This window comes from Marmota monax, unplaced genomic scaffold, assembly GCF_021218885.2.
Source record: "Marmota monax isolate L192 unplaced genomic scaffold, Marmota_monax_Labrador192_F-V1.1 WCK01_AAM20220418_F8-fsc00062, whole genome shotgun sequence".
NCBI lineage: Eukaryota > Metazoa > Chordata > Mammalia > Rodentia > Sciuridae > Marmota > Marmota monax.
In genome coordinates this window covers 5,408,659-5,518,025 of record NW_026695221.1, presented here as the reverse complement: position 1 = coordinate 5,518,025, position 109,367 = coordinate 5,408,659, and the positions used below count along the sequence as shown (strand labels likewise).

The 109,367-nt window shown below is 36.6% G+C and overlaps 1 protein-coding gene and 1 non-coding gene across 9 annotated transcripts; one reads left to right on the top strand and one right to left on the bottom strand.

Annotated features, from left to right (window-relative positions):
* Window positions 1-18,068: 18,068 nt before the first annotated feature.
* Window positions 18,069-89,980, bottom strand: Zbtb44 (zinc finger and BTB domain containing 44). Of its 8 annotated transcripts, none has more exons than XM_046432659.2 (9): window positions 89,506-89,980; window positions 60,187-60,347; window positions 50,162-50,212; window positions 48,313-48,385; window positions 46,272-47,345; window positions 31,461-31,545; window positions 28,652-28,764; window positions 27,043-27,343; window positions 18,069-24,920 (listed from the first exon to the last, which is right to left on the bottom strand). In XM_046432659.2, the coding sequence occupies exons 5-9, from the start codon at window positions 47,287-47,289 to the stop codon at window positions 24,638-24,640; spliced, it is 1,800 nt and encodes a 599-aa protein (XP_046288615.1). In that variant the 5' UTR covers window positions 47,290-47,345; window positions 48,313-48,385; window positions 50,162-50,212; window positions 60,187-60,347; window positions 89,506-89,980; the 3' UTR covers window positions 18,069-24,637. The 8 variants fall into 8 exon arrangements, with proteins under 8 accessions (XP_046288615.1, XP_058431275.1, XP_046288610.1 ...); XM_058575292.1 differs by having other exon boundaries at window positions 28,652-28,761; XM_046432654.2 differs by having other exon boundaries at window positions 28,652-28,815; window positions 89,506-89,976.
* On the top strand, window positions 65,079-65,185 carry LOC124085266 (U6 spliceosomal RNA). Its single transcript, XR_006849389.1, has one exon. It is a non-coding gene; the product is annotated as a U6 spliceosomal RNA (small nuclear RNA).
* Window positions 89,981-109,367: the final 19,387 nt, after the last annotated feature.

Sequence of the window (109,367 nt, the reverse complement as noted above, 5' to 3'; positions counted from 1 at the left end):
AAGCTCTGTGCTCACAGACACGAGGGTGTGCATGAATTCCTGGCTGTCCGTCATGGGCTGAATGGATAGTTCACTAAGCCTTGTTGGAATGACACTGCCTTGATGTAGGGTGTCCACTCCTCTTGTGCCAACCCCCCTCCCTTTTTGCTTATTAATTTAAAATATTATCTCCTTGCTTGGGGTGGCCTAGAGAGATGGTGTCAAGGATTTGGGGAGAATCTAGGGAGCTTTGTCAGGGACATTTGAGGGCCTTCTGTGTGCTGAGGTGCCTATGTGCTGGGGCTGGGGAAGAGGACTGGCCCTGGGCTGACTTCCAGGGCCAGTCAGACATGCAGAAAAGACTTTGCTCATCCCACCTTCCAGTCTGGCCTACCTCCTAGATGATGCTGATATGCATTGTTGAATGAATGGTTTTTGATCCCAGAGTGGAAAAAAAAGGAGTGAAAGTTAAATCTGATTGGAGAATTTGGTAAGACTTCTCAGGGGAGGTGGTGCTTGCACCCTTTTCATTTTAGCCTGAGTGTTATACCATCTAGAGTAGGAAGAAGTTGTATGTGGAATGAAGATGATGCTGGATGACTCCTGTGTAGATTGGGCCACATAATACATGTTAATTTTCTTCTCTAACCTGGTTGCTTATCCTGATGGTGTGAGACAGATGCATCTCTGAACCAGATGAAGAAGATTCATGTGGTGCATTGTGTTGGCTGATTCCCAAGACTGCCTGGGCCTTGGCATATAGGGCTCAGTTGCTTTGTGGACATGGTTGCTCACACTGTGGGGTTCAGGGAGGCTGGCCCAGCCTGTGCCTCCCACACGCCACATGTATCTCACTGTCTGCCCTGGCCTTCCATCCATCTTGACAATTACCTGCCAGATACACAGGCAGTGTCATCATCGGAAGACTTTACAGAAGTGTTTTGTTCCAGGTTAATGTGGTTGCACACTCAGTGTTTCCTGGGAAAGGGTTAAAAACAGACTGTTGTCCTTCATGGTCATCCCCTCCCTATCTAAGTCCTTCAGCAAGAGGTCTGGGGTAGAGTCTGTTGTGTGATCATGGCTCGTACCACGTGATCCTGGAGTGTCAGAATCCCCAGGGATCTCACTAGTGGACCTTCCCACACTTCACCTAACACCTCCTGAGTCAGGAATTCTGGGGGGTGGTAGAACTGCAATCTGGTCAAAGATGCTCACTGGGGTTCTAATGCATGCTGAAGTTTAAGATGCATTGTTTTAGCAGTGGGTCTTGCCAATCTCGAGTGTGACCATGGACTAACAGCATTACCAAGTGCTTCACTAGGCACCCAGGCTGAAGTTTACAGGGACGCCCTTGAACCTACAGTCCTGACAGGATCCTAGAAACCTGCCTGGATTTATATACACATTTGATCCCTGGGAAACCAATGGAGTATCAATGCTTTCAAAATGATTATGTAGCCAAATCTTGGGTTACTTCTGGCTAGAGATCAGTAGAATAAGCTAGGCATCTAGTGGGAGTTCAAGTGCATCACTCCTTGTTCATTGGTAACACATATAATGAAGATAGAAATCACTGGTACCAACAAAGAGCCAGGGTCAGCAAGATGAGTGCCACCAGATTGCTGGAAATGTGGCTGCACAGCCCTGCAGCCGTATGGGCCTATCTTTCACAGGAGAAGGCTGGGGGGAGGGACTTTGGCCAACACTGTTTTGCACATGTTTGCATTTTTGATACAAGAACTCTTAGCTCAAAGCATATGACACAAAATTCAATTTAATTAGTGCAGGCTGATGTGATTGCAGCCAAGTTCACCGTGCAGGGAATGAAATGAATGATGCATTCTTAGACCCACTCACTGCAATTGTAGCCTGGAGTAAAAGTGTTGAGAGCAAGAGGCATCCCCTCTCCCCATCCCGAGCACTCAGTGAGGGCTGCCTGCCAAGCAGTGTACTGCCTGGAGGTGCCCCGTGCTTGGCTTAGTGCTCCTTTGTTGCTGTTGAAGTCGTCACAATTATTGAATAAGGGGCCCTGCTTTTTTGTTTTGCGCTGGGTCCCATGAATTGTGTAGTTGGCCCTGAAACCTTATGTACCTGGCCATTCTCTAAGCAGCCTAAGGTATAAAGAAAACAGACACAGAAAAGCAAGCAAGGTGCAGGGGCAAAGTAAAGGGGGCTGCTCATTTGAGCTGCCAGCTTTATTTATATCCAAAGTTTACAGTAGGTCATTGACATTATTAGTACATATTGCTCATTGTATAAAGTTACTGTTATGTGGGCACGTTTAGGCCCAGTGACACATTGGTGTTGTCTAAGAGAATTCTTTTATTCCCAGAATCTGAGTATCCGAGATTAGGTCAAGAGCCTCCTCACGAAGGACTTTACCATAGCAGCTAGGCATTGAGCATGTATTAGTTATCTTACTAGTTTCAGGGAGAAACTGTAGAATATTCCAAGTGTGGAAAACAGGGCACCTGTTCTTCTTCGGGAGTTTGCTCACCAGAGGAATGCTGTCTTGTACATTTCTACAGCCAGAATCCTTACACTAAGGTGAAGTTACAGAATGTGAACTGGGACAGGGAATCAGAAGGCTGTAAGAGATGGTGAGTGTGAGGTGAGACATGGAGTCTGCAGGTGTAGCTGGGTCTAAGTGAGGAGGAGGGAGTAGTAGTGTGAGGTCAAGGGCCTCCCTGTGTAACCATGCTTGGCTTGGTTACCATACAGCCCAAGCTTCACTGGGAGAACACAGTGCTGTGACTGGTCCCCACCAGCTCAGTGCACTCTGTGGAGTCCCTGATTGACTGGCTTTTTTTGTTGTTGTTGCGTTGTGGCATCTCCTCCTAAACTGCCTCGTCTCAATTGTTTTAGCCATTAATCAAAACTATTTAAAATTTAATGAATGTTGAACTCAGGGATCTGCATGTTGCATCTATAGTGAATCCTACTCAGACCTAGATTCTGTAGAAATCACAGTGAAATTTGGATCACTGCGGGTGGAACTGATGTAAGAGGGAAGGTTTCAAATCCTGTCTCTATGTTGAAGGGCTCCAGAGGCTGAGCCATGGAGGCTGTTGTTCAGGCTACAGGCCACATGATGGCAGTGTTGCACTGATACAGGGGAGAGGGCTGTTCACTGGTCCCGCATGGGTGCCAGTTCCTGCAAGGCTGCCTTCTGCTTTCCACTTTCCCTTCAGTGCAATGCAAGCGGGGCCTGTCTCAGGCTGAGCGTCCCTCAGCAGGACGCCTTTCTGGTCAGTCCTCCAGCCCCGATAGTGCCACTCCCACTTCAGTCTGCAGTCAGGACCCATGGGACCTCAGCATTGGGACATGGAGGATGACACATTACCAGGCAGGCTCAAAAGATGTTTTGGGAGTTAAGAACAGAGAGGTGACCTGTGGCGAGGCAGGTGTTACCTGTGTAGGTGGTAAGCAAGGGTGAAACAGGATCCCATGAGACACAATGGGCACTTGAGACAGCTGCTCCAGGGTATCTACTACAGTAGCATCTATTCACAGGCTGTGGGGGTGTAATGGTGTGTGTGTGTGTGTGTGTGTGTTGGGATCAAACTCCTAGTCCTAGAAGTGCACTGATTAAATGTACAAAGGACTTCATGTGGCTATGGCACCAGGACACCTCCTGCACTCAGGGGCATCTGAGGTGCTTATAGATTCTGTCAGTTGCATGTGAAGAAAAGTTGTTTTTCACTAGACATGGTGGTGCACACCTGTAATCCCAGTGGCTTGGGAGGCCGAGGCAGGAGGAACTTGAGTTCAAAGCCAGCCTCAGCAAAGGTGAGGGACTAACCAACTCCGTGAGACCTGTCTCTAAATAAAATACAAAATAGGGCTGAGGATGTGGCTCAGTGACTGAGTGCCCCTAAGTTCAATCCCCAGTACAAAAAAAAAAAGTTGTTTTTCCTTTTTTCAGGTTTGGAGTCATTGTGAGTGTGTGTGTGTGTGTTTTTGTGTGTGTGTGTGTGTGTGTGTGTGTGTGTGTATTGCAATCACACTTAAGGGAAATTGGTTCTTCCAACCAGTGATTGTTTGAATTTCCTGGATCTATGAAATGACAGAAAAACTCAGCATTTAATGAAGAATGGTGTTGCCTAAGTTGTGTGTGTGTGTGTGTGTGTATTTTCCTTAGTCATGATCTTTCTAAGTTTCCCATGTTGGCTTTGAACTGGTGATCCTCCTGCCTAAGCTTTCCACAGCTGGGATTACAAGTGTGGGCCACCATACCTAGTTCCCTAAATGTTCTAAGTGCTCCATTATATTTATTTATTTAATTTAAGCTGCAAAATAGCCCTATGATCATTCCCATTTTATAGATAGAAAACCAAGGAACTAAGCCTTGAATGACCTGCCCAATGTACTACATTTAAGGGAATATTGGATTTAGGACCTGATAGTAATCAAGGCCCCAGAGTCTATACTCTTAGGCAATATGGATTTTCCAAATAATCATTGCAGGCATTATGCCAATTTTTTTTTTTAAAGTGGAGTGTGACTACTATGTGAAGATTTTTTTAAACATTTATTTTTTAGTTGTAGTTGGACACAATACCTTTATTATTTATTTTTATGTGGTGCCGAGGATCAAACCCAGGGCCTGCTGCGTGCTAGACAAGCGCTCTACCACTGAGTCACAACCCCAGCACTATGTGAAGATTTTTAAAAGGAATTATGCTGGTATTACTTAAAAATCATTTGTTACTAAACTCTCTTTGATGCATGATTAATATACATGGAATACTTGTGAACATGCGTTAAAATTGAATAGTCCAAAGTGACACAATCATTTCTTAATACAGTTTAATAAACATTTTTCTGATCTGAAAAAAGTTAACACATTGTTACTGATTTGCACATCATAGTCAAAATATTTACACTTGAGAAAATTTATTAGTGTTGCTAAGTATGAAGTTATAAAATGTAACATGTCCTAAGATTCTGCATCACCATCATTGGTTTAGTTACCTGACACGCTCTCCTCAGTACCACTCATACATGATGTGTTTACCTTTAGTACTATAGTGCTCTGAACAAACCACACAAGTTGGCTTTCAGGAAATTACTGATCATAGGCAGTTCTCTGAGAATTCTAGGCTTATGGCTTGCAATGGGTGAGAAGACAAATGTGCATCCACATGGCACTGGTGATATACACTGCTGCTCTTTATTTTTTGTACCAGGGATTGAACCCAGGAGCACTTAACTACTAAGTCACATTTGCAGAATTTTTACTTCTTAATTTTGAGACAGGGTCTCACTAAGTTGATTAGGGCCTTGCTAAATTGGTGAAGCTGGCCTTTAACTTGTGAGCCTCCTGCCTCAGCCTCCTGAGCTGCTAGGATTATAGGTGTGCACCACTGTGACTAGCTGCTGTCTACCTTTTAAGTGGCATAATGATTCCCTGCAATGATTACCTGATTAAAGGTTATAAATTAATTTTTGGACTGAAAAAAACAGGGTGTGACAATTATGCAGTGAAATATGGTTATGCTGTCTGTATGGGATATTTATCCACTCCACCTCATATTAGATATTATTCACATGCTTTCACCATTTCACAAAGAAAAGAAATTTTAACATGAGGGCTAAAAGTAGGTCATCCTCTTAATATAAAAACAGTCTTTTAAATGCTTGAATATGGGCACACTCTTTCTTTTCTTTTCTATGTAACATAGATTTCCAGTCTCAGGGCAGCAGATATGTTTGGACCATCATTTGGTAACAATTCCTCTAAGCACAAATTCCCCTTTCTTTTGAGAATGCTCACGAATCTCCCAAAGACCTTCTACCTCTCTGAGACCTTCCTGTCAAGATCCCAATTTCTAGGATGGGTGTTGTTCTAGGCTGGTCCTGTACGTGCCAGTCTGGGTAGAATAGAGTGTCACTGCTTCCCCTAGGATCCACCTAGTGGGAATGAGAGTGGTTCTCATCAGCCATGATACCATCTCTATTTGTCCAGTAATGTGAGAGATGGGAGAAGAGCTTTGGTGGGAAGGAGGTGGGAAGAAGGGTTATCTCAGGTCAGGCCCCGGGTCTGAGGTTCCTCAGGGTGACCATGAGGAAGGAAACATAACACTAAATAACACCGAAATAACACTGGGATAATGAGACCTCTAAATAACACTGGAATAATGAGACCAAACCCCAAAGCAGGAGTGGGGATGTTTCTCACTAGATTTTGGAACGTGTGGGATTGTCTAGAAGATGCTCCAAACTGCTCTTCCACATGATGACAAGCACATAACCAGCGGGTGCCAGTAGTGGGGGACTGTCCTGGCTCTACTTTGATCTGAGCCCCTCTAAGCTTATAGCAGAGATGGACAGAAGGGATATCAGGGACAGCTGTGGTGAGTGGGCCCAGGACCCAGCTGCAGACAAGGTGACCTGCATCTGGGACACTCTCATGCACACTAATCACTTTTGTGGTCTAATCTGCCTACAGTGAGGATCCTGTATTTTGGTGATAATGCTAACTTAAGATTTCAATGATGGGGCTAGGGTTGTGGCTCAGTGGTAGAGTGCGCGCCTCGAATGTGTGCAGTCCTGGGTTCGATCCTCAGCACCACATAAAAATAAAACCAAGGTATTAAAAAAAAAAGATTTCAATGAGTCTGACTATCCCTTTCTAGTCCCCTGCCCTTCTTCTCTGTTCCTGAGTTCCATCATCCCTCTCCTGCAGCTTGGAAGCCATATGTTCATTCTATCCTTTCCGCTCACCTCCCATCATTTCCTAAAAAGCCAGTTTCCAGGCGTAGGCGGAATCAATCCCATTGTCTGTTTGTTCCATTGTCTCAGCATCTTCCAGCAGGAGGGATGCGTGTATTTTCCTGGGATGTGAACTCAACTTTCCTTTCCCCTTGGCGCACAGTACTTTCCCTCCCTACCCACTGCCTTCACCTTGGAGGTTATCACTGTTTCCCCTGCCCACACCCCTGTGATCAAGAATAGCTCAGTCCCTTTGCCAGACCTCTCTGGAACTTCATATGGTCTTATTTAACTCAGTAGGGAAATTCTTCCATCCTCGGAGAAACTCTTTTTCCATAGAGCTGCAAGAACATGGTGTGCAGGGTGATGGGAGAAGAGGGAGCAGGCTTGCTAGGGGAGGGTGGAGGTCTCTCTCCATATAGAAGTGCGTTCAGAGGTCAGTTCCCAAAATACACCGGCTGTCTGACCTTTGAAGTTCATAGTCTAGGTACTGTCCAAATAGCTAAGGCACAATTGTATGGAAATGCCTAGGAAAAAAAGGAAATCTGTTTGAAATGAGCAAATCTATTGTAAAAAGTGGCTAATAGGTATTTATGTAAATTAGGGAGGGAAGAACTATTCATTAACAACTTGGTGCTATGTATGATTGGGACTATGTATTCTTTTTCCCCTTGTACCAGGAATTGAACCCAGAGGTTAATCACTGAGCCTTGGCGCCAGCCCTTTAAAAACATTTTGTGTTGAGACGGGCTCTTGCTAAATTGCTTAGGGCCTTGTTAAATTACTGAGGCTGGCTTTGAACTTGCAATCCTTCTGCCTCAGACTCCCGAGCCAGAATTATTACAGGTGTGCACCACCATGCTTGTCCAAGACTATGGATTCTTTTTTTTTTTTTTTTTTGAGAGAGAGAGAGAGAGAGAGAGAGAGAGAATTTTAATATTTATTTTTTAGTTTTTCGGCGTACACAACATCTTTGTTTGTATGTGGTGCTGAGCATCGAACCCGGGCCACACGCATGCCAGGCGAACGCGCTACCGCTTGAGCCACATCCCCAGCCCAAGACTATGGATTCTTTTTTTGGGGGGGGAGCCAGGTCCTCAGGGTCGAACATTATGCTTAACACTGTCAGTAAAACACTGTGTCTTTGGAAATGAGGGTGAATGGCAAATGAGGAATTCATCAGCTGGGTGGAAACCCAGCTTAATTTAGAATCCAGTCACCTCCTTTCCTCCCTTCCCTGTGGCCGTACTTCCCGTGGCCCTCTGCATCTTCTGTGTGTCCCTCTCTCATTGTTTGTCACCAGAGATGTTCAACAACACTTTATGAAGTACCTGTTATGTGCAAGGTCTTGGCGGTTGCTATGGATTCTTGATGAAGGAATGCGAAGCAGAACCCTGGGTGGGTAGTCAGCCAGAGTCAGGGTCTAGAGCTTAGTCAGAGCCAGGGGAGAGAAGGTGTGGGAGGTCAATGGCTCTGCTGACCAACTGGGGCTGAGTCTCAGGGAAAGGTGCCCCAGTCTGGGGCTCTTTCTGGTGTATGCAAGAATTTTTCCCTGAGGCTTTCACTGCTCAGTAATTAATGTGTCTCCCACTTCTCCTGGGAGAGCAGCTGCCCTTCCAGGGTCATCCTTTTAGAATTGGAAAAATATCACCATCCAACATCTTAGTGGGAAAGAGCCTCAAATTCAAGGTCACCCAGGCCAGCCTCCAGCAAGGACTTTGCATCCCTTCTTTAACATGGTGAGAAGGAACTTAATGTGCCTCTACCCCATCTTTGTACCCTGCCTTTGCCAATGGGATTAGAAACTGTGTGTCTTTTCCTCGCTGGGTGTTAGAACTGGATAGCATTTGGAGATTGTTTACTTTATAGATCTGATAAGTGGTCAAAACAACCAGTAGCGTGTGCCAAGCGGTGGTATCCAACGTACCACTTCATCCTCACCACAGTGGTGAAGTGGATGGGTCCTAAAGTAGAGATTGTTCACATTGACAGCAGAGGAAATAGGCCCTAGCATCCTACAAGTACCTTCCTCAAGGTTCAGCAGGAAGGGAAGAGAAAGGAGGCACCTCTGCTGGTTGCTCCTGGGATGAAATTTGCACTCCCAGAGAAGCCCAGGCCCTCTCCACCTGGAGCTCAAGAGATGCTGGACCCAGCACTCTCTTGCCAGGTAATAAATCCACTGGTTGAAACACACGTCGGAAAGGCCAAAGGAACTATCACCAGCTGGGCTCTGAAATGGCTCCTTCAGCATTACTAAATCTTTCCCATTCCCATTTCCTTGGCTACCCCCAGCAGCCCCTGGGCATTTCCCTTTCTTAGGGGCCAAACCATCTGCTTTCTTTTACTCCTCCGCCTGGGGCATTGTGGACTGGAGGGAGAAACATTTCCTTGAAGTCTTGGCCGTGGGCAGCAGAACACCGTGTTCTGTGCTCTGATTCAGAACAACCAGCCTCTGCCCCTATCTTCCTCCCCTGAGCCCTTTATTTCTGCTGAATGTTGCTTGGCTTTGGGGGAAGAATAAACAGGGAGCAGAGGCCAAAAGTTTTGGCCTGGAACCAAGAGGGGGTGGGGGCTTTTGGGGTGGAGGTGGGAGGGAAGGAGGATCAATAGAAATTCTGCTGGGGTTGGGATACGGTGGGTCCCGTTGAGCCCAGGGTAACCCTCTTTGCTCAGATTTCCCCTTCCCAATGAACACCCATATTGAACCTGGGTAGGGTTCTGGATCACAAGAGACAAGGATTTTCATGGACCCAAAGAATGGAGCAAGAACCAAAACTAAAAAGATGTTCTAGTTGAAGGGCTTTTGAAAGACAAATTGGTTAACATTTTGAATGGTTTGATTGATACTTATGTTAAACAAAAGTCTTCTGATTCTAAATATTTTATAAGTTGTGTTAAGGGTAAATAAAGATCATTTAGGCTTATTTTAGTTCCAGCTCTGCAGTTCTTCCAGGTGAGAGCAGTAGAGGGCTCTCAAATACTAAATTTCATGCTGTCAGTGGCTAGAGCAGTGTAGTGGAATAGAGGTAAGGTCTAAACACAGAACTTTGGGCAGCCCCTCTTTCCCCAGAGCCCATGCCCACTCAGTTTGCATCTCGGCAAAGCATAGATGTCGGGCACTTGTGCTCCCATGACTGGAGACACCAGGTTTGCACGCCATTGTGAAGGTATCTTTCCTGTGGCTGGCTCTCCAGACTTTCCTCTGCTCTAAACCCTTCACCCCAAGGTGTGAGCCCTACATAGCCAATGGCACAAATAGCCTGTTGTTTGTGCACACAGTGGGCACGCTCCCACTAGTGTTTCCTGAGCTCATGAACTGGATGGCCAACCCTGCCATGTGGAGTTAGCCTCCCTGATGGGACCTTGAAGAGTAAAGGTTGGAACACACTGGCTTTCTTGGCAGATTCCTAGGCTGGAATAGGCTTATGGAAGGACAAGGGAAGTCGGGATCATGGTCACTGCCATGGGGAATGAAGAATTCTGCTTATTCTGTTTTCTCTCCTCTTATGGCTACAAAGGACCCCAAGAGGCTCCTCGGGGCAACTTTGACCAAGCTTGGATTTTATCCCATTTAATCTATCTGAAAACTTCACATCTCTAAACGTTTTCTTCTATTGGTTAAATAACATAAGCCCTTCAGTCTTTTCTAGTCTTTTTTTTTTTTTTTTTAATAATTCTGGAGATGGAACCCAGGACATTGAACATGGGTAAGCAAATATTTTGCTCCTGAGCTACTCCCCCAGCCTCTTTTTTAAAATTTTTATTTATTTTTATGCGGTGCTGAGGATCAAACCCAGGGCCTTGTGCATGCAAGGCAAGTGCTCTACCACTGAGCTACAACCCCAGCCCTCTTTTTAAACTTTTAAACTATGTTCACTCAAATCAGATACTAGGGAAGCTGATGGAGATTTGGACCTGGGGGTTGCTAAAGTCATGCCCAGTACCACTTGGCACCACTCCTGGTATTAAAGCCTCAAAGAATACCCAAGAGCTATTATCAGCTTGACTGCTCTGTAAACAGATTGTAATGGGGTACTTCATTATGAGGATGGAAATGACAGAGGGAGGTAGAAAGTGTACTGAAGTTCATATATTATACTTAAGTATTTTGTTTTTGTTCTTGATATAGGGTCTCCTATGTTGCCCAGGCTGGCCATGAACTCCTGGGCTCAAGGTGTCCGCCTGCTTCAGCAGGATTTAAAACAAAAAGAACTGTAACCTAACTGCCAGATTTCTGTGACTGTGGGCCTATTTCCAGTAGCTTTACATTCCAACTCTTCATTTGTTCATCTAAAGAATACGCATTGACATTTTACTAGGTGTCAGGCTTTGTTCCAGGCACAGGAGTACCGCTGTGATCTTCAAAATAACTCTAGGACTACAGTGAGGAGGGAGGTCTTTCTTGTTGGACCCCTATCTCCTGACTGCAAAGACAGCAAGCACTTTCCTGCCCCATGCCACCTGCCCCAGCAGAGGAAGAGAGAGCCACAAAGAGGCACGGAGCTCAGCTGAGCACTTCATAAACACCAGCAACGCCCACACTCAGATGTGGTTTTGGTTTTGGAAGGGTAAGCATGTTTGGTACCACGTGTTCCTGTCATCCTAGATTCACATGACCTTAGATGGAGTCTGAATTCTATCACTCCTTGACCTTCCCAGATACTTTCCGTTCTCCTTGTGGATTAGTGAACCTCTTCTGTTTTGTAGTTATTCATGGGACTGCACTGCAGATAACTTCAGGGAAGGGAGGGCCAAATCTTGGTGTCCACACTAAACACAGGTTGGATAATTTTAACATGCTTAGAGGTGGCCTCACAGAGAGAAAAGGACCATGCTCCACGGGTTCAGGAACTCAGGTGCTGAGTGATGCAATTGGCAGCTGCTACCCACTGGGCACTGGGGATTGTCACCAAAGCTAAGCTGCCGGTGTTTCCTATGTCCTTGGCCCTGTTCACCCCCCTCTCCCCTCCAACCAACGCTTCCCTGCAGGAGAGGAACTGAAAAACTCACTGACACATATAAGAGCTGGGATAAACCAACAGTTGTGTGAATGGATCCAATGGAGAGAGACTCAGCAAATTGAGGAAAACCCTTCCAAACTTGATGCCTATAAAGAGGCAAGAGGCTGGAATGTTTGGCTCTGGAATGGGGGTTGCTGGAGATAGCAAGGAGAGGAATGTGAGGGGAGAATGGCAGGCTCACTGGGAGCATACTGTTTTTACTTGGACTTGAAAAGCTTTTAGGTCCCATGGGCTTCAAGAGTACAGGCTCAGGGTCATATGGTCCTACCAGGGTCTGGTGGGAGTCTTGGGAGTGGGTACTTGGGTGGGCATAACTAATGGCAACAGTAGCACTCCAAGGTTATGAAGAGGACTGGGGCTCTCCAACTGTGGAGCCCCCTGCCCCAAACTGTCTCCATGGAGAGGTGTCATATCTATCTATGCACACACACACACACACATATATTTGCCTTATAATGGGCAAAGTTAAAAAAAACAACAACTCTGAAGTGAATTTGTGCCAGTCTCTTTCTCTTGAGACCATAGGGAAATCCCTGCCATATCTGAGAGGGATACAGTCTGTATGCAGTGGGTTAAAATTCTCATAGGTGTCACACATGTTTGTGGGATGCTGTGGACCCCAAGCTTTGGAGAGAAATTATGCACAAGTGTGCCAGCACCTCTTGGGTACTGGTAGATACAATCAGTGCCTACTTTTTCCTGCTTAGATCTCATCCCCTTCATAAGCTTTCTTCAGGGCAGTTATGAACATTTCCTTACCTGTCAGGAAGTTCTTGGGGAAGAGAAAGGGCCTTATGAAGCCACTTCACTCTTATTGGATGGAAGCAGATTATATGCTTGTCAATACAGCTGCATGTGCATGCACTCTGGGGCTAGCAAACTCAGATGTGTGTTCAGCCAGCCCCCTGTAGAAAGGGAAGGGATTTGAGTATTTGACATGCACAGATCTTTTAAATAGCATTGCGATTCTCAGAAGCCAAAAATCTAAATATGAAGAATGAGCTTGGATCTTAAGGACAACAAAAACCCTAAAACTGTCACTAGCACCTGGATTCTAACTTAGAGCAACCTGTTTCTTGGCCTGTGTTGGGGAAAGAGACCTCGTGTGTCTGGAAACAACCCCTGCTTCTGGCTCCATTTTGGCTTCTTCAGACCTGGATGAGAATCTTGTCTCCCTTCCCCCTGCAGGGGTAGCACTTGTGTCCCTCTGCCTGCAGCACTATTGCTCTCTCCTCTTTTGGACCTTTACTTGTCATTTCCACTCTTGGCCATCCTAAAACTGCTCACCTGCCCGTTAATACAGCCTTTCCCCTTGACACTCACTACCGTCTAACACACTGTTGTCTTGTTTATTGCAGTCTCCCCCCACCGACAAGTCCACAAGGTCAAATCTGTTGTTCTAGTCACAGGGCCTGGTGCAGCAGTCACTCTGTGTTTATTGAAGGAAAGGAAGAGGAATTGCAAGCAGCACAGAATTAGGACACAAATCTTTGGAACTTTCAATCCCATTGATCTGGTTGGTAGAAGCTGAATTGTGCTGGAAAGGTAAAAACTAAGTAACCAGCTAAATAACTTACTTTGCATGACTATTGCTGGGGGAAAATTCCCTGTTCATTCAAGTCTGAAGTTCAACTTTTCTTTTTTTTTGTGGTAGTAGCGATGGAACCCAGGGCTTCGTGCATGCTAAGCATGCATCTACCATTGAGCTACACCACAGCTCTGGTATTCAGCTCTAGAACTGGCTCAGAACTTTGTCTGATTCATTTATTCTTAGAATTCCCCTTCAAAAACAAAGGCAGGTTGCCTGAAGAGGTCACATGTGTAGCATGGATAGAGTTTAGAACACAGCAGGCATTCTCTGTTATGAGAATACTGGTCCTAGCAGGTTCACTGTTCCCAGATGAGTCAGACTTGGGCTCCCAGGCACACCAAAACCTTCCCCCAGCCAGCTGCTTATTTCAGCCCTGATGTCACCAACACACATCCCCCCTTTCTAGCTTCATGCATATATCTTCTTTTGGACTCTTACCTGACATTCTGATGTTAATTTCTTTGTGAACTCAGTTAACTCTGTATGTATTCCCTTTAATCTACTTTGTACTTGTTCTTAATCTTTCTAGAGAGAGCTCTGATCACGTTGCTCCTTTGCCTGAGAATTTGTGATTTCCTAATAAACACAGTTCTAAGTCTTCAGAGCTTCTATGATCTGGTCCCATTCTTCCCCTTCAGGGATGTGTTAATATTTGGCAAATTAAACTATTTTCGTTCCCCACCACTCTTCCTCTTAGGCTTAGTGCTGTTTCCTGGAGCTGTGTCCTTCCTCATTTCTGTCTGTACAAATCCTTGTCTTTTCTTGAGAAAGATACAGCTCAAGTGTCAGCTGCTCCATGGTGCCTTCCCTTACCTTCCAGCCAGCTCGCTCCTCCAAATACCCAAAACATGCCTTTTGCTGTTTCTCTCATGGCATCTTATTTGTTGTTATTTTATTTCTCTAATTCTTCTTCAAAAACCATAAGCTTCATAAAGGCCAGAGACTCCACTCATTCAATCATCCCTAGGTCTGGGGACCCTTTGGGACAAAAGACAGTTATGGTCAATTGTCAGGTAACAAAAGTGCAGGGTGTTAAGTGAATGTAAAAATGTGTCCCAATTGAATGGAGGTGGCTCTTGGAGGAGGGTGTCATGGAAAAGTGACTGAAGTATGACTTGATGGATGAGGAAACCAGGAGAAAGTGGTGGGTAGTTGGGGGACCGGCAGACTTGGAAAACACTTTGGGACAACTCTGGCTGGCTGATAGCAGTTGTTCTGAGGATTAAAGTCAATATCCATTCATAATTGCCATAGCCTTATATTTCAGACACTCATTTAAAAATGAGCAAGGTTCTGATGCATTTACTGACAAGAGAGTTGAGGCAAATCATCAGGCAATGGGATGAAAATAATTCTTGGTATTCTGTCCCAAAGTTCCCTGACAAGTACCTCTAAGCACTGCGGTGAGTTCTAATCTGCCAGCTTCTGCAAAATATGCTACAAATACAAGGCATAACCCCTGACTGTGAGGACTGAGTCAGGTGAGGAAGACACACCAGTGTGCATAATACCAGTCTTTTTTTTGCACCAGAACTAGGGAGCACTCAACCACTGAGCCACACCCCCAACCTTATTTTGTATTTTATTTAGAGACACTTTTGCTGAGGCTGGCTTTGAACTCTCAATCCTTCTGCCTCAGCCTCTGGGGGCTGCTGGAATTATTAGGTGTGCGCCACCCTCGCCGGTAATACCAGCCTCTTGTAATAACAGACAAGACTTACAAAGTAGTTACTATGTATCAGGTTCTGTTGTAAGTACTGTATATATAATTAATTCTCACAACTACCCATGAGGGAGATTTGTAAGACAGTGTGACAGAGAAGTGGTCTGGCAGAGTTAAATATAATTTGTCATGGGAATGGAAAGGAAGGACCCCCAGTCCCAGACTGATGGAAGGAGGGAGTGGGAAATGAGGACTAAGGGATGGGCTCTCAGAGGGGTGAGGCCTGAGCTCTTTTGAAAGTTCAGGGGAAACAAACTTGGAAGGGGTTCTGAGGGAAAGGGAGGTGGGAGATTCAAAGCAGGGGGATGGCCTGATTAGAATTATTTTAATAGTAATGTGAAAAATGAACTGGAAGAGGACCCAACTTAGGAGAAGGACTAGCAATTGGGAGGCTGTGGTTATTAGGCCAGAAGCAAGAGCTAGAATTAAGTTTGTAGCAATAAGGTTGAAAAAAAATGATGGAAAATGTTATGAATGGGGATGGGGAAGATAACCCAGCAAAGATACCAACTAGGCAAGAATACATGGAGCAAACAAACAACAAAAGAAAAAAACAACCAATTCACATCTTCAGAAAAGGGTCATGAGCAGCCAAGTATGGTGGCACATGACTGTAATCCCAGGCAAGTGGGTCACAAATTCAAGGCCAGCTTCAGCAATTTAGTGAGACCTTCTCAAAATAAAAAATAACAAGGACTGGAGATATAGTTAGCGGTTGAGCACCCTTAGGTTCAATCCCCAGTACCACCAAAGAGTCATAAGCAATTGTTTTCACACTGTAAGAAAAAGTTTACAACACTCCTCTTAGAGCACTGGATCCTGGCATAAAAGATATAAAAACATCCACCTGCATAATTTAATTCACATTTCCCTCCCTCAAGGCCTTGTTTCACAAAATGCCAGTGCTCCAAAAGAACTATAATGTTAGAACTGGCAGGGCAAAAATGTTCCTGGCTTCTTTTCCAAATCCCTGTGTTTGGGAGGGAGCGAAGTCCACCCAGATGCAGATTCTGCTCAACACTTCTGAGATGCCAGCCCTGCCTATAATCTCTCAAAATGGATAGAAAGGGCACTGACTCTCTTCGTAGATCATACTAAATTTATTACTTTTTCAGCTTATTTCATTGGGTTTCTGAAGACCAAATTGCTTTATAAACTGTAAAACCTAACAAGGCTTTTCCACTAACTTGGAAGTAGATTTAACAAAGAGCTCTGCTCCTGTAGACACAGGTCCTACTATATAGTGTGTACTGCTGTTTGGATTGCTAAACAGAACATTTTCTGCCTCAGCCCCTAATTTAAAATGAATTCTGGGGATTTTATTTGGTTGTGACCTTTTCTTGTTATGTTCTAAAGCAGTTTTCCCAACAGAGGGTCTTTAGATGGCAAAACCCACCAGAGGCAATTCAAAATTGAGGCAGCCTTATCCTAAGGGTGTGTGTGTGTGTGTTAGGTACTAAGCCTAAAATTTCTCAGATTCTCTGATAAATGGGACTCACTAAATGACTTCCAGTTAAAAGCATAGAAAAATGTTAATTGTGGGAAAAACTAGGCATGGATAAAAAAGTGGGGTATTTATGCACGGATGGTCTGAAAAATGATTCTAATGCTGTGTTCACAGCCTCTGCCGTTCTACCCAAAAAATGGGTAGATACAAACATTCCAATATTTTTGGTAGGAAAGTTCAAGTAAACCAATTGGAATGTAAGGGAAGGGCAGCAGCATCAACAAAACAAATTTATCTTTGTCTACAAGGGTGTTTAATCAATAGTTTGCTTAAATTTCTTACTAGATTGACTACGCCCTTACCTTTCCCACTTGTATAAAAGTTTACTTATGTTTAAAAAAATTATAGTTTGGGATTTGGTGCAAGTTACCCTTCCTTTAAACTCTCGGTGTGTTTACAGTTATAATATTCCTATCTTTGTCAGTTTAGTACTTAGAATAAACTTTTCTGTTCAAAAGAGAAAAACTCCAATTATTAATTTCTAGTCTACCAACTGAGATACACATCTTCGATTATTACTTTTATTATTATTCACAGAAAGGAACATGCACACCACAAGAATAAAATTATTTTAAATTCTACATTCTACACTATCCTCTGTGGCTCAAGCTACTGAAGAACAAATAGTTTGCTGACCTTGAATGGTCTGATAAACTTGTTAAAAACACTCAATACACTCACTGAATGAAAGAGAGCATTCCTTAAAATTTACCCTCTTCTCTGAACTTTAACTAAAATGCTCCTGGTTGCTTGAAGTCAATAAAAGAATTGGGGATGTGGCTCAGTAGTAGAACATCTGTTAAGCACGTGTGAGGACCATCCGAGACACCTAAAAAATGAACAAAAAATTATTTGCCTGTTACTGTCAGTATTATAAAAAACTCAACATAAATCTAGTTAGAAAGCCCTTCCTGGGCTGAGGGTGTAGCTCAGTGGTAGAGGCTAACATGTGTGAGGCACTGGACTCGATCCTCAGCACTTCATAAAATAAAAAATAAAGGTATTGTGTCCATCTATAACTAAAAAAGTTAAAAAGAAAGCCCTTCCTTTTGGCTCTCATAGGCTACTTACCTAAGTTATGGGACTGCTTTCCTTGCTATGTACCTATACATCCCTGTTTAACTTATCACTGAAATGACAATAGGTCTCTAGTCATTATTAAGTATGAAATATTTCAGAAAAACTCAGAGCAATGTCTATAAGAGGCAATCCATCATTCATTAAATAGCTTTTCACAGGAAGCCGGTTCAAAGCTCCAGGACCTGATGACTTCCTCTAACCAGTGTCCTTGATAGCCCCTCCCAATCTTGGGTTTGGTGTTGTGAAAAATCTGCACTTATAGCTCTTTTCTTACTTGACCAGGAAACTGATGCATATTGTCCAATATTCTCTATAGTCTACACACACACACACACACACACACACACTGGATATTAGGCAGTGAATATTGTTGATTTCCCTCATCCACTTGACCTTAAATAAAACTGCCAATTCTTCCTTCCAGCCAATAATAAATAACAACAGCAGGAAGTCTTATTCCATAAAGCATTAATAAGATATTTTAATGAGAAAAAAACAAAAACAAAAACAAATCTTACTCTCATATTTCTATGCAAAGACACTCAAAACTGTTTTTTTCCCTGTCCATCCTTTCTAACTGCAACTTTGTTTGTGACCATGTAATAAAGGCCAGTTTGAAGATTTTTTTTTTTTTTAAGTTTAAACCTTTTTAAAAAAAGATTAAACAATCAGGCTAGCAAAAAGGTACTCAATACATACTTTCCTTATATCAAACAAGCTAATATTTCAGTACAATATAACTATACAGGATATATACAATACACATATGTTCACAAAGCAAACACTATAGGCTCAGAACAGATTTGAAAAACCATGATATTCACATTGATTACAATAACTCTAAAAATGATTGTAACGTTTAAACGGCACTTAGTTTACAAAAGTCACAAAAAAATATATATATATATATATATGTAGTCACCAAGAACTATGGTTCCTGTAAAATACTAATAGCCGGATACTAGTATATAAAATGTGAAGCTCTGACATTGTATACATTTTTAGGAAATGAAATAAAATCCAAAACCATTTTTGTTATTGTCAAAAGTCAAACATGCCAAGTAACTTAGCTATGGCCACTGTCACCAAGTAAAGCCATACTTGAATGAGATGACAACTGGATACAAGCTGGTGAATCAAGGACTGGCACAGTTGAAGAGTTGTACTGGTCCTAGGAGAGGAGTGGAGGACATAAAGACACCATCTATGTAATTAACTCACATTTTCTCCCCAGCATTACCCTTCCTTGAGGGTTTCACAAGATGCCAGTGCCCCCAAAAGAATCATGTTATAGACAGCAGGGTAAAAAGTTTCCCCAAGACTTCCTTGCTGCTGAGTTATAGACAAATATTAAAGCATGCATCAGTTACACAGAGCAGTCACCCTCTGGAAGACTGTGATACAGTCTCTTCCTAGGCTGCTTGCATTAGAAAGGACTCCAGTTTTTAAATGAAGCCAGGTTTATTTGTTGGCCCTGTAATATATTGAGCTACTATAGCAGCAAATATGAAATCACACAAATAAAAACACAGTTTTATTTAAAAATCCATTTCTGTAACAGCAAAGCAACTTCCCCCCTTTAAATCTGTCCCCCTTATGAATTTCTTTTGTCACTGACTCCTGGCCTGTTACCACAAACTTTCTCTTATGCTGCTCTGAAAAAAGACACTTCCTAATCCTGGAAAAGCTTAAATTTACTCTTAAAAAGGGGAATACTAGAATTTTAAAGTAAAAAAAAAAAAAAAAAGTCTGTTCTAAAAGTATCTTTCACAAATATATATATTTAAATATTAAAATAGGCTACCTAGGATTTTTATAAAATGGCTTTTGAAAAGACAGTAGTGGCACAAAGAAGCCATATACTATCCTCCAAGTCAGACATAAGGTGCCACAAGGGTGCCCTACAAAGAGGCAGGCAATCTCTATCTGATGCCACACGAGGCACCAGTAACAACAGAAAAGTTATATATTATTGGGAACTTGAATCAAAATCAAATTTTACTCTACCAGGGGTGGTTGTTTTCCTAAAATATATCTTGAAGTAGAAGAATTAGAAGCCATCACTTGGTACAAGGAAGATAATGAATAGGTTAATGATCTTACTCCTTCCAAATACCTGATGTCATTCATTTCAGGTACTTGAAAGATGAAAAGTAGTGCAACTTTCAAAAATTTAGTGGACTACTCTCAGTATGAGAGACTTTACATAGCATCTGTCAACTTGAAAATTAAATTGATACTTCAAACAAAAAGAAATCTAGAGAACACACTCATAACATAATCATAGGAAAGGTTCCCTCTGGAAAGCAGGTATTTCTAAGATCTGCACAAGTCAATAATATCAAGGACTCGACATGTATCTGGAGATGACAGGCTTCTCTTGGAGTAGGAAAGATTTGTCCTTTTGCAGGTGATGGACTTTCATAACCTAAGCTTTCATTTATAAGATGATTTTCAACATGTTTTACTGAATAAAATCTGGGTATGATTAGGCTAGTATTTGGAAAACAAGAACAGTTTAATAAAAGTCATGACACTAGCTCCTCAAATAATTAAGCAGCAACTGTATCAAATCATCACAGCTGAGCCCAAGGCTTTCAGCCTGATCAACAAACTTAGTCCATTTAAGAGAGAAAGGAAATAAAGAATTTGATTTTATAAACCAGGCACTTTTAAACTAAAATAAAAAAATTTAAAGTTTTTATTTTTTTAAAAAAGTTTTTGTTTTCAATTCATGGTTTGAACTCTTTAAGTTCTTTGTAAACTACTATGTACACAGGAACCTTGGTATTAGCTGGAATTGGTCTGGGTCCTGTAGAGAGGGAGCTCAAAGTAGCACAAACACTTTAAAGCAGTCTCATTTTTTCAGATACTGCCAAACACAGATTCCAATAACATTGTCTGAAATCATTGCAGAGACTATTTTTAAAAACACAGAACTAATTTTCTATGATAAAAATAAGACCATGATTCTTGATGTAATTGGTATTGTCTTCATTCCCTACCTGACGTAGGGTTTAATTCCCCATAAATACAATAACAAGAATCTCAACATATCTGTAATCTAAGGTCAATAAAGCATTCCTTAGCCAAAGCTGAGGACTGGTTCAATTTCAATTCATTGTTTTATCGTTTTTGGCTAATTTGTCTTGCTGAGGACTTTTCAAATAAAAACACCCTATATCATCACATTCTATCAAGAAAAAAATGACACAAAGATAAAAATGGGTATAAACAAAATACAACTTAAATTTGACAATCTTAAGCCCAAGAATATGCTTATCTATAAATATTCCTCAGACATGTTCATAACAGCTTCACTGTTTTGTACTGCTTCAGAAAAGAAAATCTGGTTTCTACATAGTCTCTTCCCAATAACTTTTAAAATCTAAATATATTATAAATAAGGCATCTTATGTCAATAATTTACAGCAAAAACCACATTTATTTCCTTTTAGCAAGTTGGGGTTTGTTCCTTCCAAATGTGAACTTTATTTCAAACTCCTTTCAGTTAAAAATATAAAAATTTTTAGGATTGTTCATTCATCAGGTGATAGTAATTTTCTCTCTGTGGTATACTAGTATAGAATTGCCATTACATCATATCGTAATGTATTTTTCAGGGACTATAAAACTAAAAAATAGTCTAAAACACAATTTGAGAATCTTCTAAGTAAAAGTCACTAAATTAGATAACTGGCCTCTATTTAGACTAAGATAAGAGAATAAAATAAGGAGAGAGAAAAGACTGAAATATTTAATATAGCTTCTAAAGGTTCTCAGGGAACCATGTGTAGACTGGGAGAGTCTGGCTCAGTAGTAAGAGGGTAACTGTGTTACCACTGATTTAAATACAACAGATATGTGGACTAGCTCATTCCATTTGGTAAAATATTTTAACAAAATGAAAGGTTTTGTTTTTTTTTTTTTTTGGTTTGTTTTTAAAACCAAAGGGCATGTGTTATAACATGAAACCTAATTACTGTAAACCAGAATGGTTGTTGAATGAAAAAAAAAAAAAAAAAGAATGAATGAGGTTAAACATTTTAGTATATGTTTTTTTTCAGTGAAATTGCAAATTTTAAGAAAAATCCATGTTAAAAATTGTGGATGTTAACTTCCATCTGTACCCATTTGTAGAAAATTTAAAAATGCAAAAATAAAAACAAAAACAAAACAAACCCCCAAATCTGTATAAGTTGTTTCTGAATTAGAATTTCTGACATGCTAGATGTTGACTATTACCTTCAGAAATGAGAAGAATGAATGTAGGAGCTACTATATCCTTTATCATGAATATCTTTCTTTACTTCTAAGTGTATCACATCTATTTGGTAGTTAAAAAATTGAAAATAAAAGCTTATCTTGTATAAAATGCTTGGTTTTAAAAAGGCAAATTATCTTGCACTCTAAAATTTAAGCCCTTAAATATCACAAAGTTACCCTCTTTAGCCTTGAGAAAGACACCTATGCTTACATATTCTAAACTATAATATTTTATGTTTTGTTATGCTGGTAATTTCTATGGATGAGACAATATAACTGGCTTTCATCTCTTTGCAATAGTTTCCATAAGTTCTCATAAAAACTGTATATTCAGACATTCCTCTCTTAAAATAAATTTTAAATAAATCTAAATACTACTACATATATAATCATCCTTTGCAGCTCTGTTTTCTAAAACAGATTCATAAATGAAACATTCTTAAACCATGTATCAAGAAAAAAGTAGAGCCTTACTGAAGTAGAAAAAGACCTTTGTTATCACTTTGTTAAATAATAAGCAGTTACCTGTATTGGTAAGATTTGGGCAATAAATAATTAACCAGATGTTTTCACACAGTATATTCAAATTTCAGTAAAACTTTGAAATATATACTATTTGTAATGAGACAATGAAAATTTAAAATTTCCATCTGGGAAAGAATCCTTAGTAATGATAATTCTTTACTGTGAGCACAGTAAGAATACCTTGGAGGGCTGGGGCTCTAGCTCAGTGGTAGCGCATCTGCCTGGCATGTGTGAGGTGCTGGATTTGAGTCTCAGCACTGCATATAAACAAATAAAGGTCTATCAACAACAACAACAACAACAAAACACAAACAAACCCAAAAAGAATACCTTGGAGCTCCCAGTTTGGCGCAGGGCTCTTTTATGTAGGATTTTCAGGATAGGGGATGTGCTACAATATTTTCAATCAATAAATCGACAAATTTCTTAATTCTTACTTCCCTCCTTTTCTTTTTATTATGATTCCTGGTCATAATTTTACTTATGTAGGATTCTGAGATTAATTTTAAGATTATTTATTGGCAGGCAGTTTTCAATGACATTAAAAGCTGTTGACCTTTCTAGTTGAGACACAGCACTATCATATAAGTATCACAGTCTGTGTGGAAAGTAATTCAGATCTATCAGAGTAGAAACATAAATGGTGGAAGCCCATTATAACCTATATATGCTGATTTCATGAAGGTGATACACCTGTGTTTGTGTGCAAATGGGTAAAAGCCAGGTTCATAAGTAAGGTAGAAAACTAGAAATGAGGGCTAGAGGGTTCAGCTCAGTGGTAGAGCATGTGCTTAGCATTCAATCACCAGTACTCTGCACCCTCCAAAAAAAACCCCAAACCCCCCAAAGTCCTGACTGTAATTTGTTTCTTTTTTCCTAATTCAACCAGGTGCTTTCATATTAAACTTTGGACATTTTACATATAGAAAAAAAGCTACACAAAAGTTCTTTAGGCATGGACCCATTTCAGATCAGTCAGAGATACTTTAATGGCATCAGATGAAAAGTATACCTCAGCCTAGAGCATTATATAAATTTCACTTTTTAGCAGCAAAAAAGATGATATTCATTATTTAGGGTTTTTAGTTTTTTGTTAAGATTTAATCCCCCTCTCCCCAATTTATGAGTCATACGTCATTATTTTATAGCCTCTTCTCATCTTTTACATTATTGCTTACATTGTGTAAAAACTATAATAATTGCTCTTAATAAACTTGGCAATGTCTAAAAATATTGGAACAAGTAGCATATATCACTTTCATATAGGGCTTTGTAAACACTCTTAGTTGGGTTAAGAACGTAGCCTCAACACAGAATTCTTTATTTTGTCCAAAACAGCACAGTAAAAACATCCCCACCAATACATAAACCTATATATAAAACATAGAATATCTTCAATATTTTTCCTTTATATGGTAGCATACCAGTATATGCAAGAGAAAGTATTGATGATGGGGCAAAGGGAAAATTGATTGGGGCAATGACCTAGTTAGCAGTGCATTAACATTCGAAAACCAGGTAAACATCAATTTTAGTTAGAAAAGCAGTATTAAAATAGTTTCTATGAAGCAGGGATTTACATGCTTCATTCTACATTCCTGATAGCCTGACTTTTCTTAATCATGGTTCTTTACCTTTGGAGTGGTACTATAAAGGTACAGAGAATGCCTACCTAATACCAAATTTTCACCATGAAAAATCATAATAGAAATGACAAAGCTTAAAAAAAAAGTATGCTGGATTTCAAAAGTATTTACCTTAATAATTTTTAAGAAGGCTTACCATAAATATTTCCAAAACAATAGGCTTTACAACTTCCTGTGTATAGGAGCAAACATCTACTTGAGCCATTTGTCAAATTCTGTTTAATAATTACTCAAGTACCCTTTCATCTCAGAAGGATCAACAGTCATCTGATTTCTTCTTTACCTAATGATCCGTTGTCAGCCTACTTTTAACAATGGAAGAAAAAACTGGTATATAGTTTAAGTCAACTGGTTTTCCTTAAGTATCATAGTTCCTATTATGTTTCCACATCATGTTGCTGTGTACTTACAGAAGCAATCTTTCTCTTAGTTATGAAAAATAAAACATTAGTCAAAGGGCTTACAAAGTGAAAAGGGAAGTTCTTTCCCAAACCCTTTCTTGTTTAAAAAATTAAATTAACTTTAAATGTACAAGACCAAGCACAGGCACTTTCCAAAAACCAAAAATGAAGCCAAATCACAAAATTACTCAATAGTTATAGAAGACAGCTCTGATTTTGGGGGGTCATCTCTGGTAGCCTCAGTACAAGCACTGGTCTTTGGCTGCTCTGGCATTTCTTCCTCTTTTTCTGCCAGCCCACCAAGAGACCCCAAGGGAAAAGTGCTTTCACAATTCTGGGTCGAGGAGACCTGTGAAATTACAGGCATTTGAACAGAGGAGTTGCTTTCAAAACCGTGTTCTCCAAGATCATACTGAACAAGGGTCTCTTCTTGCTCCTGGTTTAAGTAGTCCGGTACTAGGAAATCACTAGATAAGAGGCAAAGGATGAAATACAGAGTTAATTTTCAAACCAGTAATAGATAAGCTACAATTAAAGGATGTAATATGTAAAACAAGATAGGGACTTTTCATTTCACTAATTCTTCAATGAAGGTTAAATCTCAGGAACTCTCAACTTATAAATTTTCCTGAATATGAACCAAGGTCATCAGTAGAACCAAAGTGCATCAACTCTCCCTACCAACAATATATAAGATTAATGATACTTCAGTGACCCTTTGGACACCTAACACAGCCTTTCTTGTTCTATGTAGAGGAGTGTCTGTATAACAACAAATATAAGTACCTCCTTCTAGAGAAGACCTTAGCTTAAGCAAAGATTATTTGAGTAACTTAAATGCTTAACTTTTCTTGGATTACACTGAGAAGTATATAAAACCATCCTTGTATTGCTAACTGGATACAAGTTAGTTAATAAACTAAGTTCTTATGCATAAGTGACCTTACACATAATCTACTATATAGAGAAACAATTTATCTTGCTATTAGATTTGAAAATGGTAACAAATTACTGTGGAATCAGAATTTGGAAATAAATACCTGTGACTGGTTACAGGTCAGTCCCCAAAAGTTATTTAATTATTAATTTCCACAGGAAATATATACAGTAAAGTATAATGAAATTTAATCAAAAGTATAAATTTTCCCCAGAAGAGACAAAAGATTTTAAAATTTCTTTATACTTTTCTGTATTTTCTATTATACTCACTTTTTGGTAGTTAAAGAATAAACACTGTGAAGTAATTATTATCTTAGATGCTATATGTAACTCTTCATTATTGAAACTAAAAAAGTTCAATATACCAGGACTGTCAATAAGTAATACTTTTGATATGGCCATTTTATAATCTCATTGTTCAATATTAGTAGCAAAATAAAAATCTGGTCATTTTCAAAGCAATTTCAAATGTTCTGTATTTTAGTTTCTAAAATGTCTTCAGGATTAGACAAGATGAGTGGAGGACACAGGGGAGATACAAACAGAGGAGTGGTTAGCTCCAACACTATTTTATTTCAGAATGACTGTTTAATATGGTATGTGTAATATAGGTTGTGATATGACAATCACATTTAGAATTAGAAATGATTAAACAAAATCAGTATCTAGTTTGAAGGGGAAAAACAAAATCTATGCAGAAATAGTTTGGAATCTATTGAAAAATAAGGTTTTAAAAACAAGTAATTTTAAATAGATTTATATGAGAAACTAAGGATTCCTACAGAGGTACAATTCTTATAAAGTATTAAAAAAACACACAAATAGAATTTTATTTCTAGAGAAGGCTTTAGAAACCATTCTGTTTACAGCTTACATTTTATCTTTTGCTAAGTTTCAAGTTCTTCATCTGTAAAGTGACATGCTCAATCAACACAATTAGTGGCAGAGCTAGGACTAGAACCTGATTTCCTTGGATACCCTATAAATCAAAAAGGTCACTCTATTATAAATTATTATTATTAAAAGCTGGAGCTCTAAACTGAAAGAAAATAAGAGAGACTTCATTGGATCTAAACAATCATATCCATTATAATTGCCATCAAAGTTTCCTTCTTATTGGTAAATGAACATTCCTTTACTTAGGATTAAAAAAAGGGAAGTGGGTAAGAATTTTACTACTATCCAGAGTCTGAAGTAATGTAATATTACTAAGTATCACCTGACATGGTATATTTTCTAAGATCTATTCCAGATCCACTACAAAAGTACTTTAATTTCATACTTAAAAAAAAAAAAAAAAATCAAGAGGATAAGTAATCTACATCTGTAGGAATATATAAGTGTGTTTGTGTGTGTTTGTGTGTGTGTGTGTGTGTGTGTATATATATATATATATAAAAATATAACTTTTATTGTTTAGGAATATACTTATAATACCAACTATAAAATATTAATAATTTTATATATTTAGGAGATCCAGCAAAAATTTTATCAGATCAGGAGATCAAAGTATGGATCCTGGGAATTTAAAATGAATGTGACTGATTAGTTGGCAACCTGATTTAAAATAACACAACAGGCTGCCCTAAAAGCAGGAAAAGAGAGTTTAGAAAGCAGTTTTCCTGGTTGGATTTTCGTTGTGCACCTCACCTGCTCTGGAAGTAGTTTGCTAGCTCTGATGCTTCATGGTTCAGACTCCTCAGGTGCACGATTAAATTTCCAGAGTTGGTGAACATGGCGCCACATGTTTTGCACTCGTAAATCCGAGGCTTGCGGATAATGTGCCGGGAAACCCTCATATGGTGTTTATATTCCCCGAAGGAAGTGAAAGTAGCACTACATATCTGGCACCGGAAACAGCGTTTACCTTCATGCTTTAGGCGATGCATCTTTAGCGAGTAAGCCCTGGTGAACTTTTTCCCACAGCGGTCACACTGAAATGGTTTAATTCCTAGAAAATAAAGCAAATCAAAATAACATCTGAGAACAAAATGAACTGAAAAGGTCAAATACCTCACAAATTTCTGAACTATAATTTTGTAGATATAATTTAAATTAAAGACAAATGTTATTAGAAAAAAAACATTCTAATTCAGTTATGCAGAAAAGGTGCAGAGTATTTGAAGTCATTAGTGCTTAAAAATAAGAATGGAAGAGGGCAAATTAGGTAATGTATACTGAAATTGATCTCTGAATAATCTTCTAAATCATTTCATTTACAGACCTCAAAACACATTTTAACTACTTAGAATTTAGATAGAACCAAATTTTCCACCAAAGAACATATTCATTTCACTAAAGAGACTTAAACTGAAAATGTCCCCCCGCATCTCAGACAGAAATGAGAAGAAAAAAGGAAAATTCTAGCATTACTGTATGTCATGATCACAACAGAACCATCATTTGATGAAATGGCTTTTTGAGTATTTATTATGCTATTGATAAAAAATGTTGAATTATAAAAGATTGTTTCCTTAAATTCATTATCACAGTTTTATGGAGAAAGAAAAACAAACTAAAACATCTTATAAAACACAATCATGGATTTAACAATGTCTCAGAGAACTGGCATTAGGATAGGAACTTTTAAGATCTATCTACAGAATGAGAAGTGAGGTACTAACATAGCTGAAAACAGCAGCAAAAATCTCTTGTCCATCAGAGGGCAGTGTTTTACCCATAAGAATCCTGGTAAATTTATGTGGTCACAAAACTTCATCAAAACCGGATCTACCATTTACCTAAAATCTTATACTATAAAAATATAGCTATACTAATCAGAGCAGAGAGATGAGGATTACATAACAAAATTATATTAATAATTAAATATTAAATCTTTTGAAGCATTTTTTTGTATTTTCAAATTTACAGTAGTTAACCTAAGAATGATAAAAAAATACATATACACTCTTATAAACCCATTTGCTTTGCCATCTGTGCAATTCTCTATCTTACATATGTAAACATACCAAATAGACCCAATATTTTTTATTATTTTCCCCAGTATCTTTTAATATACATATTACACACTGAATATTGAATCAGAATATGTAATACCTGTCAGAAATGCATTAGACAAATAGTTTCCTGACAATGCACCATTTCAGCAATGAATCTAAGCTAATCTGTTCTCATTTGACTTCCAGAGTTTTTCCCTTTTTTCTTTACTCAAAAGCACCTGTTTTCTATTTTAATTAGGATTCAAAAATAAAATGTTTTAGAACACTCACTCATGAACCAACAGGGAAAATGGCATTACCTGAGTGGATGAGCATGTGCTGTTTTAGGTTCTGAATACGGGTGAATCGCACCCCACAGGTTGGACATTGAAAAGGTCTGTCTGGACCATTTGGACTTGGTCGTTCTGTACTGCTGGTGGAAGGAGCAATGTAGAGTTGGTAGGGATATTGAACACTTTCCAATCTAAAAAAATAAACCGAAAAAGGCAACCAGGCTCTGATTTTTAAGTTGAAAAAACATTTCTGCAGGTCAACTTTAAAAGAACAAAAGAAGAAACACTTAAAGACTTCTTAGAAAACAGTTTGACTGTTAGGAGTTTCACCTAGAACAATATGAAAAACAATGTTACCAGAATATGTAGCATCTTAAATTGAGCATGGACATATAACTACAAAACCTATCATAGACTATTTTATCTTAGATATCATTAATCTCTCTAGTCCCCTTTTGCTACTACTTTAATTTAGGCTTCCTCCATACAAACTTGAATTAATAACTTTGTTTAGCACCACACTCCCTTCTCATGGAATCACAGAACTCTGACTAAGTCAGTCTTCCTTTAAAAGCCTGCAAAAACTTATCTTCACAATACAGTCTCAACCCCTTTAAAAAGCATACAATACTCCTTATATCTGATTTCTGTCTACCTTTTCAGCCTCATTTCTTGTCATACTCTCTAAATATATCCTATACCAAATGATCCCTCCACTGTTCCATAATCTCTGCCAATTCTGTGCTTTTAGACATTTAATCCCTTCTCTAACCTTATTTGTCTAGATACTGCCTAATCATTTTATAAAATGTAGCTGAGGGGGCTGGGGCTGCAGCTCAGTGGCAGAGTGATTGCTTAGCACGTGTGAGGCGCTGGGTTCAATCCTCAGCACCACATAAAAACAAATAAAATAAAAAATGCTATCCATCTACAACTATAAAAGTAAAAATAAATAAATAAATAAAATGTTGCTGAGCTGTCACATCCTCTTCCTTGAAGCTTTCTTTATCAGTAGCTTAGCTGGATATCATCCTAGGCAAAGCAACCCAACTCTCTGCAGATGATTTAATGATGACTTGTTTACTTGTCTATCCTTCAACCTCTCTTTTTCTCTGAAAATGGATGGAGCTCCTTGAGGGAAATGGCTATGCATTTCAACTCCATATGCCTATCATTCAGTACCATATTTAATAAACAACAGAAGAACTGAGTAATATTTGAAATTACGGAATCTGGGCATACTTCTGCTTACTTATCTTTTTATTACTTCATGCAAATGATTCTGGTTGATAATCTCAGCCGGATTTAGCTATCCAAGAACAATAATCCTTACTGGGTTCTTTGAATCCTTTGAATTTTTCATCAAATATAATTTTTAAGATTGTCCTGAAATCTCTATGAGGAGGAATTTAATCATTCAGTGGGGTATATATATTCAGTGGTGAGAGGCAAACAATAATCAAGAAAATGATCAAAGCAGAGAATAAAAGTATGAAGATCTAATAGTGATGGGGTGCTGGTTTAGACTGTTTATCAGGAAAGGCCTCTTTGATAACCAACACTGAGACAGTGATCTGAAGGCCCAGAAGGAGCCAACAACATGAATAGAAATAGAAAAGAAAGCATTTCAGGTAAAGGACATAGAGAGGCAAAAATGCCCAGAGGCAGGAAGGAACAAATATGAGGTATTTCAAGAACTGAAAGGGCAATGTGGCTAGAATGTAGTATACAAGAGGGAGAATGATTTCATTGGAGCAGGCAAAAGCTGTATCACACAGTTGTTTTAAAAGGCATAGTGGGCTGTAGAGTACAGCTCAGTTACGGAAAGCTTGCTCAGCAAGTGCAAGGCCCTAGGTTCCCTTCTAGTACCACAAAACAACAAAATACAAAAATGAGCAAGCAATTTTAGGTTTTAAATATGAATGAAGAATAGCAAGTATCCACAGCTTGCAACACAACCTAATCTGATTAAAAAAAAAAAAAGATGATGATGATTTTGGCTACCACATGGAAAATAAAGTTGTGGAATAATGAAATCAGGGGCAAGTTTGAAAGCTACTGTAGCAGATGAGGCAGAAGATGGTGATGACTTAAACTAGGGTGGTTATGGCATAGAGAGGAAAAATAGACTGGGGCTTGGGGATATATTTTGGAGGTACAGTTGACAGAATGTAAGGATTAAGTATAAGAGAGAAAGTGGAGAGGGAAGCAAAAATCATGAGTAATTTTGAGATTGTGTTTAAAAAAATGGGGGATAAAAATGAAAGAAAGAAGAAAGAGGACTTAGATAGGAAGTAGAAATCAATAGTTCTGTCTTGGTGTTATGTATGAAATCCCCCTTATATGTCTATGTATAAGTAGGAAGGGTAAAGTGAAGACAGTGACTTGGGAACCAGGGTATACAGATCAGAACTGGTACCGTTTTTGTAGCAGGCCAGATAGTAAATATTTTGGCTTTGCATACCATATGATCTCTGTTCCAATCACTTAACTCTGCCACCCACCAATGATATATAAGAAATAATGTGGTTATATTCCTCTAATAGTTAATTTATAGAATAAAGATGGCAGGCTGGAACTGTCCTGTGGTACATAGTTTGCTAACCTCTGATATAGATGCTATTTAAAGCAATGGACTAGATAATTTTGGAAATGCCAGAAAAACAAAAATAAAAATCTATAACTTTTATAGGCAGTCTAATGTGATGATGCTACCTCATTACTCTGAAAAATATACACGAGGTCCTGATAAATTTCTTATACTCTTTTGAGATAAAACATTTAGAGTTGTAAGCACAACCCTTACAAGAAAACCACATATTACATTAGAACTAACCGATCATCATCATCCGCATGAGCATTAGTGCTAGAAGTGCTTTGAAGTGTAGGCAACCCCTCAGTAACGCCTTCATCTACTGAGCCTGTGAATAAAAGAATGAAAAGAGGACAGTTGTCAATACTTTGGTGCAAATAAGCCAATATATTACTTGCAAACCACTTATCCATGCCTCTGACGTGTATTTTCTAGTATTAATATGTTGAGTGATTAACCAAAAGCAGTAGTGTTCTATATTATATTTTTACTTTAATTAAATGTTTACATGATTTTAAAAGAAATATGTAAGACAAACTTTAGATTACTATTTAAATTCTTTAGAAAAATTTCAGAAAACAAGCAGAGTAATTTAAATGCAAAATAGAATTCACATAAAACTAAATGATATTTAACTATTATTTAAGGAAGCACTGGCAATTTTTATTTTATTGTTTTTGGTACCAAGGATTGAACTCAGGGACACTTGAACACTGAGCCACACATCCCCAATCCTATTTTTGTATTTTTTTTTGGAGACAGGATCTTACTGAGTTGCTTAGCACCTTGTTGTTGCTGAGGCAGGCTTTAAACTTTCAATCCTCCGGCCTCAGCCTACAGAGCTGCTGGGATTACAGGCGTGAGCAACTGTGCTTGGCTGCAATTTTTGTTTATTTTAATTTTTTAACCTTTAAAAAAATTTATTTGTTCTAATTAGTTATACATGACAGCAGATGCATTTTGATTCATAGTACACAAATGGAGCACAATTTTTCATTTTCTCTGGTTGTACATGTGCAATTTTTATTTTTAAAACTTATCAAATCTAATCACTCACTCTACAAATTTAAAATACAGGGGCTGGGGTTGTAGCTCAGTGGTAGAGCACTTGCCTAGCATCTGTGAAGCCCTGGGTTCAAGTCTCAGTACCACATATAAGTAAAATAAAAGTTCATTTACAACTAAAATAAATATATATTAAAAAATTTCAAATACAAAGCAAACACCTAGGAAACTCCACACAAGTCACAAGATAATACTGCTGGCATTCTAGATGTTCCCATTTATTCTTCCCTAACAACAAACCCTCCTTCACAAGCTTGTCTTATATGGTTATCATTTCCTCCTCCACTCCCTCCTTTAAAAAGTACTTTTATCTCAAATACATGCACCCATAAGTTAGGGATTAGTTCTTGCTGGAACACAGCAATGGGCAGTCTAGGGCTACTCTCACATTATGTATAGTGTAGCTGTGGTTGCAAAAAAAGACCCCAGAGCAGTTAAATCTTAACTATCTACTAGCTGGCCTTCAAAGAGGTTTGCCAACTCTTGCCATGAACAATATATTTCAGGGTTGCCTGGTTATAAAACTTGATATAATTATAAAATGAATCACACTGTATGTATTCTTATGGCTTGTTTCCTTCAACACTGTGGCCTCATTCATGTTGACAATTGAAGTTTATTTTCATCACTGCAGAATATTAAGAATTTCTCCATTTTACTTTTTTATTGTGGGAGGCACTGGGGATTGAACCCAGAGGTGCTTTATCACTGAACTATATCTACATCCCCCCTCTTTTTAAAGGTAGGGTTTCACACTAAGTTGCTTAGGACTTCACTAAGTTGTTGAGGCTGGTTCTGAACTTGTGATCCTCCTGCCTCAGTCTCTCAAGCCACTGGGATTACAGGTGTGAACTACCAGGCTTGACTCATCCATTTTGCCTTAAAAAAAAAAAAAAAAAAAGTATGTACATGTGTATATATATGTGTGTGTGTGTACATATACATATAGTCAATGGACCTTTATTTATATATGTGGTGCTGAGAATTGAACAAGTGCCTCACAAATGCTAGACAAACGCTCTGCCACTGAGCCACAACCCCAGTCTCTATTTTACTTTTGATGAAGTTTCAAGCTATTATGAACAATGCTGCTGTGACTATTCTTGTACTATTAATACATTTAACTTAAGTGCATGCTTTTTCTCTAGGGTATATACTTAGGAATGGGATTGCTAGGTTACCTTTATTAGAAAATGCTCTTTTTCAATGCTTTAAATTTATATTACTACCAGCATTTAATGACAGTTGTATTGCTCCACATTCACACCAACACTCAGTACTGTTGGATTTGAAAAATTTTGCAAATTTGGTGAATACTTACCACATATTTCATTGTTTTTCATTTTCTTTCTTACAAATGAAGCTGAGAAACATTTCATGTATTTACTGAAACTCTACCTTTGTGAAATGCCAGTCTTGCTACTGAGATGTCTTGCTTTCTTTTCTTTTTTTTTTTTTCATATTTTGGATACAAGACCTTTTGTCAGTAACAGACACTACAATATATTTCTTCATCAATGGCTTATCTTTTTATGGGTCTTCTGATGGCCAAAGATTTTAAATTTTAATTAAATTTATTAATCTTTTCCTTTATGGCTATGGTTTTTGGTCTTATTAAAAAATCTTTTCCTATCTCAAATTATCACAGAAGATTTATGTGTTGCGCTTTTGATATTTAGGCCTTTTAAAAAAAATCCATCTGGAGTTGATTTTGTAACCAAATGCATTTATTGAAAAGTCTCTTTCTCTTCTTTGCAGTGTCATCTCTGTAGTATATCAACCATACATAAGTACATCTGTCTGTTTTCAGGTTCTCTTTTAGTTCCATCTGCTGATCTGTCCTTGCATTAAAGCCCATCTTCAGTTATCAGAGCTTCATAATAAATCTTGATCTCAAGTACAGCGAGTCCTCTGAGTCCATTTGCTTCCTGAACATTTTGTTTTTGGACCTTTCATTTTAATATACATTTTAGAATCAGTTTGTTGAATACAAATGTTAATGGTCATTCCATTTCTCTCTTCTATTAGTTTGGAAATTATATAATATTTTCCTTTTTTTTTTTACTATTACCATAGAAATTATACACATTCTGGGTCAGGCCCTGGTTTCCTAAGTTGCAACCATAGTGCAAGAAAAAAAAAATAGGTATGTATTTATTGAAGTCTAAAGTTAATCAAAACCTTTACTTCTTCCTGATAATACAAGGATCTTGGTGGTTTTAACTATTTTCTACCTGTTCCCATTCTGCAATTTAATAATTATTGTCTGATATTTTAGGTGTTTGTTCTGATTAGGGCCCCACGAGGCATTATTGCTCTCTTATATGAGCAATGTTTACTTACATTTATTCACATATTCACCTCTTCCTTTTGCTCTTCACCTCTTATATGAGAAATTCTGTGTTCACTTTTACTTCTGTCTGTTGTCCATCTTTAAGAAGCTTCTTTAGTGATTAGCTGATAATTGTGTTTCTTTAAAAATGTCTTTCACTTTCATTCTTGAAAGATTTCACAGTGTGTAGAAATCTACATCAGCAGTTATTTTCTTTCGGAACACTTGAATATCATTGCACTGTTTTTTGATATTGAAAAGTCAGATATTCTTCTTTTCAAGGTAATTTGTCATTAAAAATTTTTTTCTGAAGAATTTTCTCTATGATGTCTCTAGTTTGTGTTTTCTTTTTATTATTCCTGATTTGTGATTTGCTGGCATTTGACTGACTGATATCTTTCATTAATTCTTGAAAATCCTCAGCCACTCTCTTTTCCTTTCAGGACTTTTATCAAATCTACATTTGCATCCTTCACACTTCTTCTCTTCTCCACTGTAATCTCTTCTATTGTGTCTCTCTGTGCAGCATTCAAATAATTTCTTCTAACTTATCCTCTGGTTCTGAATTATCTTTTGCTAAATCCCTTCTATTGCCAAAATGTTCACTGAGATTTTTATTTTGGTTATTTTTTCCTTTTCAATAAGTCCCTCCCCCCACTCAAATTTGCTATGTTAACTTTTTAGTTTACTGTTTTCTGCAATTATTAAGATTATTAATTTGTTAAACTGAATAAGTATATTTGTTTTATATGTCTGAAAACCATGCTAATTGAAAATGCCAATTTATTTTTGCTGTTTTAAAATTTCCCTGTTAGTGGTTCTCTATTTGCCTTGTTTCTTATGTGCCCCGGTTATTTTTGACAGTGGTTTCTACCCTTTATAATAATTTGTAGGGGATTGATTTGCTTCCAGAGAAGATTTATGTCTGCCTCTGCTAAGCTCCTGGGGAGCTTGACTTAAAAACAAGTCACTCCTTGAGACTCCTTGGCCTAGTCACAATAGGTATAACCAGGATGTAAATGTGCAAGTGGGCTAGTAGTGACCATAATTTCTCAGACATGTCTGCCACTGGCAAGGCAGTCTTCCTATAGTGCACCAGAGACTGAAGGATGGGGAGCAGGTCTAGTTTTAGTTAGTTAGTACCTTTGAGGTCCCTGCTTAATGTATGGTAGCAACTTTCAATCTTCACATGCTGTCTGGACTTTGGCTTTCATTCCCCTTATTCTCTGATGAATCTGCACCTGGCATTTGCTTGGCAAATGTTTGGCAAAGCATTAAACTTGTTTTAATGCTGATAATGTTATCTGTTTGGCTCAAGGTCCCCTCCCCCTCTAATTTAACCTGGCATCTTCTTGACCATCTTTCAGGTTTTCAAATACTTTTAGGGTGGTCTGTTTAAAAAAAAAAAAAAAATATATATATATATATATATCTCAACAATCTGTTGTTTGTACTAGGGACAGTGGATCCAAACGACCTACCCTCATCAGGTAATAAACTTTGTCAATTTCTTTACTATTTGCAATCAATTTCTTTACTGTCTGATTTGGTCATCAAATGGACAAATCTGAGCTTCCGAAAAGGTCTATTTTCTTAATTGTAAACAAATTTTGGTTACAATATTTTAATGGAAGTTAAAATGTACTAATTGTAACAGTTTGTATAATATTATATACATGTGAACATTTAATTAATATCATCTGTTAGCATACATAGGATAAAATTTACTCCTGATAAAAATTTACAATCCAATACTTCAGTTTTTCCTTTTGGAACACTTGAATTAGCTGGCATTATTTGGAAACAAGTACATTTTCTATTTAAGTAAGATTTAAAAAAAAAACACTAACCTAATCCCTCTTAAGGCATCCAAAATTACTTGATCATTTGTGCTGGAAAATTTGTTACAGGGCTACAATTTACCTTGCCTTTTTACATAATACGAAATATAATTTAGTTTTTGTTCTTGATGATTCATGGAAAACCATCAAGGTCACTAGTTATTATACTATGTTCTAATACACGGAAATACTCAGAGGCTTTTGAAAGCAGACAGGACTACTTGCTTCTACACTCATTCTGAACTGTATCCCGTTCTACCTTACTGGTGTGTTTAGCATTTCTGTGCATGCCTTTTACTTTTCCTCTTTCCCTTATTATCAAATAACATTTATGTTTGTCCCCTGTGTCTACTTATCCAACTTATCCCTGATCCTTCTGATTTGTTTTCATTCCAGATGGGTAGAGAACCAGATGCTGTCTTTTGTTGAAGAATGAACTGCTTACTTCTCAATCTTTCCATTCTCACTTTTTTTCCTTACATAAAACAAAGCAAACGAACAAAAAAGAGAACTAAACACTAACATTTCAATTTGTCTTAGGATAAAAACTAGAAAAGTCCCAATAGTTGAACTTTTGTCACCACGAACACAAAAACTTACTTTATATTTGGAACTTAATCAGAGTAAAGACAGTACAGAAGCTTACAGGAAATTGTAGGTATTGTAGTTTATGCCAAAATAAAACAACACCCACCTGGAGGTTGATAAGGGGAGGACAGGAAGACTCTTAATTGGCATTTTATTTCTTACTATCAGGCAGGTTACATTACTTCTAAGAGTGAGTGAAATCTTGGTGAGAGGGAAATAAAGACCACTCTGTTTTTGGATTGATTCTAGAATTGTCAAGGGTTTGTTTAAAAAGCGGGTCAAAAAAGAACTAAATGGGGGTATAAAATACATATAAAACAACAACAAAAAAATCCATTTCAACATGCTTAAAATGTCATCAAAACATTGGCTAATAGATCCCTAATTCAATGGATACTGGGGATGCAAAAATTAAAACAAAAACACTTTCCCCTTACCAAAAGCTAAAAACAAAAACAACATGAAGATACTCCAAGTTAAACTGAGTTAAAACACACGCTTTAGAGTCTACCCATACTGTGAAAGTTATAAAAAAGTGTTATGACTTATGCAACTATCAGAAAAAATAAAATTTTATCAAATCTTTTTCTTGAGATGCCAGTGACAACACAGTAAATTACATGAACTAGAATTTAACTTACACTGATTTAACTGCAGATGTTATTACTTTTCTGAGGTGACAGTGATGCTTCTTAAGTTATTAAAATAAAGTTTCTAGATGTGGGGGGGACGTGATATAGCTCAGTGGTAAAATGCTTGCCTACAATGCATGAGGGCCCTGGATTGAATACATAGCACTACAAAAAGAAAAAGTTTCCTTTCTTCAGGGACAGTGAGAAGGCTAAGAATTCTGAACGGACCCTTTCACCTTGTGAAACAGTAAAGCTGATTTATAATGACAATCAACTTGATATGACAATTTCTGTTGTATCAAACACACACTGCTGCTACCACTGTTTAGGTAGGTACTCAAGATGTTTAAACCCTCTGGTAATGAGAAATAATTATATTGGTTATCTCCTACTGAGCACTAACTATGTGCTAGGCACTGTTCTACATGTTTTCAATAATATCCTACTTGATACTTGAAAAAGAGAAAGTAGCTTCTCACATTCAGGACCTGGCCATTCACTCACTCAGGAGTTGGCCTGGAACTCAAAACTAGGCGATGTTGTTCTCCTGTTGGACATAAACAGTCTCATGGAACACCAATATCAGACTAGGTTACTCTGTGAGCCTTATTAAGCAAGAGCCCCCAAACCCCCAACATTACTGTTCAAACATAGGCAAAACCAAAATCACCATGCAATAACAAAAATACCAACATCCCCTCCTTACCAGCTTAGTCACTATTGAATGTTGTTGCACTTTAGTCTGCATTTCTAGGTAATATTTATTAAGACCTTGCTCATAGAATAATCCCTACTTTCTGATATAAGAAGTACTAAGAAAACCTGACTTCCTGAAATCCCTCCTAAAATCATCTAACACAAGCTCAAATCCTCTGCTATATCTTTTCTAATACCCTCTCACTGAGAAGCCCTAAAAATCCCATAGTGTACGATCTCCCTTGCAAATGACAATAAACTCAACTTGCTCAATTATAAGTGACTATTGGCTATAGGGCACTAACAGAAATGGAAGTCTCATCAAGATTCTGCTTAAATTCCTACTGCCTTGCACTAGGACTATTGATAACAGAATATAGATCTGAAATACCTTTTGAAGTGCAACCTGCCCTTGGCTAGAGGATAAATTCAAGCTGAACTCAGCTAAATATTTCAACGAAGTCCTTTACTGTTGAATTTATTTGGTTCTCCTAGAAATAAGGTCTTTGGGATTATTTTGGTTATTCAATCAGATTTGTTGTTCCTTGGTGTTAAGTGTTCCTATGCTGTATCTGCTGAGGAATAAACTATAACGGAGAGCATGAACATGGGCTTGATTAGAACCAGCCCTGCAGGCTGAATTAGATCTGTGACTATCAAAACCATTTCCAAATTTTAAAAAGTACTACAGTACTACATGGATGGACTGAAAAAAACATGGTAAGGACAGAAGCCAGTCAGAAAAGACTACCTACTGCATGATCGCATTTACATAAAGTATCTTGAATAGATAAATCTATTTACAATATATTAATGGCTACCTAGTGATGAGAGAGTGGGGCTGTGAGGGAATAAGAAGGCATTCTTTTTTTTTTTTTTTTTTAAAGAATTTTTTTTTTAATATTTATTTTTTAGTTTTTGGCGGACACAACATCTCTGTTTGTATGTGGTGCTGAGGATCGAACCTGGGCCGCACGCATGCGAGGCGAACATGCTACCGCTTGAGCCACATCCCCAGCTCAGAAGGCATTCTTAATGGGTACAAGGTTTCCTTTTAGGGTAATCAAAATATTATAAACTTATACTGTGGGATGGCTACACAATTCTCTGAACATATGAAACACCATTGTGCACTTTAAACAGGTAAAATTTTATGGCATGTTAGTTATACTTCAACAAAGATATTAAAAACCTTATAAGAAATTCTTCATTTTTATCTTTGTATTCCTAACAAATGCTTAACTAATAGTGTCACATGCCCAGAATCAGGAGGTTTTTGGTCTGGCTCCTGGTCCATGACAACTCTGAAACAAAGAGTCAAGCTCTGGAAAGAAAGTTACACAGAATTATTCTTATGAATTAATTGTTGTAGCTTTTATGGGTCATCTCAATCCAAAACTACATTTTCCCAGGCAAAATATCTGTTCCCTTCATGTTTTTTTCTCATGTAACAATAACTTGTACATTTATCTCTCAACTGATGCAATTTCACCAAAGATAATTTGAAATCATAAGGGGCCACTTTGGGGGAGCTTTTGATTAAGAACAAGATTATTTGTTAGAGATGCATTAATAGTATTCAAACATTAGAGTGGTAATTTTTAAGAGGAAGTATCAGGGACATTTCTAATATATGATCTTCCTGTTAATTCTGATTTTCTGGAAAAGACAGGAAAAATTTTGTCCTTGTCATGACAAGGCAAGGAACTGACCAAGTTGTTAACAATTGACTCAGCCATGGAACTTCAAGATGCTGGTTACTGGTTTCTTATTTCCCAACCTAAAAGCCATTCATCAGATCTTCCTTACTCCTCTATTATCCATTCCACTGGAAGATGTAAGTTTGTATTTTGAAGGATTCACCAGAAGAAACTATCTTAAAAAAAGGATGGCTTCCACCCAAGACAATGAAACTAGATTAATTTATTTGCTGATTTTTCAGTATTTCTGATCCTTTATTTTACTACTAGACCTGCCTATTACAGTTTAATATAAGCTTTCAGCACCATCTTTTTTTTTTTTGGTACCGGGAATTGAACTCAGGAGTACTTGACCTCTGAGCCACACCCTGAGCCCTATTTTGTATTTTATTTAGAGACTGGGTGTCATTCTTTTCTTAGTGCCTTCGTTGCTGAGGCTGGCTTTGAACTAATGAACCTCCTGCCTCAGCCTCCTGAGCTGCTGGGATTATAGGTGTGTGCCACTGGGCCCCGGCTATCCTATCATTTTTTTCTAAGATCTCCTTTTTTGTTTTTTTGGTACCCAGGATCAAACCCAGGATTGCTTTAACCACTGAGTCACATCCTTAGCCCTTTTTATTTTTCATTTTCGAGACAGGATCTTGCTAAGTTGCTTAGGGCCTCACTACCTGCTGAGGCTGGCTTTGAACTGTGATTTTCCTGCCTCAGCGTCCTGAGCCTCTGGGATTACAGGCATGTGCCACCACCGTGCCCAGCTTAAGATCTCCTTCTGTGACCAAGGAAAAACAAGACTGTTGTCCCCACCTCTACCCCCCATCACAATTACTGCTCTGAATTTTAACAGATCATTGGCTCTATTATCCCTCATCTGACCTGGCTGACAAAAATTTAATAGCTCTTCCTTAAACACCTCAGAAGGAGATTTCCTTTTATAGGTCCCTCTGGTATTTAAGTTTCCTTCATATCATTATCCTAACCCTCAGTCCTATAAAAATTGGACCTTGATCTCACATCATCAAAATGCTTCTGCTGAAGTCATTATAGTCCCGTCAGCACACATTATCCAAGGGACACTAACGGGGCTATCCAGAAACAGTTCTCCTCAGACACACTTCAATTTTCTCTGTGAGAACTAACTCTACTCAAGGTATCCATCCATCTTAGGGAACATAAAACTGGCTCACTCGTGTTGTAATAGATACTTATCCAAACACTCCCACCATCAGGATGTACTTATGTAGACACCTGGTTATATTTGTCTGAACACTAACTTATTCTATGTTCCTGGGTTATCGATGAAAGATTTTCAGATGTTAAAACTACCACTGCAACTTGTTCAATTGTAGGTGCATTCCTGGTGGTTATTGGCTGGAGGGCACTGACATGATAAATAGGTACAGTAGTTCCCCTTATCAGGTAAGGATACATTCATTCCTTCCAAGGAACTGCGTGAAACCATGAATAGTACTGAAACCTATGTATGTACTGTTTTTCCTATACACATCTATGGTGAATTTTAACCAGTCACAGTAAGAGATTGGCAATAAAATAGAACAATTCTAACAATATGTGATAATAAAAGTTGTAAATGTGGTCTCTTGTTCTCTCTCAAAAAGGGTTACTTAAACATAAGTACTGCGATAATGTTCTAATAACCAAAATGGTGACTAAGTTGACTAAAGGGCTAACTTACACAGCCTATACACACTGGACAATGAGATGACTCACATCCAGACTGGATGGAGAAGGATGGTACAATATTTCCTCACACTATTCAGAAGGGTATAAAATTTAAAACTTAGGAATTATTTATTTCTGGAATTTTCCACTTAATATTTCTGTACTATATTTGACGGAAGGTAACTAAAAATGTGGAAAGTGAAACCATAAGTAGGAGGAGTGATTATATCACTATCTTTACTTTATGGCTAGGGAAACTGGTGGTGTTAAGTAAGTGACTTGCTCAGAGTCACATTATCTATTAAGTGGGAAAAACTGGTAACTTTTAATCATAATATTATATTGCTTTTCCATATAGCATATGCTGAAATTCTACCATTATTCTAGCTTCCCACCTCAACAAATTTATCATTTATTGCTATTAAGAAAAGTCAGGGCTGGGGTTGTAGCTCAGTGGTTGAGCACTTGCCTCAAATGTGAGAGGCACTGGGTTCGATTCTCAGCACCATGTAAACAAATAAATAAATAAAATGAAGATACTGTGTCCACCTACAAGTGAAAAAATATATAAAAAAAGAAAATTCAAATTATTTTTAATACGTTAACTGACCACCCTAATACAATCATTTAATTTTAATTTTTATAGAACCATGGACTGAATCCAGGGCCTTGTGCATCCTAGACAAGTGCACTATCACTGAGATATTCCCCCAGTCCCAACCACTTTATTGTTAATGGCAGAGACATTTATTTATTTAGGTACTGGGGAATGAAATCCCTCTACCACTGAGCTACATTTCTAGTCTTTTTTATTTTTACTTTGTGACAGGTTCACACTAAGTTGCTGAGGGTCTTATTAAACTCCTGAGGCTAACTTGGAACTTGTAATCCTCCTGCCTTAGCCTCCTGAGTCACTAGGATTATAGGCATATGCCAATGTGGCTGGCTGGCAGAGATTTTTAGAGTATAAAATTCCTTTGTTAACACAGTAAAGTGCAGACTATCTAGAATTATAGTTTAAAATAAATCATTAAGTCATTCATAAAATGAAGCCCTTTCACTTACATTTTTTTTTCTTAAACTGTATAAAAATAGCCTTATCTTTCTGAGTAACAAGACCCCACCTACACTTACTACTCACATCCCTTTTTTCCCCTTTAAATTTGCTGTATTTATTGCTTCTATTTGCCCTAAGTTGAAGGTGTTAGATTTTACAATGTGGGCTACTGGAAAAAAGGGAAAACTTAACAGGTAAAATTCGACTTGGATTATTTACATAGGTAATCAAATTATTATTATTTTATAATTTCAGGATGAACATATTAAACATCAAAATGGCAAGCCATTTCCTGAATATCTTTTTAAAATGAATTAGTAAATAAATTACTTATACAACTATTCTTATGAAATATAGAAAATAAAGTACTATGTACATCTCCCTTTTCTTCCTCCCAAATTTGTTGACTGCCCACAATACCCCAGGAATTTACTTTTTTTCCTGTGTGGCTTTGTTTTGCATAAATTTGCAGTTAAGATAGGTTTGCTGAGAGTCATTAGTACACTTCTATGGGTAGGAAAAAACCCCATTTAGATGATTTGATTACATTATTTTCAGAGCAATTATTACTATGTTCCAATTATAATAGGATTCACAATTATAATAATTCTACTTATGTAACTCCAAGTTTTACTCTACTAGTAATGTCCATAACTTCCATATATAATCATACAGGCAAAATATGAACATATTAGATATACATGAGAGTGGTAAACATGACTACTTCATTTATTAGCATGACATTTAAGTTAGATTAATATTTTGGTTCCCAAATCCTCAGATTAATGACTAAAATAGTAATTATTCATTAAGCAGTTCATAATTCAGAAGGTACAAACATGTTTTCAAGATTAGAGACTATGGTAATTTAGCAAAAACTTGGTCATATTAACAAGCAATGATCTCCTGCCATTAAATATTTTATTGGATGTGTGTTCACTAAAATTCTTCAAAAGTATCTTGTCCCAAATCAGGAATATAAACTTTAAGTATTGTGGGGGAAACTGCCCCCACAAAAGATACACTGAGGTCTAATCCCCTCTTACCTATGAAGGAAATCTTATTTGTAAATGGGTGTCTCTGCAGATGTAATCAAGTTAAGATGAGCTCATATATGATTAGGGTGGGCCCTATATCCAGTGACTGATGTCTTTTAAAAGGAGAGAGATTTAGAGACAAAGGTAGAGGCACAGACACACTGGAGGTAGAAATTGTAGTCATGTACCTATAATATAAGAAATGTTGGCAACTACCAGAGCCAGAGGAGGCAGGAAGGATTCTCTCCCCTATAAACCATTAGACTTTTGGCCTCAACTGTAAGAAAATGCATTTCTATTGTTTAACCATCCAGTTTGTGGTACTTTGTTGTAGTAGCCCTAAGAAACTCATTTAATGGATAAAAACATAAGAAATTAACAAAGTTAATATGATCTTTCTGGTTCTTCCATATTTTGGAAAGACCATCTTTATTATTCACTTGACTTTTTAAATCCCTCTTGTTTGAAACCTGGATATAGATATTTCTCAAGGATCAGTCCTTTGGTCTTGGCTCTTACATATTTTCCTACTGAGACTGAATTTGCCACTGCTAAATTTTAAAAGAGAAAAGTCCCAAATATGTAATATTACCAATCCTGCCATTTCAACTGCTTTTGGCATGATATTGCTTAGTCATAATCCAAGTACAATTTACATAGAACTAACCTTGCTGATTACTCTTAAAACTAGGTCCTACTTCCATTGATTTTCATATTGTATTTATTGCATTTAATAGATGCTATAACTATATAATTACCATTATTATTTGTACCACTAAGAAAGGAAAAAGGAACTGTGAAAGATGATCACCTGTAACACATATATGGATTCATAGTAAGTTATAAAAAAATTGTGACTTAGAATCGATGACTATAAAAAAATGTTATTACTATTTTGTCCCAAGTACTTTGACTCTTTTCCATTCCTTCAGTGTATCTATTCAATATTACCAAGTAGCATAGATTTTTTTCCTTTACAAAGTCTAGTAATATCCATTTTCTTTAGGGTTTTACTCTTCATCACACCAACTGGTTTTTGAGCCTCTCTCCACATAGTCAAACTCCTATATGACAATACTAATTTTCCTAAAATATGTGTATATGTGTTTTATTTTCTATTTAAGGTATACTACCTACTACTACAAGGATAAAATCCAAGCTTACTTGGCTTACAATATCCATTCTGCTCTGATTTTGTTCTGGACAATTATATACACAACCAATAATCATTATTTTCCCAGGTTCTTTTGCAACTAGGAAAGATCACGACACAGAATGGCATTAGATTGTGTGTTCTGGCTTTTTTTCCTTCAATGCTGAGAATTAAACCCAGGGCCTTGTGTACCTTAGGCAAGGGCTCTACAACCAAGTTACATATTAGTTTGTGGTATTAGTTTTTAAGGGATTTCTGGGAATATTTGTGCTTTCCTGATAAAAACACTGCCCCATTTTAGAATGCAAAGATAAAGATGAAGTGAGCATCTTATAATCAAAAACAGCAAACATATAGATGAAACTGATAACTAATGATACTAGATTATAAATACACAAGGGGCTTAGGTCCATCATACTAGTCTTGGACTTACCATTTGTGAACATGTTATATGATTAAAAAAAAAAAAAAATCCTGGTTGTTAAAGCAACTGCAGAGGCATTCTGTTGTATTGGAGTAGAAAGCAATCCTAATTGAAACAAGTATCCAAGGCTAAGGCTCTTCACAACCTGCTCCTTTGTGTCTGGTTTCCCATTTGTTCCCCATACTTTCAGGTATCCATACTTTATTCATATCACTCTGCACTGAATTCACTGCTTACCAAATATGCTATGTTCTTCCATGCCTCTATACTTTCCTACAGGTTTTGTGCTTTTATGCATCTTCATTGAAGTGTCATTCCTTAGCCTGCTCCAACTCCTACTTGTTTAAGACCCAGCTTAAATATATGTTAACTTGTTCTTTCCCTTGTTGCAACCATACATGCTCATACCTTTAGTTTCTAGGTTTAACAGTTCATTGTAATCAATTATTTATATAACTGCTTCATCAATTAGACTATTAATTCCTTTGTGGTATGAACTATGTCTTCATGCATCATCAATGTTTATCATATAAGTTCTCAATAAATATTTTAATAAAGAATAAAACACTAACTGGATTTTTAAAAGCTGTTTTCTTTTACACTGAAAGTAATTCACAATTTGTATCTCTGGCTTTGTGCCATCATGTACTGTCAACATTTTTTCCCCCCTTCCCTGATGTGTAACTTGTAAAAAGGAAACTGTAGTGCTAATAACATCTTTAAAAATCCAGTTATGTTTTACTCTTCTTTATATTTCATGTAGGACTGAACACAAAATTTTTAATCTACTAAGAACTTAAAAATGTTTAATTGACTGTAGCATTATGAAAAACATAGAAGGTATTATACCTATAGAGGAAGACTGTGGACTAATCAGAAGGTCCTCTTGGACTTGTTCACTTCCTGGCACTGTTTGCTGATCACTCAGTGAACTCTGAGATGCACTGACAGGCTGAGACACTTCTTCATGGACCTCCTCATCACTTAACCTTTCTACTTTGACCCGGACATCTTCTTCGGTACCCAGAGGAAGGGTAGCTTTTGTGCTCTCACAAGTCACATAGTCAGCCATTCTTCTACCTGCCTCAGATGGGCCAGGTAACTCTAAAGTCCGGGTATTTTCTGCTTGCTTAGCCTTTTCAGGTTGAATCCTTCGATCAATTCCAAAAGGAAAAGTCCAGGGAAAAGCTAATGAAGAGTCAACTGGTTGATTTCTATTTTCTGTGTAGGAAGCTGAAGAGTTTAATACTTGGGGTGAACTTGTTTGTGTGCTACACTTTACAGGACTCTCAGGAGACATAACAATGTAACTTTTGCGTTTTCTCCGGGACTCTCGGCAGACAGGAATGGTTCTTTCCACCACACTGCATTCTGAAGACACTGGGGAAATGCTTCCATCTCGAGTAGTAAAATTGCAGGTAGAATTACTTTCTTGTCCAGCATCTAGACCCTTTTCTGGCTGGCTATTGGGTGTATTCCATAAAATACTTGATTTCATGAACTCTGAGCAGGTGCTAGCAACACTAAACATTTGCATATAGCTGGCTGCAGCTAGAACATCAATAATATTTTCTGTGTTAATTGAAAGAGTAGCTGTGTAAGCATATTCTAAAAGGGGTATAAAGCCAGTCACTGTAACATGATGCAGATCCAACACATTCTTGTTCTCATCCTCTGCTTGGCCTACAAGTTTGGTGCGAAAGAAATCACTGCAAGCTGCTAGTACCACCTTATGTGCCCGGAAGATTTTGTCCTGGACACGAATAGTGATATCACAAAAATGTCCATCATTTCGCAGCATGTTTAGTTTTCCAAGCATTTCCTGGCTGTGGGAAGAGGAGCTATGAGTAAATGTTTTCACACCCATCTTTTCCTTCCTCTTCTACAGATGCTCTTCAAGGATGCAAATGAATCACAAATGTCCTAAAAAATACATAAAATAAAATATTAAATGATGGTTTAGTAGCTAAAATAGGCAATTTATACCATTTTCAGGTGGCCACTGTGCCAAGTAAAAGACAAAAAGATGCTAGTGAGAGAGAAACTTAAGGTACACAATGTATTAAAATGTGTTCTCCAAACTCTTCAATCAGGGAAGCATTTCAAATACTGTTTAAATAAGCTCCAGAGTTTTAAATGATATTTGTAAATATTGATATTTAGAATAGTGCCTGGCTTTTTATGCCAGACACTATTCTAAATATTTCACATTTGATAAGTTATTGAACATCAAGAGATCTCTGTCAATGGGTATAGTATCATCCCTGTTTCTAAACGTAAACATGCAGTAGGTAATGCCAGTTCAAACATTAAATAATCCATCCTACATAATCATTTCTTTGAATATTCTACTTAGATAAACATATAGGGGAAAAGAAAGGAGGAGGAAAGGAAAATAAAGGGGGGAAAAGATTAAAAAAAGATTCCAAGATAATAACAAGAAGCCAAAATGATCAATTTGGGATTGTTCCCTGTTTGATATGATAAAAAGGATAAAAGGCATAAATCCTTTTGATTGATAGAGAAGGCCATTGTAATAATCATCTTGGACCATAATTTTGAAAATAGTTCAAACATAAACCTGCTCCAGGAACACTTATCTCTATTTTATGGATTGAAGGGTTGCCTGATTCAAGAATGGAAAATAAGCCAATTAAGGTTGTTAAAATAAAAACATTAATAAAACTGTTTTACATGTTGTCACAATGAGACATTATGCAGCTAAGACAGGTCTAAACAGACCATCATTTAATATATTTGCTATTTCCTCTCATAGAAACAAGATGAAGAGGTAAAAAATGGGAAGGCTATATAGAAAGTGTTTCATTCATTTGCTATATCCTAGGAAACTGGCTTCTGCTTTTAAAGCTGTGCCATCAAGATTGCTTACTTTGATTGGGATCATGTGGTTGAGGGAGGAAACATGCCTTCAGAACAAGTGACAGTCATAATCCAGGGACCATCTGCATGAATAAAGGTATAAAGTCAAGAAATTAAACAGCATATTTGGAAAATGTACAGTGGGGTATTAAAATGAAACCACTTCAATCTTGGTTTGGTTGGAGGCCCCCAAAATGTACCACATTTAAGTAAGGTGTGAGGGCACATATGCAAAGAGGTGGAAAACTTTTCTAAAATGGTGCTTCTTTCATCTTCTGTGATCTAAAAGTTGAAGATCAGAAGAGGAATTTTGCTGAGAGTAATCGGTGTGTCATGAATTACAAACTCCCTGCTACTCTCCTGGCATGTCTGTCCTTTGTCTCAAGTGAATGGAAATTGTATCACACTTTAAAAGATTCTTTGGCATGAGTCTGACTTAAACATGGTCAGGACTATGAAGTTTGCTTACTATTTTTCATAGTATATAAAGCCATATAGTGGAGTGTCTTAAGTGCACAGAATCTAGTGCACAGAATTTAGTGTACACAATGCTGGGTTGTCATTTGTGACAACTGTCACAGTTGGTTCAGCTGTGTGAACTTATTAAGTAAGTCACTAAATTCGCTGTACCTAATTACTTAAGCAGTAAAACAGGCAAAATAGAACACAGGCCACACTTCTGAGGATCAATGACCTAATACATATTTAGTGTTTTGAACAGTAACTAACATAATCAATGGTACAAAAATATCAGTAACTGTTATTGCTGCTGCTACTACCATCACAGACCTTTTCTTCTTCCTCAGCCTATCCTAATCCAGGAAGGGCCAAAACCATAGTCAGCAAATGTAGAGGAGTGTAAGAGGGCTCAGTGTGAGAACACAGAAACAGGAAACAAATCAAACCCTACATTTCCACTGCAGGCCTACAGTAAGCCTGAGGTAAGAAAGGACAGTTGATTTTTAACTTTGAATTCAGTTTATTAGTTCTTGAAAAGATTGTTTTTATTTCCTGAAAGTGACTAGAAAAGTTACTAAGACTTGTTCTCCAGGGAGTTGGAAAGAGAACACTACAAAATGAATTTAAATGGCCAGAAGACAAAAATGAAAATGGGTTGAGTACCTCTGCTAAGTCTGTCTTGTCTAAATGTGGTACCAAAGTCTAATTCAGCTGGAGTTATGGGATGAGAAGACGAATAATACACTGGGAAATGCCTTCTAAGTTATATATTTATTACATGCATTTTGTAATATGTGTCTATAGAAACTCTGATGTACTATGTAATAAAAAATTCACAAATACATTTTGGATGTACACTGAGGCAAAGGCTTGGAAAGAGATGAAATTAAGAGTATTTGAAAAGAATCATACCTAACATGGAAAATTCAAATGCCAGGAAGTATACCTGAAACTTCTATGAATTAGATAATTCTGTTTAAGAAAACATCTGATTTCTCTCCATTCCATATGTGTAGATGAATATGTATGTATGTAGTTACATATTTAATATGGAACATATTTAAACTTCTTGAACAAACTATTAATTACTGATAAACAATTTAAGTAGCTTTCACAAGTAATAAAAATGTGTCTGTATTAACAGTTTGCAATGTGAACTATTCAGTAATTCAGAAATATTTTCCTTCCTACCCTTTTATTTTAAATAACTGATGGAATACTATATACACATGTTTATGAAAGCAGTAGTTGCTAAAGGACATAAACTTTAAGGTGGAAAAATTAATTTTATCTCAAAGCTGGGTAAAGTTTTTGCAAAGGAAAGCATATAGCTTCGTTGATAAAACAGTGATTTTAAGTTAGTCAAATCTTAGGTTTTGAATTTTAATTTCTCCACTTACCAGTCAGGCATTAAATCTTAGTGAAGTTATTTTGTCTCTAATGCTTCAGTTCTGTCATCCGAAAAATAGAAATCATGAAAATTATACTTCCAAAATAATAAAGAGGGTTAAAGTAGCATAATTCCTGGCATAAAGTAAGCATTCAATAAATATTGGCTGTTTATTTACAATAGAAAAAGCATGAATAAAAATTAAATGTAGGGGCTGGGCATATAGCTCAGTGGTACACTACTTGCATAGCTGGCTCAAAATTCTGGATTCATCCCCAGTACTGCAAAAACAAAACAAAACAACAAAACAAAATTAAACAGAGTTCAAATTTCAGATGTCTATTCTATTTCTTTTTTTTATATAATTTTTTTGAGAGAGAGAGAGAGAATTTTTTTAATATTTATTTATTTTTTTTAGTTTTTGGCGGACACAACATCTTTGTTTGTATGTGTTGCTGAGGATCTAACCCGGGCCGCACGCGTGCCAGCTTGAGCCACATCCCCAGCCCTACTCTATTTCTTATATGATGGGGCATATTTTGAATATGTATATTTTTCATAAAAATTAGGTAATAAAAATGATCAGAAGATTTGAGATTAAATTGGAGTACCTCAGCATATAAAGTGAGGTGAGTACATAAGATGATGGCTAAAGAGAATGCAATGAAAGACAGTTAACAGTGAAAATAATTTGAGAGGATGGGAAAAGCTGATATTAATGATAAGAATTTGCCTGTTTAAATATTCAGTTACACTTCAAAACTGGGATGCTAACTTTTAAGATACTAAGAAGTTTTCACTTATGTTAAAACAGAACAGAGATCACTTCATTTGCACCCTATATTCTGATTAAAGAAAGAACACAAAAGAAGGTTAAGGAGAGAGATAAAATAGGTTTTGGAAATTTACATATGAAATTATCTGTACTGGTTGTTAAGATATGCTATCTCACATGAAGTTAGATGATAATGACATGACTTTTATAGATGAAGAAACTTGAGGCTTAGAACATTACTTTGTTCAAGGTCACTTCCATAAGTGTTTCACTATGTTAAAGACCTAGGATCTTGTATGATAAGCATGGGCAGCCACAGTAGTGTAGTTATGCATTTTAAATAGATTATCCTGATGGCAATAAAGAGGGTAGATTTAAGAATTGTAATTGTAATAGTACAAGTACACAAACTAAAACCAAATTAAACTGATCATAGAAAAGACAGAGAAAACACAGCTTAGAAATATTTTCCCATAACTGTGAGAAACATTTGAAGGAAAATCACCCGAGCATGATTTTGTATTAAGGTTGGGGTTGCAGAGTAACCAGGAGAGAAGAATCTGACTCTAGGTTTCTGATTTTGGTGTTTTTATTAAACATCATATGGAAAAAAAGAGGAAGAGATGAAATCCATGTGTAAATTTATATATATGAAGCTGTCCATTCTGGTTTAGGGAAAAAGTTAGAGCAGGACCTAAATACTGGATTTTTATATGAGTCACTGATTAATTTCATTCTGTTCAATCGTTAGAGCTGAAGACATGTAAAGAATGTATGAGGGAAAGGGATAGAATGGTAAGCTGAGAAAAGTCTGGAGCAGATGGAGCAAAAGGATTCAGTGAAAATATTTTAGGGTGTCTTAATTTATTTTTTGACCCTGTCCAATGTTTCACATCACACACCTACACAGCAGTGAACTATGTGAATGAATAAATATGTGTCATGAAAATTTTAACTGGTTTTGCTATACATAAATACTTGTATTTATTCATTATCAATGGTTAAAAGTTGAAGGAAAAAATGGCAAATTGAATTTATAGTTTTGAATGTCAATTGAAAGTATCAGTACGAATTGATAGCAGTAAATCTACAAGAATGAATATCCTTAGCATGAGACTGGCTTCTGAATTCTATTTCCCATTAAAAGGAATCAGGGATCCTTAGAGAAATAGCTATTCCACATTTGGGACCATAAACGTTCACCTGGAACATCTAACCAGATAGCAAGGAAGCTACTAAAGTTTACAAGGTGCTTCATTTTATTTTATGGCTGAATAATACAGTATTACAATAAATGGATATGTCAAACTTTGATTATCTATTGGTCAGCTGATGGACAATGGGGTTGTTCCCAAGTTCTAGTTATTATAAATAATGCTGCTATAAGTTAACTGGAGGAGGATCACATTGTCAACAAATGGGACAATAAACTATGTTTAAACTCATAAGCATATGACACAAAAAACAAAGTTAATTTATCTCCTTTACAAGATGCCATTAAACCAAAGAGTTATTTTGAAAACTGATTTTAAAAGGGAGGATAGAAAAAAGCATTTATCCTGTCTTTCCAATACAAATGGTATTTTTGAGCAAACAGAATATAAAAGAGGCTTCTCATTACAAAAAATGCTTTGGTTAATAAGGAAAGAATATTAGAAGAACACCATTTTCTGAACTCTTCCCTCCCATACGAGACATTGAGTCATTGCTCATCAGTGATTTGTATCTTTGCAAAAAACAATTATGAATGATAAAAAAAAAAAAAAAAGAATGGGCAAAATCCAATCCAGTCCTCTACTGCCAATTCAACAGGAACATGTTGAGTGACACACTGGGATGGAAACGGCAAAATCAAGACTGTGAGAAACTTTATGAAACAAAAGACTCAAATTTTTCAACTAATAAACTGAAATGATAACACAAACACAGATATAAAGAAAACCAAAATAAGAAATTTACAGGGGCTGGGGTTGTGGCTCAGTAGTGAGCACTCATCTAGAGCTTGCAAGGCCCTGGGTTCGATCCTCAGCACCACATAAAAATGAATAAATTAAACAAAGGTATTGTGTCCAACTACAACTAAAAAATAAATATTAAAAAAAAAAAAAGAAATTTACAGATGAAGAGACTTAAAGATTTTAGCAGGGTGCCATGGTGCATGTCTGTAATCCCAGTGGCTTGGGAGACTGAGGAAGAAGGATCCCAAGTTCAAAACCAGTCTCAGCAATTTGTTAAGCTCTGAGCAACTTAGTGAGACCCTGTCTTTAAAAAAAAAAAAAAAAAAAGAGAAGGGGTGTGCTAGGGATGTGGCTCACTTGTTAAGTACCCCTGACTCCTGGTACAAAAAAGAAAAAAAAAAGTTTTAAAAACCAACCACAATATGTTTTATTTTGGAAAAAAATCAATGTACAGGGGTTGGGGTAGAGCACTGCCTCCCATGTGCAAAGCCCTGGGTTCAATCCTTAGCACCACACAAAATTAAATAAATAAAATAAAATTATTGTGTCTAACTACAACTACAAAAAACAAATATAAAAAAATCAATGTACAAAAATTTGAGGTAATTAAAAATGCTTTTAACTATCTGATATCAACAATTGACTTTTAATGTTACAATAACATGACAATATATAACTTTATTAAAATTCCAAGATTCTTACACAAATATGTGCAACTATTACTACAGTCATTTTTAAAACAATTTTATTGCCTCGAAAAGAAATCCTATATACTTTAGCTCTCACATTCTCAACCTACCCTCCAGCTTCTTATGAGCTCTAAGCAATTACTTACCTACTGTGTCCCCCAAATTTCCCTATTCAAGACAGATTTAAGAACAGAATCACATAAAAAGCAAACTTTTTGTGTTTGCTTTACTTACTCAGCGTAACATAGTACTATGTATCAGTACTTCTCTTTATTTTATGGCTGAATAATATAGCTGGTGGACACTAGGTTGTCCCAACTTTTGGTTATTATGTTGCCATAAACAATCATTCACTTTTTGGTGTGAATGTATTTTTTCACTTTTCTTAGGTATACATGTAGGAGCAGAAATGTTCAGTTATTAACTGCTTGTTTGGTAACTGCCAGAATGTTTTCCAAAGATACTACACCTTTGTATTGCTACCAACAGTGTATAAAGGTTCTCATTTCTCCACATCCTTGTCAACTCATGTTTTTTTCTGAGTGTTTTTCCCCCATATTAGCCGTTCTGGTGCATAGGAAGTGGTATCTCATTCTGTTTTTGATTTGCATTTCCTTGATAATAGGGTTGAGCAATGTTCCATGTGCTCATTGAGATGCTGTGCTCATTTGATTGGATTGTCTTTCTGTTACTGAGTTGTAAGAATTATTTATATATTCTGGATAAATTTGCTTACCAGATAGATGGTTTGCAAATGAATAAATTAAACAAAGGTATTGTGTCCAACTACAACTAAAAAATATTAAAAAAAAAAAAAAAGAAATTTACAGATGAAGAGACTTAAAGATTTTAGCAGGGTGCCATGGTGCATGTCTGTAATCCCAGTGGCTTGGGAGACTGAGGAAGAAGGATCCCATTCTGTGGGTTGTCTACCAATTTTCCCCCCCAAGATTTTAAATTTTTATTTATTTTTTGGTGCTGAGGATTGAATCTAGGGCACTGTGCATGCCAAACCCAAGTTTTTTTTTAAATTCTGAAGTCCAGTATCTTTTTCTTTTGCTGCTCATGTTTTTGTTGTCATATCTATAAATCCGCTGCCAAATACAATGCCATGAGGATTTATACTTAAAACTCCAAGGAGTTTTATGGTTTTAGCTCTTACATTTGGATCTTAAATCCATTTTGAGTTATTTTTTGTATACTGTTTTAAGTGTCTAACCTCAATCTTTTACATAAAGTATCCAGTTGTGCCGGAAGCAGGCTATATTTTCTCGATTGAAAGAACCTGTCATTCTGGTTGAAAATCATTTGAGCATAAATGAATGAGTTTATATATCTGGACTCTGAGGTCTATTCCACTGACCTATATGTGTCTAACTTTGTGCCAGTATCACAATGCCTTCATTATTATTGTGTGAAGTTTTAAAATCAGGATGTACAATTGTTCTTTTTCAGCACTGTATTGTCTGAGTCCCTTGCACTTCCACATGAATTTCAGAAACAGGGGTGTTTTTTCATTTATTTAGATTGTCTATAATGTCTTTTGGCAATGTTTTATAGTTTTCAGAATGTTTCACACTTTTTAAAAAATACTTGGGAACAAATTTAACAAATATTTATTTTTTTAGTTATAGGTGGACACAGTGTCTTTATTTTACTTTATGTGGTGCTGAGGGTCGAACCCAGTGCCTCACGCATGCTATGTGTGTGTGTGCTCTACCTCTGAGCCACAACCCCAGCCCCCAAGTATTTTATTATTTTGATATGATTGTGAATGAAATTGTTTTCTGATTTCATTTTGGATGGCTCATTGCAAATGTATAAAAAAGACAACTAATTTTGTATCCTGCAACCTTTCTGAACTCATTAGTTCTAACAGGTTTCTAATGGATTCCTTAGAATTTCCTATATATAAGACCATGTCATCTACCAATAATTTTATTTATTCCTTCCCAATCTGAGTGCCTTTTATTCCTTCATCTTGCCCAATCTCTCTGGCTAGAATTTCCAGTGCAGTGTTAAATAGAAGTGGTGAGACTGCACTGGGCATTCTTATCTTGTTTCTGATTTTGAGGAGAGTAGCCAGTCTTTTACCATTAATTAAGACATTAGCTTTTGATGTCCATTTTCAGGTTGAGGAAAGTTTCTTTTTATTCCTGGTTTGCTGTATGTTTTCATGAAAGGGTACTCAATTATGCCAAATCTTTTTCTGTATTTATTGATGATGATCACATGGATTAAAAATATTGTATTGATACAACATATTATAAGTGAACAGCATAAATGATGGTGTTCTATAGTTTTCTTGTGATATCTTTAGTTACCTTATCAGAGTAATATTAGCCCCATAAAATGAGATGTGTTTTCTATATTTTAAAAGAGCTTGTGAAGAATTGGTATTAGTTTTTTAAATGTTTGGTAGAATTCATAGTAAAGCCATCTGAGCCGGAGCTTTTATTTGTGGAGATATATATATATATATATATTTTTTTGACTACTGATTCATTCTCTTTACTTGACATATTATTCAGATTGTTCACTTCTTGAGTTTTTTCTTAGGATCTCTACTCATCTGTGTTGCCCAATTTGTTGGCATACAATTGCTCTTAGTATTTATTTGTTATTTTTAGGATTTCCTTCTTTCAGGTTTAGTTTTTTCTCTTTTTCCAATGTCTTTAGAAGGTGAGGTTATTCATTAGTAATATTTTTTTCTGCCTTAATGTAGGCATGAAAAGCTACAAATTGCTCTGTAATCATGCTATAGCCACATTCCACAAGTTTTGGTATGTTGAGTCTTCATTTTTACTTCCCTGTGAATATTTTGATTTTTTGTTTCGTTTATTATTTAGGAATGTGTTATTCAATTTCCACATATTTTTGAATTTCTTAAACTTTCCTGCTATTGATTTCTAATTTTCTTCCAATGATATCAGAACATACTCTGCATTCTTTCAACCTATTAAAATCTATTGACTTTGTTTTATGGCCTAGCATATGGTCTACACTGAAGAATGGTCCATATACTTTCCTTCAGAGGAAAGTATAATCTGTTTTTGTGTGATGTTCTATAGATGCCTGTTAGATATAGATGGTTTATATTTCCTTGCTTATCATCTAATTGTTTTATACATTACTAGAAGTAGTATATTGAAGTTTTCAAACATTAATGTTGAACTGTCATGTATTTTTTATTATTTTGCTTATTAAATTTGCAAAATAAAAATTATTTTGCTTATTTGGTATTTTGTTTCTAAAGTATATATATATGCTTACAATCGGTTACCTTTCTGATGTAATGACTTTTATCATTATAAAAAGTCTCTAACATCTCTGGTTATATAGCATATTTGTTGACTATTAGTATAATTACAATAGTTTTCTTGTTTCTATTTACATGATATATCTATTTTCATCATGTTACTTTCCATTTATTTCTTTGAATCTCCTGCATATAGCTAGATAATATTAACCACATTTGACAACTACTTTCTGTTTAATCCATTCACATTTTTATTATTAGTATGGATTTATGCTTGCCATTCTACTTTGCTTCCGTCTTATGCCTTTTTTTGTTCCTCTTCTTCCTTTCCGTCCTTGGTGCTGGGGATTAAACCCAGGGCCTCACATATGCTCAGTAAGTGCTCTATAAACAGAGCTATAACTCATCCCCCCAACCCTGTATTTTATTTTATTTTTTTTTTTAAAATTTTTTTATTGTTGGCTGTTCAAAACATTACATAGTTCTTGATATATCATATTTCACAATTTGATTCAAGTGGGTTATGAGCTCCCATTTTTACCCCATATACAGATTGCAGAATCACATCAGTTACACATCCATTGATTTACATATTGCCATACTAGTGTCTGTTGTATTCTGCTGCCTTTCCTATCCTCTACTATCCCCCCTCCCCTCCCCTCCCCTCCCCTCCCCTCTTCTCTCTCTGCTCCCTCTACTGACATTCGTTTGTCCCCCTTATATTATTTTTCCCCTTCCCCTCACTTCCTCTTGTATGTACTTTTGTATAACTCTGAGCCAACCCTGTATTTTAATGGTTTCTTTCACTTTTTCTGAGTTATATTTCTAGTGGTTGCTCTCAGGTTTACCCCATAACCTTTATTTGTCAGAATCAGCTTCAGATTTATATTAGTTTCATTCCAATGATCTGATAAAACATTATTCCTATATAGCTTTATTCTCTTCCCTACTGTATCTATTAATATTTCAAACACAACACCTTGATGTAATTACAACTTCCCATCTGTAGTCATATTTCCTTAGCCCAATAATACAGCTTTATTTCCAATCATTTTTTCTTTGTCCTGTTATCAGCAAATATATTATACACTTATTGCAGTTTGTGTTATACATCAACATTACACTATACATACATATGTATATATAATAACTGCTTTTAAAATCAGCTATGACAAGAAGGAAAATATTCACTAATTGCTGTTTATAATTACATAATTACCTCTGCTGGTATGCTTTGTATGGGTGTAATTAACACTGAGGGTCATTTGCTTTCAGCTTGAAGAAATCCCTTTAGTATTTCCTGCAAGGTAGGTCTGCTAGCAACAAATTCTTTGAATGTTTTATTTGGGAAAGTCCTTATTTTGCCTTCATTTAAAAATGATGAAAGATATAGGATTCTTGGTTGTCAGTACCACACCCACCCTTTGGTGGTAGTGAGGATGAATTCAGGACTCTACCACTGAGCTAAAGCCATGGCTTTTTTAAAATTTTGAAACAGGGTCTTGTTAAGTTGCCTAGGCTGGCTTTGAACTTCTGATTCTCCTGCCTCAGTCTCCAGAAGAACTGGATTAGACAAGTGCCTACTGACAGTTTTTGTCTTTGAGCACTTTGAATGTTTATCCCACTAACTTTTGAACATCATTATTTCTGGTAAGGAACTATTAATCTTACCGTGGGGTAACATTCTGAGGGTTACTGTCTCTTGCTACTTTTCAAGATTTTCTCCTTGTCTTTGACTTCATCATTTTTACCATGTGTCTCTGACCATCTCTTTGTGTTTTTCTTACTTAGGAGTACACAGAGCTTCCTGAATGTGTAAATGAGTTTTTCCAGAAATATAGGAAATTTTCTGCCATTGTTTCTTTGTCCCCCCATCCCATTGCCATCTCTTCTCATTTTTCTCTCCCCTTTGGTACTAGCAGTGGTGCACTGGATTGTGTCCCACATTTTTCTAAGGCTGTGTTTATTTACCTTTGTTCTTTGGTTTGCTTTATCTTTATCGATAATCAAACTCATTAAATCTTTCTTCTGCCAGTTCAAATGTGTTGAACTGCCAGTAAATTTGAAATTCATTATTTTTCAACTCCAGAAATTCTATTTGTTTTTGATAATTTGTTTGCTTACTGATATTCTCCATTTGTGAAAATTATTTACCTTCTTTAATTATGCTTTTTCTGTAGTTCTATGAAGCATACTTATAATGACAATTCCAAATTTTTTTCAGTTAAATCTGACATCTGATCTCTATCTCACAGGCAGTTTATGTTTCTTGCATCTTTCCCCTAGTATTTGGGCTATACTTTCTTGTTTCTGTACAAGCCTCAATTTTTTGTTGAAAACTGAACATTTTAGTTAAAACTGAATATTTTAGTCAATTCTGGTTACTATTCCTTTCCCCTCCTCTTCTTTCCCAGTGCTTGTTACTGTTCTTTGCTTGTTTCTTTTTTTTTAATGACTAGCTGGATGATTTTAGTGAAGTCCTTTTTCCCACTTCCCTAAAACCCACAATGCTAAGCTTCTGATGTTGCTCCTCAGGGAGGTGTTTCTTTGGGTATGTCACAGTCACTCTGGATTTACAGTGATAAATCTAGGACTACCTTTTCTCTTTTTTTATCACATCTAGGTATTAAACTCCACTAATTGCTCTACTGTTTCAAACAATGTGTGTGTTTGTAGGGGGAGAGGGGAGACCCCATAATCTGCTTTACAAATTAATCCAATCACTTTACAAATTAATCCAATCACATCCTGCTCCTTTAAAGGAATACTTTTTGACGTCTGTTTGACATTTGCTCTGGCCACACAACAGGGTTCTTGCCACTTCTTCCCTGGCCTCTCCTAATGACCAGCTGGCATATACTCTAGGCTATACATTCATTAAATCCATTAAACCTCTTCCACAATTACCACTGTTCTTGAGATGGATCTTCATTTTTAAGTTCTACATATTATGTTGCCAATTAAGTCAGTTGCTTTGAAAAGACAATAGAAGCTATTTGCTTTATGGTCTATCTTCCTCCCCACAGGCAAAATTTCTGATCCAGGGTTCAGAAACTAGAGGTGAAGGAAGATAATGGCAAGGTTTTCTCTGAATAAGATCTCTACCGTAGAAGCTGAGTACTACTCGTGATTCAAATGAACAATCTCAAGTTTCTGCTTTAAGAAGCCAGGAAAGAAGAAAATAAAACCAAAGCAAGCATAAGGAAGGAATTACTAAAGAGTAGAGACTGACAAAATAGACAAAAACAGTGAAAACCAAAAAAATGCAAAATGTTTGTTCTTTAAAAATATCAGTAATATTGAAAAAAGATCTAGCAAGAATGACAAAGAAAAGCCAGACATAGTGGCACATACCTGTTATTCCGCTTACTAGAGAAGCTAAGGTAGAGGATTGCAAGTTTGAAGCCAGACCGGGCAATTTGGCAAGACTTTATCTCAAAATAAAATAAACAGGGCTGAGGATGTAGTTCAGAGGGCCTGTATAGCTATGTGAGGTTCTGGGTCCATCCCCAGTACTGAAAGATAAAAAAAAAAAAAAAAAAAAAAAAGAGAAAAAATCAAATTACTATGAAAGGAAAAAGGCAATATTATGAATATGTAGATGCTACAACCAGAATAAAACGGGCAAATAACTATTACAGAAATTGGATTCATAATGAAATCCTTCTAACCAAGAATTTCTAGGCTCAGATGGTTCCAACAGAGAATTTTACCAAACAGTTAAAGAAGAAATAATACCAATTACATACAACCTATTCTGGTCCTCACTGGGGCAAAAAAGCAAGAAAAAGATATAAAAGATATATAGATTTGAAAAGAAAAAAAATGAAATGGTCTTTACTCATTACACATGGTAAGTAACATCCAAAAAATCTTTAAAGAACAGAACTAAGTTACCAGATACAAGGTCAATATAAAAAAGTCAACTATAATTGGGAATGGGGGACGGGGTGGCACTAGGGATTGAACTCAGGACCTTGCAAGCATTCTCACTGAGCTACATCTCCAGCCCTCCTTCCCCTTTTTAAAATTTTATTAGATTGGCTCTCTGAGTTTTCTAGGGGGGCCTCAAATTTACAATTCTCCTGCTTCAGCCACCTGATTACATGGTATTACAACTGTGCACCACTGCACCTGGCTCAACTGTATTTTTATATAGTAGCATTTAACAAAAGGTAACCTAAACTTTATAAAACAAAAACTAGTATCATGATTAAAACAGCTCCAGAAAAAAACAAGTATAAATCTAACAAAACACACATAGAACTTACATGCTAAAATATAAAACATGGATAAAAGAAATTAAGGAAGACCTACCTAAAAGGGAACCATTATATTCATGAATTGGAAAACTCAACATAGTAAAAGATGTCAAATTTGCTCAAATTTATCTACAGATTTAACATAATTACAATTAGAATTACAGCAGGACTTTTTTTGTAGCTATAGATGAGCTGATTCTAAAATTTACACAGAAAAGCAAAGACATTAGAATTGACAAAACAATTCTGAAGAAAGTTAGAGGAATCACATTAAAGAATTAATATAATTACTATACAGGAATCCAGACAGTGGTACTAGCAAAAGTACAGAGAGATAAATGAACAAGAGTCTAGAAATATACCCACACAAATACGGTTGACTGATTTTTGGTAAAGGAATTTTTGGTAAGCAATTCAATGGAAAAACAGTTATTTCAATTAGTTGTTGTAACAACTGGACATTCATATGCAAAAATAAAAAACAAACAAAAAATCCACAAAACAAACAAAATCCTTGATGGAAATCTCATACCTTATTCCAAGTTACAAGCTAAAGTATAAAACACAATAAGGGAGAAAATCTTTGTCTTAGGGTTACAGGTTTGGAACTATTAGCCATTAAACCAAAAGCACAAAAGCAAAAAGATAAAACTATATTCCATCAAAATTGCTATGTGAAAATCAAAGTTGCTGTGTGAAGAACATTATATTAAGAGAGCAAAGACAAGCTAAAGCCTGTGAGAAATTATTTGCAAATCACTCACCTGTCAAAGAACATGTATCAAGAATACAGGGTATAAAGAATTCTTAAAAATGAACCGATACAAAAACAACTCACCCAATTAGAGGTTAAATGGGAAAGCAGAGACTAGTTGTACTCATGCCTAGCTGTAATGAGGTACACCTATCCTGCTGATGTATATTAGAGAAGACTTGGGGGGAGCTGTGTTTATCCCTGCCCAGTCATAAGAAGGACCCTGAGACAAGTGAAGACTTGTGGGAAATGGTAAAACAAGGTGTTTCTACCTTTTGGGCCAGGGAGGTTCAGCAGAGGTCAAGTGGGGAACATAACCTCCTGACCCAACCCAGCAGTAACCAGGCACCCCCTTCACCTCGCTGCCAGTGTCAACAAATGCCATGTAAGGAACCTGGACTTTTACCCTGACTTGGCAGTAAAGAGACAGTGCCTCCCTTAATGGCATGGTGTCAGAGGATGCTGCTAAAAGATCTAGAGTCCCATAACCTAAACCCCAAAATGTCCAGGATAAAATTTTAAAAATCACTCTTCATACAAGAACCAAAAAAATTTGAACCTGAATAAGAAAAGACAATGTACAGATGATAACACTGAGATGACACAGATACCTCCATTATTTGGCAAAGATTTAAAAGCAGCCATCATAAAAATGCTTTAAGGAGCAATTATTAACATAACCAAAACATATTAAACAATAAAGAACAACAATGAAATACAGTAATTGCAATGAGCTATCACTTCATACCCACTGGGATAGTTAGGTGAAGCTAGAGAAACTGGAAGCTCATACAAGGCTGATGGGAATGTAAAGTGGTATAGCCATTTGGGAAAACAGCCTTGGAAGTTGCTCAGAGGTTATACATACAGTGACCTCACGGCCCACTGAGCAACTATTCCTAGATGTATGTCCAAAATAAGTGAAAATGTGTTCACATAGAAACATGCACATAAGTGTTCACAGCAGCACTGAAGAATGGACAAATAAAATGTGACTTTATCCAAACAATGAAGTATTATTTGGCAATAATAAAAATGAAGTAATGATATAAGCTACAACATGAATGAATCTAAAAATTATGATAACTGAAAAAGACAGTAATCAAGGAACATATGTTGTACAACTCCATTTATATGAATGCCCAGAATACAAAAGAGACAAAATACAGGGTAAAAAAAATTAGTGGTTGGCTAGAATTGGAGGGATGGAGGTATTAGAATATGATAGCTAAAGGGGGAGTCCACGGATTATTTTGGACTAATGAAAATGTTCAAAATTGACTGTAGTGATGGATGTACAACCCAATGAATATATTAAAAGTCACTGAATTGCACACTTTAAATGGGTGAATTTTATGTAAGCTTATATTAAAGTAAAAAAAAAATGTAACTGAAAATAAACCCAATAAATTCAACAGGCCAATGGAGAGGACAGGGGAAAAAAATCAGTGAACTTCAGAATAGCACAATAGAAACCATCAAATTTGAACAAGAAAGAAAACAGACTGAAAAAAGATGAAAAGAGCCTTGAGGGCCTGTGTTACACAGTATAAAAAAGAGAACTAACTTCCATATCCTTCCTAAAGGAGAGAGGGTGAGGCAGAAAAAGTCTCCCCAAAATATAATGACTGAAAACTTCTGAATTCTTGCAAAGAACATAAACCTTGAGATTCAAATGGCTCAGTGAAGCAAAACTGGATTAAAGAAGAAAAAATTCAGGCTGGGGTTGTGGCTCAGAGATAGAGCTCTCACCTAGTGTGCCTGACTGGGTTCAATTCTTAGCACCACATAAAAATAAAATAAATATATTGTGTCCATCTGTAATTAAAAAATAAATATTAAAAAATAAAAAAATTCATGCCCAAACACATCATATTCAAAGGTAACTATAGATGGCAGAAATAAGTGACACAATGTCTTCTTAAGTTCTTCAAGAAAAGACATGTTAACCCAGAATTCTATATCCAGCAAAATATTCATCACGAATAAAGAGAATATTAAGACATCTTCAGACAAAAAAAAAAAAAAAAGGAAAATTTGCTGGGCATGATGGTGGACCCCTTTAATCCCAGTGGTTTGGGAAGCTGACACAGGAGGATTGCACAGGTTCAAAGCTAGCCCCAGCAACTCAGCAAGGCCCTGGGTAATTTAGTGAGACCCTGTCTCAAAATAAAATATAAAAAAGGGGCTGGGGATGTAGGAGTGGTTAAGCACAACCGGGGTTCAATCCCTGGTACCAAAAAAAGAACAAACAAACAAACAAACAAACAAACAAAAACTGGAAAATTTGTTGAAAACAGGCTTTACCCTAAAAGAAGGGTTAAATAAGTTACTGAAATGGAAGGAAAAACAATGGAAAGAATAAAAAAAAAACAAGTGACAGTCTTCCATCTTGAGTTTCCTAACTTACTTTTGACATAATTAAAGCAAAAATTCTCATTTTTCACATGATTCTCAAAGTATATACAGAAATATTTCAGACAATCATAAACAAGGGAAGTGGTAAAGAAATTTGAAAGGGAGGAAAGATTTCTATTCCAAAAACTTAAAATGTTTTAGACTGTGACAAGTTACTTCAGAATAAATGAATACCTAGAGCAAATTCAGAATAACCTATACAAAAATTTACACTCAAAACACTATGGATAAATACAAAATTTAAAAAAAGGTACAAGTAACACAAAAGGAAGAAAAAATACAGAAAGAACAGAGGGAACAAACAGATCACGGCAGACCAAAATCTTCACGTATCAATGACACTAAATCTAAGTAGTCCAGGTAAAAGACAGACTGGCCAAAAGAGTCTATAGAGGCACACTATGGTTTCTTCCACAGATTTTAAATTCCCTACTTAATTAATGAAAACAAGGTTTATTTGCAAATTTGAAGAATCTCTAGGTAGAGAAATTTTGGGAAAGCCATATAGTCCCTTTGCCTTCTAACATTTAAATCATTAGAATGAAGTTATCCCAAACAAAATTCTGGCATTTCACCACATTTTCAACTACTTTATGTTTATTTGTAAACATAAATCAATGATATGCTATCCATAAAAAACTTACTTAAACATGATAGAGATAGACTGAAAGTAAAAGGGGTTTGAGGTTGTCGCTCAGCAGTAGAGTGCTCACCTAGCACCTGTGAGGCACTGGGTTTGATCCTCAGCACCACATAAAAATAAATAATATAAAAGTATTGTGTCCAACTACAACTAAAAAAAAAAAAAATTAGTGCTCGCTTCGGCAGCACATATACTAAAATTGGAACGATACAGAGAAGATTAACGTGGCCCCTGCGCAAGGATGACACGCAAATTCGTGAAGTGTTCCATATTTTTAAAAGCAAGGAAGAAAAGGAGAACAAACAATGCAGGACAGCCTAATTATTCAGGAGAACCTAGAGGCATCAGAAAAATGGCCAAATAAAGAACTCAAGGAATACCTTAGACAGATGGAATGGAACCTTAAAGAGGATATGAAACAGCAAATTCAAACAATGAAAGAACACATTGAAAATGAATTACATAAACAGATAAAAGAAGCAAATAAGCATCTTTATCAGGAGATAGAGATTATAAAAAAAATCAAACAATAATTCTAGAAATGCGGGAAACTATAAACCAAATTAAAAACTCAAATGAGAGTATCACTAACAGAGTGGAGCAAGTAGAAGCCAGAACGTCAGATAATGAAGACAAAATATATCATCTTGAAAAGAGTCTAGCCAACTCAGAAAGGCTGGTAAAAAATCACGAAAAAAACATCCAAGAGATATGGGATAACATAAAAAAACAAACTTAAGAGTCATTGGGATAGAGGAAGGTATAGAGGTTCAAACCAAGGGAATGAGCAATCTCCTGAATGAAATAATTATAGAAAACTTTCCAGAAATAAAAAAGGAAACGGATATACAAATTGTAGATGCATACAGGACACCGAGCATACAAAATCACAGTAGACCAACGCCAAGACACATTGTTATGAAGACATCCAATATACAGAACAAAGAGAAAATATTAAAAGCTACAAGAGAAAGGAGGCAGATTACATTCAGGGGTAAACCAAAAAGGTTAACTACGTAACTATGGATTTTTCATCACAGACGCTGAAAGCGAGAAGATCCTGGAACAACGTATTTCAAACACTGAAAGACAATGGATGCCAACCAAGAATTTTGTATCCAGCAAAATTAAGCTTCAGGTATGACAACGAAATAAAAATCTTTCATGATAAACAAAAGTTAAAAGAATTTGCAGCCAGAAAACCAGCATTGCAAAGCATCTTGAGCAAAACACTGCACGAGGAACAAATGAAAAACAATAACCAAAACCAACAGTGGGAAGTACCTCAGTAAAGACAGAGGGCGGGGGGAAAGCTAATCATGGAGAAACAAACTAAATAAAAAAAAAAGATAAATAATCAAACATGGCTGGAAGTACAAACCATATATCAATAGTAACTCTAAACGTTAATGGCTTAAACTCTCCAATAAAGCGACATAGGCTGGTAACATGGATTAAAAAAACAAATCCAACAATATGCTGCCTCTAGGAGACACATCTGATTGGAAAAGACATACACAGGCTGAAGGTGAAAGGTTGGGAAAAAATATACCACGCACACCGTCCTCGTAAGCAAGCAGGGGTGGCCATCCTCATATCGAATAAAATCGACTTCAAGACTAAGTTAATCAAAAGGGATAAGGAAGGACATTATATACTGTTAAAAGGAACCATTTACCAACAAGACATAACAATTATCAATATTTATGCACCAAATAATGGTGCTGCGACGTTCATAAAACAAACTCTCCTCAAGTTCAAGAATGATCATTGGGTTACAGAAGACATAAAGGAGGAAATCAAAAAATTCTTAGAGATAAATGAAAATACAGACACAACATATCGGAATCTATGGGACACAATGAAAGCAGTTTTAAGAGGGAAATTCATCGCCTGGAGGTCATTCCTCAAAAAAAGAAAAAAACCAACAAATAAATGAGCTCACACTTCATCTCAAAGCCCTAGAAAAGGAAGAGCAAAACAACAGCAAATGTAGCAGAAGGCAAGAAATAATTAAAATCAGAGCGGAAATCAACGAAATTGAAACAAAAGAAACTATTGAAAAAATTGACAAAACTAAAAGTTGGTTCTTCCAAAAAATAAATAAGATCGACAGACCCTTAGCCATGCTAACGAAGAGAAGAAGAGAGAGAACTCAAATTACTAACATACGGGATGAAAAAGGCAATATCACAACAGATACTACAGAAATACAGAAGATAATTAGGAATTATTTTGAAAACCTATATTCCAATAAAATAGAAGATATTGAAGACATCGATAAATTTCTTAAGTCATATGATTTGCCCAGACTGAGTCAGGAGGATACCCACAATTTGAACAGACCAATATCAATGGATGAAATAGAAGAAGCAATCAAAAGACTACCAACCAAGAAAAGCCCAGGACAGGATGGGTATACAGCGGAGTTTTACAAAACCTTTAAAGAAGAATTAATACCAATACTTTTCAAGTTATTTCAGGAAATAGAAAAAGAGGGAGCTCTTCCAAATTCATTCTATGAGGCCAACATTACCCTGATTCCGAAACCAGACAAAGACACCTCAAAGAAAGAAAACTACAGACCAGTATCTCTAATGAACCTAGATGCAAAAATCCTCAATAAAATTCTGGCGAATCAGATACAAAAACACATCAAAAAAATTGTGCATCATGATCAAGTAGGATTCATCCCTGGGATGCAAGGGTGGTTCAATATATGGAAATCAATAAATGTTATTCACCACATCAATAGACTCAAAGATAAGAACCATATGATCATCTGGATAGACGCAGAAAAAGCATTCGACAAAGTACAGCATCCTTTTATGTTCAAAACGTTAGAAAAACTAGGGATAACAGGAACTTACCTCAACATTGTAAAAGCTATCTATGCTAAGCCTCAGGCTAGCATCATTCTGAATGGAGAAAAATTGAAGGCATTCCCTCTAAAATCTGGAACAAGACAGGGATGCCCTCTTTCACCACTTCTATTCAATATAGTTCTCGAAACACTGGCCAGAGCAATTAGACAGACAAAAGAAATTAAAGGCATAAAAATAGGAAAAGAAGAACTTAAATTATCACTATTTGCGATGACATGATTCTATACCTAGAAGACCCAAAAGGGTCTACAAAAAAACTACTAGAACTAATAAATGAATTCAGCAAAGTGGCAGGATATAAAATCAACACGCATAAATCAAAGGCATTTCTGTATATCAGTGACAAAACTTCTGAAACGGAAATGAGGAAAAACACCCCATTCACAATATCCTCAAAAAAATAAAATAAAATACTTGGGAATCAACCTAACAAAAGACGTGAAAGATTTATACAATGAAAACTACAGAACCCTAAAGAGAGAAATAGAAGAAGATCTTAGAAGATGGAAAAATATACCCTGTTCATGGATAGGCAGAACTAACATCATCAAAATGGCGATATTACCAAAATTTCTCTATAGGTTTAATGCAATGCCAATCAAAATCCCAATGGCATTTCTTGTAGAAATAGATAAAGCAATCATGAAATTCATATGGAAAAATAAAAGACCCAGAATAGCAAAAGCAACTCTAAGCAAGAAGTGTGAATCAGGCGGCATAGCGATACCAAATTTCAAACTATACTACAGAGCAATAGTAACAAAAACAGCATGGTACTGGTACCAAAACAGGCGGGTGGACCAATGGTACAGAATAGAGGACACAGAGACTAATCCACAAAGTTACAACTATCTTATATTTGATAAAGGGGCCAAAAGCATGCAATGGAGGAAGGATAGCATCTTCAACAAATGGTGCTGGGAAAACTGGAATTCCATATGCAACAAAATGAAACTGAATCCCCTTCTCTCGCCATGCACAAGAGTTTACTCAAAATGGATCAAGGAGCTTGATATCAAATCAGAGACACGCCGTCTGATAGAAGAAAAAGTTGGCTCAAATCTACATACTGTGGGGCAGGCTCCAAATTCCTCAATAGGACACCCATAGCACAAGAGTTAATAACAAGAATCAACAAATGGGACTTACTCAAACTAAAAAGTTTTTTTTCAGCAAGAGAAACAATAAGAGAGGTAAATAGGGAGCCTACATCATGGGAACAAATTTTTACTCCTCACACTTCAGATAGAGCCCTAATATCCAGAGTATACAAAGAACTCAAAAAATTAAATAAGATAACAAATAACCCAATCAACAAATGGGCCAAGGACCTGAACAGACACTTCTCAGAGGAGGACATACAGTCAATCAACAAGTACATGAAAAAATGCTCACCATCTCTAGCAGTCAGAGAAATGCAAATCAAAACCACCCTAAGATACCATCTCACTCCAGTAAGATTGGCAGCCATTATGAAGTCAAACAAGTGCTGGCGAGGATGTGGGGAAAAGTGTACTCTTCTACATTGCTGGTGGGACTGCAAATTGGTGCGGCCAATTTGGAAAGCAGTATGGAGATTCCTGGGAAAGCTGGGAATGGAACCACCATTTGACCCAGCTATTGCCCTCCTCGGACTATTCCCTGAAGACCTTAAAAGAGCGTACTACAGGGACACTGCCACATCGATGTTCATAGCAGACAATTCACAACAGCTAGACTGTGGAACCGACCCAGATGCCCTTCAATAGATGAATGGATAAAAAAATGTGGCATTTATACACGATGGAGTATTACACAGCATTAAAAAATGACAAAATCATGGAATTTGCAGGGAAATGGATGGCATTAGAGCAGATTATGCTAAGTGAAGCTAACCAATCCCTAAAAAACAAATGCCAAATGTCTTCTTTGATATAATGAGAGCAACTAAGAACAGAGCAGGGAGGAAGAGCCGGAGGAAAAGATTAACATTAAACAGAGACATGAGGTGGGAGGGAAAGGGAGAAAAAAGGGAAATTGCATGGAAATGGAAGGATACCCTCATTGTTATACAAAATTACATATAAGAGGTTGTGAGGGGAATGGGAAAAAAAAAACAAGGAGAGAAATTAATTACAGTACATGGGGTAGAGACAGAAGATGGGAGGGGAGGGGAGGGGGGATAGTAGGGGATAGGAAAGGTAGCAGAATACAACAGTTACTAATAGGGCATTATGTAAAAATGTGGATGTGTAACCAATGTGATTCTGCAATCTGTATTTGGGGTAAAATTGGGAGTTCATAACCCACTTGAATCTAATGTATGAAATATGATATGTCAAGAGCTTTGTAATGTTTTGAACAACCAATAAAAAAAATAAAAAATAAAAAAAAATTTAAAGAAAAAGTAAGTAAAAGGATGAAGAAAATATAGAACTGTGCTGTTTAATGTAGTTGCTACTAGCCATACATGGTTAGTTAAAATCAAATAAAACTGAAAATTCAGTTCTTCAGTTGTACTTGCCAAATTTCCAGTGGAATATTAAATGCAATTTTAAGGGCTAAAGAAATACCTCAGTAATACAGCTCTTGCCTATCATGCATAAGGCCCTGGGTTTGATCCCCAGTTTCACAAAGATGGGGAAAAGGCTTTTTATTGTATTGATGATATGCCCTTATTATCACTATTTTAAAAATAATGTTCTTCAAAAACACTATACAAACCAAAAAGCTGACATCACCTAAATCACTTAATACACAGCAGTTACTTAGGTTTTTATTGTGGCAAAATACACATAAAAATTTTAAGTCTACACTTCAGTGACATTCAGTACATTCACACTGTTAGGAAACCATTATCACTATCTATCTCCAGAAGGTTTTCAACATTCCATACTTAAACTCAGTACTCTTGAAGCATTCCTCCTTCTCCCCAGTGTTTAGTAAGCACGGTCCTACTTTGTATAAATTTTACAACACTAGATACCTTACCTAAGTGGAATCTGCAATATTGATCCTTTTGTTTGGCATATTCTACTTAGCATAATTTGGGGGAGGGGGATGGGGAATGAATTCAGAGGGACTCAACCACTGAGCCACATCCCCAGTCCTTTTTTGTATTTTATTTAGAGAGTTGCTTAGCACCTTGCTTTTGCTGAGGGTGGCTTTGAACTCTCCTTCCTCCTGCAAAAGCTTCCTGAGCTGCTGGGATTACAGGTAGGTGCCACTACGCCCAGCTATCATCATGTTCTTAAGATTGCTCTATATTGTAGTGTCTGTCAATTTCCTTTCTTTCTAAAAATTAAATAATGGGCTGGTGCTGTAGCTTAGTGGTAGAGCACTTGCCTAGCATAAGGCAAGTGAGGCCCTGGGTCTGATACTCAGCACAAAAATAAATAAATAAACAAATAAATAAATAGAATAAAGGTACTGTGAAAAAAATTCTAAGAAAAAAATTAAATAACATTACAATGCATGTATATATCACATTTTGTTTATCCACTCATCTCTTGATATACACCTGGGTTTCTCCCACAGATTTTAAATCCCTTACTTAACTAATCAAAATAAAGTTTATTTACAAATTCAAAGAATCTCTAGGTAGAGGAATTTTGCAAAGGCCACTAGTCTCACAGCTCTCTAATACTTAAATTATCTGATTGAATTGCATAAAATTTTGGCATTTTACTGTATCTTCACTGTTTTTTTTTTAATTTTTTTTTAGTTGTTGATAGACCTTTATTTTATTCACTTATTTATATTCGGTGCTGAAAACTGAACCCAGTGCCTCACACATGCTAGGCAAGCACTCTACCACTGAGCCACAACCCCAACCCTCTTCACTGCTTTTAACTGTTCACATTGTATTTTATTTAGAAAACATTGGCAACTTTTCCAAGTTGCCAATCTCATTTGTATTTTAATTAATTTCAATATATTCATGTATGTGATATACCTCCACAGGCAAGAAAAAAATTTTAAAATACTATGATAAAATATAAATATATAACAAAACTTGTCATTCTAATCATTTCTAAGGGTACAGTTAAGTGACATAACTACATCTGCACTGTTGTGCAACCAGTACCTACTTCCAAAACTTTCTCATCAGCAAGGCCAGACTTTATCAAAACTCCAAAGAATATCAGGGAAGCAAATAACATCACAGACTTCACTGGCATAGCTGTTCTAGAATTATATAAAAATTTTTTATTTTAATATAATGAAAATAATTCAATCTCATTTTTAAAAATTTGAGATTTGACAGCGAGAATGACTCTTGATTTTTTTCTAGTTCTCTACTCTGCAGATATTATTAAAAAGGCAAGCAAATATGTAGGTAAAATTTTCAAAAATTCAAGGAATTTATAGTACCACACTGTATGTGATATACTGCAAACTTTTTCATTCTTGCTTAGTCAATACGAATATGTAGCTTTTATACTTTGCTTATTCATCCTTGTTAAAAATTTATTGATGCATAGGGCAGGAAAGGTAGCTGAGAGGTAGAGTGCTTGCCTAGGCCCAAGGCCCATGGCAAAAAAAACAAAACAAAAACCAGGGGCAAAATAAAATTGAATTGTAAAAATCACAAACATAATAATAATTCATAATTGCCACAATTATTAACGGTATTATACATTAGTAATGGTTCTTAAAATAGGGTGTGAAACTTAAGCAACTGAATACCAAATTCCTAAAGTTCTCATTAACCACAAAGACATAAAAATCACAAAATCTCTTGTAAGATCTGCTTCTTTGGGGACTCTGTAAGCAGTCATCAATAGGACTTTAACAATGTCAAAAACATTGAGACTTGATAAATCATTATACATTAATTAGAAGAATTAGTTTTTTTTTCTATATTATCCAATTTAGATAGTTCTGGAAATCATTAGTATTTACTGCTACAGACAACTACGGAAAAACATTTTGATTTGATATAGTCAAAATAATATTAAGTTTCTCTTGACCAACCATGTCAGATTGTAGGGTATGACTGACACTGATAGTTTTTATTGTCATACATACTACAGACATTACAATTCATGGCTTGAATGTTATTTTAGAAGCTAAAAAGGTAAAAGATAGAGAAACTGAAAAGAGGTAATATTTTCCCCCACTCAGATGGGTGAAAAAAAGCACACTCAAATAGAAGGAAGAAATTTGAATTTCAGAGTTGAAACAGACATTGGACTATTATTTTATAGTTTGGGAAAACAAGTTTAGTTCAGCAAATATTTATCAACTGCCAAATACTTGTGCTAAAGCCCAGAAAGGTTAATCAAGTCAGTAATTTAGCAGAGCTCAGAGTGGAGCTCAGATTACTTGTTCTTGATTTCTACCAAAAAAAAAAAAACACAACAACAACAAAACAGGACTTGAAACCAGTCTTTGTAAATTATAAATACTCTTTCCATTGACTTGATAATAGTGTAAAAATAATTGTTTCCTCTAGGGAACAACTGTTATTATTAGAATAAAAATCTTATTACTTCTCGAACTTAGTCAATATGGCCAAACCTGTGTATCAACTATCCTAAATAAGAGACAAACTGCTTTCGTACAATTAAAGAAAATTGCTTTGAGAAGTTAGACTTATTAAATACCTTTCTAAATTATCAAAGTGACAGAAAGGCAAATTCTATAACAAAATTATGTTTTACAAAAATGAAAGAAATTAACCATTAGGTCAGAACTGGTATGTGTTTATGGTGCTGGAGATGAAACCCTGGGTCTTGTGAATTTTGAACAAGTGCTCTAATACTGAACTACATCCTGAGCCCTGGACCAGAATTTTATTATTTTTTGGTACCAGGAATTTAACCCAGGTGCACTTAACCAATAAACCATATTCGCAGTCCCCTAGTTTGTGACAGGGTCTTGCTAAGTTAAGGCTGGCTTTGAACTCGCCATCCTCTTGTCTGAGTTTCCAGAGTCGCTGGGGTTACAGGCATGTGGCACTGTGCCCGGCTAGACCAGAATCTTAAAAGCTGTCTTAGATGTAGTACTTGCTACCCAACAACTTAAAAAGAAATAAGTGACTGAAAATGCCAGACATTAGCACATTGATTATCTGATGGTCTCAGAAAAATACTTAAAGGTTACTCTTCCATCTGTAAATATATACTTAAAAAAACCCCTAAAATACAACTCTTTGAAAACATCTATTAATTAGAATTTTCTTTTTTCTTTTAAATAGAGTCTTACTATGTTCCCCAGGCTAGCCATGAATTCTCCTGGGCTCCAAAGGATCCTCCTGCCTCAGCCTCTGAATATCTAGTACGCCAACTTACCCAGTTTAATTTGAATTTTCTTAGAAACTTACTACCCCAAATCTTCCCAATAAACCATATAAACCTTACATCATAACTACTACTCAATTCCCATTAAGGTTTCTAATCCTAGATCTGCCATAGACATTCCTGGTATCTCTGTTCCTTTGAAACACATAAGATTGCTATAAGAATAAAAACACTGAGACTTGATAAATCATTATGCATTAATTAGAAGAATTAGTTTTTTTCCATATGATCCAAAATGCAATAGATTCCTTCACCTCATGTATAGTCACATTTCACATTTAATTCAATTATCAATGTATTAATGTTGCCTGAAGACAAGAGTGTATACCAGGAAGAGTGATAGCTTTGTAATTCAGACAGATCTATATCTTAATCACTGCTGTATCACTGAGGTAGTTGGATGACCTTAGAAAAGTTCCATGAGCTTTTTGAGGCTTGCTTTAGGAATTAAATAAGTATATGTAAAGTGTCCATTGATTGGCACACAGTATATATGCACAAGATATGATAGCAAGAAACAGAGGAGTTAACATCATGGACAGAAAGCTATTAGTGACTGAATTAATCTCAAATCTCCAACTTTCTTTCTGAACTTCAGTTCTGGGCTTCTAATGATCTTGCTAGATTCCCTTTGACTGTGCATGCCATGTTGCAAATTTGACATCTGAAACTGAACTTGCTTTTTCTCCTTCAGCTAATATTCCACTGCAAAATTTCTTATTTTTTTAATGATTTATACCTTCAATTGCTCAGTCACCCATTGCTTAAAATCTCATATAGTAGAGTAGTCCCCTCTTCTCTGACAATACCTTTTCCAAGACCCCCTTTGGCTGTCTGAAATCAGATGTAGTATTGAACCTTACATATGTTATGTTTTTTCCTATATGTAACATACACATGATAAAGTTTAGTATTCATTTTTTTATTCACCAGCTTTATCTTCCATCAAAACCTTGAAAGGTACCCTTCACAGAAAAATTCAGGAGAACTATAGATTGTCTCCAAATTATGTTTACTGATAAATCAAAGTCATCTTCCAAAGCCCACTAGCCAGAGATAACATAATCTTGTATAATCATAAGTCTTGGCTCTCTTGTCTTGATTGGTGTGTTCTCTCTATGCGTAAGTTTTGAGGTGCATATTATTAAGTGCAGCATGTTAGGTGAGTACAAAAACAGTAAGAATGCTGAAAGTGCTAATGAACAGAGATATGTGATAATAGTGAAAATAAAATGCAAAGATTAACACATTAGTAAAGACAAACATTAATACAGAGAAAACAAAGCATGCTGCCCTGTGATTGGGGTAAATACTCAGTATAAATGACCAAAGTACCCACAACTAATCTTGCAATATATGAAGATTCTAAACCTACAATAATTGATGATGATCTGCAAAAGACAAGAAAAAAAAAGACTGAAGAAATGGAAAAACTATGGAGTATGTGGTTAGAATGGTATCCATCCTGCACAGCAGATTTCACTTTTAGTCTCAGAACCCCTTTACACTGTTAAAATGTACCGAGAATCCCAAAGAACTTATTTATGTGCGCTATATACATTTACTGTTTAAAATTAGAAATTAAAAAAATTGATTCATTGAAAAATAATAAATCTGTTAATACAACAGTTTTCAAAAACCTATATTTTTTCAGACTCAAAAAGACTAGAATGGGCTGGAATTGTGGCTCATTGGTAGAGCACTTGCCTTGCATGTGTGAGGCCCCAAGTTCTATCCTCAGCACCATGTATAAATAAATAAATAAAAATAAAAGATCCATTGACAACTAAAAAATATTTTTAAAAAAGCAAGAAAAACTGCAAATCTCTTGGAATTCTAGTTTATTGGAAATTAGCAAATTCTCACATCTGCATTTGCATTCAGTCTGTTGTGATAGCATGTTTCAAGTGCCTCTGAAAAACTTCATCATATATATCTCAGAGAATCTGAAAGAAACAGCAAATATCTTAAAATATTGTTATGAAATTGTTTTGACCTCTGAAAAGTTCTGGGATCCCAAGAGAGTTACCAGACCACAATAACCACTGCTTTAGGGTCACAAAATCGTGTGATAGTGAAAGTACTCAGTAGGGCCTGTTCTGTCATTTATCACTTAAGATAGTCATAAAAAATAGATGTTGGATTTGTGTATGGGATAAGATACATATCTCAACAGATTTTCATTGTCGATATAAAAGATTTGCTTTAGATAAAAGACAGTGATCAAGAAAATTTTTTTGACCAAGAAAAATATAACCTGCTAGGGATCTTATTGCCACTCCTCCACCCTTCCAAAACAGCCACAAACAAGCTAGCTATGTGTTGTTTTCATCTCTGGAATTAAGGCCTATAATTCAGAATTGTGGGGACCATCTTGTAACCATGGGAAGGCTATAATCTAAGGATGGCAAAGAAAAAGTTGAGAATTGACTTTGATGATGCCATTAAAGTGCCAAATTAACTAACTCTGAAGTTGCCCTACCCTAGCAGTTCGTTTGGTGTATGAAATAATGTCTTTAATGTTTAAGCCACTTGACTCAAGGTTTTCTGATATATAAAATGTCACTCCTCATTCAGATATCCCATAGGTACTTCAACAGGTCCAAATGAATTCATCATCATGTCTCACAAATGTACTCTTTTTTTGAAGTTCTCTGGTCAATGACAGTACCAACTCTAAAAAGAAAAAAGTACAATCACAAATATCCTTAAGAGGAGGCGGCAGAGGGATAGTTGAAACAGAGAAGATGATATAAAAAGGAGAGGTCAAGGGGGTTATGGCAGTGTGCAGAAACTGGAGTGATGAATGATATGGCTATAAGATGAATGCCTGTAGCTGGAAGAAGTAGGAATGGTTTCTGCCTTAGAGCCTTTGGAGGAAATGGATACCTGTCAACATCGTGATTTCAACCCAGAGATACTGATTTAGAATTTCTGGCTTCCAAAAGTCCGAGAAAATAAATTTGTTGCTTTAAGTCATCCAGTTTGTGATAATCATGAAACTAATACAACTTTTTCCTTTTCTTCCCAATATGGACCCAATCACTAAAACCTATCTCAAATCCACCCTCCCCTTCCTTTCTCTAGTGCCCCTGTGCTAGACTACTTAAACAGCATCCTGATTGGACTGCTTACCTTTAGTTTTACCATAGGGAATTAACCCTCCAACATTATTTAGATAGTCTCTAAAATGCAATATCTCAATCCAGATATTTATTAGTTTATGCCCTGGTTACCACGCAGACTTTGTTACATTTCGGCACTTTCATGATGTCACATTTCATATATTTCATAATATTCCATAATGCTGTTATTTAATATTGATTTCAACATACAAAATCCTTGAGATAAGCCTATTATCTCCCACTATACTAATGAGGAAATTAAGCCTCAGAGAAGAAGTGATTTGTCAAAGGTTACAAGGCTCCTAACAACAATGTATCTGTGGCTAAGCTTTCTCACTTTTTATCTTCTCCCTGCTCTATTACACTTTTAGATGCTTTAGGCTCTCTCTCCCCCTCCCTCCCTTATTCTCCAATATAAACTCTTTGCTTTAAATTGGCTTTGACTCATCATTCTCTCAATATACTATTATCCACTTCCTCACCTCTGGAATTCTTTCCTTATTACTCTCAACAGGTTAAATTCTACTCTATTTTGTTATTTTTCAACATGAGATATCACCAATGCTTTCCATTTGTTATATTCCTTTCAGATTAAAATGTATTTTCAAATGTATTTTCTTTGGATCTTAAAAGTCTTATGAAATACATTAAAAAAACTAAAGATCAGAGAAAAGAAGCGGCCTAATAGGTACTCAAACTCAGACTTCTGTAATTAAACGCTGGCTTAATATTACTGCTATACCACATTGCCTTTTCCTCTGTGGAACTCCTGTAGTAGTTCTGTCAGTATCATTTGACATACTACCAATTTAAGTTTACTGGAGTACTTGCCCTGTCTCTCCAAGGATAATTCCAACATATTTATGAAATCAACCATACCTGGGTTCCCAGCATATATTCTTTAAAAAGGTCAGGACATATACATCGTCACCATAGGGAACATTTCTGTGATCCCTATAAGTTTCTTTGTGCTTCTTTGCAATGTCTCCTTTTTGCTCCTCCTCAGAAATCATCAATTTGCTTGTCATTTTGGATTAGCTGGAATTCCCTCCCTCCATCTCTTCCTTTGGCAGCACTGGGGAGGCACTCTGCCACTGAGTTAACATCCCAAGCCATTCCTGGTTTTTTTTTTTTTTTCTTAATTTTAAGACAGGGTGGGTCTTTCTAAATTGCCAATCTCCTGCCTCAGACTTCCAAGTAGCAGATTACAGTACTGCATTGGTCTAGAACTTTATATACATGGAATCATGCAATACTCATACTTCTTTCACTTGATATTACTATGAGATTCATCCATTTTGCCAACAACATGGGCTGAAGAATTTTTTTTGTTCCTTTCTACTTCTGAGGACTGTTTCACTGAATGGATGTATCACAATCTGTTTGTCATTTAACTGTTGACAGACTGTTGTTTCCAGTTTGGGCTACTGCAAATAAAGCTGCTATGAACATTTGTGTATAGGCCCTTGTGAAGACAAACCAGCAGAGGTTCTTAATCATTTGTTTCTAAATCATTTACATGTGTTACTTACCAATAACATTACTTATTACGGCGCAGTGATTCTAAAAAATAATCACTACTCTATCCTCAGTATAATATTTCTGTGTAATAGGTGATCAATGATTTGTTTGCAGATCTTGCTCTCCTCAAAACCCACATTCAACCTGAGGGGAGAGGCTGGGTCCTGCCTGTATTTTGTAACTTTCTACAACAGAGTGGATATTTGTAAAATGCTCAAAAAAGTGTTTGTGGTTTATGGGGCTTACTTTTTTAATGGAGCTTATATTTATTGGAATATAAATATTCCAAAAATAAACACATATTACTTCGTGTTTAATCACATTAATAAACTGAAGTTAAAACTTCATGTTAAAATCCAGGGAAGATGTTATGTAAGTGCATCGAAACCAGCAAATGTTAACTCAATCATACTTTAATTTTCCAGAAAATCAAAATAAGATGTTTCTACTTTTTTCTTTACAATCAAGTTTTATTCTTTACAAATATAGCTGTACTTTATATTTTAAGTTTTGTTCTAATATGTACCCTGTTTTCAATCTAAGTTAAAAAACAAACAAATAAACAAACAAAGAAACAAACAAAATGGCTCTTTTTCTGTGAAAGAACCACTTTTCAGAATGGATTCACATGAGAACTCATATTTGAGAACATGCCTTTTCTTTATCTAAACATAAATAAAAGTTTAGATCCCAACAGACTGTTTATATCCCAACAGTCTTCCTGAAGTGTTTAAGTTTTCAGGGAGAATTAAGTGGAAAACTTTACCAGAGTTTTAAAGTATCACTTTAGCCACTTTTACTCCTTGTTTTGAGTGCTAGAGATCAAATCTCATGCATGCTAAGCAAACACTATAACATTAAGCTACATTCCCAGCCATAACTAGCCAGTTTTCAATCAAATATTTTAATCTTTTCCCTAATTAAATAAGTTCAGAGCTTTGAGAGAGATTAAGACTTACCTAGAGTTAATAAATTAAATCATCAACATTAGACTAACAGAATTTCCTTTTATTGCATTCCTTAAAAAATAACTAGGTCCAGTGGCACATTCCTGTAATCCCAGCAACTCAGGAGGCTGAGGCAGGAGGATTACAAGTTCAAAACTAACCTCAGCAATTTAGTGAGGTCCTAACGACTTAGCAAAATCATGTCTTAAAAAATATATATACACACACACACACACACACTGCTCAGGATATAGCTCAATAGTTAAGTGACCCAGGCAGGGTTCAATCCCCAGTACCAAATATAAAATTAAAAAAAAAAATAGAATTACTATAAGATCTAGCAACTCCACTTGAGTATATGCTCCAAGGAACTGAAAGCAGGAATATGAAATCTTTGTACAATTATATAAAGGCAGCATTATTCATAATAGCCAAAAGTAACTCAAATGTCTGTGAACAGATCCAATGGATAAACAAACATGGAACATACTAATGGACTATTACTCAGCCTTAAAAAGGGAAAAATTCTGATGCTACAAAATGAATAAATCTTGAAGGTATCATGCCAAGTGAAAAGGCAGCTATAAAGGATAAATGTTAACATGATTCCAATTATATAATACACCTAAAGTAAATTCATAAAGATAGTAGTAGATACTTTGGGATGTAGAGAGGATACTAGAATGTTATTGTTTAATGGGGTCATAGTGTTTTTTCTTCTTCCCCTGTGGTACTTAGTGATTAAACCCAGGAGTGATCTATTATAGAGTTACATAACCTATCCCCTTTTATTTATTTTTTCGGTATCAGGTATTGAACCTAGGGGCACTTAACTACTGAGCCACATCCCCAGCTCCTTTATAGTTTATTTAGAGATAAGGTTTCATTAAATTGCTGAGGCTGGCTTTGAACTTGTGATCCTCCTGCCTTGGCATGCCAGGCTGCTGGGAGCCCTTTTTACTTCTGAGACAGGGTTTTCCTAAGTTGCTCAGGCTGTCCTTGAATTTGGGATCCTCATGCCTCAGTGTCCCAAAGATGGGATTACAAGCCTGTATCACTGCACCAGGCTTGAATTATAGTTTTGAAAGATGAAAAGATGGGTGGTAATGATGGTTGTACAGAAATATAAATGTACTTAAAGCTACTGAACTGTACCCTTAAAAGCTGTTATGGTGGTAAATTTTGTGTGTGTTTCATCACAATTAAAAAAAAGTAACAGTGGTCCAGACTTCTATCTTAAGAAGTTAATAAAAGAACAAAATGAACCTAACATAATAGAAAAAATTAAAGCCAAACCTTGGTTCTCTGAAAAAAATAAGCAAAACTGATAAACCTTTCGCTAAACAGATCAAGGGGTAAAATAAAGGAGGGGGAAAAAAAGGAGGACAGAATAGTGAAAAAGATACACAGAATAAACAAGGATAGTAAGACATTTCAGAAATTAAGGGTGTAAGATGTTTCAAGGGGTGATTGACAGGGTCAAATGTTGATAGGTCAAAGATATAAACCATCAACACATAAAGATATAAAGATATTTGATATAGCCACAAAGGAGTCACTGATGACCTTATAATAGCACACAAGGGAGTAGAAGTAGAGTTAGAAGCAATATTTCAGTTGACAAAGAATACACAGAAATGAAGTGAAAACTGTGGGCCCGAATAATTCAATCTGAAGTACTCTGGTTCTAAAGACAGAGCAACGGGGTTAACTGGAACCTTAGCTTAGTAGGATTTTAAAATATACTGATATTTGAATAGAAATGATCTTTCATTCCCCCAAACAAATAAAAAATACATATATACATATTATTGTGGTAAATATGCAGAGAATATTTTTGATTATTATTAGAATAGACTCAGAAAAGAGGGAAAAATTAAAGATGCAGGGAACATGTGTTACTACATGGTAAAAGGTCCCTCGATAGGTAGAAGAAAATGGGATTCAGAACATGAAATGATTAACCCAAAACAAGAGGATACCTAGTGATGGAGAGAAAAAAGGTTGTGTGTGCAGGCATTACTTTAAGTACTTTTTTACATATTAAGTAATTTAATTTTTACATAAAGTTTTGAGATTGGTATCATTTTTCAGCAAGGAAAATGCAACAATGAAACACTTCTTCCCACAGTGAGAAGTAGCAGAAGTTCTTATTTGATAGCATTGTTTCTCTTTGAAGTTAGAGGTAGAAGTGGATAGTTGAGAAGGGAGGACAGAATTAAATTTTGAGGAAAATGAAATCTGAAAAATAATGTGTGGAGGAAAAAAAACAGAAGGATAGCTAGGAGGCACTAAAGACCCAAATGAAATTAGAAATCCAAATTTTTTAGTGGCAATAACCTATAGCTTTTAAGTTGTATTTCAATAAATGGTTGAAAAAGAATCAATGGCTTTGAATTTTTTTTATTAAAAGCAACAATAATAATATTACTGGCTAATACTTACATGGAACTCAATGTGTCAGGCATTGTTTTAAGTACTTTTTACATATTAAACAATTTTTTCACATAATTAAAAAAATATATATATATATATATATATATTTAGATGTAGATGGACACAACACCTTTATTTTATTTATCTATTTTCATGTGGTGCTGAGGATAGAACCCAGTGCTTCACTTGTGTGAGGCAAGCATTCTACTACTGAGCCACCACCTTAGCTCCCACATAACTCTTTTTTAGTTGTAGTTGGACACAATACCTTTATTTTGTTTATTTACTTTTATTAGGCGAGCGCTCTACCGATGAGCCACAACCCCAGGCCGCCCTTCCCGCACCCCCCCACGAATAACCTTTCAGAGATATATGCCATTTTGAGATATTTTACCTGTAAGAAAAATAAACCACAAAAGAGAAGGAACAGCTTGAAGCTAGGCATGGTGGCACATGCCTGTAATTCTAGTGGCTCAGGAGGCTGAGACAGGAGGTTGCGAGTTCAAAGCCAGCTTCAGCAACTTAGCGAGGCCCTAAGCAACTAAGAGAGAACTTGTCTCTCACTAAAATAGAAAAAAGGACTGGGGATGTGGCTTAGAGGTTAAATGCCTCAGAGTTCAATCCCTGGTACCCACCCTACCCCCACCCCCCCAAGAGCTCAAGGTCAGACAACTAGTAAGTAACAGATTTAAAGTCAGTATTGAAGCTAGGTTTGCTCAGTTTGTTGTATTACCACTATGCTACATAACTTCTCAAAACAAAGCTAAGTAAACCTAATTAAGGAAAAGTAGAAAGAATTAAGGAAGAAACACCACTAGGTGGGGCAAAAGATAAGAGACAATGGTTCCTGTAAATACAAATAATTCTCATGGAAGTATGGTTTGTACATAATGTAAAAGGCACCAAAGATAAGAGAAACTGCCTTCATACATTAATGGAAAGTCACAGAAGGGAAATGAGCAATGGGAGGATCCAAAGTAGAAAGGAAGAAAAACAAAGGGGGGGGGGGGACCCAAGTAGCTGAAATATAAAAAGGAGAAAAAATTAAAAGTGGAAGAATGCTTACATGCACATCAATAAATCAATAAATACCACCAGTAAAAAGAAAACAATTGCAATATGTCTAAGTTCCTGGAAACTCTCAGATCTTATTTTCTTTGGGCCAAAGGATATTTCAATTTTATTAATTGAAGAACACAAAATATTTAATAAAATGTATTAAGTATGGTTGCTTGCCAAGAATAAGTGAGGACCAAGATACTTAGGTTAAGATGAAATAATTCAATAAAGAAATTATATAGTTATTTTCAGAAATAAGAGGGTAGTAGTTCCATAAAAAGTTGATTCCAGAGATGCATAGTCTTCTCTAGATGTTACCCAAGATGTGTGATGATGAACGCATCCATAAATTATCATTATCTAATCAACAGCAAATCACTTCAGCATAAAGAAATATATACAATTTAATGTCTGTAAAAGAATAGTAGGGCTGGGGTTGTGGCTCAGAGGTAGAGCGCTCGCCTACCATGCACGAGGCAGTGGGTTCGATCCTCAGCACCACATAAAAATAAAATCAAGGTATTGTTAAAAAAAAAAAAAAGAATAGCAATATCCTTTGGCTATTAAAATAGTCAAAATACATATAGCAAGACAGCAATATTGTAAAATAACAGAATTTTAAAAATTTTATTTAAGTACCAGAATATTGAAACTGCAAAAAAGGCTGGGTATCAAACTTTTGTAAGCTGCCAATGGAAGTTTAAAATTTAAAATGGAAGAATATTTAATGTGGGGGGAAAAAAAGGGAAATGATACTTTCTAAGAATAATGAGAAACTAAGAATGAGCTTCTATCTACCCATTTTTACTCTTCCAAAACAGTTATCAATATGAGATACCACGACAAGTTAGTAGTTTACTCCAGGATAAGTAAAGTAAAAATGTGCTAGCCAAGAATATTCTAGGCACTAATGATAATGTTAGTGAAGAAATTAATGTAATACTTCATGAAATAAGAGTGCAATATAACTCTAATGTTGCTTTGTATTTCTAAAAGCACATATACAATTGCACTTTTAGAATATATGAGTAGAAATCTCAAGATTTCCTGCTCATGTCCTAAAATGGGGTGAAGAATAACGAAAAACTAATGTGACTTTCAGCTTAACAGGAGATAAATTTTAAGCAACTGTTCTTAGATGTGACAACTCTGCTTTGTAGTAAATACAGTGGCATTTAAAGCAAAAATATCCCATCGTAAAGCTTAGAGTACACTCTATTTAACAGCAGTCAAAATGTCAGGAAACCACAAGGGAAAATTATTTTCAATACATGTAATATTTATAAAGGTAATAAAAAATTACATTGGAAGGAGCCTAATTAATTAGGAGTCTCCTAAGTTAATGAGGGAACCCCTTTTACAACAGTCTTTTCAGTGACAAAGTTGTTTTATTCTTTATAAGGCTAGGAAGACTTACTAGGAGTTTCAGAGGATAATTGCTGACAGAATACAGGACATTGACTGTTTTATTAAACAGCTGTCAATATTGTTATGCCTAAACAACCATATCTATATGCTATTATTTACATTCTATTATACCCTACTTGTCTTATCACTCATCTACCCCTTCATCAATTCATCTTGATTTTTGTTACTTTACTTTTTATTTTTTGATACTTTAAAAACATCTATTAAAACGTGATCTAAAATGCAGTTCTTGTAGCAGGGGACCAGGAACTCTCATATATCTTAGAAGGGAAAACATAAATATGTGTAATAGACATGACAAATGTAAGGTTGATTTCAGTTTTCCTACAGAATATACATCAGTTATGTGGTTCCTATTCATCGTGATTGAAATATATTCAATTTTACAACTTGTCACATTTAGTGTGAGGTGTAGATAGCAGCCAAGTGCTAACTCTGAAGACAGACTTGAGTTTGAAACATGGGTTGGTTACTTATTAGATGAGATACCCTGGGCAAGTCATTTAATCTACTCAAGGTATCACTTTCCCTACTCGCATGATAAGATACTAGTAGCAATATGGAAGGGTTAATGTGAGATTTAACTGAGATAATGTATAACATGTTTAGCATACCTGGTTTATAGAAAAGGCACAACAAATATAATTATAATCATCACCATATTTTAGTCAACCACAACAGGCTTTTTAGCTTCTGCATGGCTACACACCCTTGTAAATGTTTGTACCGTTTTTAAAATCAACCTTATTTATTCCAACAATCTCGGTGTGTCTATATTACTGAAATTAAAGACAGAATGAGGGTGAATAGGTATAAAGCACATGTATTCTCCATCATCCCATTCTACTCCCTGAAGGAAACAGATGCTCATTCTGGTACTAAAAGCAGTGATGATGAACACAGAATACATTCACACTGTGGGCTTTTCATCAGGTGGTTGACAGGAGGTCAATAAACCTGTGTTCTGCCTGCTTCAGACAACCAGTGCTCCCTCTTAAAACCATCCAAACATAGTATCTGAGACCATATAATTGTGATTTCTATCAAATTTGGTTCATTCCAAACAAAATGTGTTATCTTCACTGATCACACATCTAAATGCCTTTATTTTTGCAGCTAGCATATGTGTACCAGTTTTGTTGTGTGGCATAAAAGTATATGGATTCATAAAACCTCTACCAATTAACATGTCTCTTTAAAGACCTGACTGCAAAGTAAAAGTTGCAGTTCTACTTTTATGGAATTTTTATTTAAAACATGACATCTGCAAAAGCATGAAATCTATTTCTCTAACTTCTAAAGATTAGTCTTTGTGCTTTCTCTTTGCCAGAAGAATCAGAATCTAATTTAAAAGCACTACTACATGGCTTTAAGTTTTATACCTTGTTTATGGCTCAACCTTCTACAATTAAAATATGCAAGTAGATATTAAAAGGAGTATGGCAAAAGAAAAGAATATTTTACCTTAAAAAACTAATTTGAAGGAGAACAAGGAGGAGGAAGGAAAGAAGGGAAAGGGGTAGAACTATGGAACAAATTAAATAATAGCTTGTTACATACATATATAAATGAACCAAGAAGAATTACCTGTATGTATTCACACACACGCTCGCACGCACAAACACGTGTGCAGAAAATACCAATCAAAAATAAATGAGGGAAAGGAAGGTCAGCAGAAGAGAAGAGGGGGAGGGAGGAAGGAAAGGAAAAGGGGGGAGAAATGGGATTGAAATCAAATTCCTTGCATGTACTATTTTGTCAAAATGATCAAAATACTATATATAATTAATGCTCTAAAAAAATAATCTGACAGCTCTTTGATCTAACTTGCTGATGGACTATGCAAGAAATAAATTTTGTATTAAAATCTGAAGAAAAAAAAAACTCACCTAATTTGAGTAAATTTTTTAAAAAGTATACCTGGAAACATTATTTTGATTTTTGAGCTGTGTATATATTTTACAAATTCAAAAATAACCCCCCCCTCAAATATGAAACCAATGAATCATATCAAGTTGATAGTATGACCAGAGAAAAGTATTTTAAGTGACTTTGGAAATAGTACTGATTACACATCTTTTGTGTAATATATTTCAGGGACAAAAAGAAATGCAAAAAAAATCCCCAACTTCACTCAGAAGCAGTAATACAGGTATTGTAATTTAAAAATGATTTTATGTATACAGTAGAAAGCAAATAAGCATATTAATTTAATTTGGTAGCAAGATTTTAATACAAAAAGACAAAAACAGAATCAAAGAAGAAAAATTCTGCTATGCTAAATTTGAATAGGATATATCATTATGAAATTCTGATTAAACAAACAAGCAGAAAACCATTTCTTAATTCTTTCTTCTCAAAGGGCCTAGAAGAAATGACACCTTAGCAGCAATCTATATGCCAAATACACAGATCTTGGTTTCTATGTGCTATTTCTCACTAAAAAGACCCAAGACACCTTGAATAAACAGCCCTTGCCAGATGTGGAGCAAACAAAGTACAAAAGAAGCATGTGATATCTTGTGCCAGCAGCCAGCTTGAAAGGGTTTCTACTATCAAATTTGGGACAATTTGGTCACCCAAAAGAGAAAGAATTATAATGGTTCTCAAACAATGGGGAAAAAAAACCCCACAAATCCATAGTAGTATCTTTTCCAAAAATACTAAAGAAAATCTATTTGCCACCATGGGGGTGACTATTTTCTCAGCTCTTTACTCTGAATGCTGAAGTGATGAAAGCAAGCATTTAATATGCATTTTTACAAGAAAATTTAGCTTATTCCCACTTTATGGAGTAAATCTTTCCTACAGAGAAATACCAATAAACTGATTTAAGCAAAAGCAATTAATGGATGCTAAATATTACTAAGCAAAATGTAGTCAGAAATAGGATATTTGCTTGGGGTCAAAGTATTACCCTTCGGTTACATACTAACCACAAAATGACAAACCACACACCTTTACAACAGATTTGGTAGTCACCACTTCAATCAACTGGTCACATTTAACATCATTAACAGTGTAGCAATCTGACATTATATATTTCCTATATGATGCAACCTGAGGTACACAGCATTACCTATTAAATACTCTTGCCAAAGAAAGTTTTACTTTAAGCTAATCAAGCTTTTCTTAAGATCAAACTTCCAGTTAACAGAAATTTCAAGGGGAAAGAGGAATAAATGAAATAACACCACTGGGACATGGGCAGTCCAGAATGTGGGTGTATTATACATCTGGTTTGGTCAGGTAGATGTCAGGAAAATGAAAGAGTAAGTATTATACTTTTTACAGAAGGGACTAGTCTTAATCACCAAACACAAAATCTTGAAGGGTTGGGGGGTGGCTCAAAGACACTTTGGAACAATTGAGGAAATGTGAATACATTAATTGAATATGCTATTTGATAGGTATTGTTACTGATCAGGGTTAGTAGATGAATGTATTCTTAGAAAATGCTGAAGTATTTAAAGGTGGAGACGTTTCCAACTTACTTTGGAATGGTTACACAACACATCACAGGGAAAGAAAGAGAGGGTAACAACACGATAAAAATGTTTATCACTGAATCTAGGTTCTGGGGTATTCATGTATTTCCCGTCCCCCCTCCCCAACTTCTATAAAACGGAAAATTTTCATGACAAAGTTAAAAGAAACTATACCTCTACTGAGAGGTACAGAGGAAAGTACACCTACCCTGGAATTATATCTGGGCTTAAATCTTAGCTCTTACTACTTGTGTGACCTAAGGCAAATTACTTAACATTACTAAGTTTCTTTTACATCTGTAAAATTCAAGTAACAAATCTGCATCATTGGGTCGTTCTGAGAATTAAAGATTACATAAGTAAAACCTAGCCCTATTGCACAAATAAGTAAATCCAACTTTCATAATTAATGGATGTAATCATCCTTAAATGTAAGGCTACTGAAAAAGATTAATTACTTTCACATTCCATGAAAAGGGGAAACAACATTAGATAAAATTAAATATCCACTCGAAGTCAAAGTAATGGGAAAAAAATGAAGATTCTTTTTTTAAAAAAATTTAATAATTCCACTGAAACCCTAGGAAAAGAAATCGTCAAATCCCTACCAATCCAAACTCTTGGTATCTATTATACTGTATGGTTTGGTTTTGGTATTAGTATTAGCCTATCTTCAAACAAAACACTAAGAAAATAAGTGGAAGTTAAGGAGAGTTTTTTTCCCTAACCTCAACGGATAATCTACTTATATGTTGAAATCGAAAATAAGTTTTTCTTCATTTCTATAAGTTCCAAAAAAGTACACGGTCATTGGCTTTTATACTAAATTCTGGTTAAGGTTCATACAATTTACAAACATGCAAATTGCTTTTCATCAATTTTAACGAACTCATTTCACTTGTAGGCAATCCCTTTTTCTGGTTAGACTGGCAGTAAAATGATAAGATGTAGAGTGATCCTCAGGTAGGGAAGAAAAAGGTGTCTGCATTTTTTTTTTCTTTTTAAAATAAGTGCCATATTTTTCTTTCAACTATTAAGAGAAAAAGCAGCAGGGGAGAGGAGCCAACAAACAGGTCTTAGGCTTGCAGGTCGACTAGGTGAGGTGAGAGGGATTAACACCTCCGCCTGCTTTGGGTTTGGTACTGGGCAGATAAGCTTACAAATGAATACCCCTTAAAGATCGGGGTAATTGCTCCTGGACTGCGGGGCTCAAGGCCAGCCTTCTCCCTGAAGGATTAAATGTCACTGGGGGGACCCTGAGGAGTGTCTCCCGGCGCGGATGCGGGTCAGAGACCAGGTTTTCCTTTCCCTCTTGCGCCCAGGTGGGCGACGCGTGGTGGCACTTCCCAGGCGGGAGCACCCCAGTGCACCAGCGGCGCGCAGTGGCTAGTCATCCCCCCGTTCGCCTTCCCTTCCCCATTACCTGCGGGCGGCGGTGCCGGGGCCCGGAGGCCTGCTGCTGCTCCTCCCCGCCAGGCTGAGGCGGCGAGGTGGCGGCGGCGGTGGCGGTGGCGGCGACAGCCCGGGGGGAGGGGGCGGAGCGCGCGGCTGGCTCCCTCTCCTCCCCCGGGAGGCTCAGGGCACCCTATCTCGGGCCGCCGCGCCTAGGCCCGTGAGCAGCCTGTGGCTGGGGCATGGCGGCAGAGCCCACCGGCGTGCCTGCGAGGTGGGAGAGCGCGAGGCGGAGACGAGGAAAGCACCTCCGGCTCCCGGAGGGGCCTAAGGGGAGGAGCGAGGGGGCGCGGGTAGCCGCGCGCGGGCGGCCGTTGGGGCGGTTGGCCGAGGGCAGGCGGCGGTTTGGGGAGCGCGGCGACGGCTCGCGTTTTCCCGGCGGGGCGGGGTGGGGAAGGGGAAGGGGAGTGAGGGAAGGGGAGGGGAAGGTTGGGAGGGAGCCGCCGCCGCGCGCGTGCGGGCCGGCGCCGCCGCCGTTGCCGCTCGGCTCACTCCAGCCTGTTTGGGGGCACTTTGTTTGTGTCCCACAATGCTCTGCGCGAACGGCCGGGCTGGGGAAGTGGGCGGGGCCGCACGATATCGGGGCGGGACCGGGGGGCGGTGAGGTTGGGGGAAACCCGCGGTTATTGCGCAAGCGCAGAAAAGGACCTCCAGGTCCCCGGGACTTGAGCTGTGAGGTATTGGTTCTTCTTGCTCGGTGGAGTCAGCCTGACACAGAAACACCTTCAATCTTGACACTGCCTGTGCGCTTATGCCTATATGTAAACGTGCAGAATTATATGAAAAAAGCGCCATAATCGCAACCAGTTTGTCCTTTCTTAAAGCCGCCCTTTCATCCGGCTCCCCTCTTACATTGAGAAAAGCATTACTTTTTTATTTTGTTAATCTTTGAACTAAGAACGAAAGAAACTCCGGTTTTCTCTGGTGGTTTTCTGTAGCGAGGCCAAAAACTGGTGAACTGGTAGTGTGGCCATTTTTCACAAGTGGAAAACTGAGGCCTGCCAAGGAGCAACCCGGCGCCAAGGGGAGAGGCGCGGAGAACCCGCGAACCTCCCGTGCCCGCTTACCCGGCGGACGGCGACCCCCTTACGGTATCTTCGATTCACTAACTGCCTGGGCTCCTTCAGCATCCTCCTAGCGCCCAAAGGGTGTTCTGACAATTTCCTGATCGACCCGGCAGGAAGTGTAGTCTTGAAATGACTAGGAAAATGGTCTACCAAGTCCTTGTTCCAGGGACACCTAGAGCGGCTGCAAAAGAAAATCAACAAAAACCCACAACCTATTGCTTATTCCCCCCACAATCGTGAATCTATCATTTTATTACACCTTCGCTTACTTCTCTGGCCTTTTGGGGAGGAAATGTGTGGGTCACCTCGAACTGATTGGTATCGCCTACTGGGGTGGGGGGGCGGTTTCAGAGTTCTTGGTCACCTGCAAAATCAATCGTGTTAATTCCCTAAGCCTGTCAGGTATGTGTTGTGGACCCAAACCCGGAGATTATGGGGGGCCTGGGTAGCAGGTAGCAGCGCGCCCGCCGCGTTTGCTGGGAAGCAGGCAGGGTGCCAGGGTGCGGGCTGGAGCCGAGCTCTTGAGACGTGCTGTTCTGCATTTGCATACTTGGTTCTCTCACACCTCCAGCTTTTAAGCCAAAAGACTTATTTCCAAAGACTTTGTGTAAGGTAGGTTGACGTCCGCTGAAATGAGTGGATTTTTCTTCTGAAACACATGGCAACATCTCACATTAATCCTCTCCAGAGAGACAAGCAGCCAAACACCCAAGCATCCTAATTTTAACCAATGAAATCTGCCTTAGAAATAAATGCAATAAAACCAAGATGTTTATAGTTTGTAGTTTCCAACAAGTATTCAAGTTTATGTTATCTAATTTTTGCTGTAACCCAACTTAGAGGTTTTTAGTATTATTCCCACCATCATTTTTATTATTCCCATTTTACAGATGGGTAAAATCAGAAAGATGTAAATTAGGCTCAGTTCTGCGCTGAGATTTGAAGAAGGGGAAGGGAAAGAAGGCAGAATGCTTACCCACCAAGGTTCAGGAAGGTGCCTGAGGTCCAGGCCCTGATGGAGTTTGGGTGAAAATGGATGTACCAGGTAAACAACTGGGGAAGAATCTGATGGGAATAAAGTAGTCAAATAAATCCAGTCTGCCTCTCCTAGAGCATTTAACAGGACAGTCAATAAAAGACCATTAGGCAAGTCTTCACTAATTGTGTCTCAAGGGACTGAGGTGGCAGTTGCCTTTCACTGCAGTACTAACATTAACACAAAAAATGCTTTCTTAATCTCTTGTCTCTTCTATCTTTCCATCCTTTTTGTGCTTTTACTATTTATCATTTTACATATAAAAATTTTATCATTCTCCCATTCCACACCCAACTCCAAGTCTGAAGACTCTTATTAAACCAACAAATGGTTGTTGGGTCCTTAAGGGCAAAGTGCTAGATGCTTGGAGAGGGTGCGAGAAAAAACACAAAGTAGATTAACTATTGCAGGAGTCCTCTTCTCTATTTTGACTTTGGGCAGAGTCAGTTTCTGTGGCTTCTGCAGCCTCCCACTGTTTTTCTTCCTGAGCTAGCAGAGACTTGTCTTTGGGTTGCTGGAATACATACACCTTTCTTTGACACTAGGTTAAATAACACCTCTGGGAAGATTTAGTGAAATCAGAAGCCTGTACACAGGTGAAACAAACAAACTAGATAGTATGAGGAAAATTTAAATATTAATCTGATGTGGATGATTCTGAGGAATTCAAATTCCAGGGAAATTCCAGGGGTTTCATTTCAGCCACAAGCTGTTTTAGGGACCAGATTCTGGCACAAATGTCACTTTCTTTTGGTAAGACCATTATTGCTGAATGGTTATTATTAGTTATATAGTCCGAAACATTTCAGATCAAGAATGCTTTCTACTCAACAGGAAGATCACTAGTCTGCCTTGAATTATTTCAATGAGGAGAACTCATTATTGTAAAAGTCAGTCTTGCTTCAGTATTATATCCTTTCAAGTACAAAAATTAATCTCCTTCCCTTACTTGCATCTCTTCCCCTTGTTACCATTTCACCATCCCCCCAGTTAGGTAAGTCAGCTTTGCTACTTTACTACTCTATTGCATCTCAATTCCAATCCATCAGCAAACAAATCCTGTTGAATTTGCCCATTCTTATTGTCACCATTCTAAAATAAGACGGCAAAAGTGTGTGCACAGAGAATTATAATAACACTTATCTGGTTTCCTAAATAAATTCCCTCTTATCCTCATTATGTATATGGTAATCAGAGTTGTACTGCATAGAAATCATTTCACTTAACAATGGCTTCCTATTGTTTTCTGAATAAAGTCCCAAATCCTTAGCATGGGTTTTGCAATACTCCACAATCTGAGCTTTTCCTAGGTCTTTAGCTTCATCTCTTGATATATTCCTTTAAGGAATATGCCATTCATAGAGTTCCTTTTATCACATCTAAAATGCCATGCTCTTTCTTGCATTGCATATATTGGTCCCTCTGTGTAGAAATCCTCCATACCTTGGCCAATTTCCCCTCTTTCCTCAGATATCTTCTTTTTTAAAAATATATATTAGTACCTGTAATATGTTATGCATAGTACACATATCTACATAGTTTATAATGTATACACAATATACATATGCCAGCTTTATTGAGATATAATTCACATACAATAAATTCACCCACTTAAGATACACAATTCAATGGTTATTCGTATATTCACAGGGAGTTGTAAAACGATCATTGTAGTCAAATTTTTAACATTCTCATCCCCCTCAAAGCAACCATACCCATTAGCAGTTACTACCAATTTTTCCCCAACTCCTTAAGCAATCACTAACCTATTTGCTTTCTGTCTGTATATTATTATTTTAGTTTTACTGTATATATTTATTGTATATTATTATTTTAGTTTGTTGGGGAGCTATACTATGGCTTGGATGATATATCTTTTAAGACCTATATGTTTTTTCTTCTCTTTTCCCCCCAGTCACTTTTTAGGGACCAGGTTTTTGTCCTGTAGTATTTGCCACAATCTAGATTTTGTTGGCTGCATCCCTACAGTGTATTTAACATATTCTCTTATCCTTTGCATTTTTGTAAATAGTTAGTGGGATCTAGATGTTTTGTCAGATTTGATTTTAATTCTTAGCAAGATTACTTCATAGGTGGTAGAGTACTTTTCCATTAGAAGAGATAAAATGTGTCTCTCTTTTTTCTTTTTGTAATTTTAGCAATCACCCACGAGTAATGCCTAGATCCATTCATACACTAGGAGATTTTTTAAAGGATTTTTTTTAAGATGGGCACAATATCTTTACTTTATTTTATTTATTTTTATGTGGTGCTGAGGATTGAACCCAGTGCCTCATGTGTGTGAGGCAAGCACTCTACCGCTGAGCAATAATCCTAGCCCATACATAAGGAGTTTTTAAATGGTGATATAGTTCTATCATTCTTCATTTATTAGCGACAATGATTCTTCAATGGGAATTTTCTCCTTTTCAATTATTTGCTTACTTAGTGGTACTATGAATACAGAAAAGCAGGACAAATGATTGACTCTTTCCCTATTACCAAATCTCTAACTCTGTTCACTTCTCTCTTGTCCAACACTACCACCCTGATCCAAAGTCCTCAACCCGACTTCCAAGAACTTAATTCTTCAGATGCTTTCCGTCTTGCAAGGTCCTGTATGATGTGGTCCGTGTGTAACTCTCCAGACTCATGTCAGGGAACTTCATTTCTTCCTCTCTCACTGTAACTCAGCCATATTGGCCCATTTTTATTTCCTAAGTCACCAAGTTCTTTCCCATTTCAGAGTCTTTGCACTTGAGCCCTCTGCCCAAAAATCTTTCTCCAACTTCCCCAAACTCATATGTACCTTTCAATTATTGCTTTCTTAAGGAAGACTAGATTGATATTCTCCTCTCATGCCACCCTCTACTTGTAATTCATAGCATTTCTTGTGGTTCATATTTATACTTATTTGTGTGATTATTCATTGCCTTCTCACTAAACTATAAATTCTATGAAGACAAGGATCACGTTTTGGCATCATTTTTCTCCTAAGCTTAACTTGATACTTGGAATATAGTAAGCAATTCAAAAAGAAATATTGAGTTGAATTGAATAAAATTGAATTGGAGTTAGATTTGGGAAAAATAAAATGCTTTTGTCTCAATTTGTAAATAGTAAAAATAGCTACATTTAAGGACTATGATGTACTGTTCTATGTTTTTCTAATATTCTAATATGAAATAGTAAAGTTATATCTATTTGACAGATAAGAAAACTGAAGAGGGATTAAGACTTCCCCCAAATCACAAAATTGTAAATGTCAAAACCAGTATTTGTTTTTTGAGGTGCTGGGGATTAAACACAGGGATTTGTGCATGCAAGGCAAGCACTCTATCAACTAAGCTATATCCCCAGCCCCCCAAACCAGGATTTAAGTAATTTATCTCTAGAACTTCAGATACCAGGTCAAAATTCTAACATACTGAAATTCATATGGATAGTTAGTTATTTATAACTAAAAAATTTTTTAAAAGATAGAATAAGGGAGGAAACTAGAGCTGAGATCTCTAAATCAAGCCAGGACTTTGGTAAAGCTACCCTTCAGTAAAAGGGGGAACTAGAAAATTATCTGGTAAGTTACAAAGAATTGTATTTTTGGCCCATGTTCAGATTTTTAAAATCTCAATTAACCTTATATTTGTTAATTTGAGGAGGATATATTAGTTTAAAAGCTGATTCTAGACAATGAAATCCTTTTTATTCCTGGAAGATGCAAATATATAGCCACTGTGTAGCATACTCTCATTACCCAGCAGATCGACAAGGGAAAACCAACACTTCCTAAAGATGAGCTCATAGACTACATTCCAAACTACATGGTAAAATGAACAACTATACAAAGAATCATCACAACACAGTATAATTAGAATTCTAAAACATTGATATTTTAATAGAATGATTATAAAAATATTATAAAATCAGTAGTTCAAAAATAAGTAAAGAGATAAAAGAAGCTATAGAAATCATAAGAGCAAGACTTTGTTAAGCTAGGCCAGGAAGATTTGAAAAAGAACTAAATAGAACTTGTAGAAATGAAAAACATTTTTGGGCTGGGGCTGTAGCTCAGTGGGTAGAGCACTTGCATACCATGTATGAGGCACTGGGTTCGATTCCCAGCACCACATAAAAAATAAACAAAATAAAGGCATTCTGTTCATCTAAAATGACAAAATTTTTTAAAATGAAAAACATTTTTTACTGAAGATAAAATCAAGTAAACGGATTAAATTATAGATTAATACAATTTAATGAATGATTAGTGAACTGGAACACAGCTATGATGTAACTGTCCAAAGGAACATGCAAAAAGAAGAGAGAGAAAATAAGAAGGAAAATTTGAAACTTGAATTTTTGTATTCAACACACATATAATAGGATTCCCCAGGAGAAAAAATTTTTAAAAAATGGGGCAAAGGCAACAAATAATAAATATAGTCAAAATGATGGCTGGACATTTTTCAAGAATTATAAAAGGCTTAATTGCTCAAAGTATAAAAAGCTGATTTCTGAGCAGAACAAATCAATAGCAACACTTATGTAAACACATTATAGAAAAATTCAAGGATACTAGAGACAAAAAGTTTACCTAAAGAGGAAAAAATATGTAAATTGGTATCTCATCAGCAAGAAGAGAAGCCAAGCCAGGTTCTATGGCTTGGGATGCTGAGGCAGAAGGATCACAAGTTCAAAGCTAGGCTCAGCAACTTAGTGAGGTGCTAAGCAACTCAGTAAGACCCTGTCTCTAAATACAAAATAGGGCTGGGGTTGTGTTTGAGTGGTCACTGGTTGAGTGCCCCTGTGTTCAATCCCTAGTACCCAAAAGAGAAGCCAAAAACAATGGGATAAGATTTAATTTTTCAAAAAACTTTGTTCTTTTTGGATATATATGACAGTAGAGTATATTTTGACAAAGTATACATACATGGAGTATAAGTTCCCATTCTTGTGGTTGTATATGATGTGGAGTTTCATTGGTTGTGTATTCATATATGAACATAGGAAAAGTATGCCTGATTTATTCTACTGTCTTTCCTATTCCCATCCTTCTCCCTTTCCCTTCATTCCCCTTTGTCTAATCCATGAACTTCTATTCTCCTCCCCCACCATTGTGTATTAGCACCTTCATATTAGAGAGAACTTTGGTTCTCTCTTGGATTTTTTTGGGGGGAGGGATTGGCTTATTTCACTTAGCCTCCAGTTCCATCCATTTACCAGCAAATGCATAATTTCATTCTTTTTATGTCTGAGTTATATTCCTGTGTGTGTTACATTTTCTTTATCCATTCATCTGTTGAAGGACACCTGGGTTGGTTCCACAGCTTAGCTATTGTGAATTGAGCTACTATAAACAGCATATTACAGTGACACTGTAATATGCTTATTTTAAGTCCTTTGGATATATGCTGAGGAGTGGGATAACAGGGTCAAATGGCGGTTCCATTCCAATTTCTGAGAAATCTCCATACTGCTTTCCAGAGTGGTTGCACCAATTTGAAATTCCACCAGCAATGTATGGGTGTACCATTTACCCCACATCCTCACCAACATCTATTGTTACTTGTGTTCTTGATAATTGCCATTCAAATTGGAATGAGATGGAATCTCAGTGTGGTTTTAAGTTTCATGGAATAAGATTCTTAAGATTCTAAGAGGAAATAACGAGCACAAAAGAATTCTATACTCAGCTAAACTATTATACAATATTGAGGCTATGATACATTTTCAGATAGTTAAAAGTCTTAGTGTTTTATTACTCAGAGACTCTTTCTGAAAGCATTATTAAATGGAACATTTCAATAAGAAGAAATTTGGAAGCAGAAGGAATAGATGGATTGCATGAAACAGTGTTGTTCAATGAGCAAAGAAGCTCTACTAGGAAAAAAAAGTGAGCCACATGGAGGTTTGGAAAGTTGTAGACAGAGATTAACATATTAAGGCTTACTATTTTGTGTTGTTAAATTCCATGTAATGTTGGGTCTGAATGGTCCAAGTGGAGTGAGTGGAGTGAAGGCCACTTAATCCCAGAAAGCGAAAAAGCTTCAAAGCTAAGATATTGGAAGGATCATCCATTGTGTCAACTATTCTCCTCTGCTGTATCCCAGACATATTCTTTGTTCTTCTCCCAGTACTTCTTTGAACATTCAGAGATTGACTCTTATAAATTATATTGATACCAGATTTCCTTGCTAGTTGGCTTTACGTTGGATTTGGCTAATTGTAATTACTGGCCAAAGATCAAAGTGGAAGAGAGAGTACCAGAATATTTATTTCCCACTCTCTGTGATTCAATTGCTTCTATAGTAGCAACTCTATTTCTCTGACCCTGCACAGTAGTCTCTTTTCCATGGCTCCAGTTCTTGCGGGGCTTCAATAACTCTATTTCTTTAGTTCATCATTATGGCCCCATGAATGGTAAGAGAATTTTACCACCATTGGTTTTTAGGTCCTGTTAAGAGTGAGTTCTCCATGGGTCTCTTATGTTTCTGCATATCTTATGAGAAAGGCACTAATATATTTTCAAGGATGTTTGTATAATGAGTAGCCTTGGAAAGTAAAGATAGTATCTCTGTCTGGAGCAAAGGGAAGAGATGTTTAGTGCCCATTATAAAATATTGGGTTCCCTAAACTCAGGGTCTTCTCTCAATCCCACTTCATGTGAAGATATTTGGGGCTTGGGAAATTATAACAAAATATGCTGAGGTTCTGGTTATTGTTATTATTAGGAGAAATAAACTGTCCCTCATCTTTGACCCAGGAGTGTTATGTCTTCTGCCAGCTCCCATGAAACTGTAGTAGGTGATTCCAAAACCAGATAAAGACACTTCAAAGAAAGAAAACTTCAGACTAATATCCCTAATGAATTTAGATGCAAAAATCCTCAATAAAATTCTGGCAAATTGGATACAAAAACATATCAAAAAGATTGTGCACCATGACCAAGTGGGATTCATCCCTGGGAGGCAAGGCTGGTTCAATATACGGAAATCAATAAATGTAATTCACCACATCAATAGACTTAAAGATAAGAACCATATGATCATCTCCATAGATGCTGAAAAAGCATTCGACAAAACACAGCATCCCTTTATGTTCAAAACTCTAGAAAAATTAGGGATAACAGGAAATTACCTCAACATGGTAAAAGCTATATACGCTAAGCCTCAGGCCAGCATCATTCTAAATGGAGAAAAATTGAAGGCATTCCCTTTAAAATCTGAAACAAGACAGGGATGCCCTCTCTCACCACTTCTATTCAACATAGTTCTTGAAACACTAGCCAGAGCAATTAGATAGATGAAAGAAATTAAAGGAATAAATATAGGAAAAGAAGAACTTAAATTAGCACTATTTGCCGATGACATGATCCTATACCTAGCAGACCCAAAAACTTCAACCAAGAAACTTCTAGAACTAGTAAATGAATTCAGCAAAGTGGCAGGATATAAAATCAATACCAATAAATCAAAGGCATTCCTGTATATCAGTGACAAATTCTCTGAAATGGAAATGAGGACAACTACTCCATTCACAATATCCTCAAAAAAATATAAAATAACTGGGAATCAACTTAACAAAAGAGGTGAAAGAGCTATACAATGTAAACTACAAAACCCTGAAGAAAGAAATAGAAGAAGACCTTAGAAGATGGAAGGATTTACCTTGCTCATGGATTGGTAGAATTAATATTATTAAGATGGCCTTATTACCAAAAACACTTTACAGATTCAATGCAATTCCCATCAAAATCCCAATGACATTCCTTGCAGAAATAGAAAAAGCAATCATGAAATTCATCTGGAAAAATAAGAGACCCAGAATAGCTAAAGTAATTCTAAGCAGGAAGAGTGAAATTGGTGGTATCGCGATTCCAGATTTTAAACTATACTATAGAGCAATAGTAACAAAAACAGCATGATACTGGCACCAAAACAGGCTGGTAGACCAATGGTACAAAATAGAGGACACAGAGACAAATCCACAAAAGTACAACTATCTTATTTAGACAAAGGTGCTAAAACCATGCAATGGAGAAAGGATAGCATCTTCAACAAATGGTGCTGGGAGAACTGGAAATCCATTTGCAACAAAATGAAATTGAATCCCTTTCTCTCACCATGCACAAAAGTCAACTCAAAATGGATCAAGGAGCTAGGAATCAGACCAGAGACTCTGCATCTAATAGAAGATAAAATTGGCCCTAATCTTCATCACGTGGGAGCAGGCCCCAAATTTCTTAATAAGACACCTATAGCACAAGAGTTAAAACCAAGAATCAACAAAGGGGACGAATTCAAACTAAAAAGTTTTTTCTCAGCAAGAGAAATAATATGTGAGGTGAATAGGGAGCCTACATCCTGGGAACAAATTTTTTACCCCTCAAACATCAGATAGAGCTCTAATCTCTAGAGTATACAAAGAACTCAAAAAGTTAAACAAACAAACAAACAAAAAGCAAATAACCCAATCAACAAATGGGCCAAGGACTTGAACAGAAACTTCTGAGAAGAGGATATATAATCAATCAACAAATACATGAAAAAATGCTCACCATCTCTAGCAATCAGAGAAATGCAAATTAAAACTACTCTAAGATACCATCTCACTCCAATAAGAATGGCAGCCATTATGAAGTCAAACAACAATAAGTTCTGGCGAGGATGGCGGGGGGAGGTACACTCATACATTGCTGGAGGGACTGCAAATTTGTGCAGCCGATATGGAAAGCAGTATGGAGATTCTTTGGACAGCTGGGAATGGAACCACCATTTGACCCAGCTATTCCCCTTCTCGGACTATACCCAAAAGACCTAAAAAGAGCATACTACAGGGACACAGCCACATCAATGTTTATAGCAGCACAATTCACAATAGCTAGAATGTGGAACCAACCTAGATGTCCTTCAATAGATGAATAGATTTAAAAAAATGTGGCTTTTATACACAATGGAATATTACTCAGCACTAAAAAATAACAAGATCATGGCATTTGCAGGCAAATGGACGGCATTAGAGCACATTATGCTAAGTTAGCCAATCCCTAAAAAACAAATGCTGAATGTCTTCTCTGATATAAGGGGGGTGACTCAAAATGGGATAGAGAGGAGGAGCATGAGAAGAAGACTACCACTAAATAAGGAAGAGAGGTGGGAAGGAAAAAGAGGGAGAAGGGGAGTTGCATGGAAGATGGAAGGAGAACCTCATTGTTATACAGAATACATATATGATGTTGTGAGGAGAAAAAGAAAAAAAAGTGTGTCACATTAGATTGGATAGAGAGAAAGGATGGGAGAGGAGGGGAGGAGTAGGGAGGATAGGAAGGGCAGCAGAATAGAATAGACAAGATGATTGATGTATGTACATTCCATGTATGTATTATATGTCAAAATACATTCTGCTGTCATGTATGACTAAAAAAAATAAAAATAAATTGTATGGTAAAAAAAAAGAAACTGTAGTAGGTTATCTTGTTAGCTTTAAAATAGAATAAAATATTACGACTTTCATATTTTTTGACAGGTAACTTCACGTTGCTTATGTGTTCCCTTAAACCTGACTACTCCTCTAAAAATAGTCCTTCATAATATCCATCTCAGTGAATTCTGCTTCCTGCTGGACTCTTGTCTGAATATGGAAATAGTTTAAAGACTCAAGGAATATTTAATGGTTATTTTTTTGTTGTTGTTTCAACATAGCTAGGCTAGTATGCCCAATTGTTTGGTCAAATGCCAGTGTATATATTGCTATGAAGATTTTTTTAGATATGGTTAACATTTATAATCTTATTTTTATATACTTTGATTAAACACATTACCCCTTACCCCATAGTGTGTGTGATTCTCCAATTAGTTGAAGGTCTTAAGAAAAAATACAGGTATCTCAAGGAAGAAGAAATTCTTCAAGATTAAAACATAAAAAAACCCTGCCTGAGTTTACAGCCTGTTGGCCAGCCCTATAGATTTGAGACTTGACAGCCTCCACAATTATGTTAGCCAAATTTTTAATAGAAATTCTCTCTGTGTACACATATATCCTATTGGTTCTGTTTCTCTGCAGAACTCTTGAGTAATATAGGCTGCTACAGAATGTAGAGAGGAGCCTATGAATAGTGTCAAAATCCCAAATAATGAGTAGCAGAACATAGGAGACATTGATAAGATTAAAAAAAAATAACAGTCATGTGTTACTTAACAATGAGAATATGTTCTGAGAAATGCACCATTAGGTGATTTCATTGTTATGCATAGCTCATAGGGTTCACTTATACAAACTAAGATAACTACATCACTAGATGATATGAGCTGTTAGGGATTCACTGTGTAAACATTCTTTTGTTGACAGATTGTCACTATGTAGCACTTGACTGCATTTACTGAGAGAGTAATATTTCCACAGTCTCAGTGGAGAATGAGGAGAAGTCCTTAATGGTACCTCTAGGCAACAGATTAGACAGAATGCATGTGATCTGGCCTCTGCCTGTGCATCAGATCTTGCCATCCATTTCTGTCACTCATGTATCTGAATGATGTACCAAGAATGACTTGGAGCTCCTGGAACCCAATTACATCTTATGCATTCCTGACTTTGGTCTTATAGTTCCTTTACTAGGAAGACCCTCTGTCTATTTCCCATGTCCCTAGGCCCCTTTAATTTCTCCTACTTCTTACCACCTTTCTCTCTTGGCAAATTCATTTTCCTCCTTCAAGTCTCAGTAATGGTCTTCTAAAATCAGAGTTATACACACCATCTTCCTCACACCTACATTTTCACTCTGTAATTCTGTGTTTGTATATCTGCCTTCTCAACTGGTTTGTGAGCAAGATGTATGCATTTTTATCTCAGTATTATGTGTACATAGGACAGGATACATTGTAAGGAATGTGCTCTGTGTTTGTTGCATGCATGAATGAGTAAGTGAATTAACAAATTTGTCAATGACCGTGGACATGATGAATAGGATTTAAATTTAGGATTGTCTTACTCTGAAGCCCAGTCTTCTTTCATATATGATGTAATCCAGTTCCATATGAATTCTGCATAGAATCTACCAGCAAGGAAGAAGGATTTTTATCAGCAGAAGGAAAGGACAGGGAAAACTGATGATGAATGTCCATTTTTTTTTTTTAAAAGAATAGAGTGCACTTGTACTTGTTTTGGTTTTATCACATTTTATTTGATTAGCTATTCCTTTCTGGTTGTTGAAAAGATTTCCAAAAGATTGATCTCTAATATAAAAAGAGATTAAGGATTTTGATTCACCACAGGCAAGATATACATACATATATATGTATATATATTTAAAATATATACATATATTTTAAAGAAATATCTCTTTGCTTCAGAGTTAAAACCAGTTTGGAAAGCTTCCAGGCTTATCCTTAGTGTATTTATTCTCATAAGCTTTATTACATGCAAAGTTGAGCGGACAACTGCCCATATGGTTTGATTTTGATGTCATAAAAAGAACTGTTTCATTCCTTAAATTAGCCTGCAGTAGGAGAAGTATACTTACTCTAATTGTGAGATTCTACATTTAGACATAAATTCTTTTAACTTAGGCAAATCCAGTGAACTCTTCAATCTCTATCTGTCCATCATGCCTTTCCCAAACTCCATGTCTAAATGGCCATCTATTACTACCTCACCATTGCTTCCAATATATTTACAAACAGAACTTATATCTCTTGCCCCAGACCTATTTCTTCTTCTGAATTTCTCATTTCAGTGAGTTGTCTCACATTCACTAATTTCCCCAAGCTAGAAACCCAAGTCTTCTCATCACCCACATCCAACCAGTCTTCAGTCTTCCCAGTCTTTATCATTAGCATTTTTCCAACTCTGTTAGTCTCCCTGGCCATCTCCTCCACCTCAGTTCAGGCTTTTCATCAATTCTCACTTGTATGCCTGGGGAGCTGAGCACCTCTCTGTTGATTCTTACCAAGTAGTTAGGGAGTCTATTTTAAAGACATGGCAGACTTCTCTTTCTGAAGTCTTATGCAGTGGGTACTTGTTGCCTAAGGATAAAGTACAAACTCCTATATCATATAAGAAACTAAATTTCTCTGTGAGTATTCATCTTCCTCTCCCTATCCCATTCCCCCCAGTGTCATATAACATCATATTCTTTTCAATCTCCTCAGGTCTCTTTACTGTCTGTGCCTTTTCATGTGTTGCTTCTTTTATCTGAGGAGCTCCTTTCCCCTTATACCTGGCTACATCATAGTTGTTTTCTTTAAGATTTAGTCAGGTCACTAGCATCCTCTCAAAAGTATTTCTATATATTTCTTGCTTGACCTAAATGTTCCTACCTACATGCTTCCTAAAGTTCTTATTCTTACCAGATCATGGTACTTATCACATGGTATTGTCTGCTAGTTTAAAGTCTATGCTTTCCCAAGCAGATTTTAAAGTTTTTTTTTTTTTAATGACAGAGACTATTTGATGTGTTTTTGAAGCTGAAGACCTACATGACAATGGACATTTTTTTAGTATTTAATAAATTTTGGCTGAATGAAGGAAAAAAGTTAAGTGATAATAGGTGGTTTGAGAGGGCTATAAAAATATTTTAGCTCCAACATAGTTAAAAATTTTTATTGTGGCCAGGTGTGGTGGCGCATGCCTATAATCCCAGTGACTTGAGAGGCTGAGACAGGGGGATTACAAAGTAGAGGCTAGCTTTAGCAATTTAGTGAGGACTTCAGTAAATTAGCAAGACCCTGTCTCAAAATAAAAAATAAAAAAGGGCTGGGATGTAGCTCAATGGTAAAGTGCCCCTGGGTTCAATCCCTTACAAAAATTTTTTTAAAAAATGTATAATGAAATTTACCATTTTAACTATTTTTTATAGTACAAATTGATGGCACTAAATACCTTCTAATTGTCCAACCATTACTGCTAATCCTTTCCAGAAATTTTCATCATCCCAAACAGAAACTATGTATCCATTAAACAATATTTCTCCATTTCATCCTAAGCACCTGATATCCTTTATTTTGTTTCTATGAATGTGCTTATTTTAAAAAACTCATATAAGTGGAATCATAAAATTTTAGCTATAATGTGTCTGATTTATTTCACTTTTGCATAATATTTTGATGGTTAATCCAGGTTTAACATATACCAAAATTGCATTCCTTTTTAAGTTTGAATGTATTTCATTATATGTGCATACTACATTTTGTTTACCCATTCATCTGATGGATAACTGGATGGCTTCCTCCTTTTGGCTATTGCAAATAATGCTGCTATGATGTATAAGTATCTATTTGAGTCCTTGCTTTTTAAAATTATAATTATTAACACATTAATATCACAAATTAATTGAATTCACTGTGATATTTCCATATACACATATACCATGCATTCATCACATCCATCAGGCATTTTTCTATTCCCTCCCCCTCTTCCCTGCTCTGGCTCTCTTTTCAGTCCCCAGTAGTCCCTCTTCTATATTCTACTTTCAGATCCTCCTCCCAACCCCTGCCCAGGTTCCACACATGAGAGAAAATATATGATATTTGTCTCTGTGTTTGACTTATTTACATGATGTCCTCCAGTTCTTTTTTTCTTTTTCTTTTTTGCAAATTACAGGGTTACATTATTCTCTATAGCCAAATAATACTCCATTGTGTATATGTAGCATATTTTCTTTCTCTAGTCATCTGTTGATGGGAAACCAGGAGATTCCATATCTTGGCTTCAATAAACATAGGTATGCAAGGATCTCTTTTGTATGCTGTGAGTCCTTGCTTTCAATTATTTTGTGTATATACCTATATTCCTTTAGTTCTTGGCCCATGTTTTCCTCTAGACTCTAGACTTAGAGGTAAACATCATATTTAAGTTTTTGTCTAGTATGTCTGATGTCTGGGTTTCCTTGGAGATGACCTTTTCCAATTTATTTTCTTCCCTTTAGTGAGCCATGTTTTCCTCTTTATTTGTACATCTTGTGATTTTTTTTTTTGTCATTGAGTATTGGGCATTTGAGCTGGGCATGGTGGCACAGTTCTGTCATCCCAGTAGCTCAGTAGGCTGAGACAGGAGATTGCAGGTTCAAAGCCAGCTTCAGCAACATATTGAGGCCCTAAGCAACTTAGCGAGACCTTGTAAGGGTTGGCATGTGATGCTCAGTGGTGAAACATCCCTGGGTTCAATCCCTGGTACCAAAAAAAAAAAAAAAAAAAAAAAAAAAAAAAAAAGAAAACAAAATTGGTCATTGGCATTTAACTTATAATATGGTAACTTTGGAAATCCCAGTTTTCTCCTTCCCCAAGGTTTGCAATTTTTTTTTGTGTGTGTGTGTGTGTGTGTTAAAGTCTATAGCAGTCTATTAGTTTAGAGTTTTCTTAACTATTTTTGCAGAAGTTGTTCCTGTTGTGTTGGGTCACAGAATTCTCTGCTTCTTTAGTTCATGATTAGTTATTTTTTGGTGGGGGGACTGGGTACTAGGGATTGAATGCAGTGGTGCTTAACCACTGAGCCACATCCACATCACTGGCCCTTTTTAAAAAATAGTTTATTAGAGACAAGTTCTCACTGAGTTGCTTAGTACCTTACTAAGTTGCTGAGGCTGACTTTGAACTCATGATCCTTCCGCCTCAGCCTCCAATGATGCTGGGATCGCAGGTGTGCACTACCATACCTGACTTTAGTTAATGTTTTGACAAAGATTTCTTTAAATTTCAGGAGTTTCTCTCATGTTTGAAGATTGAATCTGTGTTAGGGCATTCCTTTAACAATTATCTATGCTTGTTTTGTGCCTGGGGATCAGCCCGAGGTGAAAGTTTAAGGTCTTCTTAGGTCTTTCCTGAGTGTGCATCTTGCCTGTGTGTAGTTGTGGCTTCCTAAATCCCCTTCTATACATGGCTGCTTTTGTATGTCCTAACTTCCCAGACACACTAAAACTTGTCCTCTGGACCTTAGATGATCTATGGTATGTCTCTACTTATAATCCTTTGCCTCAGGATCCTGTGGATCTGTAATCATCTTGGAGGTTTTATATATAGTGCCTGCCAGTTTTCCTGCCTGAATTCTGAGTTAGGCAAAACAGAAACAAGCTCTTTGTTTCAGTCATCTTTTCAGTTCTCCACCTGACAGTTTAGAGCAGACATACAAAATAATTTCTAAGTCCTGCTTTGGTCCTGCAAGCTGCTGCTACTTCAAGACCAAAACCACTGCCATGCTGGGGATGGTGGAATAAGGGTGAGTAAAAATTCTACAAAACTTTCCTGCTATTTTCAAGATTATTTTTCTTGATTGGGAATTTTATTGATGACCATAAACTATGACTGTTTTTCAGAGCTCTGATAAGGTTAATTCAAATAGTTTCTGCTTAAAAAAATTTTTTCCCCATATGTTTCTGTAGGGGAATGAGAGCTTGAAATTTTCTAGTCTGACTTTTACTGATGTTTCCCCTCTTTGACATAATTTTGTGTTCACTTGGATTTTCACCAAAGGGCACCAAAAGACTTGCCATTTAATCGTAAATGAAAGTATGAAGGTATGTAAAATCACAAAATCACGGTGGGAACAAAGGCAATTTTAGCCATTGTAAAGCACCTTGGAATAAGAACTTAGTTGGAGAATTAAAATTTTATGGACAAGGAATCTTGATACCTTGATACCTTGATACACAAGGGTATCAATGACAGTTGAGAACAGATAAGCTTATAAAATGAAATTCGTCCAGGTAGTAAATTGCTCAGGGAGCTGGCACTTGCTGACAATATAGAACAGCTGCAATTACATGCTTTGAATGGTTGGGTCTCATTTCTGGATGCAAATTTAATTCCAGCTCGTGAATGGTCTTGAGCAATGCCAAAAATGACCAAGTAGAAGAATATGTGAAAAGAATGAGCTGACTGGTTCTGGCACTAAATTCCCCTCAGGGTTCTGAGAACCTGTTGAATTCATTTTATTTTGAATGGTACTTTTTGAATCAGTGTGTCCCAACCATGTCTCTGGTTTACAGCTGTGTCTCAGAAGTTACCTAGGGTGGAAGGCCTTTGAATTATCACCATCCCTCCATTGATTCACTTTTCTCCCCTTCAGTAGGATGCCCTGCTTCTGCTCTCAGATTTCTTCTCCTTTTATGTATTCTCTTTGGCCTCCTACTTTCTCAGTGAAAATATGCTTCAAGGAAATAATCTACTAAGGTATCCACTAAGGTGGACATGGCCAATAAAACTTGAGGATAACCTTCCCAGGAGCTATTTGCATTTAAACTGAAGTTTGTATTTCAAACCAAAATAAAAAATTCTAATTTAATGTTAATCATTCCACAGGAAAGAGAATTTTTAGAAGATCTGGTTCCAACTCAGAATATTTTTGTTTTCCAGGTATAATCCAATCCAGATTGTATTATGAGGAAATTCTCAATCAAAGAAGGGCTTTAGAAAGCCAAAATTTCCCTTCCAATATGAAAAGAAACTCTGGGACTGATTTGAGTTTTATTTCTTTGGAACAATGACCTTTCACACCTTCTCAGCCAAGGGGGATAAAGCCATGATCTTGACCATACTGAGAAGCCAGGTCAGGGGATTTTCACATTGCTACAAGAAAAGAAAGGCTAAAGGGCAGGAACAGAACAGATTCAATTCAGGATTTTGGCTAGTTTTGAAGAAAATAAGCAGTTTCTATACCTTTATATGGCATTTCTTCCTTGTCAGCCTAGGAAATCTTCTTGAGAATACAGTGGGGAGCTGCCAATTTTAGGAGAAAGGGTACCAGAAAATAAAAGCTAAGAGTGGTCAATACCTTATCACTGAGATTGGACTAAACTCATTCAACCCATCTATTTCTTCATCTGTAATGTGGGAACAATAATACCTATTAAAGGAAATTACACTTTTTTGACTGCAAATTACAAAGAAGCTGCATTGAACTAGGTTAAGCAAAAGCAAAACAACTAACCAAACAAAAACAACTAACCAAACAAAAATGGAATTTATAAACTTTATTCCTGAATGTCCAAGGAGCATTATCTTTTGGGGAAGGCTGAATCCAGAGACCCAAAGGAAGCCATCAGAACTGTCTGGTTCTTCAATTCTTGACTTTGCTTATTTTCATTTGGTTTTATTCTCACATACTTTAATTTTTGTATTAGTTATGAAAACCTAAAGTCTCCTAGCCTAACAATTACAACAGAAAATGTCTTTTCTCTCTCATTTAAATATCCAATAATCTTCCAAGAAAGATTATATTACCTTGCTCAGACCAGATTCCAACCCTGTCCAATCACTGAGTGGTGGGATTTTTCCACTGATCAGCTTAGATCGTAGTAAGTCCTGTGGTTTGGCCAGAATACTGTAATTGACTTCGCTAAGATCATATCACATAGAAGAATTCCCTCAAGGATTCAAGAGGAAGTGAATGGGAATGGATGCTGAGCATAAAAATATTATAGCTATTTCAACCTACCAAATTTATCATAATGAGCTAAACAAATTTAATGTTTCTATATATCAGTTAAAAACAAAGAAAAACAAAATAAAGACGACGCCTCCCCTCAAAAAAGAGGACCAAATGACCGTTATAGGGAAGCTGTTTATAAACTGCAAGTATAATTCAAACTTATCCTTCTAATAATGATAAATGCCATGGCCATTAAAAAGAAAGCTGAGTCATATTAAACAATAGACAACTTGAGGGGACAGTTGGTTAGGCTTCTGATTAAAATTTTAAAGTAGGAACCACTGTCTCACCATATACCAAGATATGATCCAAGTG

Excerpts from the sequence above, each read along its gene's own strand:
- Zbtb44 (XM_046432654.2), bottom strand. The coding sequence starts at position 47,289 with ATGGGTGTGAAAACATTTACTCATAGCTCCTCTTCCCACAGCCAGGAA. Across the intron at positions 28,816-31,460 it reads CATGCGGATGATGATGATCG|ATTGGAAAGTGTTCAATATC; the intron begins GTTAGTTCTAAT and ends TTATTTTTTTAG. Across the intron at positions 24,921-27,042 it reads GCAAACTACTTCCAGAGCAG|TGATTTCCTAGTACCGGACT; the intron begins GTGAGGTGCACA and ends CCTCTTATCTAG.